We start from the raw sequence: 144,179 nt of genomic DNA on the forward strand, positions 1-144,179 counted from the left end.
CTGAGTCCCACCAAGCCCTGCCTGCAGAGACCACACCACCTGCCCCTCCACACACACACACACACACACACACACACACACACACACACACACACACGGTGAAAGGGGCACTGTCTGGGGGGTAAGACAATCGGACTAGTTCTGATTCTGCCACTGAGTTCCTGGGACCTGAGGGGCATGGCCGGTTGCTAGCAGAGTCCCCGGAGTGAGTGATGGGCCTGTGGGTCGTCCCTGCCCTTCCCTGGGCCGGTTTCCTCATCGCCTAAGGCACCACCCTGACCCCCAGATCCACATCTTCCACATTTGGGTGGAAGTGCTTGGGATGGTTATTTTAGGTCAACTTGCCTGGGTCGTGGGTGTCCTGACAGTTGGTTAAACATTATTCTGGGTGTGTCTGTGAGGGCGTTTCTGGGGGAGATGAACATCTGACTTAGCGGACTGAGTAAAGCAGAATGCCCCCACTCCCGCCCCCGGCAATGTGAGCCGCCTCATCCAGAGGGCTGACTAGACAGAAGGCTGAAGTGAGCAGGGAGATTTCGTCCTCTGCCTGCCGGTCTTGGGCTGGGATGTCGGTCTCCTGCCTTCAGATCCAGACTGGAACTAATGCCATCGGCTCTCCTGGGTCTCCAGCTGGTAGATCTTGGGTTCGCTCAGCCCCCATAATCTTATGAGCCAATTCCTTGCAATGAATCTTTCTCTCTTTCTCCCCCCGCCCCACTCCAGTATACATGTGTGCATACAGAGGGAGACACCCCCTTTGCTCTGTTTCTGGGGCGAACCCTGTTACAGTGGCCATTCCCATCTGTGCCTCATTCCTGGGCAATGTCCCCTGTTAGTAGCACTGCAGCGCTCCCCGCCTCCCCTCAACAGGCAACAAGCACTACTGATTTAGCCTTGGCCAGTTCTACTTACATTTTGTAAAATACAAGCCCCTCTCTGGGAGGGGAGATTCCTCCAGGCCGGGCGGAGTTGGCAAAGCACCATCCTGCTTCTCTGTAGCAAGCTGGGTCCACCCCCGGGTCACCTGGCCTCCCCCTCCCACCCCCCTCCCCCTGGCGCCGCCCATGATGGTCCAGACTCGGGCAGTGCCACTGGCTGGAAAGTCACTTGCAGAAGGGCTCACTGTTTCTATTCAGAGGCATGGAGTGGTGAAAGGTATTAAGATTTCTAAAATCCTGACCGCTTGCTGTGGGTCAGGCTCTGAGCTACGCGCTCGGCCCACTTACCTTGATCCCGTCTCCCCGCTGCACGGCTTCCACAGGTGAGACTCAGCGAGGTCGCGTGGCCCATGGGTGGATGTGCCAGACACTGGAACCAGAACCCCAATCCTGTTCACCCTTCCCGGCGCCATGCCCTCTGGGGGGAGGGGGCCCTCATCAGCTGGGTGCATCCTGACTGGCCAGTCATGGTCACCTCACACTCCTGGCCAAGGCACTGAGAAGTGGTGGGCAGGGAGGACAGGAGAATTTTGGAAAGTTCTCCTCCCCTTTAAGGAAGAACAGAAGACAGGCTGCTTCTCGTCCTGCCTGTGGAAGGCTCCCGTGTCAGCTGCCCTGCACGGTGACAGCCCTGCGGGGACCCCAAGGATTCAAGTGCGAGGACAGAAGCTGCCTGTGAGGCCGGGGGCAGGGAGGTGGGGAGGCGGAAGGAACCTGGACATCCTTAGCGACGCCCCCCAGCTGCTGCATTAGTCTCGGCACATGGTGTAAACATCCTTATGGTTGAAGGCCCCTCTGCTGGGTTTTCTGCTTCTGAGACCAGAAGCATCCTGATGGCCACAGGTTGAGAAACCAGGCCCGCCCTCATGGCCCCGTGCTGATACCCCTGATCCCCGCTCTGTCCTCGCTGGGGGTGTGCGGTCCTGCTGCCTTGCCGATTAAACCATGGGGTTGGCGGGAGAGCCGGGGGTGGGGGGTGGGTGCAGGCAGAAGCCTGACAGTCAAACCTGCCAAGAACTGTCGTCTTTCCTTTCCACAAATATTTCTTGGCATTAGGCAGATATTGAAGAACAGGCTGCACAAGATTTATAGACACAGTAACGGCTACATGGATACAGAAGGGGCCAAGTTTACAAACAGCAGCAGGACCTGCTGAATCCACCTGTTCCGGAGAGCGCGGAGGCCACGGCAGCAGAACGGGGGTCTCCCGATCCCACACATGACTCAGACAATGCCATTTATTTGATCATTTTAATACAGGAACCGCCAGACCAATCAACAGGGAGGACAAACCTTACAGAGATGCAGCGTTCACTACGCGGACGGGAGGGTCTCCACGGCCCTGGGCACGCATGCATGTCCTTTTGAAAAGGGCAGGTTGAGGGCATAAATACCACAAGATAACCAGGCTCGGAGAGATCACAGGCCATGAGGGAACCACGCTTCAAAGGCAATCGAGGCATTAAATATGGGACCTACACATTACATTTCACTTCACCATACGTATAACTTATATATTAAAAGGAGACCACAGTATATATACGTGCAAGCGGCTTTGGTCAGAGAAAACGAACGAGCTGGGTGGAGCCATGCACGGGGGAGGGCTTGCCCGTCTACTCTCCCTCTGTTCTTGTCCCCGTCTTTCCCACAGAGTCACCTGCGATCACAAAATCAATCAGCCGGCCTTGGCGCGATCTTAGAAAGTCCCACCGGGATCCTCAGGGTGTCCTCTGGGCTCCCTGCGGGCGGGGAGGTGCCCCAGAAGCGAGGACACCGTGAGCCCTGGGAGTAACCACATGTCGGGGAGTTCGCCCTGGAGGGACTGGGGAGGGGGCGGGAGGAGGCCAGGTGAGGAGGGAGGCGTGGCCACCAAGCCGGCAGGTGGGCAGGTGCGTGTAGCCTGGCCGCCCCGGGAGAGCAGGAATGATTGAAGAGGCATCCGCCTTTGCAAGCAAAGCTTAAACGGCAAGACAAGCCTGTGTTTCTCTGCGCTGTCCAGACGCCGACCCCTTAGAACTGACTGGCGCTGCTGGGGTCGCACTGTAACAGCCGGACGATGGATGGGTCGCTCTTGGCACCTTTAATGAATTCTTCCAGGGACAATTTGCCTGTGGGATGGAGGACGGGAGAAATGGGAATTAGCCAGTGCTCGCTGTTCATCACCCTTAGGAGAGCACGGGGACGGCTCCTGCGTCAGGGACGCCTCCTCTGGCCCAAGTCTCGAGACCTCCTGAAGCTAGATGCGTCCAGGCTCCACACACTTCCAGGGCATTTCTGGAAAAACCTTTTTTGCTTTCAGTGCTCGTTGCAAAGCACCGGGCATCGCAAGGGACGTACCCAGTATGGCAGCAGGCTGTGCCTGGTGGGGCAATTCAAACCCTTTTAGAAATAGCCCCACGCCTTATTTAAGAAAGATGCGCCTTGTCCAGAAAGAACATGTCATCTGCCTCTAAACCATAACTAACCCAGGGTCGAGAGGGCCAGGCCTGGGTGGGGACCTACTTCTTGCCTCTGCGTTCGAGGCTCTGCAGCTGTAAAATGAAATAGAGCCATTAACCCCGGAGGACAGCAGTAAAGGGAATGCAGGAGCTTGAGGCCATGCCCAGCACACAAAGGGCTCACAGCTCTGCCGCCATGGGCAAGCTACCAACTTCTCCACGTCCCAGGGTCTTCATCTGTGTGGTGGGATCGTGGGAACGCCCATCTCAAAGGGCCACCGGGAGGGTTAACTGGGGGGATGTGTTCGAGGGGTTCCGCCCACGCCTGGCCTGCAGGATGCACTCAGCTAGTGAGCTGCTGCCAGGAAGCCGGGCGGGGGCCTCCTGCTTGCCCACTGCCGAGACGGACACCTCCGCCTGCGGGTCCCCAGCAGCGGGGCAGACAGGCTGGCCCCGAGGGAGACTAAACAACCCCAGGCTAAGGGATGGATTGGGAAGGGAGGGGGCAGCCGTCCCCTCGGCAGAAGAGAAGACCTCTGGGCCCCTCTGATGACGGAGAGGGGTTACTGGGCTTTGTTACTATTCATATGGTCGGTGGGCACTTTGCTCCGACCGCTCAGGGCGAGGAGCTTTGAAAGCACCAGCCTCTCCTCCGGGCAGAAAGCGGGGCTGGCAAGGGGCTGGGGGTCCCTGAGCACAGTCTGTCCTGCAGCCGTCAGGGTGTTCCTGGTGCTTGGCCAGGCTCAGGTCACAGGAGAAGGTGCTTCAATGCTACCTGTGCTTTCCTAGGGGGGCAGGGAAGGTGTGGGGCAGTCCCCAGAGAAGGACGAGGGCCTAGCTCTGGACCACCCCTGCTTCACTCTTCTCTCCTCCAACATCGCCTCTTCCACCCCTCCCCGAGCTCCAGGGACGCATGGATCCCGGGGTTCACAGGAGAAGCTCTGTCCCGGTGGGCACAGGCCCAAGTTCACAAACACCCTGGGAAGGTGCCCAGAGCAGGCCCTGAGGGGTCAGGGCAGAGGTGGGTGGAGGGAGAGCCGGGCGCTGTGCTAAGAGCTCTACTGGCTCCATCTCACTGAATCCTCAAAACCACAAGAGACTGAATTATTATCCCCATTTCACAGAGGAGTAAACCAAGGCTCAGAAAAGCCAAGATTGGTTGGAGCAGGTCTGTTGAACCCAAAGCCTGTGCTGCTACCCTGGAAGGCAGAAGACATGTTTTAAATTGGCCCAAAGGCAACGCCAGGCACGAGGCCATCTTGTTTTACATTTGATGGATCGTGTTTGGAAAACTGTTTCCTTGCGGATGATGTGCCTGCAGCCACATTGCCCCCCTCCCCCTGCTGGCTCAGTCCTTGGCGTCATCTGCAAACCACACTTTAGGGTTTAGGAGCACTTTTCTGTGCATTAGCTTATTTTTAATCTCCAGCACAGCCCGGGGGTATTTTCTCTTTTTCTTTTCTAAATGCTGCATTTCTTTATCCTTCAAAAGCAAATCAGACCTGACTCTGGGACTGCACTTAACACTGGCAAGAGGTGCGGATCCATCCAGTTTCATAGCTACCTTCCCCGGCAGGGACCCTGCAGAAGCTCACGGCCAATGCAGAGAAGGAAACACAGGGCACGTCCTCACTGTATGGTCGCCACTTCTGCTGCGGTGTGGGCCCAGAGATCCTGGCAGAGCTGCTGCAGGCCAGCACATCCCGACAGAGTCCCTGGGGCCACTGAGGCTTGGGGGAGGGATGATGGGGGGCAAAGGGACCCCCACCACCTGGGAGGCTTGATCCCAACCCCTCCAGGGCCCGGGTGCCAAGGGCACGCCTGCCTCTTCTCCCCGGGACACGCCCATGGGCCTACAGTCTCCCCGTTCTAGAAGCAAGGAGACTATGGCTCACGGGGCAGGATGCTGGCCCAGTGCCCCGACTCCGAACTCCGGCTCTCCCCTCAGCGCAGCTGCACTGGCCGGGCAGGGCCGGGTGTGGGCCAGGTGAGGCCTGAGAAGCTGCAGAGAAGGAGGAAAGGGTCGCAGACACACCTCTGCTCCCAGCAGTGGGGCGCAGACGCACAGGGCTCCTACCATCATTGTTGGTGTCCATCTGCCTGAAGATCTTGTCCGTCCGTTTCTCCGGCGTGGACTCATCCTCGGGCATCTTCATCGCGGAGGACACCATTTTGTATATAGCCTGCAAAGGGGGACACAGACACACGTGCGCAGAGGCTCCAGGGCGTCCCTGGGCGGGTGGGGCACAGGCATGAGCTTCTGCCCAGCCCACAGCAGGACAAGAGGTCAGGATGCTCGCCAGCTTCAGGGCCCTCCCCCAGCTGGAATGTTCCCTGCTACTCCCAATAGTGCGGCTGCATGTCACAGACAGCACGTGAGCAGGAGGAAGCCAGACTCATTGACGTGAAGTTCAAGAACAGGCAAAACAACCCACTTTGACAGCTATAAGCCTGTGGGTGTCTGCGGGGCGGGGAGGTGGGACACTTCCCAGGCCTTCTGTGGGGCTGGGAATGCTCCCTAACTCACAGAGGGTGGTGGTGACACAGGCGCATACGTGCACTGCCCATCACTCAGCACACGTAGCCGCAAACGTTTGACTATGGGATTGCTGTACCTGAGTTAAAAGCAAAAAAGACAGCCCACAGGGAAAGCCACATAACTAGCCCCAGAAAGGCCAGCGCCAGGGCAGATGGGTCTCTCCAGCAGGACCGAGAACCCCAGGACACTGCCATCCAAGGGCTCAGCACCATTGCCAGCCGTTTCTGTGTCTCTGTCCAAGGGGCCCGGCCCAGTGGTGGGTGTGTGTGTGCGCGTGTGTGTGTGCGCGTGTGTGTGCGTGTGTGTGCGTGTGTGTGTGGGGGTCCAGGGGGCGTGATGAGGCCAGTGACCAGAAGCTCATCAGAGTAACTCGTGAGGGGGAGGGGCTGTGCCACTGTGGGTTTCTGTGCGGAGATGGCTTGACTGAGAGTCTCATTCCTGAAACAACACACCAAGGACAGCAGAAGTCTGAGAGTTGTAGCATCTTAAAAAGCAGGTTTACAAAACAAAACCAAAAAGGAATGATCCCAGGTGAGGCTTCTGGTATCTGTTATACTGTCTCCTCCTTGCCCCCTCTCCATTTGCCGAGGAGGGTGGAGGTGGCCAGGCCTCACAGCATGGCCAGTGTGTCTTTCAGGGCCTCGTGGGACAGGACCCCCTCCTGAGAGGGGCAGGCACTTGCTCAAGTGCAGAGGAGGCAGAGCCAAGGCCCTTCCCGGCCTCTGGTGGGCTCTGAAGTACTTAGAACCCAGTCCGTTTTGATGAAGGTATAGTGGCCAGGCATCCGCTCAGCAGGCCAAGGAGCCACCTGAGGGTGCCACGGGGAGGGTCTCAGAGTTTGGGAACTTGGTCTGGGGGCCTAGCAGCCAGATCCCGTTTGGACAGGCACGGGGCCCCTCGCTGTCCTGCTGTGTCTCTAAGTCTTGGCCAGGCCAGTCTGCTTGGCCAGGGACAGGGAAGCGTAAGGGCCAGCTTGTGGGCCGGGACAGGTGATTCCTGAGAAGGAGACTTCTTCCTTCTGCCACCGCTTGTCACTAAGAGCCAGGAGCGACAGCTGAAGCAGAGTCCCCTGAACCTGTGCTGATTTATTCTCACTGTGTGAAAACCACCTGCTCGGGAAATAGGTTGGTCACTCCTCAGACCACTTGCTGCTGGTCTAGGAGTTCATGAGTTTGATACCCTTTGTTTGTGGCTTAGCCCGGAAATTCCTTCCATGTAGAGGACATCTCCTCTGAGGAATTCTAGAACTGAAGCTCCCAGGCTCCAGGAGTGGGAGTGCAGGGAGGCACCCAGGGAATGGCAGCTCTGTGCCTCTCTACCACACACCTAGGAAGCTGGGGAAGTGGACAAAACACGGTTTCTTTCTGGAAAACAGCTTCCCCTGCCAGAGCTGTTGACTGGAGTCGAGGAGAAGAGGTCTCTGAAGTGGTGCTTTCCGTACCAGAGCTTATTCTGTGACCACTAATGTTTCAGTTTTGCTTTACAACTGCACGTTCCTGGGGACATGACAAACTGTTCTTTTATTCTCAGATACGGGGACTCGAACAGGTCTTGGCGGGTGCCTTCTGCAAGTGTCAAGGGTCCTCTCAATTACTATAATTCTCCCTGAATTACTGTAATTCAGCTCTGTTAACTCTCAGGAAATCACCATCCCCCACCCAGCCTCAGATTTTGTGAAATGCAGAGAACGACACCTCCACCCCCCCCCCCCGCTCCGCCCACCCCACCCCCGCCCCGCCAGGGTCGGGAAGGCCACAACTCATCAAAGGGCTTAGGCCAGTCCTGATGGATGGCCAGTGATCAGTAAACAATGGCCCTTCTCATCACTATTTGCAAGGACCCGCCAGTCCGGTGACAATTGGTCTCTTTCAAAAGTGCACGAGGGAGGGGCTGGCAGCCACCTAGCCGCGAAGGGCTGAAGGCGCGGGCAGGACAGGAGCGCTGTCCGGAGTGGGCGGGGCCTCGGGGGACCACGCCCCCACCCCGCCCCCACCCCCACCCCCCGCGGCTGCGCCCCGCCAGCCCCTCCCTCCGGGGCGCACCTGCACGATCTCCAGCATCTCGCCGCGGCTGATGTAGCCGTTGCCGTCCAGGTCGTACATGCTGAAGGCCCACTTGAGCTTCTGCTCCAGCTTGCCCCGCGAGGTCACGCTCAGCGCGATGATGAACTCCCGGAAGTCGATGGTGCCGTCGCCGTTGGTGTCGAAGGTGCGGAAGACGTGCTCCGCGAACTTGGAGGCGTCGCCGTAGGGGAAGAAGTTGGCGTAGATCTTCTTGAACTCGTCCACGGTCAGGTGGCCGGTGGGGCAGTCCTTGAGGAAGCCCTTGTACCACTCCTGCAGCTCGTGGTCCGTGAACTCCGTGTTCTCCCGCAGGTCCTGCAGCACCTCGGGCCGCAGCTTGCTGTTCTGCTTGCCCATGGCGGCCGGCGGCGACACCTGCAAGACAGGGGCCCGGGCTGGGGCCATCAGGGCGGGGGAGGGCTCCCCACAGCCTACAGCCACCGGGCCGGGCGGAGAAACGCCCCCCACGTGTCCCGCACCAAGGGCCGGAGAGGCCCGACTCCGGCCCTTCCCGCGATGCGATGCCTCAGCCCTCCTAGGACCCCTGCGGGGAGGCGGGCCCTCGGTCTGTGTACCACTAGGACGGCCAGGATACTCCGGTGGAGTCAGGACAGGCCACCTCGCGCTGCAAGGCATATCCTGACTTCCAGAATGTGGAAAAAACAGCAACTTGAAATCAATGGAATGAGGCGTTCATCAAGTGCCCAGCAGGGGCTGTACAAGATTGGAGGGTGAATCTCACCACCCTCATCAGCTTCAGGCAAAACTGTCACGCTGACTGCACCCCACACCCTGTGTTCTGAGCAGTTCTTTTCTTGTTCGGGCACCATGTTCTGATTCTATCCTTAGAACAGGCATCCAGAAGCTTTTTTTTTTTTTTTTAACATCTTTATTGGAGTATAATTGCTTTACAATGGTGTGTTAGTTTCTGCTTTATATAGAAGCTTTTAAGGAGTCCCTCTTGTTTGTTTTCGCCTCTGAGAAGCCCTCTGGTTGGGAGTGGGGGGCAGGGGTGGATCTACAATTAGCACCAAGAGTACATGAATGTCTCTGAGGTTTGTAGTCAAGTCTCAGGCACCTGCGGGCGTGCAGAAGCGTGCTCCCCCGCGAGGTTTTCCATAAGACCCATCCGTAAGACTGACCCTGGGGTGATACTCTTACTAGACATTAATACAGCTTTCACCTCGCCACCTCATTTTATTTTCTGATTTTTCACAGTAATACTAGTACCTGGCTTACTCATTTTTGAAGCACATAGAATAGAAAATTTAAAAAAAAGGTTTTCCACCCTCGTCCCAGAGGTAACCACCTTGAACTGCTTCTTAACATTTATGAATGCTAAACATTAAGTACTGAATCCCCATTACTAAATATAATCAATGTAGTTCACATATTTTCCCTGGCACTTCCTTTTTCTTCTTTGTCTCCTCCCAGGTTTTATTAGTTTCATACACATATGTCATTGTTTTTACTTGTTATCTTTATGACTTGAAATTATATGAAATTTAAATTGATATAAATTTAAATTACAGAAAAGTTCCTTTTCTAACCCCCCAGGTAGGGGGATTTGGGAATATCTTTCAAAATTACAAACACGTTCCCTTCGACGCAGCAACCCCACTTCTAGGAACAAATCTAAAGATGCTCCCACCCGTGCAAATAGCCTGTGTACACGGCCAATTCCTACACGTTGTCTGTAATAATAAACAACCCAGGCGTCTGTCATTACTAACTGATGTGAAATAATCATCAAGATCTATTTTTAAGTGAAAAGAAAAGGTGCAGAACAGCACATAGAGTTTGCTACCGTTTGTGGAAGGAAAAAAAAGAGAAAATATATGTGCGTGTTTGTATGTTTGGAATGACTCCTTGGGAAATGATAACACTGGCTACAGAGAGACGGCTGATAGACAGAGGTCAAACAGAGACTTCTTTTTTTTGTTTAGTTTTCATTGAGGTATAGTTGATTTTCTTTTTTTTTTTTTTAATGTTCTTTGGATCATTTATTCTTTTACAACAAACATATTTTCTTTTAATAAATATCCCTCTACCATTACTTTCTGTTTATTATTATTTTTATTTTATTTTATTTTTTTATACAAACAGACTTTTTAGTGTAAATCTTTTTGTAATTTCAAATGTTGAACTCTGTGTATTTTTTTAATTCAAAAAAATAAACACACAAGAATCCTCTATTTCTTGCTTGAGCAACTTGACCCAGATCTCTCTCTCTCTACGATGAAAGCTACTGATCCCCCTCTCCTCCCCTAACCTCTCCACCTTCCTTCCACATCAGCTCCTGTCGTGTGTGGGAACCACTATTTGTACATCATCAAGGTTTACAATCTCCACTTTCTGCTTTACCTATAGGTTGATCCTAATAGGTGGAAACCAGCAAATCTCTACGTAACTTGGTTGTCAGTTTCCAATGGCCCCCAGCAGCCCCACTCCCCCACCCCAGGGCTCCCAGACTTGACTTAAGACACCCCGCAGACTGCACACTTCCACCTCCGCATTTCCTGCACTAAAAAGGCTAATCTTCAGTCCTTTACTCAGTTCAGCTGCTCTCAAGGCTTTGTATTTTCCACACTCCCCTTAATTGTGAAAGTCTCCTAGCCAGTGTCTGGAGGGTGTGGAGAGGAGTGGTTTGTCTTAGGTGTCTCTCCTTCAACTTCCCATCTCATGCTTCAAAGGCAGCATCCACGAGCAGAAGGGGCTGCAATGTGGAGAGTTTCACTGCATCTGCCCCTCCTTGCTCCTCACTCCTTCAGCTGAGACCTGAGGCCGTTCTGCCAGCACCGTGTGCCCACGTGTCCGCAGGGGTGGGCAGAGCGGGTCAGCTGCTGTCGTGGACTGAACTGTCCCCCCCAAATTCACACGCTGAAGTCCTAACCCTGGGACCTCAGAATGTGGCTGTATTTGGCGACAGGACCCTTAAAGAGGTAATTAAGATAAATGAGGTCATACGGGTGGGGCCTAATCCAATCTGACTGGTACCCTTGAAAGAGAAGCTTGGGACACAGACACACAGAGGGAAGACCATGTGTGGACACAGGGAGAAGACGGCCGTCTTCAAGCCAAGGAGAGAGGCCTCGGAAGGAGCCAAACCAACCGACACCTTGATCTTGGACTTGCAGCCTCCAGAAGCTAGAGAGAATAAATTTCTGTTTTTGAAGCGGTCCAATCTGTGGTGCTTTGATGCAGCAGCTCTGGGGCCCCAAGACAGCTGCCCCGAGAACTGACCTGATACCGCGTGGCATCGGCGTCCGTGAGGCAGAACCCCGTGCCAGGCACCGTGAGGTTCCCAAAGCTTTAACTCCTGATCTGCCAGCATCGGGGACAATCAGAAGAAGGTCCACGGACTGTGGGACACTTTTGTTTTTATCAGACACCTTGTCTGTATTAGTCCCACTTCACCAGGGAGGAAACAGACCCGGAGGCTCTGGAGGCAAAGCCAGCCCTCGGACCAGGTCGTCTGGCCCCCTGTCCCACATCTTGCTGGGGGCAGCCAGGGGAGGCTGGTCCAGGGGAGGCTGGTCCAGAGGAGGGCACCGTGGTCATGAACATGGCCTTCCCGGCCGCCTTCAATAGTTAATGGTACATCCTTCTCCCAATTAGCATTCCTGCACTTTTCATCGTGGAAACAACCCACCTTCTGTGAAGCTCTGGGCTCTGAGATCTCAGGGTCGGTCCTTCTAAATCTTCTTCTTCTTTTTTTTTTTTTTGCTGCGCCGCATGGCTTGCAGGATTTTAGTTCTCTGAGCAGGGACCGAACCCAGGCCCAGGTAGTGAAAGTGCTGAGTCCTAACCATTGGACCACCAGGGAATTCCCACGGTCGGTCCTTTTAGAATCCATTCACCTCAGTGAAAACCAAACCACCGCTCAGAACAACGGTATCAACTGGCCTCAGAATCTGTCTGTGATTTGTATTCTTTCTGATCCCACAGAAATGCCAAACTCCTAACACCTCCTCCACCCAATGTAACGAATGTTTATGGAAAGGAAAGGACCATATCAGGGAGCACGACAAGTACGGTCAACACAACCACTAGAAGGTGACAGTCAAGGGCTCCGAGGTCTGCCCGGGGAGGCTTCAGCTTTCCCAGCCCTTCTCACGTGTCCCCACAGGCAGGCACGTGGGGCTGCAGAATCCCAGCGGCCCCCTGGGCCCGGCGCAGAACAGATGTCTGTGTTGGTTGAGTGGGCCTTCCCGCTGCAGTGCTGGTGCTGGTTGTGTACACACACATACAGACACCTGCTAACTCTGAGGCAGGGTGGTTTCTGGCAAAGCTGGCATTCCAGCAGAGCCTGGGTGTGCTCCCCTTTGGGGGATGCAATGCAGGGGGTCCTTCCTGAGAGTTCTGGGGGCTCACGGGATGGGGAGAGGGGAGAAGGTAGGACTCTGGGACAGACATATCAGGCCTGGGTCCTGCCTTTGAAGAGCTCATCAAGGCCAGAGCATGTAGGATGCAGGCAAGTCACTCACACTGGTCCATTTTAGCATCAAAACCCCCCACTGCAGCCACAATTCACCAAGCTGTGCCAGGCACTGTGCAGACCATTTCACAAATGGTGAAACTGGGGCCCGGGGGTGTCAAGTAACTTTCCCAGGGTCCCACAGCTGCTGGAGCTGGGATGTGACCAGGAGTCCATTTGAACTTGACCACGGAGCTCTACGATCGACCCTGAACCCTGGGAGATGGGCAGGGCAGGCCTGGCATTCCAAGCTGTACAGAGAGGAAAAGCAAGGCTGGGAGAAATTGAGGGATGTGTCCAGGAAACAAAAAAGATAAGTTTTACTTTGGGGGAAAACTATCAAGAAATCGTGGGTGGAAAAACATGTTTTCCTGCCACTGTCTTGAAGGTTGAGTTAGGGAAATCTGGGGCTGTCAAAATCAGGGCTGATGGGAGACCACATTTTTGAGGATGATGTTGCAGGAACCCATCACTGATTTTCCGGTGTCCTTTAGGGAGACCCCACGGCTTTCAAGTAGGGTACCCACCTCTGCTTTGATTTCTTGACCATGCCCAGTCAGCTGAATTAAAGGGCTGACTTATAGCATTACCGTTTTTAAAGTCGGTGACATTAATTTTGCTACAGAAAGTTCAAGACAACTCCAAGGATGTCGAAGCCATCCTGGGGTACCAGGTAAAAATCCAGAGCTGGGGAGAGGGCTTATGTTTGTAGAAATTCCCTAAGAGCCCAAGCTGAATTTAGAGGAAAAGAGTTCTGGAGATTATTGGTTGCACAACAGTGTGAATGTACTTAACACAACTGAACTGTACACTTAGAAATGGCTAAGATGGTCAATTTCATGTTATGTATATTTTACCACAAATTTTAAAACCGGTGCGGGGCGGGGGGCAAGTGGTATAAGGACCACAGTGTTCTTTGGGCCCCTCTGCGGTCTGATGGTCTAGGACCCCTGGGTCCAGAGGCCCCAGGTCGAAGAATCCGGTGTCCCTATTGAGATGCGGAAGCCTCTCATCACAAGGGCTGACCCCCCCACACCCCAAGACAGGCAATGGAATCAGGGAAGGTGGTACAGCATCCCCTGCAAGAATCCAGAAACCCGCCGTCTACAAATCCTGTGTGCCTCATCACATCCTGCACCTGAGTAATTGTGCAAGCGCTTGTGGTGCACATGTGTCCACTAGCCGGTGCTCTGCCCCCCAGAACCTCAGCCCAGGAGTGCAGGCCGCCCTTGCCCTGGGCGTGTCCTCTGGGTCTGGCTCCAGGCTGGCTGTGCAGGCTGTGCGCGGTATACTCCAGTCCACTGGGTCCTCTGAATGCCTGGGGACGGAGGTCCTGGTTCTCACTCCAGGCTGCTTATGGCATACGGATGGGGCATAATAAGTGACACGAAGGAGGGGGCGGGGGAAGGTCCAAGCTCCGAGGAGGAATCCTTCATTCCCACGTGGAGCGGAGGCAGTCTGCCTAGGAAGGTGGCACGCGGAATCCAAACTGAATGACAAGGACTTTAAAAGCCACTGGAGGCTCGACTCCCACAGGCCACCTCTAGGGCGCACACGGCAGGTTCCAGGCCCTGCAGGCGGGGGTCACGCTTGACCAGGCTGGGAGCAGGCAAGGGCATCTCCGACATCTCCGACTTAGAGACAAAGAACTGAGGCTTCTGCGAGGCACGAGCTTGTCTGTGACAGGCAGGGCTTCCAGCTGGCGACCACCTCCTCTGTCTCCTTGCCATTAAACTTCTCACCAGACAGTTTCACAAGACGGCCTTCCCACTGTGACTCTCATGAAGCCATGAAGTGGGGCCCATGAATGTCACATAAAGCCCCACCGGCACTCCCCATCACCTCCTGAATCAGCCTGCGTGTGCTTTCCAAAGGCTCGGGTGAAATATTTCCAAAGAACCTCATTTCAGCACTCTGTCCCAGAGGCTCTTGGCCCAAAGCAGGCAGCCTCAAGGGAACATGGTGGATGGTGGAACGCTGCACCCCAGTGACCCCTCTGTTGCTAATTAAGCCAATGAACCAACCTTATCGACGACCAGCTGGCTGGGAAGACGGCTGACAAAACGCAAGCCTTTCTGCAAAGACAAAGCCACCACTCCCACTTCCCAGCAGAAATGGCCCCCTGGCCCTGTCATCAGGCAAACACCCCAGCTTTCATTTACCAGAAAATCTTACTTTCATCTCCAGTGAAAGATGGGGTGAAGAATGGACGTGCCAGGGGAGGACAACTGATTCAAGGTCAGAGCCATCTCTTACCGGGCTTAAAAAGCTTCACGACCAAGCAGGGGTTGGATCAGACAAACAACAGCCTTCTGAGGGCATCGAAGACGACATTTTAATTCACAGTAATGGAAAAATGGGGGAGGGAGTTAATGTAGCGCTAACAGCCATCTCTCTGCTTCTCAGTTACTCTGTTATTGTTCTTAATGTGTTAAATTGTAAAGAAAAAAAAAGTAAACATGTAACTGGGGAGCCCTATGAAAATATTTAACCCAAAGTCTGTATTGCCTGCAAATTAAAGCCTTTTTAATGGCGTAGTTCCTATCAGCTGCCCGGCGAGGCTCCTGGAACCGAGGGCGCGTGTGTCCCATTAATCACAGCTCAACGCCTGCTGCCGGCGTGGGTAGACATTTCATCCCATTGCTCTAAAACGCTTTCATCACCTCAGATCTCCAAAGCTTGCTGGGCCAACCAGACTTAGAAACACTTGGGGGGAAGATGATGGGAGAGGTGGGAGGAACCAACTCCTTATAAAAGGCCAAAGGCTGGAGGGGCGGCGGCAGTGAATTTGCACTTCAAGGAACTGGAGGGCTCACTTGAGACAGCGCTTGTTCTGTCTGGCAGAACAGGACACGCTGGGTGGGGTGGGGTACGGGGGGGGCCGGAGGGGCAGGAGAAAAACTGGCGGTTTGTGTTGTTTCTCATGCAGCACCAGCCCTGGGTCTTTCTCCTGATGACTCATGGAGAAACCCTCCTCCTGCGGCTGAGCCCAGGTCCTAGGGGGAAAAGAGGCTGACTGCATTTGTGTCCTTCTTTACTCCCAGTATGCGGGTGGGAAGCAAGCCGCCTGCTGCCTGGGGTTCTAGTGCAGCTGCTCTGAGGAGGGGCCAGTCCTGCCCCAAGAGGTCTGCGACAACTGCCAGGACCCGGTGCAGGGGTGGCTCGGGCTGCAGTGCAGTTGGCTGGACGCTAGAGGGCGCAGTCGGGCAGGCTCCCCAGGACCTGAGCTGGAGACCCCGCCTCCCAGCTTTCTGACCCCGCCCCTGCCACGCCCCCTCCACCTCGCTGGTGCCTGTTTTTCCATCTATAAGCTGTATTTGTCCAATATAGTAACCACAGTGGCTATTGAGCACTTAAAATGTGGCCAATCTGAATTCATATAAGTGCCCTAGGAGTAAAATTCTCACTGGAGTTTGAAGACTTAATACAGGGAAAAAATATCTCATTAATAATTTTTCGGGACTTCCCTGGTGGCGCAGTGGTTAAGAATCCCCCTGCCAATGTAGGGGACACGGGTTCGAGCCCTGGTCCGGGAAGATCCCACATGCCGCGGAGCAACTAAGCCTGTGCGCCACAACTACTGAGCCTGCGCTCTAGAGCCCACGAGCCACAACTACTGAGCAAGCCCGTGCGCCTAGAGCCCGTGCTCCACAACAAGAGAAGCCACGGCAATGAGAAGACCACACACCACAACAAAGAGTAGCCCCCGCTCGCCGCAACTAGAGAAAGCCCATGCGCAGCAACAAAGACCCAACGCAGCCAAAAATCAATTAATTAATTAAAAAATAATTTTTCTATCCTGATTACATGTGAAATGATAAATGATACCATTTGAGATATAGTAGGATTAATCATTTTGGTAACATTAATCTCATCTGTTTCTTTTTACTTTTTTAAGGTGGTTACCAGAAAAGTTAAGATTACATATGTAGGTGACTTGCGTTGTCTATCTAGTGGTTGCTCAGCACTGGGTAGACCCTTGGGGCGCGGTTTAGGGGGCTACCAAGTTCCTTAGCGTCCTGTTTACAGACCCACTGCTAACTGCGACCCAGCTGGGAGAGGTGGCCTGTGTTTATTTCACTCCTTGGTGCCCTTGAGTGAAAGATAAGAGTGTTTGCGTTTCATAATTACATGTGAGTCCCACAAGTTTCTATTTTCAGCAGCTTCAAGAACTTTGCCGGAGGCCAGCTGCAATGAAGACCCAGGTCTGGTCCTGGCTAAGGTGTAAGGCCAGGGGGAGGGGCTGCAGAAAGGGGGTGTCCCTCCTCCTCTTCTGAGGGAGAACACAAAAGCCCCAGGTGAGATCTAGGGCAAGAGGGGGTTAGTAACACCTCTGGAGCTGGTGGCTACAGGGTGTACCTAGATCCACATTCAGCCCACGGACCTCGGGGAGCCCGTTTCCAGAGGCTTCCTGAAAAACTGTTGCATCACAGCTTCACATGCTGGATGGGCTTCAGGCAGTGACCATGGTTGAGAAATCCAACTGAAAGTCCTCCTGACTTCTGTACCCACCCCAGCAGTTTAAAATCCCACGACTCCCCAAAGCTTTAAAAATATATAAAAGAGAGGATGGAAGGAGGGAGGGAGGGAGGAGAGGAAAAGAGAGAGGAAGGAAGAAGGAAGGAAAGAGGCAGGCTGACCAAGCAAGGCAGAGAAATCGCCTCCTTATCTTGAGCCATCCTCTCCTTCCACTTTCCTGAGGTTGACATGCCCTAAATGAGGCAGGGGAAAAGGAAGAGGTGGAGAAAAGGAAAGGAAAGTCCCCAAGAGGAGAGGATGTTCTTTCCCTTGCAGAAACCGCTAACACAACAGCAGTAGGAACTGTGGGTAGCTTTCCCTGAATACTTTGTGCCTGAAATCACCAGGTCAGCCATGTGGCTGCTCCTCTCAGCCACCCAGCAAACTCCTACTCATCCACCAAAGCCCAGCTCAAATGTCACCTACTCACGGAGGCATTTCCCAACCCCTCTACAGTTGCTCTTCCTTTTGCATTCCAATACCATTTTTAAACTTATTTCTATTATGACCTCAACTTTTAGTACATCGTTTACTAATGTTTTTCCCTCATTAGACTGTGAGCTCCTTTAGGAAAGAGGATGTCTTACTCATGCTAGTAGGAGAACCTGCTAGCATGTTCTAGCCCCAAGGCCTTTGCATTTGCAATTCCCTCCACCTGGTCTGCTCTCCCCCTCAGTATCTGCAAAGGGCACTCCCTCAATGTTCACATCTTTGCTCGAGTCTTCTTGGGGGCACCTCCTCCAAAGAGCCCATCTCAAGCAGCATCCGCCCTTACGCTGCCCCCTTTTCGTGGCTGTTCCTACTACTTGGCACTATACTGATACATGGTTGACTCCCTGCTTTTGCTCACCATTACATCCCCACACTGCCCAGAACAGGGCCTGGCACGCAACTAGGCTCAGTAAAAATATCTGAATAATGGTTGCGTGTCCAAGGGCTTAGCACAGTGTCCGAATGAATGAACAGATGAACAAGTGAATGGGTTTCTTCTAGGACCCTCTTGTTCTAACAGTTTGTGACTCTTCCAGTAACAGGAAGATGGGAAGGAACATCAGGGATTAGGATGACAAAGTGCTCTCTTGCTCAGGTTTGAAGCTCCAGGAAGGGACATTCTGTAATTCAGACTTGGTGTTCTGGAAAGTTCCATTTATCGGCACAGGACCAGCTGCAGCAGAGTAGGGGTCCATTCACCAAACTGGTGCCATCTCCTCCCTCCTGCAGTGAACACACCCCCAACTATGTGGTCCTCAGCCACGGGGGCTTACTCTGCCCTCCAGCTGGGATCTCTCAATTGAGTGGTGCAGCCTCACCCTAGAGCCAAGGTCACTGCTACTTGAATCTTCAGGGGACGAGCACTTTGAGCTGCTTGCCCAGTGGAGGAAGGCAGGTTAGTGGATCAGATATAAATGAGCCTCCGGGGGAAGAACAAGACAGGGAAAGGAAGGGGAAATGCCCGAGAGGATGAGCCTCTCTCGATGGACTCTGATGATGCAACAGGAAAAGGACTCGAGGCAGGACCAAAACCAAGGCCGCGTGATTTTTCTTAATGCTGAAATTGCCATGCATGTCCAGCCATAGGTGAGTCCCATGTTTCTACAGAGGGTGCTGGATGCCAGGCCAGGAGCAGGGCCAGCAGCACCTGGCGAGAGGTGGGCCTGAGTGAGCCAGGTGGGAGTCCAGGTGTGCAGTCCTGGCCACAGAGCCTGGGGCTTCCTCTGCCCCACCTGGAGCCTTAGTGCCTTGCTTTGAAGGCAAATTTGAGGCTTATGGTGGCACAGCCCCAAATGCCAGGCTGGAGTGGGGAGGGAAATTTGTTCCCTTTTGCCCACAAATGTTCCCGAGGCCCACTCTGTGCCGGGCATGGAAACACCTGGATGAACAAGACACAGAGACCCTTCCCAGGTGCCCCCAGCACACCCACGAGATGGGTAACATGTAGAACGAGGCTGACTTAAGAGGGTCCAGGAGTGCCGGAGCCGAGCTGGCCTGTCCCCCGTGAGACGGCTGGGAGGCCTGACAGCGCAGGTCTGAGCCAGGCTTAAAGGCTCAAGAGTTCTCCAGGTGGGCGGACAAAGGGAACAGCGTGTGCCAGGGCAAGGAGGCCCAGAGAGAACCCACCCGGTGCCACAGAGGCTGGGACATGCGCACTGAGCATGACTGCAGAAGAATGCCAAAAACGCAATGCTGACTGCAGAGGAGATGGTCAAGGGGAGCAACAGGAGGGGCTGGAACAGGGGGTGGTGATACCCCCCAACCCTCCCCAGAAAGAGCCCATGCCCCAGGAAACGCTCAGAATGAATCTCGTCCAGGACTCAGGACTCTATCACTGTTCTATCGAACGGTAAAAGCTACGAGGTTGAAACAAACAAACATATAAATCACACAGCATCTCCTCAGGGACCCACAGCCGGCCGCAGGCTGACTGCTCTTTTGAAGGAAACCTAAGAGGCCACGGCAGGCTGGACACCGTCGGCTGAAGACAGGAACCGGTCTGAGATTTCAGAAGCCACTCCCTCCACTCCCAGCCCCGCCACAGATCTGCTCCCCCTTCGGTCAGCCCTGGGGGGGACAGAGCTGGCAGAGGGGCCACCACCTCAGCTGGCTTATTACACATGGAGGTTTGGGACACCGGCCCCTGCACATCTTGGAGTAAATTCCTCCTGGCTGCTTGGGCCCAGCTGGCTGCGGAGTGACTCACGCAGGCCAAGCCCGCGTGGGAAAGACCCGCAGGCAGGCGGCAGAGTGAGTCTGCAATTCCACTCTGATGCTCCCGGCCGGGATGTGAGCCGCAGTCTTTCCCCGAGGCAACGTCCTCCCAGCAGGAGAGGAACCGAGGAGAGGAACTGGCCCAGCCAGTGGGCCAGCACCCAGCACGCAGTGGCTGGACAGGCAGCTCCCGGGAGGCCTGGGGCGGGGGCTACTCCCTGGGCTTTAGTCAGGCAGTCCCCTGTCTCAAGGCTCCAGACTAAGCCTCTGATGCTCCTCTGTAAAGGGGACCGAATGCCAGCCTCGGGGGCTGCCGTCGGGATGCAGACCCGTGTACAGAAGGGACCCCCACTGGATGGTAAATGGCCAGCCTGAGTCTCCTCCCAGGACCCACTTCTCCAGCCTTTTGGTCTTGGCTGTCTCTGAGCTTCTCTGGGCCTCAGTTTCTCTGGCAGTAAATGGGAATAATGGTCCCAACCTGTTGGTTTCACAGTGTAGTTGTGAGGATAAAGGGAAATGAAGGCTGTGAAAGGGCTTTGACAAATTTAAGCATCAGACAAATATATGGAGGTTATATCACAGCTTTTATGATAAAAGAAATGCGTGATGCGCTTGATGAGCTCAATCACAGTATCAAACAGAGCCAGGCTGGGAGGCTGGGGGCTGCAGGCGGTCCTGCACTTTCCCGCCGACCCTCTCCCTTGCATGCCCGACACAGTGGTATTAAACCCTGGGCCACACACCCAGGTGGGCAGAGGACCTGGGATCCCAGCAGCTCAATACATCCAGCGGGGGCAGGGCCAGTGAGAATCCAACTCCTGTTCTTCAAAGAGAAAATGAGGGAAAAGGATGGGAGAGACCCAGTCCCGCAACAGCGGCAGAGCCTTGGGCTCACGCTGCCCAAGGCAAGTTCGGCTCCAGCCTGAGGCCCTGGGGATCAGTGCGACACGGACACCACGAACCCCCATCCCGAGGAGATGAAGGGCTCTCTCCAACAGCAAGGTGTCTCCTGAGGCTTCTAACTGGTTCAGGTCCACTTAAATGGGCACGAGGACCCTCTTTACCCACGGGACAGGCTCCCTGAAGGACAGGGCACTTCGCAGATCCTGAAGGAGAGAATGAGCCCAGAGCAACCCCTGCGCTCCCGGGAGGCCGGCCGCTCAGATCTGTGCTGGACAGGGCAGCCCTCGGTGGGCCTGTGACACACCTGTGCACACACACACCATACTGCACACACCACATACACCTCACACACACAATACCCATAGACACACCATACATAGACACCACACACATCACATACACACCACAACATGCCACGTATCACGCCCTACACACATCACACACACACCATACCCATCACACACACACACACACAGCACGCCCCTTTCCTCCACACTGGCGTGGTCCCCACCACTGACTGTCTGAAAGCCTCGATCTGTTCTCTGGCTCCTGGTACTGGGACGGAAGTCAGACTCAGGCCTGGTGGCGGAGCGGGCGGTGCGCTCGGGTGAAGGCCTTTCCTGCACAACAGTGTATGGAATGGCTAGGATTTCACTCCTGGGAATTCAATTATCTCAGAGAAAATAGTATGGGCCGTGCTTATCATTCCTGCATTCGTGCCACCTCTATTTTGTACACCTACTAAGCTCGCAGATATTTTATGCACCAGGAGGACCTGAAGACGGGACACGTGAGCTGTGCCGGAGCCGGGCTCTGCGGGGGCAGAGGGGCGAGTGGGCCTCCGAGCTGCCATCCGGGGAACGTCCACCCAGTGGAGAAGGGTCGGAGCAGCATGCCAGGGGAAGTCAGTGTTCGAGGCGGCGTGAGGGTGTGAACATGAACAAGGCCGGGGAGGTGGGCGGGGGGCCCAGGCAGCATCTCCACTTCAGACACTCACAGGCCCGAGCTTCTGGGGAGACCACCGCCAGCAAGTGCCCATCCAGGCCGCACAGCTGGGCCTGCGACCTCTCCAGGCACCTTCCTGGGCAATGACTGGCCTAGCAATACAACAGTAGCGAAAGGTGTAGAACAGCGCGGTAGAGGACACTGAGGAACAAAAGGACAAGTGCAAGGGGGAGGGGAGAGGCAGCTGGGGAAGGAAGGAAAAAACACCATCAAATGCTAGGAATTCAGACTAATTACAAATTTGAACTGCCCTTTGGGTAAAGTCTGAGTCAAAAAATACCTGAAAAAATGTCTCTGAATTCTTTTTCAGGCAAAGGGTAAGGATTGGAATGTCAGAGAGCTGTGAGGTAGATGACGGCGTTTGCAGTGAGCAGAAAGGAATCAGTTGTTATTATTAGCACAGCCACCGACGTTCCCCCCTCAGGGCAGACTCGGGAGGCCTGGGCGAGCTTGGGTAAGTCACCAGTCTCACAGCTTTACTTTCCTCATCTAAAAAATACGAGTTTGGACAATGTGGCCCCCAGGCAGGTCCCACTCTAAAAAACGTCTTGGAGTCTATCCCCAGTGGAGGTCTCCACAGCACCGGAGAAGTTCGCCCACTTGGCTGGAGTGTGTGTCCCTCTCCCCAGGATCCCTGGGAAAAGACCCGTTCCCTTTTTTCCCAGCAGGTGGTAGAAAGCTAATTTCTGCCAGGTTCCTGCCTGAGTGATGACTCAATTCTCAATCCATGGGCCCTAAATGAACCCTTTGCAAATTTTGAATTCCTGTGCCCCAAATGAATGAGGTTTGGTCACATTCTATGATGTCTTGGGTAGAAACAGAAGAAATGTCATTATAAACATTAGACTTGAGGTGTTTTCAAGAACCACGTGGCCCCCCTGGGGTTTTGTGCCGGTTGACACAGGGCTCCGACCTCAGGGCAAGGTCCACTCTGCGAGGTGCTGCCCACGGCAGAGCCCCTGGAGGGATGGCTCCCGCCGAACGCTGCCTCGCTTCACTTAAGTGCGGTTCAGCACACCAATCCCCATTTTCTGTGTGTGTTTTTTGAAACTTGGAAGAAAACTTCCAGTGAATCATCTCATCTGCTATTTGATTCATGTTTAATGTCTTTGGAGAGAAATAAAAACAGTAAGTCATTCTTCCTAAAAGTGGCATCAGCCTGGCCAAGACACACAGATGGTGAGGTGCCAGCTGCCCCTTGGTGGGCCCAGGGCTAAGGTCTTGAGCTGTCATCAGAGACTGTATTTACAATCAGAGTGAAGACAGCTCATAAACGTGGCCCTTTGCCATTTTTATTCTTTAAATCACAGCACCAGAAGCCACAGATTCTGCAGGGAGAGGTGGGGCCAAAGCACAAACTCACACAGAAAGTGTCGATCAACACAGATTAACTGAGCACCTACTGAGTGGGAATCATTGGGATACACAAAAGTACAAGGTGCCCCCAAAGCTCCTCCAGTCTAGCTGGGAAGGAAGGAAGGCGTGGAAGGCGTGAATTCCTCTTTCCTTTTCTACTGCGAGTTAGTTCCTACTCTAGCCTAACTCTGAGACAGCACGGTGCTGGAGGTGTGTGGGGAGCGAGGGGGGCAGCGGAAGGGGTGGCAGAAGGGGGAGGGAAGGAAGGTGGCATTCCAGGCCAGGGCCCAGGGGTCCTTCCTTGACCCTTTTCCCCAAAGACATAGAGCTGAGTTCCAGTTACTCAGGGCGCGGCTAGGAATAATCCACAGCCAATTAGTACAGCACCTCACACACACACACACACACACACACACACACACACAGGATGGACGCGTAATTGGTGAGAGGAAGCAAGGAAGAGGGAGAGAAGGCCGGCGACGAGGGCGCCCCTGGCAGGCAGCCCCAGCTCCTCCGCGGGCCCAGCAGTTCAGTGCATCTGTAGCCGCGGAGCGCTGTCCAGCGTGCCCGAGAGCCCGCCTTCCTGGCCCTCCAGGTATCCGAATTGTCCATCAGAGGCCTTCTGACCCAGATGTTCTGCGACATCAGTGGAAGAGCCAGTTTCCTGGAGACCCTCTGAGGTCCTAGGAACAGCCACCAGAGCTACCGTCTGGTAAGCATGCCCCAGGGGTATTTCTAAGCTAAAAATGTGCACCTGGGGTCTGACAAACCCAAGAAAATTTGAGGGGTCCACAGGAGAGAAAATGTGAAATCTGGGCTGTCTCAGAAATCATGGCCATGGGCCTGGGACCGCACCGGGTGCCTTGGGAGGTGAAGTAAGAAGTAAGAGCAGCGTGGGCTCGACGGGAGAGGTGGGCGACAGCGGGGGAAGAGCCGAGTGGGCCCAGGCCTGGCTCAGGGGCCCCGCCAGGGGCCAACAGGCAGGAAGACCTCGGGGACATTGCTCGATCCTTCGTTTGTTCATTATGAAGCCTCCCTCTCTGTCCCACCCCTTGGGCGCTGAGCAAAGACTGACCAGCAGGTGCCCTTCCTTTTACCCCTGCCTTTCTTCTCATGCAGAAACCTACCCAGAGCAGAAGCTCAGGGATGCCAAAGACAGCGATTCCCTTGCCTGGGGCTGGCCGTCCTGCAGACAGGCCAGGACAATGGCCCCCATCCCTCCATTGATTGCGCAGTGGATGAGAATGCCAAGACAAGTGGTACGTACCACAGTGTGTGCATGTGTGTGCGCACGTGTGAGCACGCGTTTGCCCACGACGCTCGTCATGCAGGACGTGCCCCTGTGGTTGAGGGTTGAAGGAGACGCCCACAGGAACTGACATTGCCAAGTCATCGCTAGTCACTCTAAAAATAACCCTCAACATACAACCTAGGAAGGATTTCCCTTTCGTGGTGCCCCGCCTCAAAACCACAGCAGCTTCCATTCTGCAGGCCACTTCGGGACGGGCAGGTGGACAGCACCCAGAGGAGAGGTTAGCCCGGGGGCATGTCTCTCCTGGCCCCTGCAGAACCCCTGGTCTCCATGTCCCTGTTCATCTACCATCTTACATAGCCATGGTTAAATCTCTATGAGCAACAATTATCTTTGAAGTGTGTGCAGAGGTCCACCCTGCAGTGCGATTTCGGCTGCACTGAGATGCTTCTCCTTGTTGGATTATGGTTGTGAGTGTCCCTCTCCTCAGGCATGATCTACACCCTCCCACCTGTCCGGCTCATCTCCTAGCCCCCCGCTTGTTCATCCCCTCCAGTGACACTGATCTCCTTGCCACTCCGGAACACCTCAGACATGCTACTGCCACAGGCCCTTTGCACTGGCTCTTCCTCTGATATCAAATTGCTCCCTCGCTTCCATCAGGTCTTGGTTCAGGGCACTTCTCAGTGAAGCCTTCTGTAAGTCCTCTGTCCAAAACTGAAGCCCCAACAAACATTCTTATCCCCTTTCCTACTTTATTTTTTCTCTTTATTTTACTGAATTGTCTCTCTCCCCCCAACTAGAATACAGAGTTCCTGGGGCCAGGTTTTATTCTAGTTGGTTCTCCATTGGAAGCCCAGAGCCTGGAAGCTCTAGTGTGTGTGATCGGTACATGTTTGTCGAGGGAATGAATGCATGATTGCTGGTGGGGGGAGGCTGGGACTCGCAGCCACAGCACGCAGGTGCCTCTTCTCCAGCGCCTGGAGCAGGTGGGCCGAGATGGAGGATGCAGGGGACACACTGGCTTGTCTATCACCAAAGGCAGAGGGACAGAGAGAAGGGGGTCCTCCCATTTCCCATCACTGACCCAGCAAATCCTGACCAAGGATGTTCCTGTGCCAGAGGTGCCATCTGCCCCCCAGAGCTTCTGATCTCTTGGTGGTAGGGGTGGAGGGGTTACTGAGTATTTGCCATGTGTGCACTGAAATACCCGGGGCCTCGGGATGGGAAGAGACACCACGGACCAGCTCCTCTGCCCCCTTTGGACCCCCGCACCTGCTCCAACTCCTGATGCCTCAGCAGGACTCAGCCTGGCCAGGCACCACCCTCACCCCGTGCACCTGGGCCCACCCGCCAGCCTCCAGCTGGGCATCTGTATGCAGGTGATGTCCAGGTAAGGAGACCCAGACCCAGCTCCAACAGGGCTGGTGAAAGGAGATTGGACTAATGAAAGCAGCACCTTCCACGTGAAGCTATGCCTGTTTTCTTTGGGGAGAAAAGCCCAGAGACGCACTCACTAATCTGTCTCCTGAGGCAGAGGGCCCCGCCTGGGTCTCTTTTTCCGCCCCAGGGAATGCTTTCACTGGGTGAACAGGGAAGATGAGAGAAGGAAGGATGGGGCAGTGGGAGAAACACCCCTCCGTCAGGAAGTCCACACCCCAGTGTCCAAACAAGAGAGGCAGGAAAGCCCCACCCACGGGATGCGGGGAGGAGAGAGAGTGCTCGGCTGGTGCCGCGGCATCTGTGCCGGCGTGAAAGCAGCCACACCCGGGGTCTGCTGGGGCCTGTGTGTCTGAGCTGCCAGCTCACATCTGGTGGGAGCCCCCAGATGGAACCGGCAACCTGGCATCTGCCCTCAGACACACCGGTCGTCATGCCGGGCACCCAGCGACCTCGGAAATTAAGGTGGTGACACTTCAGCATGCTTGAGGTCCAGATCTCAGCCTCATGGCCGAGCGCTAAAGGTGATGCCTTCTGGGTGGGAAGATGAGAATTACAAAGCGGCATCCTCTGCTTCTGAGGGCGAGAAAATTCCAGACGTCCTGGGACGGCTCTAAGGCTGGCTCTCCTGGGCTGGGCATGGCCAGGCAGGGCTGAGTCTCCAACAGCCGCTGCCCCAAGCCCTCCCCCCACTTCGGGAACAGAGCCCACATCCCTGGCCTCAGTGGTCGCTCAGAGCACTGGGGGCAGGCAGGGCAGGGCTGAGGACGAAGGGCAGTCACTGTACTAACTACTGGACAACTGGGCGGGAAGGCGGAGGAGCTAAGGGACCACCGATCCTCCTTCTACCCCCACGGCACCCAGACCCAGCACCGCACCGGACACTATTCTTAGCTCTACTCTTGTAACCACCCCAGGGAGGGAGGTGTGATTAACCACCTTATGGGTGAGACTGGGGGGAGGCTAAGTGGCCTAGAGGGATCCGAGTGCACAGATCCAAGGTCAAAGGCCTTTGTCCCACCCACCGACTGGTTCCTTCCTTCGGGACAGGACTGAACACTCAGCTCGAGAAGAGCAACGTGCAGCCCGTAGGGCAATAGGGATCACAAGGGAGCAGTACAGAGTGCCTCTGGGCACAGGTGACAGGCACCGGCTCCGCCCAGGGTCAGGAAGGCCTGGGAAGGGATGGGATGTGTGAAACGGATACAAGGGGAAAGGTGGTGCAGGCAGAGGGCAAGGCTGAGCAAAGGCCAAGGGGCTGGATGCCACCTTCAGACGGTGCAGGTGCCCTGCTTTCACAGAGCCTCCCTCACACCCAAAGCTTGAGATGAGGCCGGGAGGGTAGCGGATTCAAACAGATGAAGGGCTCGCAGGTCATGCTAATTACCTTGCACTTTGCCCCTTGGCTGACAGGAGAGCAGGTGGGGTACAGTACTCCAGGTTTGGGGTTCGGACCCGGTTAGGGCCCTGCCATGCAGGAGGACAGGAGGGTGAGGGGGCTCTGGGCGAGGAAGAGATTCCTGTGATCAGTTTGGGGACACGGGAAGGGCAGCAAAGGCGGGGGCTGGAGAGAGACGACTGGGAAGAGGGAGGTGGGTGGGAGAAGGGGGCGTCTGAACCCAAGCTGTCAGAGGTAAACGATGCGGCTGAGGTCTGGTGTGGCCATGGGAGGGGGTTGGGTTGACGGGGTGAGAAGGGAGGGGAGGGGAGGCTCAGCACCGGGACCCTTGTGCCTCTGGGAGGATGGGGTCTGGGTGGAGGATGACAGGAGATGTGGGTGGAGAGGGAATAGCTCAGCGGCAAGAGCCTCAGCGACCGGGGCCCCTTCGTAGTTAGAGGAGGGAGGACTCGATACCCATTTCCCACTTTGTCATCAGGGGTGACAGCTGGAGCCAGCTGCAGGGTGCTGCGTCCTTGCAGACCCTGGTTTGGGGATGGAGCAAAGTCTATTCACCTGGGAGAGGGGCACCAGGCATCCTGTGGGAGGAGCCCAGGGCTGTGGGACGTGGGCTGGGGGCACTGAGGGCCCCGACCACACTCACCCCTGCCCTCCCCCGGAGTGTCCTCTTCAAAGTCTGCCCCTTGCCCTCAGGGAGGAGTGGAGGGCGCCTGCCCCACCCGCTCAGGCACTGGGAGGCTGCTGAGCTCCCAGGGCGATCCCCGCACTCCAAACCCCCCTCCAGGCCACATGGGTCCTCGGGGGCATAGGAGGGAGGCCGGGGAGATGAGGAGAGGCAGGCGGGAGGGGCCCTCCCAGACCCCAGACCGGAGGAGCAGGAGAGGAGAGGAGGGAGTTTGCCCCGCCCACTCGAGCCCAGGAAGCCTGCTGGGCCCCCAGGGGAGGTCCTCTGCCCTCTGAGACCGGGGTTGGGGGAACGCCTGGGCCCCTTCTGTTCCTTGAGCCTAAGCCCCACCCCGCACAGCCCCCAGGGCCTTTTCCAGCCCTGGGGGTCCTGAGCATTGGCCCCACCCACCCCCCAAACCTCACCCTTGCTTAGGCCCCGCCCTCCACACCCAAGGCCTTTCCATCCACCCCCCCCCCTTTTGTTTCCTTTCCCTCCTCCTCTATTTTACTACTGTGGTACTGATGTACCTTCTGGTTGTTGATTCATCTATATTTTTATTTTTACATTCTTTCTAACATAACTGTTAGTTTCTTAGTCTAATTTTATTTTTTACTTTGTTATTTTTCTCTTTTTTTTTTTTGCCACCCCACGCAGCTTGAGGGATCTTGATTCGCAGGCCCGGGGTTTGGGGAAACCTCCTGCGGTGGGAGCTCCGAGTCCACACCACTGGACTAACAGAGAACCTCAGACCCCAGGGAATATTCATTGGACTGAGCTCTCACAGAGTTCCTCATCTCAGCACCAAGACCCAGCTCTACCCAATAGCCTACAAACTCCAGTGTTGGAAGCCTCAGGTCAAACAGCCAGTAAAACAGGAACACAATCCCACTCATAAAAAGAAAAAAAAATGAGACAGCAAAAAAAATATGTCACAGATGAAGGAGCAAGGTAAAAACCTACAAGACCAAATAAATGAAGAGGAAATAGGCAATCTACCTGAAAAAGAATTCAGAGTAATGATAGTAAAGATGATCCAGAATCTTGGAAATAGAATGGAAGCACAGATTGAGAAAATACAAGAAATATTTAACAAAGATCTAGAATAACTAAAGAACAAACAAACAGAGATGAACAACACAATAACTGAAATGAAAAATACACTAGAAGGAATCAATAGCAGAATAACTGAGGCAGAAGAACGAATAAGTGAGCTGGAAGACAGAATGGTGGAAATAACTGCTGAGGAGCAGAATAAAGAAAAAAGAATGAAAAGAATTGAAGACAATCTCAGAGACCTCTGGGACAACACTAAACACACCAAGATTCAAATTATAGGGGTCCCAGAGGAAGAAGAGAAAAAGAAATGGTCTGAGAAAATATTTGAAGAGATTATAGTGGAAAAATTCCGTAACATGGGAAAGGAAATAGTCACCCAAGTCCAGGAAGCACAGAGAGTTCCATACAGGATAAACCCTAGGAAAAACATACCAAGACACGTATTAATCAAACTAACAAAAATTAAATTCAAAGAAAAAATATTAAAAGCAGCAAGGGAAAAACAAAAAATAACATACAAAGGAATCCCCATAAGGTTATCAGCTGATTTTTCAGTGGAAACTCTGCAGGCCAGAAGGGAGTGGCAGGATATACTTAAAGTGATGAAAGAGAAAAACCTACAACCAAGATTACTCTACCCAGCAAGGATCTCATTCAAATTCAATGGAAAAGTCAAAAACTTCTCAGACAAACAAAAGCTAAGAGAATTCACATCACCAAACCAGCTTTACAGCAAATGCTAAAGAAACTTCTCTAAGTGGGAAACACAAGAGAAGAAAAAGACCCACAAAAACAAACCCAAAACAATTAAGAAAATGGTAATAGGAACATACATATTGATAATAACCTTGAATGTAAATGGATTAAATGTCCCAACCAAAAGACACAGACCGGCTGAATGGATACAAAAACAAGACCCATATATATGCTGTCTACAAGAGACCCACTTCAGACCTAGGGACACATACAGCCTGAAAGTGAAGGGATGGAAAAAGATATTCCATGTAAATGGAAATCAAAAGAAAGCTAGAGTAGCAATACTTGTATCAGATAAAATAGACTTTAAAATAGACTGTTACAAGAGATAAGGAGGGACACTACATAATGATCAAAGGATCAATCCAAGAAGAAGATATAACAATTATAAATGTTTATGCACCCAACATAGGAGCACCCAATACATAAGGCAAATGTTAACAACCATGAAAGGAGAAATCGACACTGCACTTACACCAATGGACAGATCATCCAAACAGAAAATAAATAAGGAAACCCAAGCTTTAAATGACACAATAGACCAGATAGATCTAATTGATATTTATAGAACATTCCACCCAAAAGTGGCAGAATACACTTTCTTCTCAAGTGCACATGGAACATTCTCCAGGATAGATCACATCTTGGGTCACAAATCAAGCCTCTGAAAATTTAAGAAAATTGAAATCATATCAAGCATCTTTTCTGACCACAACGCTATGAGATTGGAAATCAATTACAGGAAAAAAACTAAAAAACACAAATACATGGAGGCTAAACAGTGCGCTACTAAATAACCAAGAGATCACTGAAGAAACCAAAGAAGAAATAAAAAAATACATAGAAACAAATGACAACGAGATCATGATGACCCGAAACCTATGGGACGCAACAAAGGCAGTTCTAAGCGGGAAGTTTATAGCAATTCAATCTCACCTCAAGAAACAAGAAAAATCTCAAATAAACAATCTAACCCAACACTGAAAACAACTAGAGAAAGAAGAACAAAGAAAACCCAAAGTCAGTAGAAGGAAAGAAATCATAAAGATCAGAGCAGAAATAATGAAATAGAAATGAAGAAAACAATAGCAAAGATCAATAAAACTGAAAGCTGGTTCTTTGAGGAGACAAACAAAACTGATAAACCCTTAGCCAGACTCGTCAAGAAAAAAAGGGAGGAGGACGCAAATCAATAAAATTAGAAATGAAAAAGGAGAAATCACAACTGACACTGCAGGAATACAAAGGATTATAAGAGACTACTACAAACAACTATATGCCAATAAAATGGACAACCATGAAGAAAAGGACAAATTCTTGGAAAGGTACAATTTTTCAAGACTGAACCAGGAAGAATTAGAAAATATAAACAGACCTATCACAAGTAATGAAACTGAAACCGTAATTAAAAATCTTCCAACAAACCGAAGTCCAGGAACAGATGGCTTCACAGGCGAATTCTATCAAACATTTAGAGAAGAGCTAACACCGATCCTTCTCAAATGCTTCCAAAACATTGCACAGGGAGAAACACTCCCAAATTCATTCTAAAAGCCACCATCACCCTGATACCAAAACCAGAAAAAGATATCACAAAAATAGAAAATTATAGACCAATATCACTGATGAAGATAGATACAAAAATCCTCAACAAAATACTAGCAAACAGAATCCAACAGCACATTAAAAGGATCGTACACCATGATCAAGTGGGATTTGTCCCAGGGATGCAAGGATTCTTCAATATATGCAAATCAATCAATGTGATACACCACATTAACAAATTAAGGAATAAAAACCATATGATCATCTCAATAGATGCAGAAAAAGCTTTTGACAAAATTCAACACCCATTTATGATAAAAACTCTCAAGAAAATGGGCATAGAGGGAACCTACCTCAACATAATAAAGACCATATATGACAAACCCACAGCAAGCATCATACACAATGGTGAAAAACTGAAAGCATTTCCACTAGGATCAGGAACAAGACAAGGATGTCCACTCTCACCACTCTTATTCAACATAGCTTTGGAAGTCCTAGCCATGGCAATCAGAGAAGAAAAAGAAATAAAAGGAATACAAATTGGAAAAGAAGTAAAACTGTCACTATTTGCCGATGACATGATACTATACATAGAAAATCCTAAAGGTGCCACCAGAAAACTACTAGAACTAATCAATGAATTTGGTAAGGCTGCAGGATACCAAATTAATGCACAGAAATCTCTGGCATCCCTATACACCAATAACGAAAAATCAGAAAGAGAAATTAAGGAAACACTCCCATTTACCATTGCAACAAAAAGAATAAAATACCTAGGAATAAACCTGCCTGAGGAGCCAAAAGACTTGTACTCAGAAAACTATAGAACACTGATGAAAGAAATCAAAGATGACATAAACAGATGGAGAAATATACCATGTTCTTGGATTGGAAGAATCAATATTGTGAAAATGACTCTACTACCCAAAGCAATCTACAGATTCAATGCAATCCCTATCAAACTACCAATGGCATTCTTCACAGAATTAGAACAAAAAATCTTACAATTCGTATGGAAACACAAAAGACCCCGAATAGCCAAAGCAATCTTGAGAGAGAAAAATGGAGCTGGAGGAATCAGGCTCCCCGACTTCAAACTATACCACAAAGCTTCAGTAATCAAGACAGTATGGTACTGGCACAAAAACAGAAATATAGATCAGTGGTACAGGATAGAATGCCCAGAGATAAACCCACGCACATATGGTCACCTAATTTATGACAAAGGATGTAAGAACGTACAATGGAGAAAAGACAGCCTCTTCAATAAGTGGTGCTGGGAAAACTGGACAGCTACATGTAAAAGAATGAAATTAGAACACTCCCTAACACCATACACAAAAATAAACTCCAAATGGATTAAAGACTTAAATGTAAGACCAGACACTATAAAACCTTTAGAAGAAAACATAGGAAAAACACCCTTTGACGTAAACCACAGCAAGATCTTTTTTGACCCACCTCCTAGAGTAACAGAAATAAAAACAAAAATAACCAAATGGAACTTAATTAAACTTAAAAGCTTTTGCACAGCAAAGGAAACCATAAACAAGACAAAAAGACAACCCTCAGAATGGGAGAAAATATTTGCAAATGAAGCAACAGACAAAGGATTAATCTCCAAAATATACAAATAGCTCATGGAGCTCAACATCAAAAAAACAAACAATCCAGTTAAAAAATGGGCGGAAGACCTAAATAGACATTTCACCAAGGAAGACATACAGATGGCCAAGAGGCACATGAAAAGATGCTCAACATCACTAATTATTAGAGAAATGCAAATCAAAACTATAATGAGGTATCACCTCACGCCGGCCAGAATGGCCATTATCAAAAAAGCTAGAAATGATAAATGCTGGAAAGGGTGTGGTGAAAAGGGAACCCTCCTACACTGTAGGTAGGAATGTAAATTGATACAACCACTATGGAAAACAGTATGGAGGTTCCTTAAAAAACTAAAAATAGAACTACCATATGACCCAGCAATCCCACTGCTGGGCACACTGAGAAAATCATAATTCAAAAAGAGACATGCACCACAATGTTCACTGCAGCACTATTTACAATAGCCAGGACATGGAACCAACCTAGATGTCCATTGACAGATGAATGGATGAAGAAGATGTGGCACATACATACAGTGGAATATTACTCAGCCATAAAAAGAAATGAAATTGAGTTATTTGTAGTGAGGTGGATGGACCCAGAGTCTGTCATACAGAGAGAAGTAAGTCAGAAAAAGAAAAACAAATACCATATGCTAACACATATATATGGAATCTAAAAAAAGATGGTATTGATGAACCTAGTTGCAGGGCAGGAATAAAGAGGTAGACATAGAGAATGGACTTGATGACACAGGGTGGGAGGGTGAAGCTGGGGTGAAGTGAGAGTAGCATGGACATATACACGCTACCGAATGTAAAATAGTTGCCCGGTGGGAAGCAGCGGCATAGCACAGGGAGATCGGCTCGGTGCTTTGCGATGACCCAGAGGGGTGGGATGGGGAGGAGGCAGCCTCAAGAGGGAGGGGATACAGGGACATGTGTATGCATATGGCTGATTTGCTTTGCTGTGCAACAGAAACTAACACGGTATTGTGAAGCAATTATACTCCAATAAAGATCTATTAAAAATAAATAAATTAAATTAAATAAATAGTTAAAAAAAAAGTCTGCCCCTTATATTCCTTTTTTTTTTTTTTTTTTTTTGGCCTTGCTGCATGGCTTGCAGGATCTTAGTTCCCTGACCAGGGATCAAACCCGGGCCCTCAGCAGTGAAAGTGCTGAGTCCTAACCACTGGACCACCAGGGAATTCCCTGCCCCTTATATTCTGATTCGCTAATTCTCCTCAATGGACGCATCCCACCACCAAAGCACCCAGGCCAAATGACTTACCCACAAAAACCCGGCCAATTTAGGACAAGAAACCTAGATTACTGTAAGACCCGGGTGGTTCTTTTTGTCTCCAGGCTCCAGTTTCCTGACCCATCTCATGGGAGTGCTGGGCAGGCTGTCCCCCCAAAGCCCGGTCTTCCCTGTTCGTTCCGTTGAGCTGGGTCAAGTCCGTGCACACCGGCACGTGGTCAGGACCCCATAGAGTGGTAGAGGCCCCTCAGCTCCCCATCCTCACCTGCCCCCAGGCCCGTCTGGTCTCCAGGAACACTTACCCAAGGCCAAGTGGAGGCGGAGAGGGAGCAGAGATCAGAACCTCGGAGGCCGGTCCCACGTCCTGGCCTGGGCTGCTAGACCATGCCCTGGAAGAGAGGACAGACCATCATGTGGGGCGGGGACACCCCGGCTCAGAGCAACTGGCTTTCTCTCCGGTCGGTTCCGTGCAATCTACGCCCATTTCCGCATTATCTTCTCGTAATACAAGGTTCTCTCCCTCCACAGCGATGATCATGCTTTATATGCACTCACTGGAGTGGTCCTGAGGACAGGAACTGAGTAGCTCACCCACCCCGGAAAGCCCAGTCCCCCACAGTGTGAGGGCCCCCGGGGCTCCCCTTGCTCCTGCAGAGTGAGGGGCTGCAGCTCCCCCGAACTGACTGAGAGCTCCACAAGGGCAGGGAGGCGGCGTCTTCGTTTCTGTGCAGCTGCTGGCTCCTGGCCCAGAGCCTGTATGCAGCAGGCGCTCCATAAATAATCCACGTTTGACAAACGAGTGCCCCAAAATGCATCACACGGACATAACTGCAGGCAGAGTGCACTTTGTTCAGAGTTGAAATTCGACCCTGCTTCACCAATATAGAGCTTCATATGCCAGTTACATTATTTAAGCTCACTGCTAGGATTCCAGACGTGGAGCAGAAAAGCCACACATCTTCCCACCAGAAATTCTCACTGGAGGTCACTTACAGATTTTATATATATACATACACACATATATGCATCTATATGTAACATTTTTAATAGACTTTATTTTTTAGAGCAGTTTTATGTTCACGGCAAAACAGAGCAGAAAGCAGAGTTCCCACAGACCCCCTGTCCCCCAGACACAACTTTCCCCACGTTCAGCATCCCCTCCACACACCGGGGTGTATGTGTTACAATCGGTGGACATTATCACCCCAAATCCATAGTTCACATGAGAGTTCATTCTTGGTGTTTTACATTCTGCGGGTCTGGACAAATGTATAATGTCTTGTATCCACCATTATAGTATCATACAGAGCAGTTTCACTGCCCTAAAATTCCTCTATGCTCGCCTCGTCTCATATTTTTAAAAGGCGCTTTCATGTCAATGATCTCAGCGAATTCATCTCACGACTCTGTGATCCCTGCTTTGACACTCAGGGAAATCAAGACAGGGTCAAGGGCCCTCCACAAGGTCACCCTTGTGAAAACCAGTAACAAGAGTCGGTGGTAGAATGTGCTAGAAGCATTGTGTCTGGTGGTCATTTTATCATCCCGCCCTCCTAACAGCCCTGGCGGGGAAGGTCCATTCTAACCCCTGGTTTACAGAGGAGCAAACAGACTTGGGGACACTTGCCAAGGTCACACGCGGCTAAGTGGGACGCTCAAAATGCAAATCCCTAAGCCCACTTCTGCTCTTTCCAGATGCACTTGTTAGTTACAGGGGCTTATAGGAGGCATGAGAATGCAGTGGGCAGGCACCCCCTCGGGTTAGGGGGGCTTTTGCTTTCCCGGAGCTGGAGCAGGTGGGTCCCAGGGCTGCAGCCCTCCTGGGGGGACCCCGCCCTCCAGCCATACTGCACAATTAATACCTAGGGGCCTCGCCTGGCTGCAGGTCAGTCTGACATCCGGCCACAGAGGCCCGACCATTTCCAGCCTCGTGGGGGCAGCCCTGCAGGAACATCAAGCTCAGGGATCAGCTCAGGGATGGATGAAAGCGTCCCTAGTCCACATGGACACCGTCTCACCAGACACACCCCAGCTCTCACGGGGCAAGCTCTGTGCAGTGGGGAGAGCAGAGAGGTGGGCCTGTGCTGAGTAGCCCTGTGATCTCTGCCATCCTCAGTTTCCCCATCTGTGACAAAGCGGAGGGGCTGGATCCCTGGGAGGCTGGGCCAGCTCTGATACCAGGTTTCCTAGCAGGAGGGGCCATCATTCCAGAGGCTTCTGGCTCCCAGGCTGCTTGGGAACACTCCATTAACTCAAATTGCAAATTTCCTCCTGGCTCTATCGCTAAGCCACAGGGGCTCCCCCAGCCACCAGCTTTCCTGTGACAGATAAAGATTACAGTCATTGCTCGAGATGGAATCAAGGAGCAGAAGTCATTATGCAGAAATAATTATGTTGAGTTATGTCTGGTTGCTCCTGATTTCTGTCTCACAATTGTCTTACAAATGGTCCTGCCTCTTCCTCTCCGGGACAGCAAACTGCAGAGGCCTGGCTGATTCAGACAGACCTCCTGGGCCCAATTCTACTGCTCCAAACTCCTGCTGCTGGGCGGGGCATCAGCATCGTAGGGTAAGATTCTCTGTGACGCCCTTTCCTTTCTCTGAGCACTTGGGAGAGAGGAGAGGTAGAAGACAAAAGCCCTGGCGAGGGGGCACACTCACTGACTCACCCACATGCCCCACTGCATTGAACCCTCCTTCAAGGCCCTCTTCACCCATCACTTTCTCCTGGGCCCCTGCCTGACCTCTCAGCCCTTTGTTCACGTTAGGCCTAAGGCACCTCCCTCTCTTAGGTCTGGGGTCTCTGAGGAGTGACTCAGGCAGTGACCAGGATTGACTCATTCTTGTACTCCCAGCTCCTAGCACAGAGCAAGGCCTCGGGAGAACGGAGAGGGCTGTGTGGCTGGACTGCTTGGGCTCAAATCCTAGCTCTCCTATTCCCTAGCTGTGTGACCCTGACACATTATTTAACTTCTCTCTGCCTCAGTTTTCCAGGATGTAAAATGGAGATGATAATAATCCTACCTAGTTCATCAAGCTCTTATAAAGATTAAATGAGCTAATATATACACACACAAAATACTTGCTCATAGGAAGAACGCACTAAATGTCAACAATGACTAAAACAGCAGAGAGAGGTCTTGAAAACATTCTTGTAAGAATCTAAGCCAACTAGAAAGACACAAACTATCGAAACTGACTCAAGAAGAAATATGTCTGAAATACCTATAACAAGGCAAGAGATTGAATTAATAATAAAAAAATCACTCACAAAGAAAAGCCCAGATGGTTTCACTGCTGAGTTCTGTTAACACTTAAAGAATTAATAACAATTCTTCACAAACTCTTCCAAAAAATAGAAGAGGAGGGAACACTTCCCAACTGGTTCTATGAGGCTAGCACTACCCTGATACCAAAACCAGACAAAGTCTTCACAAGTGAAGAAAGCTACAGACCAATGTCCTAATGGGCATGGATGAAAAGAAAAACAAACCAACCCTCAACAAAATACTAGCAGACCAAATCCAGCAACATAAAGAATAAAAAGAATTATACATCACACCAAGTGGGATTTATCTCAGGAATGCAAGGTTGGTTTACCATCTGAAAATCAATTAATGTAGTATATCATACAATAAAATAAAAAGCAAAAATCACATGCTCGTCTCAATTGATGCAGAAAAAGCATTTGACAAATCCAACATCCCTTCATGATAAAAACACTCAAACTAGGCATAGAAGGAAACTTCTTCAGTCTGACAAAGGGTATTTGTGAAAAACTCACAGCCAACATCATACTTAATGGTGAAAAGACCAGATGCTTTTTCCCTAAGATCAGGAATGAGACAAGGATGCCCACTCTTGCCACTTCTATTCAACATTATACTAGAGGTTCTAACCAGGACAACTAGGCAAGAAAAAGAATACAAGCCATTTGAATTGGAAAGAAGAAGTAAAATTATTTCTATCTGCAGATGACATGATCTTATATACAGAAAATCCTAAGGAATCCACCAAAAAAAAAAAAAACACCTTAATAGAATTAATAACATAAGTTAAGCAAGGTTGCTGGATACAAGATCAACATACAAAAATTAATTGTATTTGTGTACACTTGCAATGAAAAATCCGAACACGAAATTAAGAAAACAATTCCATTAGCAATAGCATCGCATATAGTTGTAAATGTACTAAAAACCATTGCGCTGTATACTTTCTAAGGGTGAATTGTATGGAACGTGGATTATATCTCAATAGGGCTGTTTTTTAAAAAAACAGAATCCAGGCCAGTGCTCTTGTACTTCTCTACCTCAGAGGACAGAACGGCAAAGGGCAGGCTCACAGGAGCAGGGAGACAAACCACAAGGCTTCCCAGTGCTACAGCCCGGGAACCCAGTGGGGCTCAGAGCTCGTCACTGCGGCCGACCTTGAGAACCTGGCAGACTCAAATCCAGGCTGAGCTGCAAAACTGCCTTGAAACAGCCCCCTCTCCCCACAGCATGCACTCCAGAAACATGCTGAGTGCCTGCAATGTGTATTAGGTGCAGGGACACTGGCCCAACTTTTGAGGAGCCCACAGCCCAGTGGGGTGCCCGCAGGCCTGTGCCAGATGTCAGGGGTGGGCAGCCAAACACAAGCTCTAAGGATGGCTCTGCATTCAAGGAGGTGATCTGGTCCACTGGCAGGGCAGGGAGGGAGGAGTCCCTCAGGATACACCCTCGGTCCAGGCTGAAAGAGCTCAGTTCCTGAAACCACACAGGCTGCCCCGCAGGGCACTCACTATGAATCACCACCTAAGAAGCAACAGTTCTAGGGCCATTTCTGGGGCCAGTTCCTCCTCTAGTTGCCCAGGCCTGGAGGGCTCAGTGCCCACCGTCCTTGCTGGCCATTCCTTGGGAAAGGCAGCTACACAAGCTTCTTCCTGCCAGGGCTCGACGCCTCCTCTCACCCAGACACAGGCCTCCTGGGCTGCCTCTGATCTGCCCGTTCACACCAGGGTGGATGTGTGCTCAAGAGATGACAAATTATTTTAATGTATCCTGAAGTCCAACTTAATTCAGCAGCAGAGTCCCGGTGGGAGAAAAATATAGTGGGTCTGGAGTCAAAGACGGATGGATTTTGGATTATGACTATTTCTGAGGTGACTGCGGTTTTAGGATGACTAGTCCCCCCACGGTCCCCAGGTAACCAGGGCAGTGGCTCGCAGAATACTTTCACACAGACGTTTGGCACAAGACAGAGGCATTTTCTTCTACTGCTCAATTCAAGAACTGAGTTAGAGGGGCTGCGTGTCCTGCAGATGTCCCCGGGGGCGGGAAAGACCACAGAACATACCATGGAAGCCAAGACGTGCTGGTGAGACCACACAGGATGCAAGCTTCACAAAGGGGGCAGGACTGGAAAGGACATCAACGCGATAGTGAGCTAAACCCTGAGCCCTGCGTGGCCATGACCAGTACCCAGCACTAGCCCTCTGGTCACCTGGGGCCCTGACGGCTGGCCAGCTGCATTCCCAACTTCCAGTGGGCACTCACAACGTCTTATTGTAGCTCCTGTGTCCACTCCCACTGCTTGGGTATTTGAGCTCCCGTCACAAAACAAAAGGAACCTACGATCTCCAACCATTTTGAAAACCTGTCATATTTACTAAAGATGACTACACACACTCCATGAACCAGAAATTCAACTTGTTGATGTATTCCCGACAGAAAGTTGGACCTACGTCCACCGAGAAGGCTCACAGCTGCACGACTTGTAAAAGTCCCTGGTGGAAACTGTCCCTGTGTCTACCCGCCATCAATGAATAAGAAACCGTAATGCGTTGGTACAGCGGAGGACCACAGAGCAGTCCAAACGAACCGCAGTGACACATGACACATAGATGGAGCTCTAAGCGTGACGCTGAGTGAGACGGGAGGACACGGAAGAGTACGTGCTGCGTGAGTCCATTTACAAAGTGGACGCATGGCGATTAGCATCAAGACAGCGGCTGTCCTTGGTGGGGGGCGATGACCAAAAATGGTCGTGAGGGGGCTTCTGGGTGCTGGTGACACAGATTTGTTCATTTTATGAAAACTGACCAAGCTGTCCACTTCATGCACGCAAGTCAAGTTTCAGTAAAATGTTAAAGAAAGGAAGCGAGGCACCCGCTGTCATTCCTGCATCCATCCCAGCCCACCCGGCAGATCTGGGGGCTTCCCGGGAGCCCCACCCAGGCTGAGGACTGGTGGTAACTGTTCTCATAGCCCATGGAGATCTCCCAAGACAGGTCCACTTATGAAATGGTGGGAAGAGAGAGCTCTGAAGTCGGGCAGGCTGGGTTCAGGCCCTGACCTCCTCCAGGGGCCCCAGTTTCGCCACATCTGTCCAGGGAGGCTGCTAGAGATGTGAGTTTTCACAAAGTGAGACCCCTGTGGACCCAGCGTCCAGCCTGCACTTCCTGAAATGTCAGCCACCCATTTATTGGACAGAAATTTACTGACGAACTACTGTATGTGCCAGGCATCAGGGATACTGAGTACTGACCAGCACCCCACTTCTCAAAGGGCTGGCTTTCCAGTAACAAGACACCAAAAGAGAAAGTAAGCGCAGATCACAAACTGCTAGGAAAAAAATAAAATGAAGTGATTTGACAAAGATTACCAGGGGGCTAGGGGTCAGGGCGATACTCTAGCTTGGATGCTCAGGGAACTCCTGAGTCAGGGACACACATGAGGAGGAAGGGACAGACTTAGGAAGGCAGCTCTGAGCGAGTGAACAGCAAGTGCAAAGGCCCTGAGGTAGGAGTGTGCTTGGCATTGTCAAGGAGCAGCAAGAAGGTGAGTGTGGCCAAAGCATGGCAAACAAGGCCAGGGGAGCGGGGTAAGAGATGGGGTCAGCAGTAAGCAGGGGCTCAGAGGACGGGGCAGGGAGTTCACATTTTTATTTTAAGCACAATTGTTGTAGAAGAGCTCTGAAAAACCAGAGAGTGCTACAAAACTACCAGGCACTGGGGAATGGGATTATAAGATTCCCTGGAACTGAGGGCAGCAAGAAGTGGGACCTGGGCTTCCCTGGTGGCGCAGTGGTTGAGAATCTGCCTGCCAATGCAGGGGACACGGGTTCGAGCCCTGGTCTGGGAGGATCCCACATGCCACGGAACAACTAGGCCCGTGAGCCACAACTACTGAGCCTGCGCGACTGGAGCCTGTGCTCCGCAACAAGAGAGGCCGCGACAGTGAGAGGCCCGCGCACTGCGATGAAGAGTGGCCCCCGCTTGCCGCAACTAGAGAAAGCCCTCGCACAGAAACGAAGACCCAACACAGCCAAAAGTAAATAAATAAATAAATAAATATTAAAAAAAAAAAATCAACACTTCCTTTAAAAAAAAAAAAAAAAAAAAGAAGTGGGACCTCCTTGCAACCCTCCAGGCCTCCCCCAGTGGTGGGGGGTTGGGGGTAGGGGCAGGTACTTCTAAAGGTGCTGCATTTCCTTGAGACGTAAAATTCAAGTCTGTTCACTCTCGATCCTCCGTGGGCAGGAAAGAACATAAAATGGCTCATTGCCCACTAATGAATTCCTAGAGCCTCCGGAGGCCCAGCCACCGCGCCCACTCCCCCGACAGGCTCCTGATGCCAAAGAGCCCAGGACCAGGGGCCGTAAAACCCCGGCCTGGCGTTCTTCTCCGGCGGCGTCTGAGGCACCTCCTGTTCCCGACTGAGGAGGAAAAAGCAAACCTTTGCCAACAGAGAACAATGAGGCAGCCCCAGGGGAAACACCGGTAGGCCCGGGGAAGGGGGAGCAAGAAGTCCAAACCCCAGCCGGCAATTTCTATCTGGGGACACATTCTGCCCACAGACACGCCCACCGTCAGCTGTCAGTCTCGGCCAGAGAACGAGCCTCACGCTTTTGCAGTTGAGGGGACCCTAGACACCCCAGGCTGGTGCCGGGAAGTGGCCAGGCCTCCCCCACCCCCCGTGAGGCCACCTCACCTGCCGTGTACATGGACCTCCACCATGACTTCACTTGGGAGGAAAAGGTTCAGCTGAAAAGAATAATAACAAAGAAAAACCATCCCCGTTGTCCCACCCTTTCTCTCACTTTGCAGTTGAGCAAACAAACAGCCCCGAGAGAAGGGTCTCACCCAGGATCACAGAGCCAGGTCCGAGCCCGACACACTCCTGGAGGGATGCAGGCGCTTTCAATCTGCTGGGCAGAGATGCGAAGATTCAGGCCCCTTCCAGGTGCTCAGAATGCATGTCACCTGTCCCCGGCTGGTCACTTGTCCCATGAGCTGGGCCACAGGCCTCTCTCTTAAATGTTCTGAGAACCTTATGAGTAACGATGTTGGAGAAGAGAGGGGAAGGGTTTCGAACGAGCTGTCAACAGTGCTCTTTTCCTTGAAAGCCCATGGGCAGGAGAGGACAGGAATTATGTACCCCATGAACGGCAGCAAGGGCCACACCCGTGACCCCAGCTGACTTCATGACAGCGGGGGGACACACTGGATTCAGTCTCACCCCCACTTCATGGATGAGGACATTGAGGCCCGGAAGTTCAGGGTCTCTCCTGGAGCCGCGGGGCCACAGAAAGCAAGAGACTGTGGGCTTCTGACTCCAACTCAGGTCACTCAAGGGGAGGTGTCACCACTCCCAAAGGGGCTACTTGATGCCCAACCAGTTCTTCCCCCTCAGAACAGTCGTCCCTTCGAGGAAGGAGGCTCTCTGCCGGCCCAGGATGCGCCCGCTCTGGTCCCAGGCTTGAGGTGGGAGCTGGCTCTGGCCAGTCCACCTGCTTCTCTGCCCCGTGTTCCTCCGTCCACTGACCCGACGGCCCATGAGGCGGCCGACCGCCCAGACACAGGTGGCACACAGATCCAGAGCCCTGCCCTCTTGGGGCTTAAGTTCTGGTTACATACGGTTCACGCCACACGTTGTAAGTCCTGAGGGGGGGGGAGGGGCTTTGTAATTCTAAACAGGAGCCAAGGAAGGGGTCACCAGGTGACAGTGGCCATGCCTTGTGGACAGGCGCCCCTTGGCCTCTGTTCTCTGGTTGCAGGCCCGGGTGGGGTCCCTCACCGTGGACGTCTTGAACAAGTAACCATGGGGAGAGGGAGCACGGGGGTGCCCTTACTGCACCTGCCACCCCAAAGTCCCCTCCCTTCACAACCAGTGCGGCCACAGCTGGGCAGCAAAGGACAGGAAGGCTGCTCCTTGACAAGGTGTCCCTGGGCCCACCCTGGATGCCCCGGACAGCAGGTACCAGAGCATCAGGAATGGGGGTGGGTACCAAGCACCCCCTTCACATGGAAACGGCCCGAAGCGCATCAGATTTGGACTCTGACATGTCACCCTGTGGCTCTGGGCAAGTCACCTGTCCTTCGTGACTGCTTCCACCCCATGAGCTCCCGGAGGAGACTGCGAGGACCAGAGGAGGCGACACATTCACATGGAAGCCTTTGAAGCTCCTAGCATTTAAGGCTCTACCTCAGGACCACTGGGCACACTCACACACCGCCCCAGTCTCAGGATCATCACCCACCTGTAGATGGGGAAATGGAGGCTCAGAGACATTAAGCCACTTTCCCAAGGTCACACAGCCGGACAGTGCTATGCCAGCTGAGCCTGCCGGGCCCTGCAGGCCGCATGACCTGCGCAGTGGAGGCTGCCAGAGACTAAACCTTGCCTTCGAGGAGCGACAGATAAAGGAGCGAGGAAAGCAGCACTAATTAAGCATTTGAGTATAATTAAGCAAGATGTGCAAGGCAGTGCAGAGGGTAGTGAGGTGGGGTCTGTGCAGAGGCAGGAAGGCAGGCAGAGGGGCTCCCGGCCAGGCCGCCCGCAGAGCCATCTCCCCGGGCCAGGCTCCAGGTGCCTGCCCCATGCCCTGACTGAAGCCCTGGTGGTCCCCCAGGCCCCAGCACTTAGCGTTTGAGGACTTTGACAATCAAGCCCCAGTCCAGGTACCCCTGGGCCCTCAGGTTGAGGACATGGAAAATTCCGAGACTCCTTCCCACACAGCTTCCCCCCATCCCCGGGGCGCTGGGAGGCTGTGAGGGCTGCCTGGAACCCGCCTGCTGGGGCTCCCGGCCTTTGAGGCTGAGCGCTGGGTCTCATTCCTACATCTGCCCTGCACGGCGCCTGGAGGGCGGCGGAGCGGACCCTCAGTCAGCGTTTAGCGAATGAATCAGCGACCAGGCCGCTTCGAGGAAGAGGAGATGGGAGATGAGGCTGCAGAGAACGACACAGCCAGACCATGGAGGGCTTTGAACACTGGGGTCCAGGTCGCTTTGGGCAATAGGGAGCCACGGTGGGCTCTTGAGCAAGGGACTAGGAGGAAGATCCGCGTGGCAGCCTGGGCAGGAAGGAAGGACAGCAGTGCCGAGGCTGGTGTCAGGGAGGCCATCGGAGGAGTGGGGGTGAGCAACGCGGGCACTGACACTCGTGAATATCGGGGATTTTTAAGGGTGACTGCGATCACGTGTGGCTTTCAGCTGGTCACACACAGAAGTGGGAAACGGCCCCGCCCCCCCAAGACAGAACTCGAGTGCACTGTTGGCATTAATGTCCTAGTCGCCGGTCCACCCTGAAACCCCCAGGCCAGCTGGTGCTCCGGGCTGTGCTTCCCAAAGCAGGGAACCGGGAGGAAAAGCATAACTTCCCCACAAAGAAAGGAAGGCGCCGAGAGAGCATCTGGGCTCCCATGAAACGCGGCCTGCAAAGCAGCCCACTAACGGGCAGCCAGGGCCGTGGAGCATTAAGGCAAGTCCTCCTGCGAAGCCACTTATTCAGCACAGAGCTCGCGCAGCCGATGTGCCGTATCCGTGATGAAGGGATAAGTCATCTGAAAACACAAATAAATTATTCATTCCCCGCAAACGAGCAGCCTCTGGGTTCCTGCGGCAGCTGAAAGGCTCTGCGAATCCCATTAGCGACGGCGCTCAGCCGGGCAGACGCTGGATCCTGCCGCCGCCCGGTGTAGGCGGCTCTAGCCGGGAGCTGCCCACGCTGCGGTCCATTCCGCGTCCGCGGGTGAAAGAAGCCCGGCGCCACGTGGAGAATCACAGCCCTGCCGGCCTGGCCCAGGCGGCACGGGGCTCCTGGGCAGAGCATTTACACCGGAGGACCGGGTCCCAAGGAGCTGCCTTCCACACAGAGCCTCCCCAGGCCCCCACTCCGGGGTCTGCATCGTCCTACCACCACCCATCAGGACCCAAGCCTGGGGTCGACCCGCTTGCTCGAATGCAGAGTCCCAGGCCCTGCCCCAGACCCCCTCTGGGGCTCAGTCCGCAGCACCGCATTTCCCACACACGCTGGAGCTGAGGCCACCAGGAGGACGTGCTGGAGTCCCCGAGTCACCCCCGGATCAACTGCAGCTCGGCCGGCCTCGCAGCCCTGGGCAGCCCTAGGTCAGGTTCTGGGCCTCTCGGGGCCCCATGTGCTCTGGGGGGCTCTTGGGAGGATGACAAGAAAGAACCTTTGCAAAGCAACTGTCACACACGAGTACTCCGACTCGCAGCTGGGTCTCTGCCCTCTCCGTGTTTGTATCTTTGATTCCAGCCTCTCAGCTCACTTCACAGCTGGGAAGAAAAGCCTCAGGGTTTTTGACTGCCAAGGCGGGGCTCGGCGCCACTATTTCCTCCGCCTAGAACACGCCCTCCGTCCCCACGGCCCCTTCCTCCGGGAAGACTCCCACTTCCCCCCAACGCCCCCCTCACTTTGAACACACTTTGCCGGGGCCGCTGCTCAGCGTCTGTAGCACAGGGGAGGGAGGGGCTGTGGACGGGACGCGGCCCGACCGCGGGGCCCACAGGCGGGCACAGAGCCGCGGGTCAGCCGGGCGGTGAAGCAGTGACCGCGTGAGAGGGGCGCCCCGCGGCCCACGGCACTCGTTCAGCTGAAAGCTGTCTCTCTGCAGACTTGTCCCGTGCGATGTGAGCGGGCGGGCTCTGTCCCTCCATCCCTGTCCTTGCAACGAGGGGTCTTCTGCAAGCACGCCACTTCTCACCTCTCTCCTTGGGGGGGAGGAGGGGGCTTATCTGACCTGGCTAAAGAAACGACCTTCCAACCTCATTCCCCGAGCCCCGCTCCCGTCTCCCCTACTCTGCCCCGACAGCGGACGCCGGCAGTGGCTCTGCTGTCTGCCTACGATTGGGAAACAGTTTTAAGGGTGAGAGCAAGTAGCAGGAAGCTGATTCTGGCCACAGAGCAAGCTTGCCAATCCAGAACTACCAGCAAAAATAGGGTGTGTGCGTGTGTGTGTGTCTTTGTGTGTGTGTCTGTGTGTCTCTGTATGTGTGTCTGTGTGTGTGTGTCTGTGTGTCTCTGTATGTGTGTCTGTGTGTGTGTGTCTGTGTGTGTCTTTGTGTGTCTGTGTGTCTCTGTATGTGTGTCTGTGTGTGTGTGTGTGTGTGTGTGTGTCTTTGTGTGTGTGTCTGTGTGTCTCTGTATGTGTGTCTGTGTGTGTGTGTCTGGAGACATTGCTGGTCATTATAACTGGGCGGCGGGGGTCGGCAGCGGGGGAGTCATCTACTGGCACCTGATGGGTAAAGGCACAGATGCTCCTAAACACCGCACAGTGCACAGGTCGCCCCACCACAAAGTCATGCAGCCCAAACTCCGCAGTGCGAGGGTGAGACCCTGACATAAACGCTGTCCCCTGTTGCTCATCACTTGGGTCCACCTCTCCACTGGTTTCAGAATCTAGTGGCCAGGGGTGTGCTGATGGAACCACACCCTCATCCCCAAATGCCGGGTCAAAGGCCCTGCAGGGCGCAGAGCCACCCCGCACCCACTGCTCTGGAATCGTGGCGACCACAGCCACGTTTTACACTCACCCTGCTCGGGGGCAGCGGGCAATGTTTTAGGAAGCCCGACCCTCAGGGTAGTATGAGCCCCCATGAAGACCTGGGGGCTGCCTCTGTCCTGCACCAGCGGTGACCCAGGCCAACCAAGACGCCCAGGGGTTCCCACATTTGACCCTTCTCACAGGAGTGATGGGCTGGTCTCTGAGATGGAACAGAAGTCTCATTTATGCATCCTTTCACTCATTCAAAACACATTTAATTGAACACCTACTATGTGCCAGGCACTTTCTCAGGTGTTACAGATGCAACAGGGAACATGCGCAATTCTTGCTTTCAAGGAGCTCACTTAAGTGTCCCAGGAGATTATGGGGCAAAGTGACAAGTGCCATGAGGATAGTGAGTATAGGATTTGAGGGGGGCCGTGGTGAGACCTACAGCCCTATCTAAGGATCTGGGACAGCTTCTTGGAGGAGGTGACATCTAAATGGCAACCTGAAGGATGACTAAGAGTTAGCCATGCAGAGAATGAGGAAACGCAGAGGGGTGGGGTCTAGGGAGAAGCTTTTCCAAGGATTCCCAAGACACTCCCTCACCCAGTCAGTGGCAGTTGACACACCACAGGGTGGTGGGCGGCTGCAGTCAGGACCCCCAGCTCCCAGGTTAAAGGGACCTGAGAGGATCAGGTGGGGAGCCTTTGCCAGGAGCCCACAGGCTTGTGTCCAGCAGGGCTGTCCTGGGTGGAAGAAGCCCAGGGGCCAGTCATATTGAAGACACAAACAGCAGACACACATCCACCCCCACCCAGCCCACAGCAGTGCCCCTGCGTAAATACTCTCCGGCCCCCCCAGGAGGCAGGCTGACCTCTGCCGGCCTGCCCACCACCTTCTCACCATCCCCAGGGCGCAGGACCCTGGTGTCCCTAGACCAAGCCAGCCTCGTGGCTAGACCAAGCCTTCCTGACTGAGAGCTGGATTTTTTTTTTTTAATTATAAATTTACTTTGGCAAAGGGAAACGCAGCCCACAGTTTCACAACCAGCTCTGCCTACACCTCTTCGGTGCTGTAGACATTTGTGCAGTTAAAATTGTGCCAAGGTTTTCTGCAGTGATGACAATTCCCGTCTGGACCTCCAGGTAGACCCGGCGCAGGGAGCCCACCTTCCCTTACAAGAGGGCCCCCTGGCTCCCGGAAGCTTCGCCCAGAGGACGCAGAGCCGGGCCTGCTCCGGACTCCAGCTTGGAGGCTGCAGTGCAGCCTGCGTGGACCAACCGGGAAGAGTCAGGATCCGCGTGTGCGCAGAAGCCTCCCACGGCTTTCCATTTTTTCTCAAACCTGCACGCTCATGAATGAACGAATCTGTACTAAACCAAAGTGCACAGCTTGTCTTTAACCCTGTTAAATTCATCCTATGTTCCGCTCATCCTTTCAACCTACCAGAGCTTCTGGAATTTCATAGCTCTCCAGTTTTCTACCCTCAGCCAATCTGATACACATGCCACATCTTATAAAGCGGTGGCTGAAATGCAGATGCGGTCGGCAACCACCATCCCATCACTCAAGGCGTCTGGGGGTCGGGTCATTCGGCTGTCTGTGAGGCCACCTAACCATTGATATTCAGCGCCCGTCACCAGAGGCCCAGCTGCACAGCTGTCCTCTGATAGCCCAGGCCATCAAAAAGCAGGTGGGGTTGCGTGTCCTCACGTATGGCCACCCTCAGACCCGCCTCCCAGAGCCATCGACACCTCCCCTTCAATTAAGTCCCGCTGGGAAGCTGGGACTTCAGGTCTCATCTCTAGAATCGCTCGTTTGCTCGGGTGGACAATCGCAGGCCTGTGGGCTGGAGACCCAAACACGCTTCCAGTGGAGGGAAGCAGAGTGGTGCGGGGGGCAGGTCACAGGGTCGCATCCAGTGCCAACTCCCCACTCCATCCCGATGCCCCCGGGAGGGTGCCAGGGGCACGAGGACCACCTTCCATGGAATGAGAAGGCTGGGCTGAACCACGTCCAAGTCCAAAACTTTGTGACTCTCCATTAAAAGTTTACAAAAACTGTTGCTGTAGTTGTTGTTGTTTCATTTTGTTTTGTTTGTGGCCATGCCGCACGGCATGCGGGATCTTAGTTCCCTGACCAGAGATCGAACCCGCGCCCCCTGCGGTGGAAGCCCGGAGTCTCAACCACTGGACCGCCAGGGAAGTCCCTACAAAAACTTTTTAAGGACACAGGAAAATGGGCTGAAATGAGAGTAAATGGAAAAGGTGGGACGTGACACGAACGTTACATGACGTCAAGGACAACATAACGCTATGTCTCTTCACCTCTCTGTAAATAAATACTGACCAGAAGAGATGGCCCCAAATGTTAGCTGTGATGATCTCTGAACTGTCGGCCTGCGGATTGTATTTGCTTTCTTCTTTTGTTCATTTCTCGCCTTTTTTACAATGAGCATTTAACATATATAACCAGAGCAAAAATACTTTGAAGGACATGCTTCTCCACGACAGACGCCCAAAGGACAGCAAGCTGTCCCAGGCCCCGTACCCTGCACCGTGCAGCACCCTCCTCTGGGGACAGGAGGTAAAACTGACAGCTGCAACTGCATCTCTCTGGCCCCCGTGGGCCTCAGAAATGTTAATGCTTCATGCAAACGAGTCCCACACCTCCCTTCAAGGCAGCCTTTTAAAAAAACCAAACTTGAGACTATACCTTCCTCCATTTTGCCTTGGGCAAGGCAGCTGCAGAGTCTTGACACTGGAACATGCCAGAGAATTCAGACAGCTGAAGGCATCCTCAGGATCCTACTACGTCAGAAATCCCATCGAGAGCCCGAATCCAGACACGCTACCCCAAAAGGGCCAGTGTCACCCTGTCCTCTAACACCCATGCTGACAGGAGGACACGAGCCTGGAAATTACCACCTTGCCTCAACTAAGGCCTTCAGTCCAAAGGGAAGAGGCCTTCCCAGCCCCATACCTTCTGGCTCTGGCAGCCCTCCCTTCTCTGCACCTGCTCCAACGCCCCGTCCCGTGCTGCCTTCCCTGCCCCTCGGCAGCTCGTGCCCCCAGGACGACTCTGAATGTTCATATATGTTTACGTGTTTACTTTTCCACACTGGGCCGATAGTTCTTCAGAACAGAACTCCCTAAGAACCTCTGTGTCTCAGTGCCAAACCCAGCACTTGGGTTGAATGGAAGACAGGAGAGAAGGAGAAAGCAGGTGGTTCTGTGCTTTGGTGAATAACCTTGGCCCCGGGCACCGCCCGGGGAGTTGCTCATCTGCTGGGGAGACACTCAATGTGAGCAGAGAGGAAGGGCAGCTTCCAGGAGGGAGGACCTACGGGTGGGCTTGGAGGCAGACCGGGAGGAGTGGAGGGAACCGTGCCCAGGTGGGAGGGGGTCCTATGTGGCCAGGCACTCGGGTGCCAGCCAGGTAGTGGGTGAGGCCACTTAACCATCCCGGAGTCCACAGACTGGGAGACAAACGTATCAGCAAGCAGTATGGAAGTGACCGTCCACACACCTGTCCAGGTGACGCACCTCTACGTCTAAAGCAATGGAAAAACAGAATAAATCCAGAGCGTCTAGCAACTCTGGACACACAAGGTACCGGGCTTTAGCTGGGGCTCAGCTCAGCCACCTCCCACTTGGCCATTCAGGGTGGATTCGGCCCCCGCTGCCCAGCTTCCCTCACGCCTCTCGACGTCGCCTTCTAGAAGGACCAAGCACTGAACAGCAGGGTGTTAGTTTAACAAATCGTAGTGCACGCCGAGGAATGAAACAGTAACAAAGCCTGCAAAGTCGGGCCACACAGGGTGATTTTAATAAACAGAGTAACATTTTTCAATAAGTTATGATGTTAGGTCACAACGCAGTATGTAAAAAATAGAGTCCCATTATGGTAAACTTTAATGAAACACGCATTTTGTGACATTCACGAGAGTAGGAACTCTAAGACGTCGTGATCCGGGGCTGCCCTGCCGGGTGAGGAGGGTTTATTTCCTCACTCAGACTTTCGAGGTGGCCCCAAATTGCTCTCCTTGCCGCTCCTCCCGCCTGACGGGCCCACTCTCCCCCACTGGCTCTGGCACTGGCTCGGCCTGGACCACCCTCCTCGGCAGTGGTCCCCATACTTTGCTCCTATCACCTTCTTAATGAGGTCTGCCATCACGACTTACCTAAAACTGCAAGACCCCCGCCAGCTTATCTCCACTCCCCATCACCTTGCTCAATCAATGCCTTCCCGTGGCGTGTCGCACCTGACACGTGATACGATTTACTCACCACGTTTATTAGTGGTCCCCCCCAAGAAATGTGCACCTCTTGAGGGAGGAAGCTTGTCATTTTATTTTTCAGGTGGATCCCCAGAGCCTAAAACAGTGCCTGGCACATAGCAGGCACTCAATAAACACCTGTTGAATGAGGTACGAACATGTATAACTTTTGTAACAAGGAAAAAATAACAGAATATTTAAATCCTTTTTCTTCATCATCTAGGTCAGTCATATTTCTCCTTAATGCTAGACCTGCTTTGTTGGCATTAAGAATGGGATCTTTTTTTTTTTTTTTAAAGTCAAGCCCTTTAAGGTATAATTCACATACTGTAAAATTCACTCATTTTAGGTATATGGTTCAGTGGGTTTTGACAAATGTGTATGGCTGTAAAACCACTGACATAATATTTTCAGCACAAGAATGGGATCTTTGAATATTATATGATAATAAGTGGTCGTGGCTGATATGAATATTTATCATCTTTCCAACTACTCTTCTGATTATTTTACTAATTGATAGTTTTCCAGTTGATTCCTTCATATTTTACCAGATACAAAAGAAGGGCAGAAAGGCAGCCAGCACGTGCTCAGTGCCCCGTGTGCATAAGGGGTTGTTGTAGAGACTTTTTTTGGGTTTCATTTTCTCCTCCAACTCTCAGAGGGAGGTACTGTCCCCACCGTACATGGGGCAGCTAACTCTTCCAAGGTCACCCGGCTGCTAAGTAGACTATCTGGGGCTTAAATCCAGGTCAATTCTGATTTCAGAATTCACGTTCGTCCCAACAAATAACGGTACAGTTAATGTAATCACCACCACCAAGGACGTAGTTGTAATTTGTGTTCTTACTTCTGCGTCTTGTCTGACAGCTCTGTCTTGAGTTTCCTAAACGATATGAAATAGGAGTGGGGGTCATTCCCATTCTCTCTGCCACTGTGCTTTACCCGGATGGCTGCGACACACAACTCTGGACCTAAGAAAAGCCCCCAAGACCCCCTAAGACCAGCCCCAAGATGAGTAACAGGGTGTCCGGGCAGGAGAGGTTTCTTGTCAATACGGTGCTGCCTGGTGAATTCTACAGAGAACGAAACGTCGCTAAGTGAAAAACAGTAGATGCGGGATGATCCCACGTATGAAATCAAATCTGTAGGATTACGGATCTGGGCAAGAGCATCCCGAGGTAGGATGTACACCAAAGTGTTGCCTCTGTGCTGGGATTAAGGGTAGGAATTCTCTCCCCTCCCCACACTGCTTTGTTTGTCTATGACTTTCTCATTTTTCTTCTCAAAAGACAGCTAACTAGGGAAGAGACCCCAGACCCGCTCTGGGCTCAGATCCCCCTGCAAAGACCACCCTTCTGAAGCCAGCCCATGGATTCTTCCATTGCACAGACATCAGCCTACCACCCCTCCCCCTCCCATCCCTCTAGTCAGTACTTTAAGGCGTCTATCCTGTGTGGCGAGTAGGTCAACGAAGCCCTGTCCCTTGGGCGTTCCCCCCAACCCATCCCGCCAGACAAGGTAACAGCAGACTGGTCCTCGCCGGGGATGACGGGGTTAGGACGCCATCTCTACGCTGCTTGGTGGGGGAGAAGGTCTGCCTGCCTCCTCTCTGTCCCAGCTCAGCTCCCAGGCCTTTCCAAGAGGCCGTCACAGAACCTCCCAGTCAAAAGCACTCTCTCCTTTCCACCCAAAACCCCCCACTCCAGACCCCGCTCCTGCCTCACTTGGATCCCGTCACATGTTTCATCTTTGACCTAGATGCACCCATGTCTGTCTCCCTGCACGCTCCTAGGAGCCAGGCCTCACCCACACCCAGCACGGGCCTGGCAGTCACGGGGCCCTGGGAAGGCCAGCTCAGTTCAAACTGTGCCTCCGGTCTAGAGGGTCAGCCCCTCCGAGGGCAGGACAGGGCCCCATCTCTGCATCCTGTGCTCTATAAGAACTTGAAGAGACAGCAGTACATGAAGAGCAAGGGTACAAATGAACTTATTTGTAACAAAACAGAAGTAGAGTCACAGATGTAGAAAACAAACTTATGGTTACCAAGGGATAAGGGGGGGAGGGATAAATTGGGAGATTGGGATTGACATGTACACACTGCTATATATAAAATAGATAACTAATAAGAACCTGCTGTATAGCACAGGGAACTCCATACTCAACACTCTGTAATGGCCTATATGGGAAAAGAATCTTAAAAAAAAAAAAAGAGTGGATATATGTATATGTATAACTGATTCACTTTGCTGTACACCTGAAACTAACACAACATTGTAAAAAAAAAAAATTAAAAACAAAAACACGAAGAGAAACAGCCCCCCAGGGCAATCTGTAAAGACCACAAGAACTGTCAGATGGGGGGCAACAGGCAACCCTGGAAGGTAGGTGCCGATATTGCAATGAAAACAAAGACCAGAAGGGAATACACAGAGGAGAGAGAGCCTGCTTTGGGAAGCTACCATCCGTGATTTTTTTTTTTTTTTTTTGCCCTGTATTCTGCCAACTATCTGATAGATTGTTACATAACTCTTCTAATTAAAGTAAGTGTGTTACATGGTCCGCTGTCCCCTGGGCTCTGGCGTTCTGCCCCAGTGACCTGAAGGTCGTGGCCCGGTGGCTCAGGGGAAGATCTAGGACACCCAGAAAGAAGGAAGGGAGGCGCAGGACTGTGGGGACGGGGACGGGGTGGGGGGCTGCTAGCTAAGCCAGCCAGGTCACCCTAAGCCCCGGACAGGGAAGCACGGATGCGGCCAGGTGGATTGTCCTGGAGGCCCAGGGGGAAAACAGACTGAAATGCATCAGAAAGGCAGCCACGCAGGAGCCCCGGTGAGGCGGGGTGGGCGGTCTGCATTAGGAGTCCCCAGGGCCCTCTGGCTAGGAATGGGAACATCCGAATCTACTGGGGTAGGGGCGCCACTGGGCCACGCCAGGGCGCCCAGCTTCCCAAGGGCCTGTACCTGCCCGGCCCGGGGGGCCTTCCTGGTTCCAGAGGCTGGGGGCCGGGTGGGAGGAGAGTCTGCTTCCCAAGGCTGGTGGGAGATCTGAATGAGAAGGAGGCCTCAGATCCGGGGGGGTCAGCTCTGGTCCCCTGCAGGAAGGAGCCACCCCAGGACCGCAGAGGCTGCACCCAGAAACAAAGCTGTGATATGTGACTCAGCCTGAGCCCGGGACTCAGAGCGCTGAAGACGGGGGACACCTTCCAGCCGCCCCGGAATCAAGGGACCTTTCGTCCTTGCCTTAGGATTCTGAAACATTAAAAACCCGCCAAATCCAGGGGCTTTTGTGTCTGATATCATCTGTCCTGAGATCTGCTCTGCCACCCCATCTCCGGTTTCTAGGAACATTCCTGTCACTTGTCACTTTAGATCACATTAAATTTTAATTTTTCTATTATCAAGTCAAATGATAACGATGCCACGTCGAGGCCTCCGCCCTCCTCACGTCTTATTCACGGAGAAGCAGCAGTGTCTTCAGGGAGAACGTGCGGGAGGCCCGGTTCCGCCCCTCCCAGGACAAGCCCTGCTGCTCTGGGCCTCAGTTTCCCGCCTGCCTCCCATCCAGTCCGGGGATCTTGCCCACCTGCCTCCCCCGGCCCACAGGCCATTCTCTTTCCTGAAGCATCATCGGTGCTCAGACCTGCCAGCCTCATGGGCGTGGAACATGCCTGTGGCTCTGAGCCCCCGACGTCACACCTGTTCAAGACCGTCCCACCTGTGGGGTAAGGCCAGCGTGGGGACAGTGAGGCGGGGGGGCCCTGAGTGCTGATCCACTCACTCGGGAGGGCGCTGAAGGATGAGAGGTGGGGAGAGGGGTCCAGGAAGCTTCCAGAGGCCACAGGGGGCTGGCCGCCTTCTCCAGGATCAGCCTCAGCTTCCGGGCCAGGGAGTGTGGGCCCCACTGCCCCAGTGGCAGTGCCCGTGACACTGTGTCACATCTATGCTCCCCTGCCCGTCTCCCCGCCCAACCGGGGGCTCCCGGGCATCAAGCCTCACCCGGCGGGTACCCCCCGCATGGAACACAGTGTCTGGAACACAATAGGGGCTTAATAATTGAAGGAGGGTGGGAAGTGGGCGCTCGACACACTCAGGCAGAACCAAACTGGGCCCCAAAGAAGCACCTCTCGGGAGATTCTGCTCCCTCACCTGAGCTGCGCAACCCACGGCGCCACCCGGCTCCCGTACGCGGCTCATGCCACAGAAAGGCAACCTTTCAGATCTTTAGCCCCAGTTGAAGAATAATCAGAAACAGAGATGAAGCCAAAGTGAGAGCAGAACCGGCTGGTGAAACCAGACTGACCTCCGTTCACCCAACAGCCAACAGTTAAGCAACGAAGTTCTCGGGCTTTTATGCAAGAGAAAGAAGGCCCTCGAGGTGTATTCCGTCATCTTCAAACTCATCAGGCAGAGGAAACAAGGGACGTGAAGCTGCCTTTAGAGGACGAGAGAGCCGTCCAAAGTGCAGCAGACCCAGTCACGGCCCGAGGAGAGGGCGGCCAGGCCTGCGGACCGTAGTCTCCCCGCCACCCATGTTGGCTTCCTGAACAGGACCGGGGCCAACCCGGCCCGGAGCCCCGGGACAGCCAAGTGTGCGGGACCCCGCTCGGCTCAGACGCGATCCAACCCCACCCCCCGAGGCTAGCACTTCCTCTTCCTGCCAGCATCCACCTAACTGTTCCTCGGAGAGACAGTCCGGTTCTGCACACAAGGGCCTAGCTAGAGCTTCCCCAGCTGGGGACAAACTCACAAAACAGGCCAAAATCCTAACCCCAAAGTCCCCTGTGCGCGCGCGCACACACACACACACACACACAGACCAAATTCCGTGCATGCAGCCATGGACACAACGGGTGCACACACACACGTGCTGCTTCTCGGTCCTCCACCCCATGCCCCACCCCCTCTAGGACTGCTGGGAACTGGGCTGCAAGAAAATTAAGCCGGAGGCGTTGGGATGGGGAAGTAGTGGCTACTAAGGCGGAGGGGAGGCTCAAGAGAGAAAGAAAAGGGCTCCCAGATTTATTTAGCTACCTCCACTGGGGCCCCGCCAAGGACAAGCTTGGGCTGCCCTGGGCAGGATGCCAAACACAATACCTGAGTCCCCACCAGCCCTGGGGCCTAACCCAGTCATTTCTTGAAGGTAAGTGGACCAGGTACGGCCTGCACGTAGAGATAAGGGCTGTATACAGAAGGAGAAAGTTGGTTTTTCCTGAATGTTAAGAAGCATATTTCAAGGGGTGGAAAGGTTTCAAGGACACACTGGGAGTGGCCTAGTGAGGCCAGAGCCTTTCCTTTTTTCAAAATCCTAAGTTGAACTTCTTAAAGTATAACTAATTCCGGTCTGGTTGAATTCACGCTGCTTTTTAGCTCATGTGCAGCTTTCCCTGGTGGATCCAAACACAATGTATATTATTTGATTAAGAGGGAATCAAGGGACTTCCCTGGCAGTCCAGTGGTTAAGATTCCACGCGCTCCCACTGCAGGGGGCACAGGTTTGATTCCTGGTCGGGGAACAAAGATCCCCGTGCAAGCCACACAGCACAGCCAAAACCAAAACCAAAACAGCAACAACAAACAACAGAAGAGGGAACCAAATAGGTGACAGTTGCCAACAAAGTTGGCTGGCTTAACTGCCACCTCCTCCAGGGATCCCCTCCCAGCTCTCCCACTGCAGCCACTGTCACGGGAGTTGTATCAGGGCCACCGTGAGGACACGCCCTCTGTCCAGAGAGTCCCTGGGGGCAGGGGCGGGTCCTGCAGTGCTTGAACTTGCTCCTCATCCAAAGGAGCTGAACCAGAAAGCACCAGGAGGCCCACACGCACTGCTGGTTAAAACGACCGCAACAAGACATGTTTTATCAACCAGCTCCCTGCCTTGCGCTGGCCCCATTCTCATTTCTTAGGCAGGGCTCGGTTACATTCCCTCGGGCCTACTCCCGGCACTGGGCCCGGGGCCCTACGTGGGAGATGAAAACGGAGGCCCAGCCGTGGGCCTGGCTCCCGTGCAGCCTGACCCTACTCCCAAGATCACCCGAGCAAGAGGGTCCAGCTGACGTCCACACATCAACAGCACGGAGAGAAGGGCCGTGTCAGAGCAGAGGGGAAGGAGGGGACGGGAGATGGCAGCAGGCTGAGGGCTGTCCTTTCTGGATCGGAGACTCTCTCCTCTGAAGTTCCTTAGGAAAACTCACTTCTTCCTGGACACACCAGGGTCTAAATCTGCTTCCTGTCTCACCGCTGGGAGGGCCTCCACGGCTCCCACCTCTCTGCAGCAGCAGACACCTTGGGACTCACACCCTGGATGGGGGCCGGCCAGGGGCCCAGCTCAGCTCCACGCAGAATCCAGACAGGCGCACGGGGCAAGTGCCTACACTCGCCCGGCCCCCAGACTCCCGGCCAGAAGGCAGGAAGGCAGGTGACCCTGCAGGGCCAAGAAGGGCACCCCGAGACCTCTACAGGGTCTCCTGATACCGTGAGGCCGGAAAACCCCACAGAGAATTTCCCAAGGGGTGAAGGAAGAACAGCCAGCCACGAGGGCTGCCGGGGCCCGTGGGACGTGTGACCCCGAGGTAACAACCCCAAAGAGGCAAGGTGAGGCACAGAAATCAGGCCGCAGGTATTCTGTGACTCTCCAGGGCACAGGGGGACATCTCCCTCTCCCTGATCCCACAGAGCCGGAGCGACATCCCTCTGCTGTAGCGGCCACCCTGAAGCGGCATCTGTAGCTGGTTGGGTGCTAGGCAAGTTCGGCCACGTGGGCCAGGCGGGGCAGCCGGGCCCTGGGCGGCACTCAGGGCGGGTCTGGGTCCTACCTGGAGGCGGCCTCACGCTTTCCCCAACCCCCAGAAAAGGCCACAGGCCACCACCAGCTTGGGAGACGCGCTTTGGGGAAAATGCAGTCATTGTGGCATTCCTCTGCTGTCTCTCCCCACTCGGGATAGATGATGGCTAAGAAAACAAAGCCAGTTGTGGCAATGACTTCCAACAGATGTAATCAAATTATCTATTCCTGGATTCTGCAAGTACTGAAACGTCGTAATTCAATTCCTGAAGTGTCATTTGGAGCTGCTGGTGCAGGCGACGGGGAAGCTCGGGAATCACGCATCGTTCAGGCCCAAACACACCTGCGTGACCCGGAGCTGCGGTGCCCGGCGCCTGTGCTGGGGGCCGGCCGAGGATGCCACAGGGGTGGGGGGCAGGTGGCGGTGACTGAGAGTCTGGGAGGTGTGCTGCAGAGCAACGAGGACGTGACACACTGAGCTTGAGGACAGATGCACCCACCGCACCGGGGGAGTCGGAAGGCTCCCAAGGGAGGTCCCCGGCGGTCAGCAAAGCTCCACTGACCGCAGGATTAAATGCCAGGCCGGCACTGGAGACAGAAAGGAGAGGGACCTGCCCTGCCCTCAGGGGGCTCCAGTCCAGGGACTGCGGATGCACACCTGTGGGCACACGCACGCTGACACCCACGCACACACATGCACTCGCAAAGTCCCAGGGCAGGCAGTAAGGACCACATGACAAAATGAGGACCCCAGGCAGCGCGGGGGTCCAGGGCAGACCTACCCCCAGCACCAGGCTCACCGTGACAATTCCAAGGTTTCCATGGGGGCTGTGGACTGTGGAATGCGACGAGAGTTTTTCTGGCACTTTGACAAACTTATGCTGAGAAGCCTAAAATATATATATCTAAACCAACACGTGGGATTATAGCGATTATTATTATTATTTCACATATTTACTGGTTTCCTTCTAAAGTTTATGAATTTTCCATAAGAGGGTATTAAAATTTTAGTTTAAAAAATGCCAGCAAAGTGCCCCCAGATACAACGCCACTATCTGCCCACTTCCACAGATTAAATATCTCATATAAGTGCCAGCATGTGCAGGGACAAAGTTCTCCTCAAGGACCAGGCAGGTGACAAGAAACTGGAGAGACAACTGGAAATAGCAAGGCAGAAACATCTCCTTCCACCCAATGCGACTCGGGGGTCGTGCTCCTGATGGGCTCCTCTCCCAAGAGGCAGGGCCAGAACGACTGCGTGTGGCTCCAGGCCCCTCTCGCCTGGTAAAAGCCCCCATCCTCACACTGAGGGTCCGGCGTCTGCCCTGCAGCACTGTCCCCCCGAAAAGTCCTGACTCCGTCCCCTGCGTTAGATCAATTGGGGTTCCTGCAGCTCTAGCATCCTTGACCTAACAGCCGAACCACTGGTGCTGTCACCGAGTGCCGAGGGCTCCCTGTGCCCATGGCTAGAGGCTCAGAGATGCACAGGCAGAGTGTCTACACCAGGGGGTAGAAACCAGGACAGCACACAGTTCGGTAGACGGGCGGGGCGGGCATCAGAGGCTCCCAGAGGTAATGGTGGAGCCACTGAGGTGGGAGGCTGAGGCTACGATGGGCCGGGGAGGCGGGAGGCGTCAGACCAGGAGGGGCCAGGTGCCGTGAGCTAGGGATGCTGGTTCCCACGGTGCCAGACAGATGTGCTCTGGGAAAACCAGATCTTTAACTGAATTTGAGATTTTGCTATTTATAGGAATGCAGCAGTGAGCGCCTCTGGCGCACAAGGCATCCCTCCGTGGTTAACATTCCAGACCGACTGGAGCTCAGTGGGAGGGCCCGCAGGACACGGGTGGTGGAGACTCGCACCCAGCAGGCGAGACGGTGAGAGGAGTGGGTTCCAGAAGGCAGAAGACCCGGGTCTGGTCCAGACGGACGGCTCGGTGTGCTGCTCACCCTCATCTTCTCAGAGCCTCGTGAGGTCAGGACAAAGCGCACCTCACTCAGATGAGCGCGTGTGAGCTGCAGGCCTGGCATCTGTTAGTGGCTGTCATGACTGTCCCACCTCAGCAGCTAAGGCAGGCAGAGGCGCCTGTGGGGTTGCGACGGGCACGTCATGATGCAGGCGGGGTGAGGGGGAACCATCCCAGACCAGGCGGGAAGGCAAGCGATGGCTCCTGGTTGCGGCCTCCAGAAACAGCCATCCCTGGGGAAGACCCGCTGTCCCTCCCAGGCCGGAGTCCAGTTCCACTCCACCCCCCCTTCCAACTCCGGGCTGGCGGTCCACACGGCAGACACCTCACCCATCCGCCTCACTGCTGGAAGGGGCACTTGTTTCCAAGAACATGTCTAGAGTTGGGGCTCCGGCTCTGGAAAGTACCCTCAACACACACACACACACACACGCACACACACACACATGCACGCACGCACACACACACGAGGGCCTGGAGCAGGTGCCTGGTGAGGGTGTCCACTGAAATAACCAAGACCTTACTGTCCTAGAACATCATTCCACAGGGGCAAAAGCAGGGTCAGAGGATCTGACTTCTAGTCCCAAAGGCCACTCTCCTCCAGGAGGCCCGTCACGACCAGGTACCTTCCCTGCGGGGATGTCCCACCGCCCAGTGCCTGCACCCCCTCTGCACCCCAAATCACCCTGCCCTGCTCACCACTTAGCAGGCCCACTGAAGGCCACCACTCCCTGGGCGCTGAACGCCTTCTACACGGCAGGCGATCGTGACCTAGAATGGCGGTGTGGTATCTCCGCCTTACAGAATAAACCCCAAGGCTCAGGAATGGGGAATAGCTGACCCAAGGGCACAGCCTCATCTGAACCACATCCTGGCTCCGGGCCAGGGGCGCTCACACCTTGGCTGACCTAAGAGCCACCTAAGGAGCTGGTTTAAAATGTGGATTCCTGGCCCCGCCCTGGAGATTCTGATCAGTAGCTCTGGGAGGACCCAGGAGTCTCACCTTCCCCTGCCAGCTCCCCGGTGTTTCTAAGGGAAAGTGGGTCACGCCTTCCAGAAACACAGCGATGGCCCAGAACCTCTCATAGAACTGAAATGCCACACATAAACGTATGGGAGTGAGTACGTATTGACCACGGCCAAGTTTGGGGCAGCAGAAATGGAGGTGATGGAGGGGAAACCTCCACCCACCCACACTGGAGGGTGCACTGCTCGCTTCACATTGCCGAGCTCTCTGAGCCAAATGCTCTCCCTCCTTGCCATGGTGTCACGGTGACCTCAGAAAAATGGCTATCCTGCTGCTTGGCTCTTTACTGCATTTGTTTAAAAACAAAAAACAAACCAAAAAAACCCCCAAAACCCCCTCATCTTCAAGTCCTCTTCAAAAAAAAAAAAAAAATCAGACAGCATGGGCTAGAGAGAACGGTGCTGCAAGGCTGTGTGACTCTGGGAAAACCACTTTCCCTCTCTGGGCTGGAGATTCCCAGCCATACGGGAATCCCTAAGATCCCTAAGATCCGTCTCTGCTCAGGAATCACCTGACCTCATCCTTTCGATAATACAGGCCAGGGTTGTCCTAAAGCCACCATTCAAAGGAGCCCCTTTATGGGGCGCTTCTATCTGACAGAGGACAAGTGTAGGCAGCGACCCCCTTCAGCGTGGGCGCCGGGGAAAGGCCGGGGCAGGTGCCATGTGGGTCCCCCCCCCCCCCCCACCCCCGCATAAACAAGCGTGCATTTTGCACAGCCTCGGGGCCTGCAGCAGCAGAATGGGATCCCGTGTCTGCAGATAAGCACAGGGATTGCTATGTCCCCCCGACAGGCTGTCAACTAGCAGAAGCCTACAATAGCACACTGTGAAGGCCTGGGCCTCCTTCCGTCTCAGCGGCTCACCTTTCTTTCCAGAAGGAATGAAGGCTCATCTAAATAAGGAAGTAGAGGGACGAGCAGAACTGTTCCTTCCCTGTTCTCGCCACTCCCCGGATGTCTCTCTGCAGAAATAAACCCCTGAGAATGTCTGCCTGACCTGTCAGGGGAGCAGGACCCAGAGGCATTCGAAGTGCTGCCGGCTGTTACACTAGCCTCCCACAGGTGCTGTCCCCACCTGATGTCCAGGTGCCACCCACACACCTGCCCCGGGCTCTTCCCCACCCCCGGCCGCCTGAGACTGCCACCCTCCCCCAATGCCACCACTCAAGCTCTGACTGCTACTGCCTGCTCGCACCTGTGCTCCACTCTCCCCCATGACGCTGCATACAGCAAGTGCTCAGTATAGATTGGCTGGTTGAGAAACCCATATTCAAGGTCAGCAGAGTCAAGTCGAACCAGCACTGAGGCCCTGCTCGACCACGTATTAGCTGCGTGACCTTGGGTGCATCACTTAACCTCTCTGAGTCTCAGTTTCCTCATTATGAAAGAGAGATGATATAACTCCAGTTCCTAGTGCTACTGTGAGAATCAAATTAGCTGACGTATATGAAAGCACTCAGCAAGCTTTCAAGAGCCATGGAAATGTTTTTATCAAAAGACACAGTCACCATAACAGAGCCCAACCTTCTGATGTAAGAGAGTAACATTTACAACATAAGAAGGGCTGTAAGCATAATGTTAAGCATTACTGTTCACAGCTTAGGCAATCAGCTACAAAGTAACTGACGAATCGCCCATCTCAAGTCCCTAAATGTGACTGGTTTCACAAAACCAAATGAGGAGAGAGAAGATCGATCCAGACAGCTGGGGTTGGCCCAGATCCTTTGCTGGGAGTTCTCCCTTCCAATAATTTGAAAGCAAGTAGGGTAACTGATTCACATTTCAGAGACAGAGCAAAATGTGTTATTTTGTACACTTTCCTCACGAGATAATGGATGGAAAGTGAAACCAGCTTCTTCTCTCTCTGATTCCCCCACCCATCCACCACCGACTGAACTCCCCCATCACCTGGGAGCCTGTGACCATCAGATGCCCTGGGTGGCCACTCACACCGGGGTTTCCAGGGTACTCTCACCCATCCTGATCTAATATTTATAGAAATAGAGGCCCCGGCCAACAGGCCAGACAATGAGCTCCTTGAGAGCAGGGCCCACGTCTGGCCATCTTGTTCCCACATGGTCCCAGCACCTCGCAGCTGCACAGCACATGCAGGAGACAGGTTGTTGGCTAAGTAATGAAAAGTGTGATGGAAGGAAGAGAGAGAGAAGAGGGAAGTGGGGGGAGACGCGAGCTCCCGAAGAACCACTCTGGACCATGCACGAGGCTCAGCCCTCATACTAGGAAGACGGCTGTTTTCCTATCACAGGGGATTCATTTTCCAAAGGAAATTTTGATGAGATTTAGTTTTATTTTGTTTTTGCTTTCCATTTTTCAGTCTTTCATCAAACAGGGCAGTCAGATAAAGCCTCAGCTCACCCTTCCTGGAAGCCTAAGGATCGTCTCAATTTCCTGGACGAGGCGTCACGTGCCCGGAATCCCCTCCCCGCTCAGCGCGCTCTCCCCTGGCAGCCCCTTCCAGGGACGCCTCCCCGGCACCCTGTACCCTAGGGGAGTTGGGCCTGCCCCCTTTAGCCCGTGCCCCCTCCATCAATGTGCTTGTGGGGTCTGACTGCCCTCGCGAGACTGGGAGCCTTTGCTAGTGACCAGCAGCCCCAACGCAAGGTCAGACAGGATGTCAGCGGAAGAATGAATGACAAACAAAGAGCAAGTGAGCGAAGGTGCTGTTCAGCCCTGACGCCAAACCAGAGGGCGATGCACAAGGAGGTGGAAAGCAAATTCAGGGTCTCTCGAGCTGGGGGAAGAAAGAGGACCCCGGCCTCCTCTGAAAGGGGTTTTCCGTGTGCATTACTGCATCCCTAAATACGGAAATAAAATCACCCACCACTGCTGGGAGCGCTGGACTCTGCCGGGGGGCGGGGCAGGGGGGCACCTCACTCAGGGTGGAGAGGGGCTGGCCCGACGTCAAGCCACGGTGTCACTGAAGTCAGGGTCCCGGGAGGAAGGAACCGGGTGCTGTGGTCGGTCTGGGTTTGGAGAGTGAGGTCACCCACCACCCACCACCCACCACCCAGCAGGCCTGGAAGCCCAGCATGTTCATGGTTCAGAGACGTGGCTTTCTTGCCTCCGAGGCCCAGGTCTAGCTGGGAGGCTCCACCTGCGGAGAGAGCCAGAGAGACGAGGCCCCCCTCGCCGTGGCTCAGGGCTCCCTTCGGGGCAGAGGGTGGGAGAAGGGGTCCCGGGCCAACTCTCTGACCTCGGTGCTGCCACGCAGGCTACGAGGATGGGGCAGGAGTGGGGAAGTCTGAGAACAAAGGCGCCTCGTTTCGGCTCCTTAGCTGCTGGCTGGCAGTCCCATGCCTGCGGGGACTACAAAGGAAAACAGATGCGGGGAAACCAGGTAAAAAGCAGGCCCACGGACGCCTGCAAAAGCACCAGGCCGGGGGTGCCCACGTCACCTGTGAGGCTCGACTCCAGCCGGAGGGCTGGGGCTGGGGGCACCCTCGCTGGGCAGGCTGCCCCTCTGCCCACCGTACGGCCACTGCTGTGGTCGCCAGGAAGGTCTGAAGTAGCAGGAGGCTCTTCGGGGGGTTACACTACTGGTGCATTCTTGTTTCCCTCCTCAGACTTCCTATTAAAAAGGTAGGGCTTGACCCAGCTCTCCTGACTACCCGACATTACATCTGTCCGTTTATAGAGCGGGACCAGAGTCATCGCAAGCAGGGCCATGTCCAGCCAGAAAGGCACTTCCTTCTCCCGGCAATTCACTGTGGACCAGGACAAAGGCTCCTGGGCCACATGAAAGGAAGCAGGCTGGGAGGAAGATGATGGGCAGGTGGTCAGAGAGCTAGCAGCCCGCAGGGGCAGCAGCTATCCTGACAACCAGACATTACATCTGTCCGTTTATTAAGTGGGACCAGAGTCGTCGCAAGCAGGGCCATGTCCAGCCAGAAAGGCTCTTCCTTCTCCCAGCAATTCACAAAGGCTCCTGGGCCACGTGAAAGGAAGCAGGCTGGGAGGAAGACGATGGGCAGGTGGTCAGAGCTAGCAGCCCTGGGGGGTGGGTGCACCTGGGGAGGTGTGGCCGCTCCCCCCTCAGCCCCCACTGCTCCTTATGATTTCTCATCCCTGGTAAGAAAACGTCCTTTCTGCCCAAAGAAGTTGCTGCGATTTCATAACAGGATGACAGTTTCCTTACTGTTGCTGTCGGGGACGGGATTGTGTGTGGGAGAGAAACGTGATTTCTTGATTTCCTTCTCTAAACGGCAAATGGGGAAAACAACAGGAGTAAATAACATTGTTCTGAAAACACCTCGTGGGGAGGGAAGGTCGTGATGTTTAAAAGAACATTCTGGTTCGATGCTCAATTTAGGGTAATCTAATCATGATGCAAGTGGCATTTCTGCTCTTTCTAATACACTCCTTGGGGGAAACGCATCACCGGCGATGGTGGGAAACCAATCAGGGCAGAATTCTGCCGGTGCCAAGCCTCACAAGGGCCCGCTCCCTCCCGCATTTCATCTGGTGTCGTTTACTGTGACCTGTTGCCGCCTCTCTGCCCACATCAGTGCCACAGAAGGTATGAGACTTGGGCCCTGCATCACACAGCTCACACCATGGATGAAGGAATAAGATAAGGAAGCGCTGCGAATTGATAAGGAAAACGCTCACATGGGAAAGAAGGAAACCTGAGATGGGGTACGCAGGACTCCCGGCTAGGCCAGGGTGTGGGGACTTCGTCGTGTGGCCGTCACCTGCGCGGCTCTCCCTCCTCCCCACCCCTGGCCACCCCCCAACTGCGTGTACCTTGCATGTACCCAGCACTCCTCCTCTATCCCACTCGGCCATCCGGACCTTTTATAAAAGGATGCAGTTGCCTGGATGGACGGCGTGGGCTCGTGACAGGAACAGGAGGCCCACATCCCACAGGGGGAGAGCATGGCCATTTCAAACTGCTTTTCTGTCTGGCCGTGTCACGCACTTTGTAGGATCTTAGTTCCCCAACCAGGGACTGAACCCAGGCCACGGCAATGAGAGCACCAAGTCCAAACCGCTGGACCGCCGGGGAATTCCCTTAAACAGCTTCAACGATGAGGATTTACAGCTAGGATTTGGGGGATGGGTAGCCAGTGAAGGTGTGAGCCCCCAAACATGGTCAGGCCTGAGGAGCTCACGGGAGCCCAGGGCAGGAGCTGGACCTGGGGGAGGCCGGGGGCAGGGCCCAGGACCCCATGGGATGTGCCTGGAGAATTAAGCTGAGGGCTTCCCAGTACATCGGCCGCTCACTTAGTGCCACCAACGCTGGAATGCTAACTGGGGTGCTCTTTCCTGCCAGCCAAGCCCCGGGTGGTGGGGCGATGGGGGCACGGGCTTGCTGTGAGGCCAGACAGACTTGGGTCCCCATCCTACCCAGTTACTTAGCCTTTCTGAGTGGCTGCAGGACGAAGGGGACAGTGTGTGTGACACCCGCACTGGGGCGCCCAGCACCGAGCAGCCTGTCTCCACCCCCCTCCCCCAGTGTCTGGACCACCTGTCCCACCTCGAGCTTCCCCCTCAGCCTGTCCTTCGAGGTCTAATTCAAAGCCACCTCCCAGACCCTCAAGCTAGAAAGGGTCTCCGCCCTGGACTTGGGAGCTGTGTGTCCTTAAGCAGGTTACCTAACCTTGCTGGGTATCCATTTATGGATAAAACAGAGACAATAAAAATACATGGCTCACAGGGTTATTGCTGGAATTAGAAGACAAATGATTCGAATGAGTGAGTGAATACGCACAACAAACAAGCACGGGAGGCGGGGCGGGGGTGTATCCCCATCAGGCTCCTCCTGCGGGGGGGCTCTGTCCCCTCACAGGCACGAGGCGATGGTGGCGGGGCGGGGGGGGGGCACCAGGCAGCTCAGAAACCTTGCTTCCCAAGGAGGCAAAAGGCCAGGGCATGAGTGAACCCAATGACACCGGCCTCTCCCCCCACGCCCTTCTCTGGACCTGCATTTCCACGTGTCTCTCCCCCGACGTTGTCTCTGCATGTCTTCCTCTGTGCATATCTTTCTCTCCCTATCTCTCCATCTCTGCCCAGCGTGTCTCTGCATCTCTCTCCCAGTCTGTTCCCCCTTCTTTGTGTCTTTCTCCATCTCCCTGTCTCCCTCCCCCGTGTCTCTCTCCCACTGTGCACATCTCTTTCTTTCTTTCATTCCGCGTGTCTGTGTGTGTGTCTCTCTCCATCTCTCCCCTCCTCTTGGTCTCCTTGCCTCCTTCTCTCTGCAGACCTGTATGTGTGTGTCTGTCTGTCTGTCTCTCTGTCTCTCTGCACCCCACCCCCGTCATCTCTCTCTCTCCACCTGTCTCCCCTGACGTGTGGAGAGCAAGGCAGGACCTCATCTGTGACCATGGACTCAGGCTTTGCACGGCATGTCTTCAGGCTGGTCTCTTGCCAGATATGAACAAGTATGTTTTGCCAAAAGGCTCACAAATCAGTACCATCCCACTCTGTACAAGTCCTGGGGTAAATTACTGTTACATGACTAATGTTCCCAGGGACAAGAACACACTTTCCAAGACAGAGCCCATTGCCTCAGCCAGGGACCCCCATGTCCAAATAAGAGAAAATAGGGACTGATTTCTGAGACTCTCATAGCAAGGCCTTGTGGGCCCCCTACACAGAGCCAGAAGAAACCTTAATAAGGTCTTTCTTTATCTATCTAGAAAAAAGTGTGTATGTCTACGTGGAGTTTTTTCTTCCAATGCCTTTGTAAAACTACCTTCTCACTCTCCTTGACCCCTGGGCAGTAAGCAGATAAAGGAGGTCAAACAGTGATTGATCTTCCCAGCCATTTCTAGGGTGTCACCGCAAAAACCAACACAGTCTCCAGGAAAGGTTGTCAGGACTGAACACCATTGTTGCCCCTCACTTACTGTTTAGCAATCAGTTGATTGTGTGGCTGTCCTGGAAAACTCTTATGCACCCTTCAAAGCCCAATTCAAAAGTCCTCTCTCTTTGCTGCCACTGCTCAGCCAGGAACGTCCCACCCATTGTTCCAGGGGGCCTTCAGAAGGCTGGGTGCATGTGCCCCCTTTGCCTCCTGACCTTCTGCTAATCTGTGAGCTCCCAGGGCACAAGGTCACCATCTCCCTCATCATCTCCCTAGCAGCTAACACAGGGCCTGGCACCTGAAGGAAGCTCAGTGGACCTGTTACTCGAAGGACCTATGAGGAGGTGACCATAGTTTGCAAAACAAAGGTTGCTCCACAAGTTTTCACAGTAGACCCTCCCATGGGGCTGCATATTTAGGATCAGATGCTTTTGGAAAAGCTGGGGCACTTGTACAATAAGCCCCCATCCATTTCTTCCATCCCTGGAGCTTCTGGAAGAACCCAGAAAGAAGCAAAAAGGAGTCTTAAGTAGTTAGAACCCTGGTTCCTGCCTTGACAGTGTGGCACGACAGAAAGAATGTGAGATTCAAAGCCAAGAGACCTGGCCTTGAGTTCGCGCCTTGGCCTTGGGCTGAGCAATGAGCCTGGGAGCCTGGTTCACGCCTCCGTACAAGGACAAGGGCGCTTGTGGGACGCCCTGGTAAGTGAACGTGTAAGGTAGCTGGCCCTGACCCTGACCCTGGCCAGGCGGGCCGTGATTTCAGCCCAGAATTTCTGAGAAGAGATGGGAGGTTCTGTTTAAGTGAGCCACGGAGCAAAGTGGCCTCTTACCGTGACAGGGAAAACGAAGGCACGGGGCTGGGAGGATTGGGGGGTGGCTCCCAGAGGCCTTTTAGCTGCCTGACAGGTAGGAGGTCCTCAGAAACATTTGTGGAATGAAGAAAAGAGGGAGTGGACATAGGGAACTCACCTAGTGCACTGCGGTAACCTAAATGGGAGGGAAGTCCCACAGGGAGGGGATATCTGTATGTGTACGGCTGATTCATTTTGTTGTGCAGTGGAGGCTAACACAACATTGTAAAGCAACCATACTCCAATAACAATTAATCAGAAAATAAAAAAAAAGGAGTGGAAGTGCGGGGCTGAAGGGCTGTGCACAGGGAAGAGGGAGCTGACCTCCGCTGGGCCCGAAGGGGCTGAAAATGAAGATCTGTGAGTCAGACAAAGACAAATATTATATGATATCACTTATATGTGGAATCTAAAAAATAATACACATGAACTTATTTACAAAACAGAAACAGACTCACAGACATAGAAAACAAACTTAGGGTTACCAAAGGGAAAAAGGGGGGGGGAGGGATAAAGTAGGAATCTGGGATTAACAGATACACACTGCTATATATAAAACAACAAGGTCCTACTGTATAGCACAGGGAACCATATTCAGTTTATCTTGGAATAACCTATAATGGAAAACAATCTGAAAAAATATATATATTATGCATATGTATATATAAAACTGAATCACTTTGCTGTACACCCAAAACTAACACAGTATTGTAAATCAACAATACTTCAATAAAAATAAATAAGGAAATAAAGAATAAAATAAAATAAAATGCCCCTTCTATTATCAAAGAATAATAACTGTAGTTGAGAATGTTTTATGTTCTCATTTGACAAAATTTAAAGTTAGAAACCCTATCTTGGCCCTAACTTAAAAATAAATTTTTTTTTTAACCAGTTCATAGAACCCTAAAGTCTGGGAGCCACTGCCCCTTCCTTGGGTCCTAAAAACTGACTTTCCCTCAGGCTGCTCTTGACCCCCAGAGCCTCGCCTCTCCAAGACCCACGTGAAGCACCTGTGTGACGCCCTGACCCCCTGCCAGCGCTGAGGGCAAAGCTGAGGTGGCTGCAGCCTCAGGCAGAGAGAGGCTGGGGGTACAGGGGACCTGCCTCACCGTGGATGTCACCCTGACCTCATCGTCCCAGGTCCCACACGCTTACATAGGCCCTTGCTGCTTCTCAAATCAATCTTCGAGGCCAACAGACATACTCCCCATATGACAGATGAGGAAACTGAGGTGCAGAAAGGCCAAGTGACCTCTCCAGGGTGCCCCAGCAAATGAATGGCAAGTCCTCACTGACTGACCACCAGCCCAGGGCAGTGGGGATTATCTCTGCCCTCATCTTAACCTGGTCAAGCAAACAACCTCCAACCACCCTGTCTCTGCAGAACTAACAAAGCATAATTTTCAAGAAAAGTCTTCGTTTTCAGTGACCAATTCAAATCAAAAAGCATTACGTGTCTAACCTGCTCAGAATTTTTTAATGTCAAGAATGGAACCCGCCTACAAGAAAGAGTCTTGCAGTCTTTCTGACCAACTAGTAAGCTCTTTAAAGGCGGGTTCCATTCTTGACATTAAAAAAATCCCCACGTCTCCTTCCTCACCTCTCCCTGGAGGCCTGTGCTGGATGCTGTGAACTCTCCTGACCCCTTGGCAGGAGACCAGACCAGATCCCAGGTGACCCCAGAGGGCTACAGAGGAAGAGACAAGCCTGGGTCTTGCCCCAGCACACGTGACCTGTGCCAATGGAACCAAGTGATAGGGGATGAAATCAACTGCTTCTCGGATAATTAATTTAGGTCCAGACAGCCCATTAAGAGAATAAGAGATTCAAGACTAGAATGGAGGGATTCCCTGGTGGCGCAGCGGTTGGGAATCTGCCTGCCGGTGCAGGGGACACGGGTTCGAGCCCTGGTCTGGGAGGATCCCACATGCCGCGGAGCAGCTGGGCCCGTGAGCCACAACTACTGAGCCTGCGCGTCTGGAGCCTGTGCTCCGCAACAAGAGAGGCCGCGACGGTGAGGGGCCCGCGCGCCGCGATGAAGAGTGGCCCCCGCTTGCCGCAGCTAGAGAAAGCACTCGCACAGAGGCGAAGACCCAGCACAGCCAAAAATAAATATAATAAATAAAAATTAAAAAAAAAAAAAGACTAGAATGGAAAAGTTTTAGCTAATATGTGGGTGGGGATAAAGGTATAGTCTACCTTCTAAGAAAGGGCTTAAAGGGATTACGGAGGGGAAAGAGGAGGGTCCCAAGACCTCAAAAGGAACAGGATGCAGAAGAACCTCCCTCTGCTAGAAACCTGAGATGGGAGAAGAGGGAGGGGTCGGGCGGGGGTGGAGGGAGGGGTCGGGCGGGGGTGGGTATGGATAGCAGCAGTGCTCCCGGTGTTTTGCTTTTAAAATAACAGCTTGTTGAGATATAATCTACATACCATACAACTCACAAATTCCAAGCATATAATTTAACAGCTGCACAGAGTTGTGCAACAACACTACAATCAATTTTAGAACATTTTAAGAAATCCCTTACCTGTTAGCAGTCACGCCCCATTTCCCCCCAACCTCCCAACCCCAGCCCTAGGCAACCATGAATCTACTTTCTGTCTCCAGATATTTGCCATTCTGGATATTTCACATAGATGAAATCACACAATATGCGGTCTTTCGTGACTCACTTCATTCACTCAGCAGACTGTTTTCAAACTCCATCTGTGTTGTAGCAGGAGTAGTGCTTCACTCCTTTTTATTGCCAAATAATATTCCATTGTATGGACACAGCACTTTTGTTTATCAGTTGATGGACATTTGAGTTCTTTCCACATTTATGTACAAGTTTTTGTGTGTATATAAGTTTTCACTTCTTTGGGGTATATACCTAGGAGCAGAATTGCTGCATCCTATAGCAACTCTCTGTTTAACCTTGTAAGGAACCACCCGACTGTCTTCCAAAGCGGCTGCACCATTTTCATTCCTACCAGCAGTGTATGAGGGGACCAATTTCTCCAAATCCTTGCCAACACTTGTATTGATCTGACTTTTTGATTCTAGAAATCTTAGTGGGTGTGAAGTGGAATCTCACTGTAGTTTTTTTCTGTTGTTGTTGTTTTTAATTAATTTATTTATTTATTGTTGGCTGAGTTGGGTCTTTGTTACCGCGTGCGGGCTTTCTCTAGTTGCGGCGAGCGGGGGCTACTCTTCGTTGCGGCGCGCAGGCTTCTCATTGCGGTGGCTTTTCTTGTTGCGGAGCACGGGCTCTAGGCGCGGGGCCTTCAGTAGTTGTGGCGCGGGGCCTTCAGTAGTTGTGGCACGTGGCCTTCAGTAGTTGTGGCTCGCGGGCTCCAGATCGCAGCTGAATATTTGGGGAAGATTGCTGTTAACTCAGGCACAGACAAAACAGCTGTATAATATTAGGGAGGTATAAAAATCTGCAAGTATTGGGCACTTAGTTCCTACTTTACTTGATAGAAACAGAAACCAAGAATCACAGAAAATGTATTAAAGGATACTACAAAAAAGATAATGTGGACACCATCCAGTGGTAATCCAAGAAAGGCCTGGGCCTTAAATCAGATGATGGCACAATGAACACACGTTTTATGTTAAAATGAAATGTTTTACATTAAAATAAAATGCTCAAGGTATGCCTGTATTCTTTTTTTTTTTTTTTTCATTTTTATGATCCCTTCTTTAATAATCTTTTTAATTAAGCAACTTGTTTGTTGCCAGGGCTGATGGTAGCAGAAGGAGGGCTTTTTTGGACACAAATACACAATGGTTACCTGGGCAGGTGTGACAAGATGTCATTTTTTCCTCTCTCCTTTTTATCATCTAGTATTTTCAAGATGTTCTAATGAGTATGTATTGCTTTATAGTAGAGAAAAATGTGTGATAAATTTTCCTTTTTTAAGATTCAGATTCTATTACTTCCAGCCAGCATGGGGAGAAATTCAGGACTGCTACACTGTCCGGGCCAGCACTGTCCCCGGTGGTGCCAACAAGTGCCCCGGGGCTACACAGGTAAATAAGGAGGAGAAACAGAAGGGAACAGCACGGAACCAACCAGGACTCCCTGACCGGCCGTGTGCTGCTACTTTCACTGAGGGGTAATAAACACTGAAATAGATTCCTTACTTGGGGGGAACTAAGATAGGCCCCTCCGCTAAGCATTTTGGGTCAGCAGTTGGAGAGGCAGGCTAGCTTTTGGAAATGAGACAAGGCTGCCAGATCAAAACAGGTTGAGTAACATCACGCCATGCAAAATCTGGATTTCCTGGGAGAAGGCCAGAATTCAGAGTATTTCTAAAGAAACACAAGGCTTCTGCTTTGATACATGCAAAATAAGTCAGTTAAGAGGTCCGTCTCACTGTATCTAAACTCCTCCACTGCTGATCTAGCTTCTACGTTCCCAGCACCATGCTGGGTTTACAGTAGGCATCTAACAATGGAATGAAAGAATGAATGATGCAGGGAAGAGTGGCTTATCAGATACTGATGCTTCTGCTGCAGACCAGGGCTTCTGAAATGGCAGGGGCCATTGAAACGTGTCTTCCATCCTTCTGTTGCATAGCCACTCCTCACATTCTCATAATTACGCTTTCTTATGTTTGAAATACAGTCTGCTAAGCCAGGACCCCGACTGAATCCACGAAGACATGGAAATGAAGGGACTGGGGAACTGAAGGCAAGCCGATTCGGCCCGTGCTCTGTGCCAGGCACATAGTGGATCCCAGGGATATGAAGGAGGCCTCCGGGAATTCCCACCCTCACCCAGAGAGAGGCGATAACCCACGGGTGTTTAAATCCGTAGGGGACCAGGGGCCGGCAGAAGGACCCAGAGTCTCTGAGCTGGACTTGCAGGCAGGGACTGACACCGCCAAATCAGATCCTGGAACCCCAGGGTAGCAAGAGGCACTTCCGAATGAGGAGTGGAAAGTGTGGCCATTTGAAAACTGTTTTCCTCCCCCATCTCTGCCCCACCCCCGTCCCCACTGCCCCCCTACAGGTCACTACACCTGTGACTGGAGCTCAACCGGAACGACCATTATCAGCCACTGGGAGACACATTTTTTACCAAACATGAAACCACCGTGATCCCAAGGTCAGCCACCAGCTCGGGAGGAAGCTTCCCCCGGATGTGCCGGATCCCGGACCCCGTGAGGTTCGGCCACAGCCGAGCCTGGCACCAAGCAGGTGCTCAGAGGGGAAGGCTAGTGGGTCAAAGACCAAACCAGTGACCGTGTGAGCAAGTCCTCCTAAGATCAGGGCCCACCGCTCGGATCCCAGAGGGCCAGATGGTCAGACACACTCGCTCTCGTGAGTTGGCCCGCATGGCAGGCTGAACTCATGTGACCAGCTCCACCACCAGCCAGCACCTGGGGCAGTTGTTCCAGAGACGACTTCTGAAAGTGAATTCCAGTCGTACAACACTCGGGCTTATCTGGGAGCGCCGTGTCCCTTTGAGGATGAGACTGGTTCGCACCACCCCCTTCCCCCCTGCCCCCCTCGCCCCAAGCAAGTAAATACAAATCCCTCAGAAACTAGTCTGGGCGATAGACGGGGTGTCGGAGAGGGAGAGAGAAGGGGGAGGGAGGGGGAGGGCCAGTGTCTGCATAGGGGGATATGGGGGCTTTAATAGACATGGAAACTAAAGGCGAGGGAGAGAGAGAGTGACAGGACTGGGTCATGTTCTCGTTTTTCTACCGTCGTCCTGCAGATACAGAACTTTTAGTTCTGCTTTTGGAGACCATGCTGAATGCTCTCCCGGCACCTAATCAATGTAAGTAAACACCTGTCTTGGGTCTGGGGTCCTCAGTTCAGTTGCCCAGTCAATGGGGGGGGGGGACACTCAACTGATCGTTTACACCACCTGGCTTGCGACTTAAGACACAAACACCCTCAAGGGTATCTGGAGATGTGTTTTGTTTAACTGTCTCTAGAAGACAGAACTGCTTCCCTACCCGAAGAGGAAAAAAGCCTCTTGGTGGAGCGGGGTGGCGAACCAGGCAGACAAGGTGAGCACTGGGGGCTCCAAAGGCCGGTCCTAAATGAGGCACGAGGGCTGGGATGGGGTCGAGGACCGGCCGGGTGGGGCATCCCGGGACCAGGATTCCTCTGCCACATCCCAAAGCTTCCCGGCCCGGCCTCTGCGGGGCCAGACCAGCACCTCGGCAGCACTGCTGGAAACAAACACAGAGGAGGCCAGCAGTGCACCTTCACGCCCACCCCACCCCGCCCCGTACCACCAGCACCCCGCCTCCTCTCGGAGAAAGGCACCCATGGAACAGAGCTGGTGCCCCACCAGGGGAGCTGTGGGCCCCTGCTCGGACCAAGGCAGGCCCAAAGACCCCAAGGCATCGCGCACACGTGAGCACACACTCCCACATACACGCACCCATACACCCCCCTCGGGAGCACACTCAGACGTGCCCAGAGACTCACACTCCATTTATAAACTCAATTACTCCCCCTGGTTTGCGTACACAGACCATCTGTGTGCTCGAGCTACTGAGAAAATCTTCCCCCAAATGGCCAAATGTTCTCAGTGGTTGCCCCTTTGCAGGGAGGGGTATTACACATTGTTAATTTGTTTTCTAGTTTCTTTATATTTTCTGAATATTCTACAGTGAGCGTGCACATATCACATTTATATTCAGAAGAAGTTCACGTATACAATTTTTAAAAGTCTTTCTAAGGCAAGTAGTAAGTAGCATCAAAGTAGGACACACTCAGATATTAATCTCATTTTGATTCACATAACAGCACTGAGAGTCTCCATGTTACAAAGGAACAAACCAAGGATGGGAAAATGGACAGAGCTGCCCAAGGTCACCCAGCTAGTGGATGGTATCTTACTGCTGGGAACAGGCTTCTCTGGTGTTTCCCAAAGACAGCAGAGTGAGCGAGCGAGACAGAGAGACAGACAAAGAGAGAGAGAGAGAGAGAGAGAGACAGGGAGAGACAGCGCGTTGAGAGGGGAGGGTGGAGCGTGGAGGGGACCGTGGCGTGCAAGATACCCGTCTTACTCATTTGATTATAAAATATTTCTGAGCCACCAGATGGTATAATAGAGGCTGCAGATGCCCGATAGCTTTTCTACATTTCTTTGCACTGGGCTCCATTTCAGGGACCTGCAGAGTGATATCCAAGAAGTTATTCTGGACGCCGTAAACACAATAACTGTACAATTTAAGAAACACTGTTCAATGTATCCGAGTAACAGATGTGCCTTCATTCCTGCTTCCCAGATAAACGGGCCTTTGGCTACCCCTAAGGCACCTGGGGGCACTCGGACAGGGGTGGCCCTTTCGTGGCATGGCCGGCCGCCCGCCCAGGGATCTGTTACATAATTAATCCTTGGCTCAGAGGAGCGGCACAGCCTTCACAGACAGCTCGACTCAGTGGTGATAGCCGTGGGGAGAGCGCACATCAAAGGCCACGTCTTCCTCGTCCTCCAAGATGAAAGCAGGGTTGAAGAGGTCACCGTAGCACTCAGTCTTCCGAGTGGCTTGTTCTGCCTTTCTTGTTCAGTGTTTAATAAGGGACCCCGCATCCCTGGTCCTTCAATAGCTCAAGAACCTAGTTAAAAGCAACAGGTCAGGGCCCCATGCAGTCAGGCTACACAGCCCTCTGCTCTGCGCTGCTTGGTCTGCACTTCAAAGAGCTGGTGCGCTAAGGTTCTCAATAACCCAGGAAAAGCGTGATCCTCCTGGGGCGCGGGCCTGCCCGAGGCTCGCTCCGTAATTGCTTGCCTAGGAAGAGCTCGGCCGTGGGCCGTCTGTCCAGCCTCCAGGCTGAGCCTTCTGTCTTTCTTCTCTGGTCACTCTTTACCCCGCAGCCCCACCCCGAACAAGAGGACGGCAGAAGGACTTTATATGCCATCGGTGGCCCATCTAACACCCCTCTGCAAGGACGTGCTTTGCGTCTGCCCTTCAAACTCAGTTCTGGTCGGTTCCAGTGGGGTCTCTCTGAGCCGCATTGGCCACGCACAATCCAAGGTCTGCAGTCAAAGGCAGCTGCGGCTTGCAAACCCACGTACCAGAGGCCCCACCCTAAGCCCCTCCTCACCCTGAAAATGCTGCAGACTTCAAGGAGCCTCCAAATTCAGAAATGAAAGAAAGGATGACCCTGAGAACGGGAAGCGCTTACATGAAAGTCTGTGGGCAGATGCTAGGTTGGCTCACCTGCCCGCCCCCCCAGCATGGCCCACCATCCAAACACCCCCAAAACACACACACACACACACACACACACACACACACACACACACCCAGGAGTCCTGGGGGAGATATGGTGCCATCAGTCCTTCACACCCTAGTGTGAATTACCACCAGGTTGCATTCATCCTGCCCCAGAAGGGAGCCACTACTCAGAGCACGGACCCTCTTAGCAGAGGGGTAGGGGAAGAGGGGATAAGTAATGAGTGAGGTGTGTTTTAAGGGGATGGGACGGGCCTCTGCGGTTGCCTTAGGGGAGAACAGGGGCAGGATGGGCACAGGAGGGGAAGGGGGTGCAAAGAGGAATGGAAAGGACCGAATGTTTCCCTTGTTTTAAAACTCTGCCAACCTCAGCTTGACTTTAGTTAGAAGAAGGAAACAGTCCTCCTCCTCCCTCCAGTCCCACGCAAGGCCCTGATCAGGAGCTGGCGGCCTCCAAAGCCTGTGCTTCCACCGCATGGCTCAGCCATGCCCTGGCTGGTATGTCGGCCTCCCCGTGAGGGGGACAGGGGACACTGCGGGGAGAGATGCAAACAGCCACTTACACGCCACAGCCTTGGATTCAGGCCACAGGACAGACAGACGGAGAGAATCCTCAAAGGCCAGGCTGGAACATTCTGGCCAGCCTGGAGGGCAGCCAGCCCACCCCAGGAACAGATTGTGCCTCTCCTTGCCCTGAGACAGAACCAAACTCAACCAGAGGGAGAACTGGAGGCACAGAAAGAGCTTAAACACATCTGGCTCTTTACGGCCCAGATGCCTTAGCACATGCTGTTCCTGATGCCTGGAATGCACTCACCCCAAATTCTTCCCAAGCCGAAGTCGAGCAACCCTAAAAGCCCAGGCTAGCAAATCACATCCCCCCTCCCGCCTCTCCCAACCACTACCCCCTGCAGGGCTAATCAGTCCCTCCTGGAGCTCTCTGGGCACTCGTCCCTGTGGGCTGTATTATTTATGTTCATCCTCCCCATCAGGCTGGAGGCCAGGGACTGCAGCGCTTTATCACCGTATCCCAGGAGCCGGAGCTGCCCGGCCTTGCACTCCAGGCGCCTGCGCAGAGAAGGCGGGGTGCCCCTTGGAGCCGAGCAGTGCAGCGTCCCCACCCCCAAGCTCATTCAGTGACGAGTCACTGATTACTCACCAGCGATAAAAAATCTGCCTTAAATCCTATAAAATCCCTATCTAAATGAAACAGCGCAACTCTGCAAGGAAGGACCCTTGAAACTCCACACTCCTGGATCTTTTCAAAATATTTGAATTTTCCCCAGGGTAATCAAAAAGGCGTTGCTTTAACACAGTCACATCCTTGCAGAAGCGCTGGGCCGTACCAGCTTCTGCTCTATCTGCACTTCTCCCACGTACCCCGGGGCGGTCTTACAACACAGCCTGAGCAGCCCTGGAATCACTTCCTGATTTTGTCAGGGCCAACAGTTCCCAGTTAGGTTTCCGAAGTCTGTGGGCAGCTTTCATGACTCTAGGGGAGAGTTTTGCTTAAAGACCCAGCCCACACCCTGTGGTCACAACTGAACCTGATAGAGAAGCAGCCCTGTAGTTCAGTTTCTGCCACAATTTCCATTTTACATCTAGACCCTTGGGTTCAGCCTAGGCTTTAAGAAACTTTGCCCGGGACAGCCAATTTAAAGCACAACCCCGCTGAAAACCTCCCTCTAGATGCATTATATGGAGCATAGGTTAGTGGGCCGTCACGTAATTTATTTGGAATTTACTGCACATCCAATACAGTATCTGGAATTTATGACAGATGTTCTGGGGGGTGGGGGTGGTGGTGATTTAGCCCAGAGAAGAGAAGTCTGAGGGTTAATTGAATGAAATCATCTTGATTATAAGAGCCCTTTCTTACCCAGAGGAAAGTCAACAGGACAGGGACACAGGGACAGGGGAGCAGGGGAGCTCTGGGAACTGAAGCCAGCCAGAGACAGAAACCTGCAGGGCCTGCAGACTGCAGAGTTTCTTCTTAGAGGCTCTTCAGAGATCAGACTAAGTCCCAAAGGAAACTCCCCTGGTATCCAAAGTGACAGCACAAAAGCAAAGCTGTGGGAGTGACAAGCTTGGGGCTGGAACCCAGCTCTGCCACTTACAGACCTGGTGGCCCAGCCAGTTCAGCCCCCTGTGAGCCTGCATCCCCGTGGGACAAACGATGTCACCCCTCCAGGGACATTCCCACACCCACTTACAGATGGCCTCGCAAAGTCACCACCTCTACTGTTGTAAGTGACATTCTTAGTTATCCAACATTAAAGAAACATTAATAATAATAACTAGAACATTTCTCTGCCAACCCTTAGCAGGATTGTGGTGCAGTTTTTAGCAACAGGCCCTATAACATAATTGCTATGCCTTACGTGGTCAGAGCAGCCTGGAGACCCACATGAGGAGCTCCAGGAATCAGTAAAGGAAGCATTAACAGCCTTCTTGTTCAGGTGAAGCAACTGGGCTCAGAGAGGTTAAGCCACTTCTGCAAGGCCACACAGCTGGTTGGAGGGCTACATTTCATACTCAGGTCTGTGTCTTGTTTCTGCTCCGGGGATGGCGAGGTGGGGATGGGGCTAGAAAGCAGGGCAGACGCACATGCCCCGCCCCCCACCATTTGATTCCCAAATTTCTGAGAGGTCACAGTATGAGAAACAAAGTGATGTCCATGCCCACAGACTTTACCAGATCAACATAATCAAGTGAAACAACTTCATCCCAATGTCACGAAGCCCAGATTATCCAAGAATCCCCTGCATTTAGGGGCAGAAGGAAAACGTCTTCCTTCTTTAATCCCCAGCCTTTAATCTCCCACCTGTCAAGCCTGGATCTCTCAGGATAAGGAAAGGGGAGGGTATCAGCCAGGGTTGGGCAACGCAGGAGCCCCAGGCCCTCGACAGCTCTGGCAGTAGGAAGAACTGGTGTCAAGTAACCCCAGGAGGCCCACTGGCCCAGGGGACCTGTTCGCCAGTCTGGTTGCTAAGCCCCAGCATCCAGAAGACTGTAGCGAGCTGTCTCTGAGTCTTGCCATGTAACCTTGTACGCTCTGTACCACGATTTCCCTATCTGTAAAACACAGATAATAGCGCCTACCTCACAGTGTTATTGGTCTGTAAAAGTTTTATTGTTAAAAAAAGAATTCCAATATATACAAGACAGAGAGACTAGTGTAATGAATGGTGGGTACACATCACCCAGCTTCAGATGCCCAACTCGCGACACATCTTGTCCCCTCTGTGCCACCACCATCGCCCCCACCACCGGTGCTTCCTGGGAAACATCCCTGTCCATCGCTAGCTATCTCAGTAGGCCACAGGGGTGCTATGAGATCTAAAGAGATGGTACAAGTAAAGCACTCAGACACCGGGAGGGGGCACATAGTAAGAACTCAATAAACATTAGCTTGCATTTCTCCCCATTATTACATCAATGAGCCCACATGACCGCACTGACACGGCTGGCACACTGAGCAGGCACAGAGAAGGTGGCCAAACAATCACAGCCACCACTCTGTGAGCACCTGCCAGTGCCAAGTGAGACAAACATCACCCTGCTGAGTCTGCCCTTCAACCCTACGAAGTGGGAATTATCCCCACTTTACAGCTGGGGAGACTGAGGCTCAAAAAGATTAAGCCATCTATTTTTTAAAATCACACAACTAACATCCAGGCCTGTCTGGTTCCAAAGTTCACACTCTGTTCCCTTATGTTGCCTCACAGTAATTTGTCAAAATATTGTCCATTAATATTTGCTTGGTTTTGTTTTTAAAGTATACAATTCAGTGGTTTCTAGCATATTCATAAGGTTGTTCAGCCATCACCACCATCTAATTCAGCACATTTCCATCGTCCCTTAAAAGAAACCCCACACTCGGCTGTCACTTCCCTGAGCCTCCTCACTCCTAGCCCTAGCAACCACTAATCTATTTTCTGTCTCTTTAGATTTGCCTATTCTGGCCATTTCATATAAATAGAGTCATACAATAATTGGCTTTTTGTGTCTGGCTTCCTTCACTGAGCATCATGTTTTCAAGGTTCATCCATGTTGAAGCCTGTGTCAGTACTTCATTCCTTTTTATGACTGAATAATATTCCACTGCATGGTTATACCATGTTCTGTTTATCCATTCATCAGTTGAGGGACCTTTGAGTTGTTTCCACATTCGGGCAATTATGAATAACGCTGCTATGAACATTTGCGTACACGTTTTTGTGTGAACGTGTGTTTTCCATCCTCTGGGAATGGAACTGCTATGTCATATGGTAACTCTATGTCTAATTGTTTGAGGAATGCCAAATTGTTTTTCCAAAGGGCTACACCATTTTATACCCCTACTGGCAATGCCTCTATTTCTCCACATCTTCACCAACACTTGTTATCGTCCAGCTTTTTGATTCTAGCCATCGCGGCGGAGGCATCCATTTACATTATATGCATTTATAGTTCGTCCTAAACTTCTGTGAAATCTCATGGGCTCAAGGCAACCACACAAAGTAGGCAGAGAAGACTTTTACATCTTACAGATGAGTAAACTGTAGGCTCAGAGGAAATGAATAACCTGACTGAAAGATGATAGAAGGTCACCTCCATCTCAAAGAAATAAGAAGCATGATCCTGAGCTCAGTTTCTCCTCTGCTCTAGAGACCGGCCAGACACTGGCAGCTCCACGAGGAAGGGTTCCCGCCGTTTACTGTGACCGCACTGTGAGGTTTACATAGATTTCGGCACCTCAGCATCACTCAGACCAGTCCCCTTGGTCTAAAATGCACCGCTCCTAAGAAAAAGCCACCCTCCCCGATAAAGAATCATGTCTCTTCAGTTCTGCCCACTAAAAGGATTTATAATGCTCCTTTAACTTTTTCTAAAAATAGTAAATCCCCTCCCCAAATCCAGAGATGGTCAGTGATACAGATTAAGCCAATGCAGCAGGGGGTGGCTCGTCCTCAGAGGGCAGGCTCTGCAGCGTCACCAGGGACACCACCAGGGCCTTCCTAAGCCCGGGTCTGGCCCAGGTGCTTCCTTCCCAGGGGACTGCACACCCAGCCACTGAGCGCGATTGGAAAGGGAGGTGGGGAGGTGGGGAGGAAAAGGCAGGTTGTGGGGAGGAAGGGAGCAAGGGAGCAAGGGGGTGGGTGGCAAGATTCTAGTCACAGCTTCCAAAGGCCATAATGGCAGAGAAAGAGCCCAGGACGGGGCTGGAATCAGGGCCTCTCCTTATTACCAGCTGTGTAGCCCTGAGCACATTTCTCAACCTCTCTGAGCCTCAGGTATCTCGTCTGTAAATAGCGATGAAACACCTGTAACACCAAACCTCCCAAGGCAGCTGTGAGAAGTAAATAAAATATGAAAGCAATTTGACAACTATCAAGCTAGATGAGTCATTATAGTCATGAGGGGGGAGGGGTGCAGTGAAGTATTTCCATGTAATAGTATTGTTTTCTTCTAAAAATGGTCATCAGGGGACTTCCCTGCTGGTCCAGTGGGTAAGACTCTGCGCTCCCAATGCAGGGGGCCTGGGTTCGATCCCTGATCGGGGAACTAGATCCCACACGCCACAACTAAGAGTTTGCATGCTGCAACAAAGATCCCATCTGCCGCAACTAAGACCCAGTGCAGCCTAAATAAATAAATAAATAAGGGTATATTTTTTTAAATAAATAAATTTAAAAAATAAAAATGGTCATCAGAACTGATAACTTGTAATTTCACAGCAGACATGCAGCAACAGATGAACCTAGTAAACATAATAAACAGCAAAATCTTTACAAATGTGCATATTTCTAACCTAGCAACTCTACTTCTAAGAATCTATCCTCAGGCATAAACACACAAACTGGGGGGGGGGGGGGTACAGGAATGTTCATTATACCATGCGGTAAATTGTAATGTTCAAAATGCTCACTGTCCCTCCCCCACAGCGAGGGGAGGGGGTACGGTGAGGTGGGCCACCCCACTGACATCAGGCCTGGCCATATGCTTTGCTTTAGCCAATGAAGTGTGAGGGGAACTCACACGTGCTACAAGTCAATTCTCGATTCTGAGCAGAAGCTTAAAGAACCATCGTGTTCCACCATCTTTTCTCCTTTGCCATGAGACCAGCAATGTCCCACATGAGGCTGCCCTGTCAGCCTGGGTCCCAGAGGGACGAGGGCATCAAGCAGAGCCATAGCCAACAGGGATAGTCATGTAACTTGAGCAAGAAAGAAACCTATGATGCTGTAAACCATGGAGATTCGGGGGGGTCATTTGTTACCAGAACATAACTTAGCTGACTGACACACAGCCCTGTTCCTATTAATACAGAACTGTAAACAACCTAAATGGCCAGCTAAACAAATTCTATCTATCTATCTATCTATCTATCTATCTATCTATCTATCATCTATCTATCTATCTCCACAATGGAAGGCCAATAAAATGATGTAGACGTTGGCATGGAAAAACGTTCTCAATATGTTAACTTTAAAAAAAGCAGAATTAAAAAAAAAAGCAGAATATAAAATAACACTACTGACAAAGGATTAGTCTCTGAAATACAAAAATATCTATAAATCAATATGAAAAAGATAATTACCCAAAAAGGAATTGAGCAAAGGAAATGAACACACAGCATTCACAGCAGAGGAAACCAAAAAGGAAAATAAACATACTGAAGTGTTCAGCCTCGCTAGAACTCAAGAACATACAATTTTTAAAACAACCGTGTGATACTGTTTTACGCCCATCTGTCATGTTTACAGGTCTTTACAGAAGCATCAATCAAAGTAAGTGAAAATATGATCTTATTTTTGCTAAAGATATGCATTTCTATTACAAGTATATACAGGGCATCTATAAAGTCTGGACACAGAAGACATTCTTTTGTTCCCTCACAGGTTGAAGATGTTCCTGACCACGCTGTGTCTACCTGCCAATGTTTCCAGACCTCACGGACTCCTCTATGTAGACAGGAATAACTCTTGAGGGGTACACGACAGCATGCTAGCAAGAGTTGTGGGGGATTTTTTTCTTTCTTCTTTGCTTTTCTGTGTTTTCCAGTCTTACCCAGGAATTTTTGTGTGAAAAAAATAATTTCTTCAAAAATCAAGTCAAGCTCAAAAGCAAAATGGCCACAGGTGAACTCTGGACGTGTCAGCTTCGGGAGCACGAAGGAATTCCAGTTTACAGGGAAGGTCTGGGGCAGAGGAAGGAATACACCTGCCTCCTTGAGAACACAGACTCTAGAAGCTCGTCCTAGGCGGTGCCCCGCCCCTGGGCATGGACAGGTGAAGGCGCACCTGACGTCAGGACCCTGGGGAGCTGCCTGGGAGGCTGCAGTGGCTCCCAGCCCCGGAGGGAAGGCTTCTCGCTGCCTGTGCTGAGGCCAGGAGGCTGCTGAGACCATCGTGCTGCCTCCCTCTGACCTCCAAGGCAGAACCCTTCCCCCAGAGGGTTCACAGAGATTGGGGTCAGAAGCAGAAACGCCAAAGCCCCAAGCACAGGCACAAGTGTCTACAAGTAATTATGACCACCTGATTTACGCTCCGCTCTGCTTCCCGAGCCTCAACAGTAAAAACACATTGCTTGTATCAGAGGGGAAAAAATAATCTTTAAAAAGAGAAGTAGCTTTGTCTGCATCCGCCCAAGAGGCTGATTAAAGACCAAGCCCACCATGACCCAGCTCATACCTGGACCTCTGCACCCCGCCTCCCCACCCCCAATTCACACCCCGCCCGGCCCTCCTGGCTCCCCCTGCCTGGCCCAGTCAGCTTACGGAGAATCGCCCCCCCCCCTGATGTCTGATCCCCCCAATCCCTGATCACGTTCCTCATCCCCCACCTTTGAGGTCCAAGTCCTCAACCTGCCTGTGGCAGCAATCCCGTTAGGCCAGCTTAGCAAGATTCCCCCAACACTTGATGTGTCCTCTTAGTAATTTTCCATCCACTGACCCCTCGACCCTGCTCCTTGGCTATGAATTCCCACTTGTCATCGCTGTATTCTCCCCCGGTTTAACAGGGTCAACCCTTTTTCAATGGTCCTGAATAAAGTCTCCCTACCGTTTAGCAAATGTCAGGATAATTTGTAACAGCCCTCGGCCTGGCAGGGAGTACAGGGGCCACCCTGGGCAGAAGCTGCCCAAAGAAGGGGTGGCAGGATCAAAAAGGGACTTGCGGAGAACCACCGGATGGTGGGGATGGGACAGTGGCTGGAGGGAAGGAGGGCAGTTCCAGAGAAAACAGAAACCTGTTGGGCACAGGGACTTAAACACACATTAAAAAAAAGTCAGAGAACACGATGAACTTCATGGTCCTGTAACGGAGTCTTTACTGGAATGAGATGGCAGATGCTTCGGAGTCCAGAGGAAATGAGAAGGGAAGGGAGGTGGGCTGGGGACGCAGTGAGAGGACGCGGGCTCTGGTCCAGCGCTGCCTCCAAATGGGTGACCTTGGGCAAGTCACTTCCCCCTGGAACCACCCTCTGTCAGCTTCCACAGAAGTAAGAAGGGAGGCAGACGAGATAAGCAGACGAGTGTTTAGGAACCCTATCTCTGGGAGTCCGCGAAACAAGCAATTCTGCTCTCACGTCAGGGAGGAGGGGCCTTCATCAGCCCCGGGTCGGGGGCGACCCACTCCAGTCTGATGCCAGTGGCAGGACGAGGAAAACCCTAAAGACGGCAGCCTGTCTCCACGCGCCGCGATGCAAGGCAACACTCAGAGCTACCCGGAGATCAACAAGGCTAAAAGCCTCAAGGCCCTTCTTTAGAAAGCCCGCTACCACTCATGGGCAGGCTGCCATCTCTCAGGCCTTGTGACGGGATGACAGTGGTGTCCTTCTCTCCCACCCGGTCAGCTGGGGACCCTGCTCCCCAAAGCTGTGTTCAGCCCCCTAAAGTGCAGGCCACATCCGCCAGGCTGCAGGGAGGGGACAGCTGCGGCCCAAGGGTCGGTTATGCGGCCTGGAGCACGGCCATGAGGTGACCAGCGCGGGATGCTGTGGCCAGGACAGACGCTCACACGCAGGGGTCCCACCGGCCACATCGCAAGCTGCCCTTCCTCTCAGCCATCCTCACTCACCCGGTCTAGGCAGCCACGGCAGTGCATAGGAACAGTGGGGACAGGCGCCCTGACCTTAGTGACCTCCAGTGAACGTACCTACAGTTTTTGACGGGATATGCTTTACGAGCCAAAGAAGGTGAGAGCACTGGGAAGGCCTTGGAGATTGCCTAGGTTAGCGTTTTCAAACATTCTGGCTAAGGATTAAAAATGAAATCTCACCCAGAACCTCGATAAAATGCAGGTGCGGGGTGAGGGGGGGTGGCAGGGCAGGCGGGGCGCTCACCGGGGCTCAGGCCCTCCCGTCCACCCTCCTGCACCCCCAGCTGCAGAGCAGGTAACTGCGACGGCCCAGCCCAACCCCCTACCTGGTGCCGCGAGCGCAGGTGTGCACCAAGTTACGGCTCAGCCAGCAATCGCAGGGCATGACATGACAACAGGCAACACGGGGCTCCCCCCGAGATGACAACAGGTGACACGGCCTCCCAAGTGAAATGACCACAGGTGACACAAGCCCCCCCAAGGGAAATGACAACAGGTGACAAGAGCCTTCCAAGTGAAAGGACAACAGGTGGCACAGGGCTCCCAGGGAAACAATGGCACATGACACAGGACTCCTAGTGAAATGATGACAGGTGACATGGGGCTCCTAGTGAGATGATGACAGGCACACACAGCTCCCAGTGAGATGACAGCAGGTGACACAAGCCCTGCCAAGGGCACGTCACCAGCACAGGCAGTAGCTCAGCCAGGGGCCACCACGGCATGGCCAATGTGGCCGAGCAAGTGATGGCGGCTTATTTATTTCCAAGTCCAAGAACATCAGAAACACCAGGCCAGATGGGGAGGAAGGAGTAGCCGGAGAGGACACAGAGCCTGGAACAAGCGAGGAGAGGGACAAGGCACTAAACACGCAAGCTCACAAGGTGAACGGTCTCCTGCTCCCCGAGAACACACCTAACAAGGAAGGATGTCCAAGCCAGCCTTGAAAAAGTTCCTGGGAGTTCGCTTCCTACCCTGGAAAATCACTTCCTGCATCCATTTGGCCAACAAAGATTTCCTGAGTGTCCCTGGGTTTGGGACAGTGCTCGGTGCCCCAAAGGACATGAAGGAGGCCTAGCCCAGTGCTTGAGGACTTGGACAGGAGGAAACGCAGGAGGGTGAAGGGCAGGATCCCCGGACCGCAGGAAGGGCATGTGCAAAGCCTAGGAAGCAGGAGAGGCTGCCCGTCCCACAGACGGCAGCCGCTCCTGAAGGCTGGGGCCAGGGGCACCTGCGGAGTGGCGGAGGGGTGGGCAGGAGCCCAGGAAGGACAAACCTGGACGCCAGGCAGTCCCCAGAGCTGGAGCTGCTCTCTGCAGATGACTGGCATGTCTCCAAAGTGCAAATCAAGAGGGCGGAGCAGTCGTGTGTGGCTTCTTTTCTGTCACTCCTGCAGCTGGGAGACTAGGCAAGAGGCCTGGATGGACGTGGAGGCGACCGGGGAATTGGGACCGCCTGGTCCACGGGAGGGACGAGGGACAGGCCAAGACAGCTGACTAGAGGGCGTGGATGGGAACGTGCTAGTGAGGCAGAATCCACAGGGCTTCGAGCAGTGGTTCTCAAACTGCGGTTCCTGTATTGAAAACGCAAATTCGCAGGCCCGACAGAGCAGCTTCAGACTCCAAAAGGCTGGCGTGGGGCCCATGAATCTGCATCCTCAGGTAGAGGGTCAGGGTCCACGCTTTGAGGAACAGGCGTGGAAAGCGGCTGCGCTGCACATCAGTGAGAGAAGAGGGTCCAGCAGGAACCTAGACCCGGCATATAAGAGGCACTAAGGAAAGAGTCCTTTTCCTTTTCCATAGTTAGCACTGGCCACCACCTGCTGAGTGTGCTAAGCCCTTAAATGCATCATCCTTGAGATTAATCCCTTACCAACGGTATTAGGTGAACGCTATCATTCCCATGTGCTATAGGCTGAGTTATGTCCCCCAGATTCATACGCTGACAACCTCACCCCCAGGACCTCAGGATGTGACTGTATCCGGAGACAGGCTCTTTAAAGAGGTGATGACGTTAGAAAGAGGTCATACGGGTGGACGTGATCCAATCTGACTAGTGTCCTTAGAAGAAGAGGTGATCAGGACACAGACACGCACAGAGGGGTGACCACGTGAGGACACAGTATGGAGGTGGTCGTCCACAAGCCAAGGAGAGAGCCCTCAGATGGAACCAACCCTGCTGACACCCTGATCTCAGACTTTCAGCCTCCGGAACTGTGAGGCCATCAGTCTCTGTTATTTAAGCCTCCCACTCAGAGGGAACACTGAGAGTGGCGTGGTTAAGAAACGGACCCAGGACTTCCCTGGCGGTCCAGTGGTTAAGACCCTGCGCTTCCACCGCAGGGGGCATGGGTTCGATCCCTGGTCAGGGAACATTTATCATCTTTCCTCCTCAGCAGAAGGATCTACACTGGGACCATCAAGGCCCCACCGAGTCCCATTACAGGGCCCTCATCACACACTCAAAGATCACGGGACCACTCTGAACAGGAAAACACTTCTGGCTCGCCACAGAAACTGCACAAAGTCTTTAGTTTAAAAAGCAAAAGAACCAAGATTTAAATAACAGGAAATGTTCTGAGGGTGGGAGACCCTGCACGGCTCGGCTAACCCTGGAGCCAGACTCTTGGAACCGTCCGCCGATCCGTGCAGCCACAGCCTGTGCCCCCATGCAGACCGGGGGGGGCAGGGCCCATTGCTGCTGCTTTATCAGAAAAAGCGTGGCAAATCTGAGGCCTAGCTGATGGGACCAGCATCACCTCAAACACACTTTGTTAGAGGAATCTTCATCTCGGAGGAACTTCATGGTTCCTGCAGCTGGGAACCTCGCCAGCCCAGCACCTACCTGGAGGCCAGGAATCTGGGCCTGGGTGGGTAGGGGGGTGGAAGCAGTGGGCCAGGATGGTGGGACGGGGGCTGTGCTTTGGAGGAAAGTGTGAAGTGACGCAGGAGAGACGGGTCTCACTGAGAGGCAGGTGTCGCCGGGCCACATCCGTTCTGGAGGCTCTAAGGGAGAATCTGTTTCCTTGCCTTTTCCAGCTTCTACCAGCCACCCACATCTCTTGGCTCTTGGCCCCTTCCTCCATCTGCAAAGCCAGCAGTGGCGCTGCATTGCATCGCTGCCCATTCTTAAGTCACACTGCCATGGGACTGACTACAGCTGGGAAAGGCTCCTCCCTTTTAAGAGCTCGCCCCTGGTGGCACCGGGTCCACCCTGGTCATCCAGGACACTGTCCCCGTGTCAAGATCCTCCATCTTAATCACATCGCAAAGCCCTTTAGCATGTAAGGTAACACAGTCATGGGATCCAGGGATTAAAATGTGGACCCCTTTCGGGGCCATTATCCTGCTGACCACAGGACTGCCAAGGAGCTGGGTTCCACAAAGCTGGAGCCAACGGTTTCTAGCTTCTGGGTGCAGGAGCCCCCCAGGGCAGCTCAAGGCATTCTGAGGCTCACCCCTGGTGCCCCTGATGCAGGAGAGGTGGGACGAGGCCAGGAAGCTGCATTTAATAATCTTCCCTGACAACCCCTCACGGGCCAGAACATCTGTAGCAGACAGTATTCAGGTGGGGAAGTAACCCAGACGGTGGTCAACAAATCTTACCGAGCACCTGCTCCGTGCCAGGCACTGCTCCAGGCTGGAGTCAGACACCCCTGAGTTCCCATGCAGAGCTGTGACCCCTCGGAGAAGTTACTTAACCTCTCTGGGCCTCTCACTGTCCTCCTCTGTGAAATGGGAGCCTCCCCAGCACCTGCCTACTGCAGAGAGTGCCTGAGGAGACAAAGAAGGCCACGCGTGGAGGCAAGTGCGGGCGCCCCTGGGCTGTCCCAGCCATCACACCAGGCCAGGCTGCCTCAGAACCACACGAACAAACGGCTTGAGGACAGAAATGGCTTCAACTGAAGTCTTTTTACACTTACTAAATGCAACAGGCCATTACAAATGAAGCTTCTGCTACATCAGTCAGGAAATGAAAAGTTACGGGTCTGGTGTAACCATAAATCACCCACTTGTGAATACATATATAGTAAGTCATTAGCGTTAATGCCATCTGCAGAGAGCGCTACCTAGAGAACCAAGTCCCGCGCAGTTCGGCTCTGAATAACACCATTCTCTCCCGGAATAAGACAGAGCTCGGGGCCAAAATTAAGCCCTGGCTGAAGGTGAGAGTACTCACACCCACAGATGACTCTGGTAAGTTGGTTCCTGTCCAGTCCCAAAGCAAAAATAAATCAGAAAAAAACTTCTTGAGCCCCAACATTACCAAAATAACTAACAAGAATACAATAGCACTTTAATCACCACTAGCTCATAGAATCCTCATGACAGCCTTCCCCGGTCAGGATAATTTACACGTGAGGAAACGGAGGCTCAGAGCAGTTAAGGGACTTGCTTGGGTCTCACGGCGCCAAGAAGCAAAGAGCCAGCATCTAACCCATCACTGGCCGTTGCGTGGGCTCGAGAGAAGCAACTGACCCAGTCCCCCCGCCACCGGTGAGCTGCTTTACACATTTTGGGGTAACAGGATGGCTGTGCACGAAACGCACATTTGGAAATTGTGTCTCACATGATCTAGAAGAATACCAAAGTAGTTCCCCAACTCTTAGCCGTGGTTGCCAATCGCAGGAGTAGTGCGGAAGGTGAAGCCAGATTCCAGGTGGACGCAGGTGACAGGAGCCATTCCCCAAGCTGCACGGGGCTCTGGACCACAGGGAAGGAGGGCCCCGGCGCACATCCCAGGTGGGCTCATCTCCGTGGAGGATGCTGCAGTGGAGAGGCTCTCGCTCTCTCTGCCTCTGAGATGTGGGGTCCACACGTCAAAGCAGGGCCAGCCCCGTGTGCTCTGGCCACCCAGACAGAGAGCTGGCTCCAGCTTGGGGAAGGAGGGCTTCCCAGAGGAGCCGACACCTGCCCTTGAGCCAAAGGGACAGCAGAGACAAACAGCTGGAGGCCGGAAGGGGATGCGTTTGGGGGATGGTGACGGTCCAACGCAGCTGGACCCCAGGGTGCATCTGGGGCGAGAGGCCTCGGTAGCCAGCAGCCCAGGCTGGAAGCCGGGAGCATCTGTCAGAAAGCCCCGGCCAACCTCAAAGTGCGTGGGGAGAGGGGAAGGGGGGGCAAGGGCTCTATAAAAGACAGAAGATGTCTAGTGACACCACCCCAAGTCCTCCAAAGGGAGAAACCACATGTCTCATAAACTTATCAGCGCTGCCGCTGAGAAGGAAAGTGAGTGCCTCACGCAGGGCTCCACAGGCTTCAAGCCAGCCTCTCTCACACTCTCCCCTCTGATTCTCACCCTGACAGCGAGCTGGCCAGGCGGGTGGCCTTACCTAACCTCACAGGTGGGGACATTGAGGCTCGGGAGGCAGGGAGGCCGCACACACCAGGCCACTAACTCCCAGGCCAAGCATCCCGCCAGCACGACCTGACCCCCACCTCCACCCCCAAAGAGTGGCCGGTCAAGGTTTTGTTTGTTTGTTTAAATTTATTTATTTATTTATTTTTGGCTGCATTGGGTCTTTGTTGCTGTGTGCGGGCTTTCTCTAGTTGTGGCGAGCGGGGGCTGCTCTTCGTTGCGGTGCATGGGCTTCTCATTGCGGTGGCTTCTCTTGTTGCGGAGCACGGGCTCTAGGCGCACAAGCTTCTGTAGTTGTGGTGCTCGGGCTCAGTAGTTGTGCCTCGCGGGCTCTAGAGCTCAGGCTCAGCAGTTGTGGTGCGCAGGCTCAGTAGTTGTGGTGCACGGGCTTAGTTGCTCCGCGGCACGTGGGATCTTCCCGGACCAGGGCTCGAACCCGTGTCCCCTGCACTGGCAGGTGGATTCTTAACCACTGCGCCACCAGGGAAGTCCCCGGACAAGGTTTTGAAAGCAGGACGAACCACAGGGCTCCCACCATCTGCTTTAAGAGACCAAGGATGCCAGACGGGGATGACGTGCCAGCCTCCTCCAACCCACATTGAAACCAGCACCCTCCCTTCTCAGTGACTTGCTGGGGCCGACCGGGCAGCCTTCGCTCAGGCCCCATGGCCAGCAGCCTGGGAGGCAGGGAGACCCCCGCTGCACTTTGAGACTTCTGAAGCAACCCCAAGATTACATGGCTAAGTTAATTCACCCGTACACCCCCCAACAGGCCTGGGAGCGAGGCTGTCCAGTGCCCCTGCTGTCTCTGTGCTTATTCTGTCCAGGATGCATTTGGGGAGCTCCCAGCAGGCGATGGGTGCAGGCGCCGAGGTGGACTCCGGCCACCGCAGGCCCGTGGCAAAAGTCCAATCTCACCCCCTCTGAGTTCTCTGGGCCCTCACCTCACTTTCAGGCGGCTCTGCAGCAGGTTAAACGTTAGTGCAACAACCTGTCTCCTGCACAGAGTTTAAAAAAACCCCAGCTGCAGACGTAGAGGACAAACGTATGGATACCAAGGGGGAAGGGGGGGGGGTGAATTGGGAAATTGGGATTGACTTATATATACTATTGATACTATGTATAAATAGATAACTATGAGAACCTACTGTATAGCACAGGGAACTCTACCCAGTGCTCTGTGGTGACCTAAACGAGAGGGAAATACAAAAAAGAGGGGATATATGTATACGTATAGCTGATTCACTTTGCTGTACGGTAGAAACTAACACAACATTGTAAAGCAACTACACTCCAATAAAAAAACAAACCCAACTGCTTCATCATTTCCCAACAACCGCCCCCCAAGAGTGGGAAAAGGCCAGTCGGATCTCATTCAACAAGGACCTGGAGTGCAGCCCCAAGAAGGCACTAATGAGCCCTGATTTAGCCAGAGAGCAGGACCGCAGGGCAGGGACAGTGAGTCAGGCCAGCGGCACCTGAGCAATGGCTCCCGGGCCCGCCTCCAGCCAGGAGAGCAGATGTTTAATGCGCACTTTTCTGACTCGTGACGTCCTAAAACCGCGCAGCACGAGGAAGCTTCTCTGCAGGACACCCCAAAAGAAACATCATGGCAGCTCTGGGCCTGGAGCTGGGGACTGAGGCCTGCAGCCTGATGCTGACGAGGGAGGCTCCTTGGGCCCCACTCCGAGCCACTCTCTGCAGAAACGGGTGCAGGGCAAGGCCGAGTAGCCTGGGCCTCTGGGGCTCCATGGGGACAGCCCACCCCAGCACCTGGGAGCCTGCACCAATCCTGGCCCAGCCACCTGGAGCCTGAGAGCTCGGACAAGCCACGCACCGAGTCCCGACGTCCTCATCTAGAAAACAACGGTGGTCCCAGAGAAAAACCCCTGAGAAAATGTGATTATCGCAGGCGATGGGTTAAAAGCACTGAGTTCAACCCAACAACTGCCCTCACCCTCCACACACACACACACACACACACACACACACACACACACACACACACACACACACAGAACAAACAACAACAGGGCAGCTATTCACTGGCCACGATGATAAAGGACTCCATTTTCACCAAAGGTCAGTTAGACAGGTGAGGCGGGAGCAGCAACGGTTTTTTCACCTTCCCTCGCCTCTGTTATTCACATTTCCCCAAAAGGGAGGCTGAAAACCAGCAGGGCCAACGAGAAATCCCAAAACTTAATGCGGTGGTTTCTGAGAAGCGCTGAATGGCGGTGTTACACTCAAAGCTGTGGAGGGGCCGTCCCTACAGCGAGGAAACTGAAGCAGAGGGATGGTGACTTTCTTCCCAAGGTCACGAAACAGGTAGCCTGGCTGAACCCACACCTGACTGCAGGAAGCTCCAACCCTGCCCGGAGACACGCAGTCACCGCCAGAGCCGGAACCTGAATACCAGACCACCGGAGACGGAGTGCTGTCGTCATGGCAACCAAAGTCTTAACAACTTTGGCATTTCCACAACCTTTGATTGATCCAGCTCTCAAAATTAACATTACAATGAAACAGTATTTGCATTTATTTTAATTGGCTTTTACATAACTAAACGTCTCGGTTTCACCCTTAATGACAACAGGGTGAACGACTTCTTAATAGTGGGACCCTTAAAACAGCAAGATGAAAGCTCATAATTTAAAATTTTCGTGTCTGGAAAAATTCTTCACTGACTTGCTGGAAGCACATTTTTGCTTAATTCTCCTCTTTTTTTCTGAGAAGACAGCAGGACCTTTTGCATGTTGAAATTCATCAACTGAAATTCATAGACTTCCTGCATCGCACTTAAAAATTAATGATTAGAATGCTTTTGGTGCTTTAGTGCAAGGCGTGTGAAGTAGCAACAATGGAAGTGTATGTGAGTTCCATGAGGACACAGGGGAGGGTTTTTTTGCGGGGGGTTCTTTTTTTTTTGTTCCCATTGATGTGTCCCTTGTGCCTAGAAGAATCCCTGGTAGGCCCTCGATAACCATTTGTTGAATAAGTAAAGGTGGGCCACTTCTCATTACCTGCGATAAAGCATGCACAACACTTAGCATGGTGCCAGTTACTTGAGCTTTTACTATTTTCATTATCATTATAAGTGAGGTGAGGATCCTGCCTGGAGAAGGCACTTCTGGGCCTGTAAGGATATGGGTGCAGGTGGGAGGGAAGGGACCTCACCTGGGGGCCAACACCTGTAACTGCCTCAGTCACCCACCACCCCCAGCAATTCCAACTGAACATCCATCTACCGCAAGTGCTGCTTACAGGCCTGATGCAAAGCCCAACACAGGCTAGAGTCTCTAGACCACACGTGTTTGATCTCTGTTCTCCGGGGAATTCTGTCTACTGGGAAGAAAGACGTATTTTTTTAAATGCCATTTCCCCCCCTCCAAGAGGTGCTCTAACACGGACAATAGAGTCGGGTGCACAGGAAAAGGGATCAACTGGTCTGGAAAGCCCTGCTCGATTCTTGAAGGATGTGTGGGTGCTTGTTGGGGGAGGGGGTGCGGTCAGGGATTCCCAGAAGGAACAGCACATGCAAAGGCCCAGAGGAGTGAATGGGCGATAAGGAACTGCCAGTCAATGGAATTCAAGACGTCACGTAGGGGATGAAGGGTTGGTCGAGAGGTCAGGCAGGGTCGAGGGTCACGAGGGCTTTTCAGGCCACGCTTAGCATTTGGACTTTGCTCTGCAAGCAAGGATTTGAGAGCGTGGGGCAACGCGACCGACATACATTAGAGAAGGCTCATGCAGGGCTGGGGCTGGGGCTGTGTGTTGGCGATGGGTCTGGTGGGTGTGGGGAGAGGCGGGGTCAGGAAACCGGCTAGAAACTGACAATCACGCAAGCAGGTGGTGTGACTGCAGCACAGGAGCGGTGAAGTTGGAGAGACTGGGCTGCATCTGGGGGATCTAGATCTTGATGACTAACTTAAGAGACCAGCTTGATAGGATGGAAGGATAGAAAAGCTGAGAAGGGGCTAGAATGTCTCCTGGGCCTGCCTCCATATCTGAGCAGGCAGTGGTCTATCTGGGGGACTTGGGAATAGCAGGTTCTCTTTCGGACATTCCATCAAACAACCGAAAACCCAGCAAACCACGGCTTTGACAAGAAAGGGTTTTCTTTGTGTCCAGGGCTTGGGCAGCGGTTCAAGAATGCCATCAAGGACCTAGAGTCTTTTTCTGTTCTACCATCCTTAGCACATGGATCTCAGCCTCGTGATCATAGGATGGCTACCCTATTTCCACAAATTGCATCTGCTTTCCAGGCAGGAGAAGATGGATGGGTCAAAATCTTTCTGTCTTGGGACTCTGGCTTTTTATTCAGGAAGGGAGCAGGGATAGGAGAGCATGCCAGCAGCCTTGAACTGACATCTCACTGGCCAAACCTCACTGGGTTCTCCAGGCTGGAAGGTTGCACCTTTAGTTGTCCAGCCTCTGAGCAGACGGGCCCTCGCACTTGCTGTTCCCTGTGCCTGCCGTCCTGCCCAGCTCCACGTGACCAGCTCCCTCATTTTTTCCAGTCCTTGCTCAAATATCACCTTCTAATGAGGTCTTCTCTGACCACTCTATTTAAAATTTCATTTCTCACCCACCCCCACCCCCCATCTAATACCTCTGGACCTTCACTAACATTTTTTCCACAGCTTCTTTTTTTTTTTTTTGGCTGCACCTTGCAGCTTGGAATCTTAGTTCCCTGACCAGGGATCGAACCCAGGTCCTCAGAAGTGAAAGCCTGGAGTCCTAGCCACTGAACCACCAGGGAATTCCCTTTTTATTTCCCCCACATCTTCTAAGTATTACTGTATTATACTACAAATTGACTAGTTTAGTTTACTGCTTGTTGCTCCCAGCTAGAAACATAAGCTCTGAGAGGGCAGGATTTCTGCTGGATATTCTCCTAGAGCAGAGCCTGGCACACAGTGGGAGCTATGTGAATGAATGAATGAATGAATGAATGGAGGGCCGGTTCATGAGAGAGCACCTTTCCCTACCTAGGGATTCTTCCCAAGCCCGGTCTCTACTTAAAGGGAGACTATTCAGTACGTGGTCCCTGCCCTTAGGAGCCCCTGGCCTGGAGGAAAGATGAGACCCACATTTGGAGGTGACTGGCCAGGACCAGAGCCTTGCAGATGGCGGGGCCGTGGGAGCCGGAGCACCACTGCCCCAGGAAGAGCAGGGAAGCTGAGCAGGGCACCTGAGCAGGCCCAGAAGGCTTCTTGGAAGAGGCAACCCCTGAGCAAGGCTGGGAGTTGTGAGGGTGATTTGGGAGGGTGCAAGGGACAAGCAGAAGGGTGTAGCAAATGTTCCTCTCCTCAAATGATGGTGCTGAGAATCATAACCCAAATACAAGGCCGTGATGGGGAGTCCCCAGGACCAGCTCCCTGAGCAAGGAGAAGGTCAGATGTGAAAGAAGTCCCTTAAAAAAATAAAAATAAAAAATAAAAAGTCCCTGAGAGTTTCATAGCAAGTCCCCACCCAACCCTGGCCCTCTGTCCCCGACAAAGGTGACCACACAGCTGGCTGTAATCCAGGAGCAGGTTTAAGGGGAGCTGCTTGCTCAACATATGATCTGATTTGAGCCAAGCTGACTGCCCTTATTCCAACAGATGTCTTTAACCTGAGCAGTAAATTCCCGGGCTGCCCAGCACACAAACAGCCAGTCGCTCCCTGCCTGGAGACAGAAAGACGGAGCAGATCCGACATTCCGGGAAGATGGAGGAGCAGATACAAATTTCCACATCCTTTGTGAGGCTCAGACAGTACACTCCCCGGACCTCTTCTGCGGGCTAACATCTTGCAGGAGGAAAATGAAAACCACAGGTTGACTCCAGACCAGAGAAAGGAAAAGGGCAGAAGACTGGGAACTCAAATTCCACAAAGGAAACCAGAAAGACCCTGCTGTTTTAGGCGATCAAGTGTCAGGGGCAGCAGGATGTGAATAAAAAGACTGGTGATGATGATGATAATAATGCTGATGACGGTGATGGGCCTTACGTTCATATAGCACTTTACGGTTTACAGGAGGTCTAACGGTTATTTTTACAACAATCCTGGGAGCTTCTATAATTCCCATTTCACAGATGAGTAAACCGATGCTCCAGGGCAGTGCCTGGCAGACCCAAGGGACTTGCGTGGAGAAGGTGAAGGTGGGAGGTGTTTGAGCCTCAGGGAGGAAAGCAGGATCGGGACAAAGTGATAGAGGTGACTTTTTTCCTTTAAAAAGAATGGTCTTGGGGTGGGGGAATGAATTGGGAGACTGGGACTGACATACATATACTACCATGTACAAAACAGATAACTAATGAGAACCTACTCAATGCTCTGTGGTGACCTAAATGGGAAGGAAATCCAAAAAGGAGGGGATATATGTATACATATAGCTGATTCACTTTGCTTTACAACAGAAACTAACACAACACTGTAAAGCAACTATACTCCAACAAAAATTATTTCAAAAAAAAAAAAAAAAGAATGGTCTGTTCCCTATCCATTAGACGGTAAAGAAGTCAGGGCAGCATCAGGAAGAGACATCTCCAGTGTGCAGTCACCTCCAAACTGGAATCCAACCAGGCAGGATGTCCCTAAGCCCAGGGCACTTGGGGTCTGAAGGTTGTTTTCTTGTTCAGATCGCAGCATCCTCTACAGCTACGAGACCAAGCTCTCCCGTCAAATCACAGTGCACACAGAGGCCGGCGTCTGCCACTTTCTCAACGTCGCTAAAAGCCAACACAGCCACCAACTCTGTGCCACGCCCATGTACAGCCTCTTCAGGCTGTGACGAGCCCACTCGAGGTCCCCACCAGTTAACGAGTGTGTGCAAAACGGGCCGTCCAGCACAGCGGAGGGGCCGAAGGAGGCCTTTGCTCATGACCACCAACCCGCAGAAGGGAAGGAAAAGAGTGGATGTGCCTTTGCTGATGAAGTGTCTGCAAAGAAGCACAGGGCGGGAGAGCGAGGCAGGGATGCCCACCGTGGGCCTCCAGCTGCTAATGTTGGGGGCGGGGGAGGCAGTCTGTCTCCATGGGGTTGGAGGATGCTGAAGCCGAACTGGATGAAGGGAGAAAGGAAACTGCCAGGTGTTCAACAAGACGCAGGAAGCGCAAAGAGCTTTCTACACAGTTAACCATCAGGGGATTGCCTTTAGAAACTATTAGATGGAGAGGAACCCAAGCATAGGCATGAGTAGGATTTTTTTCTGTGTATAAAATCGTGATAAGCAGACTGATAAAGCACTGTTCTACACTCTGGAAAATGCCTGTGAATAAGAACAGCTCAAACGAATCCGTTGCTATGTCAGCCCTCCAACAAGGCCCGGGGGCTCTCACCCCACGGGACAGTGAGGGGCGTTCAAGGCCCCCCGTGTGGCAGTGGCCAGTAGCGTGGGCCAGGGGAGGTCGGCCCAGGGTCCCTCCTCGGCCTCCCGCTGTCTTGGGTCGCAATCATAACATAAGCTCCACAAGGGCAGGTCCCCCAGCATCTTGTTCATCACTGTATCCCCGGGCCCAGAGCCGGACTTGGCATACAATATAGAACTATTGAACCAACTTGTTGGACTGTACAGGCTAATCATCGTTCACACTAAAGAGAGCATTCCTGGCCTTATTCAAAGATTTTGTTCCAGCTGTTGTTTTGGGGTAGGTGTTCCTTCGGTTCATTTTAAGCATTTTGGCAGGAAAGGTAGGGTTATGCGTGTTAAAAATTAAGCAAACAGAACGGAGGGCAAAATTATGTCAGAAATCCCCGTGTAAGTCAATAACACAGAGGACCTTTGTTTAGAGAAATTTAATTCACATACACAGTTTCAGAAATATCACAGAAAGTGAGGTTTATTCCTTCTCCAGGACAACTGGGATACCCAAGAAACCAGTGGGACACACCCGGTCTCCATGGTAACCTACCTGTTTCCAGTGACAGGAGAGCTTCCTTCCCGCCTCCATGTGGAATCCCGCAATAAGCTAAGGACCCAGCTTTCAAAAATAACAATTTCTGAACACAGGGGCCATACTAATTTTTTTAAAGTATGGTTTCCTCATAGTGAAGATCCTGAAATAATTAACCAGATGTGTATGTAATTTTGCTGACAATTATATTTTCTTTCACAAGGTCATAAATACAGACACTAGACTATAAAGATACGATTTTTTTTAAATTTCTAATTCAAGAAACTATGAGCAGGCACTGAGCTGGTAGCAAAGGCAACCTCTGATTTATCACATTTTATAGCAATATTATTTGCCTGGAGAGAGAGCCCAGCCCCCAAGCATCCCTCTCCTTCATTCACTCTGAAATTAATCTTTCCTATTAGCCAATTTCTCTTATGGCTGGCTCTGCCTTCATAACTTTCCACTGCTGACTCAATATCCTGGACTCAGACAGATTAAACCTCTGCAGAACGACAGGAATAACAGCCTAAGAAGCCTTTGGAGGGATGCCACCAAAAGTCAGGCACGGCCCTAACAAGGGCTGAGATGGCCCTGCTCACCAGCCGGTAAATAAATACAGTCAACCCAACATAAGCCCAAGATCAACCCAAGGTCAACCCAAGTCAACCCAATATCAACCCAAGTTCAAGGCAGGAGCAGACAGGCAGCGGGGAAGGATCACCCTCAGAAGTCCTTCAATTTGCAGGAGCTGAAGACCAGCAGTTCCACTCTGGGGGAGTCAGGAAGGAAGGGCTGGGATGGGATGGGAAACCAAAAAAGTTATTTTCAAATAGGGAGCTAAAAAACATCAGCCTGAGAGACAAACAGTAAGGAGATTATTCCTGGAAGAGGGCCACTGCGCGATCACTCAGTGATGAGAATACAGAAGGAAAAGCAGGGGTAGGTGGTCCGAGGACATCAAACCACCTCATTAAAAGACCCAATGTCAACACAGCAGGAGCCGCGAAGCCTCCTTCCAGGTCAAGAAACAAAGTGAACGCCCAAAGTGAAGCAAACAAAACGGAAGAAGCACATCCTAGATCATAAACAAACTCTACCCCTGCCATGTTGAAATGGCGAATTTCTTGTAAGACTTGGAACATTTTTTTTTTATATCCAAGTTAATAGAGTTACTCAGTATTGAATTTAGATGAGATTAACAAATTCTAACAATGTAGCATGATAAATTTCCATTAATTCAAATCATCACAAGTATGGAATTTATGGGTTCCAGCCAGTCTGCCTATAAAAAGAAAGTTTGCTAAGCAAATTAAGAGGGTAAACAAGGTTATCAGAGGAATGTGTTCTTGGGGTTCCTTTTTAAAACCTTCTTTTTTTCCTAATTGCAAAACTAATACATTCCCGTGGGTGAAAATTTAGAATGTAGAGCAATATGAAAAAGCAGAAAAGAGAAACCACTCATGATCCCATCAGACTCAACTGCTAACAGTTCGGTATATTTCCTTCCCATCTATTTTCTCTGACCCTTTTTTCCCTCCCTATCTAGTTCTACATCTTGCTTTTCAGCCCCATATTTAAGAGACACGTTTAAATTGCTTATTTTCAACCCCTTTAGCAAATACTTAACTAGCTTACTGCCAGAAATATGTTCATTTCAAAGAATTCTTAGTAACTCATTAAAAAGACCAATTTGAGGTGAAAGCTGGTCAGGAGTTTGCATCAATACATATACTTTTGTCTGAAAATAATACAATTACTTATCTTCTACAAAACTCCCTAATTCTGACTTTTCTCTGGCTCACAATTAGTCAAAACAAGAAGTTCAGTCCACCAGTTTCTTAGATCGTGAGCGGCATGACCTCCCAGAAAAAACAGAAGTGCCCCATTACACCGAGGAAGGCAACATCTACATCCTCTACGCTGGCTTTTCTTGCCAGATTGCCCTCTTAAAGGAATTGTAAACATGGGACTTCCCTGGTGGCACAGTGGCTAAGGCTCCGCGCTTCCAATGGAGGGGGCCTGGGTTCGATCCCTGGTCAGGGAACTAGATCCCATATGCATGCCGCAACTAAGCATTCACATGCCGCAACTAAGGAGCTGGCGAGCCGCAACTAAGGAGCCCACGTGCTGTAACTAATGAGCCGGCGAGCCGCAACTAAGGATCCCGCCTGCTGCAACTAAGACCCAGTGCAACCAAATAAATAATTTTTTTTAAAAAAAGGAATCGTAAACAGCTTCTAAGTAAGGCTCTCGGATCTAGAGCCTAAGATCTCAGCTCAGCTGCCAACCTGCTTCCGTGCTCCCACAGCGAATACCCCATGAAATCACACTCCTCCTTGGTACCAGGAGTCCCTGTCTTCTTAATCTCAGCTTCCTTAAGACATAGTACCACCCCTGGCACAGGAAGTTATAAGAAGGCACTGAATGGACGGATGGGTGGATGAAACACACAAAGGTCATCCCCCTAAGTTCAGTACCCTCTGCCCTACCCCTTCCTTCTAGTCTGTGCTCCACAAATTTGTTCCTCAATATTATCACTCTCTTCTGAATTGTGATGCCAGCTCTTCAGATGGCAGTTGCATCTGTGTTTCGTAAGAGGTTCATTTTTTTGTTGCAGTCAGTTTAGCTATAAAAATTCTCTCTATGCTTTATGTTGGATGTGCCTTACAACTCAAATTTACTTTTTTTTTTTTTGGCCACTCCGCGCGGCATGTGGGATCTTAGTTCCCCAACCAGGGATCAAACCTGCACCCCCTGCAGTGGAGGCGAGGAGTCTTAACCACTGGACCGCCAGGGAAGCCCCTCAAGTTTACAATTTTAAGCATTTTTCCTGGCTTGTAGAGCTGACAGAGAATTTACAGGTTATCTAGCCCCGAGCTGCATTTGACAAATGAGGAAACTGAGATCTGGGGAGGAAAAGCTGCCCATGCCAAGTGAAACTAGACATTCATAACAGGAGGGCAGTCACTCCACCAGCCCATAACGTCGTGATGCTTTCCAGGCCACTGTCCTGCAATTTTCATGAACACGTAAAACACTCACCACCAGTGACAGCACAGGAAACAGCATTAGTGCACTGAACCGCACAGTCGCACATTCAGGACTGCAAAGCAAGCCCCTTAGCTGAGGTGCTAAGTTTTAAATAATTCAATTCACTCACCATCCTACAGTTGAGAGAAGAGGATGGTGGTTTGGCCACACATCTGGACATCCACTGAGTCCCAGGCTCAGTGCCAGGAATGCGGGGCCACGGAGGAGAAATCCACAGGGGCCCCATATGCAAAGAGGCCCACTGCCCCGGGAGAGGCAGAGGAGCTCAGTCCCCAACCTGCTAGGTCAGGCCCTAGAGAGGCGCATCAGCAAAGGGCCTGGAGAATACGGCCAGGAGCCCAATCTGTCCTCCCTGGGGGGACAAAGGTGACAATGGCTCCCCCCTGGGCCTGAAAGAATGGGTGGTGAATTAGCCAGCGTTCTCCAGATAAAGAGACATATGCAAATACAGGATATGCATATATCTTATATCTTGTGTGTGTGTGTGTATACACACACACACATATATATACATACACACACACACATACAGTAGTCCCCCCTTATCCGAGGGGGATACGTTCCAAGACCACCAGTGGATGCCTAAAACCACAGACAGTACTGAACCCTATATTGCTATATTTTTTTCCTGTACATACATACCTATGATAAAGTTTAAACTATAAATTAGGCACAGTAAGAGATTAACAACAATAATAATAAAATAGAACAATTATAACAATTTACTGTAATAAAAGTTATATGAATATGGTCTCTCTCTCAAAATAGCATATTGTACCATTCTCATCCTTCTTATGATGACATGAGATGATAAAAGGCCTACATGATGAGATAAAGTGAGGTGAATGACGTACGCATTACGATGTTATGTTAGGCTTCTACTGACCTTCTGATGATACGTCAGGAGGATCATCTGCTTTGGGGATCCTGGATCACTTGAGCCATGAAGATGTTGATGGTTGGATGTCAGGAGCAGATGATATTGATGGTTGGGGATCCCAGGGGAATGAAGTGGGACAGTGTGATATTTCGTTATGCTACTCAGAACATCACAAAATTTTATTTTATTTTCTTTTTTTCTTTTTTTAACATCTTTATTGGAGTATCATTGCTTTACAGTGGTGTGTTAGTTGCTGCTGTATAACAAAGCGAATCAGCTATACATATACATATGTCCCCATCCATATCCCCACCATCTTGCGTCTCCCTCCCACCCTCCCTATCCCACCCTTCTAGGTGGTCACAAAGCACCGAGCTGATCTCCCTGTACCATGCGGCTGCTTCCCACTCGCTATCTATTTTACATTTGGTAGTGTATATATGTCCATGCCACTCTCTCACTTCGTCCCAGCTTACCCTTCCCCCTCCCCGTGTCCTCAAGTCCATTCTCTATGTCTGCGTCTTTATTCCTGTCCTGCCCCTAGGTTCTTCAGAACCTTTTTTTTTTTTTAAGATTCCATATATATGTGTTAGCATACGGTATTTGTTTTTCTCTTGCTGACTTACTTCACTCTGTATGACAGTCCCTAGGTCCATCCACGTCACTACAAATAACTCAATTTCATTTCTTTTTATGGCTGAGTAATACTCCATTGTATATATGTGCCACGTCCTCTTTATCCATTCACCTGTTGATGGACACTTAGGTTGCTTCCATGTCCTGGTTATTGTAAATAGAGCTGCAATGAACATTGTGGTACATGCCTCTTTTTGAATTATGGTTTTCTCAGGGTATATGCCCAGTAGTGGGATTGCTGGGTCGTATGGTAGTTCTATTTTCAGTTTTTTGAGGAACCTCCATACTGTTCTCCCATCGCAAAATTTTAAACTTAGGAATTATTTCTAGAATTTTCCATTTAACATTTTTGGACCACAGTTGAGCACAGGTAATTGAAACCGTGGAAAGTGAAACCACCGATAAGGGGGACTACTGTATATACATATATAGATAGATTTATTACAGAAATTGGCTCACACAATTTGAGGCCAAGACATCCTACATGCTGGAGAACCAAGAAAGCCAGCGGTGTAAGTCCCAGTTCACGTCCAAAGGCCCAAGAACCAGGAACACTGAAGTCCAAGGACAGGAGAAGATACATGTCCTAGCTCAAGAGAAAGAGCCAATTTCTCCTTCCTCTGCCTTTCTGTTCTACTCAGGCCCTCAATGGATTAGATGACACCCATCCACAATGGTGAGGGCAATCTTCTTTACTCTGTCTACTGAACCAAATGCTAATTTCTTTCAGAGACACCCTCACAGACATACCCATACATCCCATACATAATGGTTTACCAGCTACCTGGGCATCCCTTAGCCCTGTCGCATAAAATTAAAAAATAAAATTTTATCTGACACATAAAATTAATCATTGCAGGTGAGATTTGTCCAAGAATCTTACAGATTAGTTATTCTCATGAGGCCACTTGCAGAGTAACATTCCATCATCCACCCGTTTGGGTCCTCTGTGCCTACCACCACCCTGTCGTAACTCCCCTCGTGACCCCCCTAACACTAGGGGGCATCCCCCCAAAGAACAGCTAATTCAGCAGAAATGGGCTACGTGATGCAGTAGCCGAAGTTTGGGAAGCAATGCTGAGACTGAATGATGATGACGGTGATCATGGTGGTGGCTATAGTGGTGATGGTGATGATAGTGGTGATGGTGATGATAGTGGTGCTAGTGGTGGTGATGGTGATGATAGTGGTGATGGTGATGATAGTGGTGATGGTGATGATAGTGGTGCTAGTGGTGGTGATGGTGATGATAGTGGTGATGGTGATGATAGTGGTGATGGTGATGATAGTGGTGCTAGTGGTGGTGATGGTGATGATAGTGGTGATGGTGATGATGAGGGTGACAGTGATGGTAACTAACAGTGACGGGCGATGATGAGGATGATGTGGTTGCACTGGAAAGCCAGCAACTGGCCCGGGACAACACACAGGGGGAAGGAGTTACAGTGGAAGGAACACAGGGAGACCTTTACACTGCTTGAGAGTCCCTGGCCCCGAGGACCTGGAGTCCCTTACCTGTGCTACACCTCCCCTGCCCCACCCCCACAACAATGTTGAAAATAATTCCCAAATGCACAAGCTTTCACTTTACAGCTAGCTCTGAGAACAGTCAGCCAGGCCATATTGTCTTTAGGTCAGGTAAAAGCACATCACCGGGAATGTAGGCTAATAAAAGCAATAATCCTTCATCCTGTCTTTAGAGAGAAAGAAGAGAAAAAAAGCCATCCCCAGAGAATAAGCATGCCAAAGTTCTGGCATGAAGGAAAGCCAGGACTTAGCCCCTGTCCAAGGCCTGTTTCTACCTTTACTCACCAGGAAGGAGAAACACACCCAAACGAGCCGGAGCAGGCAGCACGGCGGGGCTCCCACCCCTGGAGGCTGAGCCAGGCAGCCCAGGCTGCGTCACAAAGCGTGGCACTGGCACCGCACGACTGAGGGATTTTTAATAAAGCCTCATTCCTGCCGCCGCCGCCGCCCCACGCTCTGGCGAGGGCTGAGAGTGAGAGGGGGGCGAGCCCGCCACCAGTCCTGCCCGTCAGGGGACCCCCCACCGGCTCACTCAGCCACGCCCGTAAATACAGAAAATGGCACGACCTTGGAAACGACTGTCTTTAAACCCAGGTGATTGATTTGGAGAGGTCCTCACTTCCCTCCAAAAGTGGATTACAGCGCAGCAGAGAGAAAGGATGGGAGTGACAGGGAAGGGTGGGGAGCTGTCGTCAATTCTGTCTTCTGGAAACGTCTGTTAAATGCACAGGAAGGAAGCAGAGACCCGAGCATTTTGCTGCTGGAGGGAAAACAGCACTGCGATCCACACATACGGCTGCTCAGAATCATAACTCTGCCAGTGTTGCCAGGAGCCCCCCTTCAGCCCATTGGCACCCACGCATCCAAACTAATAAACGCTTTCCAAGTGCCCACGGGGGGGAGGGGATTAGGGGGTCTGGGCCTCCTAATGTCTGAGGAATAGCCCACCGGTCTCTCTCTATGTGCCGCCCCCGCCCAAGTTCAGGGTCAGTGTGGCGGCATGAGGGACCCTGAGCGACGCTTCGCAGGAGACGAGAGCTGGGACAATCCAACACGGCAGCTCCCCAAACTCCAAATCATGGCCCCCCCGGCTCCCTTCCAGGACCCTTGGCACACACATATTCACAGGCTCTCATGTCACGTGCCTTGCTGCTACAGTCTGGGTCAAAATATGCCTAATAAACCTGAATTTGAAAAGAAACACTTATCGCTGAGGAAGCCATGCAGCAGCCTCCGTTTCCGCAGACATGTGACCAGCCGGACTCAACTGGGTCCTCTACATCCAGGTTTCATGACGTTGTCTGATGGGGGCCCAGAGCCCCTTTTCCCACATGAGCAAACTCAGAAAGGGTCACTCAGCCAATAAACAACAGAGCAGAGACTGACTGGAACCCCGGTCTGCCTGACCCCATCCCTGGTCCTTCCCCTGGGATATTCTGAAAAATAGGGTCCAACAACCCCAATCCTTCAGGAAGAAACAAGACACTCTCAGTGCCCGCGGTGAAAGTTCTCTGCATCAGTGAGTGGTAGAGACCATTTGTGACCTGGTGGTCTACACACCAGACCCAGATCGACCTATATACAGTGGGTATACAATTTCTGTGTCTCAGGCTGCACATTTGTAAAATGGGATCTCCTCCCCTGCTACTTTCCTCAAAGAACAAAACTGACACAAGAGGGGACTTCCCTGGCAGCGCAGGGGTTAGGAATCCGTCTGCCAGTGCAGGGGACACGGGTTCGAGCCCTGGTCTGGGAAGATCCCACATGCCGCGGAGCAACTAAGCCCGAGCGCCACAACTACTGAGCCTGCGTGGCCTAGTGCCCGTGCTCCGAAACAAGAGAAGCCACCGCAATGACAAGCTCGCACACCACAACGAAGAGTAGCCCCCACTCGCCACAACTAGAGAACACCTGCGCTCAGCAACGAAGACCCAACGCAGCCAAAAATAAATAAAATTAATTAATTAAAAAGATGACACAGGAAGAGACTTCTGAAACGCACAATGTGTGGCGGCACATGCACCCCCTCCCTCCCCCAGGGCCTTCCTCCACATCTATTGACCAAGAAACCTCTCTGCGTGTCCACACACTTAAACTGAGTCACTCCTACCAGGCCAAGTACTGGGGCAAAGGAAGCTGCGCCCTGTACCACTCATGCCCTCGAAGGAATTTACATTGCCTGGGAGGTGATGGCAGGAAAAGCCACAGAAGTGCATCTCCTTACTACCTAATAGGTGTGGAAGAGAAGGTTTAATTCTTGCTTCTTCTACTATCTACCAATGGCTTTGGGCTACTTATTTTGCCCTGGGCATCCTCCATGTTTTCATTTTAAAAAATGGGTTTGATACCATTTGCCTCGCATGTTCCTGCTGAAACAAGATAATGTAGCAGGGCCTCACAACACAATTACACACCCTGTACTTTAAATTCCAACACTTTGCTGGATACTCCGGAGTTCACAAAAGAAACGTGAGGGAGGCAACTTCAGTTAGTCCAGCCAACATGCTCTGGGCATCCCAGGTGCCCGGCGCTGTGCTAGGTGACAGATGAGGGGCCAGTAAGACCTGAGGCTCCTTCAAAGAGCTCCCCAACCCACAGGGAGACAGCACTGGCTACTTTAGCAGCCTGAGGGAGAAGCCAATTCTAACTGGAAGACTCCAGGAAGGCCTCCCAGAGGGGACCCTTGAACCAAATCTATAAAAGGAACCAGAGGAAGAAAAGGCAAATCTAGACACAGAAAGCCGGTGGGTAGTTGCCCGGGGCCAGGGGTGGGAACAGGGAGTGACAGCTAATGGGCACGAGGGAGGGAGCCTTCCGGGGCCAAGGGAAACGCTCTAAAACTGGATTGTGGTGACAGTTGCACAACTCTGTAAGTTTACTGAAAAGTATCGAATAATAGTTGTGTTTTTTTTTTTTTGGCCACGCCGTGCAGCATACGGGATCTTAGTTCCCCATCAGAGATAGAACCTTCACCCACGGCAGTGAAACCTCAGAGTCCTAACCACTGGACCACCAGGGAAGTCCCATCTAAAAATACACTTTTTTTTTGGCTGCGTTGGGTCTTTGTTGCTGCGCGTGGGCTTCCTCTAGTTGCAGCGAGCTGGGGCTACTCTTTGTTGCGGTGCACAGGCTTCTCTTGTTGCAGAGCACGGGCTCTAGGCACACGGGCTTCAGTAATTGTGGCACACTGGCTCAGCAGTCGTGGCTTGCAGGCTCTAGAGCGCAGGCTCAGTAGTTGTGGCGCACGGGCTTAGTTGCTCTGCAGCATGTGGGATCTTCCCGGACCAGGGCTCGAACACGTGTCCCCTGCATTGGCAGGCGGATTCTCAACCACTGCGCCATCAGGGAAGTCCTACTAATACACTTTAAATGGGTACACTCTGTGGTATAGGAATTACACCTCAATAAAGCTGTTAATTGAAAAAAAATTTTTTAAAGATCGAGTAGGAGTTTAGTGGATCAAGTCTGGCTGGGAGAGAAGAAAGACGCTGTGCCCACCTGCCTGGCCTCACCCTCACTGTCCCACCTCCAGCCGCTCCACTCCCCCACCTCCCTCCAGACACCTCCTCCCGAGGCTCTTCCCCAGGCCCGGGCCGGGGTGGGAGCTGCCGTCCCAGCACCTGTCAATTCCACCAGCTCACTAGATGTTCTCCCCACCCCCAGCCAAGACCAAGCTCTCAGGGGCAGGGATGAAGCCCGTGCCCAGCTTTCGGAGCCCAGCTTGAAGCAAGGCCACAGTAGGTGTTCAGAAGAAGTTAGTGAGGAAGAGAATGAACCGGGGGGTTGAGGGGGGTGGAAAGGGACAGGATGAAATGGAAGCCGAGCTCCAGGCTAAGGCATCAGGCTTTGCTGGGCGTTGGGAAGAAGAGGCGTGGGGATGGGGAGGAGGGCTGGGCAGCAGAGGTCTGACCCATTAGATGGGTGGGGAAATGGGGGAAGGGCAGGGGGCGGTGGACTCTGGGCTCTGCTTTGACGTGTAGTAGCACGGAGCACACACACAGCACTGCGTCAGGGTGGTGGGAGAGCCCACTGTCAGTGCACAGACGTGACAGCAGGTGCCTGACCAAGGGGACACACAGCAAGGGAAGACTTCGGCTAGGGCAACAGGGTATTCAGGCAATCAGGGAAGACTTTCAAGAGGGGAACTGCATACCTCCAAAAGCTTTTTTCCTGTGTCCAAGACCATGGCTGCTTTATCCAAAGAGTCAGAATTTAACAATCCTGAGTATTTCTTAATCAAGGGTCAGAAACCCATCACTAGCTCCTCAAAGAAGACGTCTCGTCTAACGAGGCAGGTGAGGCTGATGCCAGCACCCCTACTCCAGTCTTCTGGCTTCCTGCCAGCCTGGGTTGTACTAAGACTCTAAAAAGAGACAAATATCCAGAAAACACAGCTACTGGATTAGCAAGCAGGGGTCTAGGGGTAGGGTGCACTGGGCTTATAAATGAAAATGTAAAGGTAAAAGAAGGCATCTTTGCTGCCCTGATGCAGGCGGGGGAGGGAGCCTGAGGCCTCTCAGAAAGTGTCTTTAGTTAGTCACGTGTCATGAACGCAAAGATATGAAGCATTGCCTCTGAAATTCAATTCGACTTGAAATGACATGGCCGAGGCAAGGCTCTCTTCAAGGATTCACTGAGCTTTTCAGATGATTTTTTTCCTTTTAATTCTTTAGACTTGCACCTTGCTCAGTGCCTAAGAAATGTTCCACCTGTCAAACTGTATTGATTACCTGAAGTTACATTAAACCCACACCAGTAGATTCCAACGGATTTTTTTTCTTTTTGGTGGAAAGTGATTTGAAAGAAAGAGTTTTTTCCATGGGGCAAGTGGCACTGAGAGGCCCTAAGCCCGCTCTGCTATCTCCATATACAATTACCCTCTGTCATCCCCTGATTAGAAACTCAACCCAAAGGGAAGAAGACAAGAGCCACATGAGATGCACAGATGTGCAGACTTGCGTGTGGGCATGAAAACGTGAAAGGAACCCAGCGAGACTGTGGGATAATGGTGAGTCCTAAAGTAGAGCATGATTAAGCCTCCAAGTGCCCTCCCCCCCAAGCACAACGACATCAGGGGCTGACAAACTAGCAAAACACACGTAATCCCCCATCAAGTCCAGGCTGGCAACTCATAAATTGGAAGCATTATCCTGCAAAAAACAAGCACTGTTTAGGGCTTGCTGGAATGCTAAATTCTAATACAAACCCAATCCCCAACCTAGATAAAATTTTGGCTGCCAAGAAGCTTGCTATCTGGTGCCAAATAAACTCTGGGGCTCCTTATTAGTACCCTGGATTATCAGACCTTGGCACTCTACTACTTCCAAGTGGCAATGCAAGGTCTTAGAGTAAGTCTGGGGGAGGCCTGTGGGAATAAGCGGAATACAGCCTACCCTGAGGGACGAACACTCACCATGGTGTTTTTTGTTTTGTTTTGTTTTTAAAGATTTTTTTTTTTTGATGTGGACCATTTTTAAAGGCTTCATTGAATTTGTTGCAATACTGCTTCCGTTTTATGTTTTGGTTTTCTGGCCACGAGAAAACCATGGGATCACCGCGGGATCTTAGCTCCCCGACCAGGGATCAAACCCACACCCCCTGCATTGGAAGGCGAGGTCTTAACCACTGGACCACCGGGGAAGTCCCTCACCATGGTGTTTTATGTGAATGGTGACCTTGGAATTGTGCACACAGAGCCCTGAAAAGAGGGGGGTGCCAGCCCCAGATGATAGCACTACCTCTTTACCAGATGAAACGCCACAGCAGCTCCAATAGAAATGGGGCTTGGTGAGTGCAAGGCCCAGGCTGGGGAGTGTGGGCCAACGGGGGCCCACTCCTTGCCCTTCTGTCGCTTGTATTTCTAATTTTGCACAGCCCTGTGGCCAGAAAGGGACATTAGGACAAATTCTGAAGGAATTCATCCAAGCTTTTTATTTCTCTAGAGTCTCTCTCTAGAAGGGCTTATTGGAAATGAATGGGTCATTGGCTAGAGTTGGGGCAAATCTTTGTTCTTCTGGGGTTTTGACTTATTCTTGTTTCTCCACAAGAAGATGACCTTCCGGGCATCTGATTCCCAAAGCCAGGTCTCCCAAATTATTATCGCACGTTGACATCTATTTTCCAACTTACAAAAATCGGAATGCAAATGGAGCAGGCAAGGCGAGAACATGGCACCACGGCCCACGGCAAACAGGAGGCAGAGCCCCTGGCCCTTCCCTCTGGCACATTATCCAACAAAACCTCAAGAGCTCGGTAATTACAGGCGCTTTCAAAAGTGAAACAGAAATAGATCTAGGGCCAAAACACTGGTTTCCTTAAGGCAAAGGGCTGGTTTTAACTAGGGGGGAAAAAATCCCAGCTTTTGGTCTGTCTTCTGAGCAGAGAAAGTCAGACTGAATTTTTTTAAATATTATTATTGAATTGAATTATGGGGAAGAGAATAGGATTCAGATCAAGAGCCTTCTCTCCTCAAGGATATAAAACCATTTTACGAAACACGAAAAGCAGGTTCCATTCTAAGTATGCTCCTGACACCAAATCAGGATAACAAATTAGCTTATTCGTTCCCCTGACCTGCAATCACTGTTGAGATCTCAGGGCTTCGGTCCTGGTGGAAGACAAACCAGAGGTTTCTGCTACTGTGTCATAAAAGCCTGAACAAGCTTCCTTGAGAACACCAACCGGGAGCATCTGATACTTAGAAAGGCACCTAGACCCAAACGCGGGCCCTGCCCACTCCATGCCAGTGCTTCATTTTAACAACCTCACGTACCATGAGGTCAGCTGCTCCCTTGGCGAAGGGTTTTTTTTTTTTTCCTACCGGGAAGGGTCCTGAGAGGAAGAAACCAGAGATGGAGGAAAGGAATCACTGGCTGGGGCAGAAGGCGGCAGAGCAGCCCTGGCCAGCTCACCCTGCTGGGTCTGAGCAAGCGCTGTGGTGCTGCTGGCAGGACTCCGCCAGAGAGAGAATCGTGGTTAGAGCTGTGTGCACATTCACTGCAGTTCAATGAGTAGTAGGTTTGAAACTAAACAATTTAAAAATTAAGGCGTGGGACTAGGATGCAGACCCTCAGCCTCCTGCGTAAGGCTGATCAAAGGGAGAGGGGATTGCCGTTGACGGGGGTGGGGGGCGGTGGTATCCAGAGAGTGTTCAATGCCAGGGGGCCTAAGGCAGGACTCGCCGTCCCGGCAATCATGCTCCTCTAGGGGGAATCGATGTTGGCGGGGAGGAAAAGGGGGCAGCCTTCGGCGTGACCAGGCCTGGCCAGGGTGCCCTGGGAGCCCGAGATCCGTCTCTGCGGGGAGCGCCACTTCACACCGGGGCTCTCAGATTGCAGATGTGCACGCCCCGGGGACTAGGCACTTGTTGAACAAAAGGGCTCCTGACTTCCGCAGCCTCTGCCTTCGGCCAGGAGAGGGACCCCCGCTCGGGCGCCGGAGCCTTCGCAGCTAGAGAAGGGCCGGCGCCCCGCGCTGCGCGCTACTGCACCTTCGAGGCGGCGCCGCCCGGGAGCTGCGGCGGGGAGGCGGCGCAGCAGGCAGCCTAAACTTTCTCGAATCTCGGAGCTTCATGGTTAAGTTAGGACGGCGAGTGAGGCACAAAACACGCGCGGGGTGGCGGGGGGGTGTAAGAGTCCCACCCACGATAAAGAAAACAAAAGGATTTTTTAAAAGAGAGACGCTAATCCAATTAACATTAACACCTACTATGTGCCAGGCACTGGGCCGAGAGCTATCTTTAGTGGTTCTCATTTTAACCGTCACGACAGACCCCGAGGGAGGAACTGTCCCCATTTTATAAGAAAACCGCGACCCGGGAAGGTGGCGTGTCGGGCCCAGGTCGCAGTGCGAGTCACGGCGATGCCAGGGCTCCTAACTCCGCAGCAGGGCTCTGTACGTCGCCCCTCCGCCTGGGGAAGAGGGAGCAGATGGCCGCCGCGAGGGCCCCCTCCCCAGGCGACTCACGTGGGCCGCGCGGACCTGTCCCCGGGCAGGGCTAGCCCGGGCTGCCCCCTAAGCCCGGGCTAGCCCCCTCGGATCCCAGCTATCCTCCGGGGCTCTGTACTCCGTCTGCACTGGGCCGGCCGGCCGGGACCCCGGGCTCCGCGCTCGAGGTGGACCGCCCACGCCCACCCTGCCACACGCGCCTCACGCACAGCCGCTCACACACGACACGCTCCCCGCCCCGGTCCCCACCAGCAACTGCGCCCCGACACACAATTCCACAAACGCAGCCCCAAATGTGCACATCGAACTGCACACACGGATCCCCACGAGGACACGCCATTCCAGGGACACACCACCGTACTCAGTCACCTACAACTCCACCGCGCAGAGAAACACAATCACCCCTCAACACACACACGCACACACACACGCAGAGAGCCCGATCGCAGCGCACGCCGGTGCACACGCCCGTACTCCCCGCAACCCTGCAGCCCGTCCCTTTCCTACCTGCTCCGTCGCAGGACGCTATCCGCCGGCTCCCCGAGCCCAAGTTCCGAGCCACCGGCGCTGGGGCGGGCGCGGGGCGCTGTGAGGGGCGAGCGCGCCGAGGCCGGAAAGGGTGCCTAGGAGCGCGGGCCTCCGTGAGCCCGCAGCCGCCGCGCCGGCCCTGCGCTCATCTCCTCCCAGAAAGACAAAAGGAAGCCGGCAGTGAGGGAGAGAGCGAAGTGGAGGTGCCCGCCAGTCCGCCGATCCGCCAGTCCGCCGTCTGCAGTCGCCGCGGCCCGCCTGCCAGACCCGGGAAGGAAGGGACGCGAAGGCGGGGCCCGGAGGCGGGGCACGCGGCCGGGGCGGGAGCTCAAGTTTCCTGCGGACCCGCCCCCGCCTCGACCACGCCCCAATTTAGCCCCACCCATCAACCCACTCAGGTCACGCCCCCGGCCCTAACCACGCCCCCAGATGGTCTTGCAGCGCCCGGCCGCCGCTCTTCCAACGCCGGCCCCTTGCCCCTCTCTAGCGCACTCTGCCCGGCTGAGGCCTTGTCCCGGTCTCAGCCCCGCCTGGATCTCGGAGCAGGGGCGGGGCCAAGCACCGGCTCCGCCTCCCTAACCTTTGGCCTCTGGCCTGAGGGTGTGGGAGAGGCCTGGAGGCGGCACCCGGGAGGGGCCGGCCTCGAGTCCTCTTCCGGAAGTGCGGCCCCGGTGACCCAGAAGGGAAAAGGCTTCAGTTGCCCCAGGCCAACTGCCAGGCCCCTCTGGTACCCTTCACCGTCCGTCCCGTGAGGAGATGCCCCAAGCATTCCCGCGCCTGGTTCAGGGAAGGAGCCCGGGGCCGGGAGAAGGTAGGCATAGGTTCCAGTTCTGGTTCCCTTTGCTGACTCTAGGCCATTTTGACAAATGCCTTAGACTCCCTCGGCCTCGGTTTCCCCTCCCATAAAATGGACGGGACAATGAGCGGGCTTCTTCGGGCCCTTCCCTCCTTGACATGCTGTGGGTTTTCAGTCTCTGCTGAGGAAGGGGCTTGGTTGCAATCTTAGTCCCAGGGACTCAGAGTCCCTGGGTCTCAGGGAGGTGGACAGGTATCTCCTGCAGACTTTCCCATCTGCCTGCCATGTCACTGGCGTGAGTAGCTACCAGAGAGACATCAGGGTCTGTGCTTCCCAAGACACCTTGCCACCAGCCCCAGAAAATCTGGGTCACAGAAGAGCAAATATGTCCACACCCCCAAACACTAATATCACCACCACCCCCACCTCTACCATCACCCCCACCCCACCTCTACCATCACCACCAAGCCCTCCGCTACCATCACCACCCCCCCGACCACTACCATCACCACAACCCCCACCACTACCATCACCACCACTCCCTCCACTACCACCAACACCACCCCCTCCACTACCATCACCACCACCCGCTCCAGTACCATCACCACCACCCCCTCCAGTACCATCACCACCCCCCCGATCACTACCATCACGAACATCCCCTCCACTACCATCACCACCACCCCCTCCAATACCATCACCACCACCCCCTCCACTACCATCACCACCCCACCGACCACTACCATCATGAACACCCCCTCCACTACCATCACCACCACCCCGACCACTACCATCACCACCCCCACCACTACCATGACCACAACACCCACAACTACCATCACCACCATCCACTCCACTACCATCATAACCACCACCACCACTACCATCACCACCACCCCCTACACTGCCATCACCACCACCCTCTCCAATACCATCACCAGCAGCCCGTCCACTACCATCACCACCACCACTACCATCACCGGCACACCCTCCAGTACCATCAACACCACCCCCGCCACTACAATCACCACCATCCCCTCCACAACCATCACCAGCACACCCTCCACTACAATCACCACCACCACCACCACTACCATCACCAGCACACCCTCCACTACCATCAACACCACCCCTTCCACTACCAGCAACACCACCCCCTCCACTACCATCACCACCACCCCCTCCAGTACCATAACCACCACCCCCGCCACTACCATCACCACCACACCCTCCACTACCATCACCAACACCACCACCACTACCATCACCAGAACACCCTCCACTACCATCACCACCACCCCCACCACTATCATCACCACGACCCTCTCCAGTACCATCACAACCAGCCCTGGCACTACCATCACCACCACCACCACCATCACCCCCTCCACTACCATACACACCACTCCCTCCACTATCACCAACAACACACCCTCCACTACCACCAACACCACCCCCTCCACTACCATCACCACCACCACCACCACTACCATCACCAGAACCCCCTCCAGTACCATCACCACAACCACTTCCACTACCATCACCACAATCCCCTCCACTACCATCACCACCACCACCGCCACTAGCACCACCAGCACCCCCTCAAATACCGTCAACACCACCACCGCCCTTACCATCACCACAACCCCCTCATCTACCATCAACACCACCACTGCCACTACCACCACCAGCACCCCCCAAGTACCATCAACACCACCACCGCCACTACCACCACCAGCACCCCCTCAAGTACCATCAACACCACCACCGCCACTACCATCACCACAACCCCCCCATCTACCATCAACACCACCACCGCCAATACCATCACCACAACCCCCTCCACTACCATCACCACCACCACCGCCACTATCATCACGAGCACCCTCTCAAGTACCATCACCAACACCACCGCCACTACCACCACCAGCACCCCCTTAAGTACCATCAACACCACCCCCACCAGTACCATCACCACAACACCCTCCACTACCTTCACCACCACCTCCACCACTACAATCACCAGCACTCCCTCCACTACCATCAGCACCACTCCCTCCACTATCATCACTACCACCACCACCACCACTACCATCACCACGACCCCCTCCACTGCCATCACCACCAGCACCACCATTACCATCACAAGCTAGCCCTCCATTAAAATCACCAGCACACCCTCCACTACCATCACCACGACCCCTGCCACTACCATCACCACCACCACCAGCACTACCATAACCAGCACCCCCTCAAGTACTATCACCACCACCCCCTCCAATACAATCACAAGCACCCCCTCAAGTACTATCACCACCACCCCCTCCAATACAATCACAAGCACCCCCTCCACTACCATCACCACCACCAACACCACTACCATCACCACAAACCCCTCCAATTCCATCACCACCACCACCACCACTACCATCACCAGCACCCCCTCCTGCACCATCAACACCAACCCCGACACTACCACCACCACAACCCCTGCCACTACCATCACCACCACCACCAGCACTACCATAACCAGCACCCCCTCAAGTACTATCACCACCACCCCCTCCAATACAATCACAAGCACCCCCTCCACTACCATCACCACCACCAACACCACTACCATCACCACAAACCCCTCCAATTCCATCACCACCACCACCACCACTACCATCATCAGCACACCCTCCACTACCATCACCAGCACCCCCTCCACTACCATCACCACCACCACCACCACTACCATCAGCAGCACCCCCTCCACTACCATCACCACCACCCCCTCCACTGCCATCACCACCACCACCAAAGCTACCATCACAAGCACCCCCTTCACTTCCATCACTAGTGCCCCCTCAACTACCATCAGCACTACCCCCCTCCACTACCATCAGCACCACCCTTTCCATTACCATCACCACCACCCCCTGCAGTACCATCACCATGACCCCCGCCACTATGACCCCCATGACACCTTCCACTACCATCACTACAACCACCACCACTACCATCACCAGCACCCCCTCCAGTACCATCAACATCACTGCCTCCACTACCATCACCACAACCCCCTCCACTACCATCAGAACCATCACCACCAGTACCATCACCACTATGCCCTCCACAACGATCACCTGAACACCCTCCACTATCATCACCTCCAGCACCACCACTACCATCACCAGCACCCCCTTCTCTACCATCACCAGCACCCCCTCCACTACCATCGGCACTACCCACTCCAGCGCCATCACCACGACACCCACCACTACCATCAACACAACCACCACCACTACAATCACCATCACCCTCTCCAGTACCATCACAACCACCCCATCCAATACCATCACCAGCACCCCCTCCACTACCATCACCACCACTACCACCAGTACCATCACCACTACCCCCTCCACAACTATCACCTGCACACCCTCCACTACCATCACCACCACCACCACCACTACCATCTCCAGCACCCCCTCCACTACCATCAGCACTACCTCCTCAAGTACCATCACCACGACCCCCCGCCACTACCACCACCACGACACTCTCAATTACCATCACCACCACTACCACCACTACCATCATCAGCATCCCCTCCACTACCATCACCCGCACCCCCTCCACTACCATCAGCACCACATCCTCCACTACCATCAGCACCACCCCTCCACTACCATCACCACCACCACCACCAATACCATCACCAGCAACCCCTCCAGTACCATCACCACTACCCCCTCCACTGCCATCACCACCACCACCAAAACTACCATCACAATCACCCCCTACACTACCATCACCAGCACCCCCTCAACTACCATAAGCACTACCCCTTCCACTACCATCAGCACCACCCCTTCCATTACCATCACCACCACCCTCTCCAATACCATCAGCGTGACCCCCGCCACTATCACCACCATGACCCCTTCCACTACCATCACTACCACCACCACCACTACCATCACCAGCACCCCCTCAAGTACCATCAACAGCACCCCCGCCACTACCATCACCACAACCCCCTCCACTACCATCTCCACCACAACCACCAGTACCATCACCACTACCCCCTCCACAACTATCACCCGCACACCCGCCACTACCATCACCACCACCACCACCACTACCATCCCTAGCACCCTGTGCACTGCCATCACCAACACCCGCTCCACTACCATCAGCACACCACCACAACTACCATCACCAGCACCCCCTCAACTACCATAAGCACTACCCCTTCCACTACCATCAGCACCACCCCTTCCATTACCATCACCACCAACCCCTCCAGTACCATCACCATGACCCGCGCCACTACCGTCACCACCACCAAGACCACTATCATCACCAGTACCCCCTCCAGTACCATCACCACGACCCCCGCCACTACCACCACCACGACCCCCTCCACTACCATCACCACCACCACCACCACTACCATCACCAGCATTCCCTCCAGTACCATCACCACGACCCCCGCCACTACCACCACCACAAACCCCTCCACTACCATCACCATGACCCCCTCCACTACCATCACCAACACTCCCTCAACTACCATCACCACCACCCCTCCAGTACAGTCACCACCACCACCACAACTACAATTACCACAACCCCCTCCACTACCATCACCACCACCACCACCACTACCATCACCAGCAACCCCTCCAATACCATCACCACTACCCCCTCCACTACCATCAGCACCACCACCACAACTACCATCCCAAGCACCCCCTCCACTACCATCACCAGCACCCCCTCAACTGCCATCAGCACTTCCCCTTCCATACCATCACCACCACCCCCTCAAGTACCATTACCATGACCCCCTCCACTACCATCACCACCACCACCACCACTACCATCACCAGCACCACCTCCAGTACCATCAACACCACCCCCACCACTACCATCACCGCAACGCCCTCCACTACCATCACCACCACCACCACCACTACCATCACCAGCACCCCCTCCACTACCATCACCAACACCCCTGCAGTACCATCACGACAACCCCCTCCACTACCATCACAACCACCACCACCTGTACCATCACCACTACCCCCTCCACAACTATCACCAGCACGCCCTCCACTACCATCACCAACACACCCTCAACTACCATCAGCACCCCCCCCTCCACTACCATCAGCACCACTCCCTCAGGTACCATCACCACCACCACCACCACTACCATCACCAGCACCCCGTCCACTACCATCACCACCACCACAACCATGACCATCACCACCACCCCCTCCACTACCATCAACACCTCCCCCTCCACTACCATCACCACCACCACCACCCCTACCATCGCCACCACCCTCTCCACTGCCATCACCACCACCACCACCACTACCATTACCAGCACTCCGTCCACTACCATCACCACCACCCCATCACTACCATTGCCACCACCCCCTCCACTACCATCGTCCCCGCCACCACCACAACCTCACCACCACCACCACCACCACCACCATCACCACCACCCCCTCCACTACCATCACCACCACCCCCTCCACTACCATCACCACCACCCCCACCTCTACTGTCACCACCCCCACCACTACCATCACCACCACTCCCTCCACTACCATCACCACCTCCCCCACCTCTACTATCACCACCGCCCCCTCGACTACCATCACCACCACCCCCTCCACCACCATCTCCACCCACCCCAAACATCCCCAAAGAAATTTAACCACCGAAATTGCCATAAATGTGGAGCTGGGAGTTAGTGTTAGGCTGAGACAAACTGTCTTTCTAGAGTCTCCAGGGGTGAACTCAAATCCTCCCTCAAATCCTCCTCCACAAAAGCACAGTAAGTGAATTTCCACTACACAGGAGGCTGCACAGAGAAATCGTTATTGACGGCTTTGGGGGAAATTGGCTCGGGGCTGGCAGGCAAGGGGGTCTGATCCCAGACCCCTCTCTCTGCAGGCAAATGCTAGAACTAAACCTGGAGGGAGTTCGTCTCCTAGGGCCCTGCTTCAAGCATTAACTGCTGTAATGACCGTCAGCAGGAGCAGTGCCGGGCTGTGGTGATGTCATCGGGACCCAGCTCTGGCACCCAAGGGCTCCATCTTTCTTTCTCTGCAGAGACCAGTGGCCAAGGTCATTGCCTCGGCTTCTGGTAACATATCCACGCAGAGGGTAGGGTTACAGCTGAGGCGCCCTGACTCAGAAGCCCAGTCCAAGCCTGTCAGCCTCCGGTAGTGGAGGCAGGTTATGTTCTGCTGTGGTCACACTTATGACCCTACTCCTCACTCAGGGTGCGGCTCAGTGCAGGTTGGGGGGCACGGAGAAGAGTCCATACAAGCAGTCCGGAACCCTAGCCCTTCCATCTAGAGAGTCCCCCACCCTCCTTCAGGGCTTCTGAGGCCTCCACCGGCCCCTCGGCTGCCAGCCAGCAATGAGAGAAGAGAGAGCGCCAGCTGGGCATCTCGGGGGTCCTTAGGAGCCAGCCCTGGAGGAGGCACACATCACATCCACCTCATTCACTGATCGGAATTAACCACCTGGTCCCACCTGAATGCACGGGGTCTGGGAATTACAGTCTCCTGTGTGCCCAGAAGAAAACAGTCACTTTGGTGAGCTCATTGCAAAGTCTCTGCTACAAAATCAGAACACAATTTGAAGCTCAGTTTCAGGGCCACAGATGTCCACCAGAGCACAGGAATCACTGTCATCAAGGTCTGAGCTGTGACCACCTATGACGACACACAAAACAAGCTCAGAAGAGGCTCACAGAGCAGGTGACATTCTTGCTGGGCCTGGAAAGATGAGGAGGGGAGACATAGATACAGGGGAGAAGCAGGGTGGCGGATGAGAAAGCCCTGTGAAAGCGCAGAAGCAGATGGGGCACATTCCTCGACCTCCCTGCCTTTGCGCAGGCTCTTCTCTCCCCCAGCATGGTTTCCCCTTTTCTCCCACCAATCTGGCACCTACCTGTCCCTTGAGGCTCAGCTCAGCTCCCACCTGGCCCTCCATCCCTCAGCTCAGATGTACTTCTCCCTTCTCTGAACTTCTAAGGATGGCATGTTCTCCCTCAGGTGAGATACAACCGAGAATCTTCCTTTCTGTGTCTGCAGCTCCTTCAATACCCCTTATGAAGCTTCGTGGAGAGCATGCAGTGGTCACTCAATAAGTACATGTGGATTTAATCAATAGAGCAAGAAAGCAAGCAAATTCAGAGTAGCGTGTTACATTAGTTTCCTGGGGCTTCGGTAACAAAATACCACAAACTGGGTGGCTTAAACTACAGCTATTTATTGTCTCATAGTCTGGAGGCTGAGTGTCCAAGATCAAGGTGTCGACAGGGTCGGTTCCTTCTGAGGGCTGTGAGGGAGAGTCTTCTCAGGCCACTCCCCTAGCTTCTGTAGCCTCGGGTATTTCTTGGCTCACAGGTGGCTGTCTTCTTGTATCTTCATATCAGCTTTCCTCTGTGTGTGTCTGTCTCTGTGTCCAAATTCCCCCTTTTCATAACAACACCAGTCATTGAATTAGAGCCCACCTTCATGACCCCACTTTAACTTAATCAACTGCAAAGACCCTATTTCCAAATAAGGTCACATTCACAGGTACCAGGGTTTAGGACATCAACATCTTTACAGGGGAACAATTCAACGCATAACAGGTGTCATATGACTTGTTTTCCATATGATAGCTGTGAAAACTTAAAGGTAGGAATGACTCTGATTATTCTTAATAATATCTGACTTTTATGATTTTTTTTTAATTGAAGTGTAGTTGATTTACAATGTTGTGTTTCAGGTGCACAGGATAGTGATTCAGATATATATACATATTCTTTTTCAGATTCTTTTCCCTTATAGGTTATTACAAAATACTTGCCTTTTTGTTATCATTTCTAAGATCTCCTTGGAGATGAAGATTACCATTCACCTTCTGCATGAGACAGATATTAAATATTTTCATCTATTCAATTTTTTATGTACAAATTTTGTTTTTAGAGTCTGTCTTCTTTTTTATTTATTTAATTTATTGGAGTATAGTTGATTTACAATGTTTCAGGTGTACAGCAAAGTGATTCAGTTACATATATATATATATATATATATATATATATATTCTTTTTCAGATTCTTTTCCCTTATAGGTTATTACAAAATATTGAGTATAGTTCCCTGTGCTATACAGTAGGTCTTTGTTGGTTATCTATTTTATGTATAGTAGTGTGTATATGTTAATCCCAAACTCCTAATTTATCCCTCCCCACCCCCTTTCCCCTTTGGTAACCATCAGTTTTTTTTCTATGTCTGGGGTATGATGTTGTTTTTGAAGCACTTTTACATATACCACATCCAACAGTCTTGAGATTATGTCCCCCCCATTTTACAGTTGAGGACACTTCTGCTTGGAGAAATGAGGTGTGTAAGTTTGCATATTAGAATCAGTGACAGCCAGGTTTAAAGCCAGACTCAGTGTCACCGCGCTGGGCCCACACAGGCATCAGAAAAAATACTATTTAAGAAAGCTATCTGTACTACTTTGCTGAACTTGAGTGTGTATCTTACTAGGGAGGTCCTTTCAAATAAATGAAGTTCTAGCTCACAAACCCCTGCTCCAGAATGTTTGAGAAGGTGGAAGCCCGCTTGTTTCCAGGTCCTCTTTTTATTCGGTCACTGTTCCGTTTGTAATTACAGTGCGGCGGCCAGGAAGAGAGTGGGGGATGGGGGCTCCTCTGGCTGCCCGCCCTTCTCCTGACCCCAGAAGCTCAAGGCAAAGGAAACAGGCAGAGAACTCTCTGGCAGCACCAGCAGTAAGAATCACTGGATCTGCCTCTGGTCAGTGGATGATCAGAGGTGGGGAAATTGAACCATTAGACCATCTTGCTTATCCCTGAGGTCCACCAGGTTTTGTGGCGGTCCCCAAAGAAGAGGCTGTGGTCCGTGGGTCACCCAGGGAATGTGACTCAGGGGCACGTTCTGATGGATCCCCCTTTCCCCTTCATCCCTGCAAGCTCCGGGGGGTCGAGATAAACCAGGTTGCTGATGTCCTAATTTGTAAAATGTGGATATTAATGTCTCCCCTGGACTAAGAGAGGCAGATGTGTGTACAGGGCCTCTGGTATGAGAGAAACTCAGTAAGTGATCGGTACGTTACCTTCATCAGCATCATCATCAACATCACATCAAAGGCTAGCTGACTCAGAACAAAGGTATAAAGAAAATCATCACAGTGAATCTGTCAGGAGACCTGGGTTCTGGTCCCAGCTCCAACAGGTTTTAGCTGTGTCGCTTGGACAAGAACAGCTACCCTCTCTGAGCTGTTTCCTCACGAGTGCTCTGCCTTCAGGTGGCTACAGGAAGCGGCGCATTCAGATGCGCCTCGGAATGGGAAATGCCTTTGTCCCCTGTTGCAGTGCAGGCCAAGGACCGAGTGTATGGATCTTAAAGCAGTGGCTCCACAAGGATAGGTGGGTGGGTTGCTCTAGAGCCCCCAGGGCAGGTGCACGTTGTTGATTTGCAGAGCAAGATGGGCCAGGACGTGTGTCCACGCACAACACGGCTGTGGGTAACGTGGTCACCCAGTGCCGGAGGGGGCGTCGGGGCAGCAGCCTGCCAGCCCCCGCAAGCCGAAGCCCCAGCCCAGGGCTCTGCCCGCCAGGCCTGACGTCTTCTCCACGTCAGTGAATGAGGTGGGCAGCAGCCCAGAGTCTGTGTGGCTGCATAAGACTCCCTCGAAAGCACAAAACCCAAAGCCAAACACAAACAGTGGCTTTGACCACTGTTTCAAACCAGTTCATACTGGAAAAGGCTGCTTGCCTTTCCAGCTCTGCTCCTGATGGCTTCTTTTCTGGGAAATAGAGCTCCTGGTGCCTGAGAAATTGGTACATGCCCTGAGCAGGACAATAGGTGTGTGCCTGCGACAGTTCCGCAACAACTGTGGGGTGCAAGGAACAGCCTGCGGTCCTGTGTCTTCTTCCAGCCAACAATGTCCAAGTTCCAACAGAAAGAGAGCACAACCCACATATGCAGGCACAATTTTAAAAGTAAAACGAGACAGATGAAACTAATTTTAATGATACATTTTATTTAATGCAATCTATAAAAACTATTACTTCAACATGTAATCAATCTAAAAATTATGAATGAGATATTTTGCATTCTTTTTATTTCATACTAAGTCTTTGAAATTCAGCGTGTGTTCTGTACTTACAGCACATCTCAGTTCGGATTAGATGCGATTCAAGTGCTTAATGGTCTTTTCGACAAATGGTACTGGAACAACTAGATAGTCACTTGAAAAAGAATGAAGTTGGTCCCCTACCTCACACCATTTACAAAAATTTAACTCAGAATGGATCAAAGACCTAAATGTAAGAGCTAAAACTATAAAACTCTTAGAAGGAAACGTAAGCATAACTCTTTTTGACTGTGGATCAGGCAATGGTTTCTTAGCTATGACCCCAAAACACAGGCAACCAAAGAAAAAACTGACAAGTTAGACATCAAAATTAAAAACTTTTGTGCTTCACTGGCGAGCCGCAACTAAGGAGCCCACCTGCCACAACTAAGACCCGGCACAACCAAACAAACAAATAAATAAAACTTTTGTGCTTCAAAGCACACTCTCAATAAAGTGAAAAGACAACCCGCAAAATGGAACAAGATATTTGCAAATTAAATATCTAAGGAACTTTTATTTAGGATATATAAAGAACACTTACAACTCAACAGTAAAAAGACAACCCAATTTAAAAATGGAAAAGGACTTGAATGGACATTTCTCCAAGGAAGATATATGCAGGGCCAATAAGCACACACCAGGAAAAGATGATCAAGGGACTTCCCTGGTGGTCCAGTGGCTAAGACTCCACGATCCCAATGCAGGGGGACTGGGTTCGATCCCTGGTCAGGGAACTAGATCCCACATGCTGCAACTAAGACCCAGCGCAGCCAAATAAATAAATATTTAAAGAAAAAAAAAAAAGAAAAGATGATCAACATCATTAGTCATCAGGGAAATACAAATCAAAACCTCAGTGAGATTACTCCACACCCAGCAGGGTCGCTATTGTCAAAAAAATGGACACTAACAAGTGTTGGCGGCATGGGGAGAAACTGGAACGTCCGTCCACTGCTGGGTGGTGGCGAGCAGATATAAAATGGTGTGACGGCTGCGGAGGACAGTTTGACACTTCTTCAGAAAGTTAAACATAGAGTTACCATATGACCCAGCAATTCTACCCCTGGGTATATACGCAAGAGAATTGAAAATATATGTCTACCCCAAAACTTGTGCATGAGTGTTCATAGCAACACTATTCATAACATCTACAAAGTAGAAATAACCCAAAGTCCACCTACTGAGGAATGGGTAAACAAAATGTGGTCTTGGGAATTCCCTCGTGGTCCAGTGGTTAGGATTCTTCGGTCTCACTGCTGAGGTCCCAGGTTCAATCCCTGGTCAGGGAACTAAGATCCCACAAGCCATGCAGTGCAGCACGGCCAAAAAAAAGAAAAAAGAAAAATGTGGTCTGTCCATAATAGTGGAGTATTATTCAGCCCTAAAAAGAGATGAAGTACTGATACATGCTACAGCATATTGAACCTTGAAAACATCATGCTGAGTGAAAGGAGCTATACAAAATGTCCAGAATAAGCAAATCTATAGAGATTAGTGGTTGCCAGAGTCTGAGAATTGAGGAAAATGGAGGAAGAGTGACTGCTAGTGGGCACGGGGTTTCTTTCTGGAATTAGACAGGGAAGATGGCTGTGCAGCCTTGTGAATATACTTACAACCACTGAATTGTACACTTGAAAAATAAACTTTTAAAAATCAGAGAGGAAGATGTTTGCCCCGAATCATATAGAGAATAACATCAAGGTGGGAGCTAGACCCTGCCCTAGACTCCTACGTAAGATTTTTTCCCTGCAGCTTCACATGACCTGTGGGGCTACATTTTTTTTTTCTTTTTTTAGTATTGCAAGAACATGACATTAAAAGAAACTTGAAGGGCAAAATCCTTTTATAAAGTGGAAAAGGAATTGCACAGAAGAAATAATCCAAGTGGCCAATAAGCATGAAAGATGTCCAGCCTCCTCAGCAGCTGAGACAAAATAAAGCAACCACGAGACAGATAGGGTTACCTCCTTACCAGTACGAAGTAGTGAAGAGGATGTGGGTAAGTAAGGGGACTCGAGTACATGGAGGGGAAATTGTGACAATCGCTTTGGAGGGCAATTTGGCAACATCTAGTAAAGCAGAAAGGCAAATACCCTTCCATCCAGCAATTGCCACCCCCTCTGGTTATACACCCCAAGAAAACCTCTGTGCAGAAGCCAGAAGGCCATGTGTAAGAACATCACTGCAACAAAGGAGTGAAAATTGAAAGCAGCCTCAATGTCCAGCATTCAGCGAATGAGTAAATAAATCACGTTATATTCACACGATGGACTCCTATAAACCACAGTTAAAATCAGCTAACCAGATATATCTGAATTAACGTAGACAGATCTAAAAAACAGCACTGAATTTTTTAAAAAGGCAAGGAATGGAAACTGTATGGTATGTTACTGTTTAGGTTTATTTAAAACATACAATGTATATCTATGTAAATATAAACAAATATAGCAAAAGTATCAAAATGGACTGAAAAAGAATGCCACTAATTCATGTTAAGCATTGGTTCTGGAACAGGGCAGGGTGGGAAAAAGACTGGAGTGATGGAAGGGGGCTTCACTGATACCTGACATACATTATTTCTAAAAATATGAAAGGAATCCTCTGGCGGTCCAGTGGTTAGGGCTCAGCACTTCCACTGCAGGAGTCATGGGTTTGATCTTAGTCGGGGAACTAAGATCCCTCAGGCTTTGCAGCATGGCCAAAAAAAAAAAAAAGAAGCCACTATGTCCTGACAGCCACTCTGTGTGGTTGCATATGTGTCTGATATTCTCTGTACTTACCTGTATTTTATTTTATTTTATTTATTTGTTTTTTTTTTTTGCCACGCCACGTGGCATGCGGGATCTTAGTTCCCCAACCAGGGACTGAACCTGTGCCCCCTGCAGTGGAAGCGTGGAGTCTTAACCACTGGACCACCAGGGAAGTCCCAGTACTTACCTGTATTTTAAATAGTTCTCGTTAAAAAGTAACATGGGGCTTCCCTGGTGGCGCAGTGGTTGAGAATCTGCCTAACAATGCAGGGGACACGGGTTCGAGCCCTGGTCTGGGAAGATCCCACATGCTGCGGAGCAACTAGGCCCGTGAGCCACAATTACTGAGCCTGCGCGTCTGGAGCCTGTGCTCTGCAACAAGAGAGGCCGTGATAGTGAGAGGCCCGCGCACCGCGATGAAGAGTGGCCCCCGCTCGCCACAACTAGAGAAAGCCCTCACACAGAAACGAAGACCCAACACAGCCAAAAATAAATAAATAAATAAATAAATAAAATGTTAAAAAAAATAAATAAAGCAGGATATTAGAAACAATTCTCACAACAGAAGAATGTGAGTAGCTCAGAAGGATGTTAAAATTTCATGTCTTTCGAGCAGGGTCAAAGTCACCGTAAAGCTCAAAATTAAGGAAGGGCCGGGACAGGAGGAGGCACTGCCAAAGTCAGGGTGTGCAAAGACAGCCCCTATGAGGGGAAGCTTAAGAGACAGTGAGAGAAGGCATCTGATGCCACAGCCTCCCCGGTGAGGGGGTGTAGGAGGGGCCGTCCAGAGGGAATCCAGGAGGAGAAGTGCACGGAAGGTCCAGCAGAAGCAGAGCAGACAGCTTCTTTGACAACTCATGGCCCTGCCCCCAAGATCAGGCCTCTGCTGTTCTGAGAGCTTCAGGGCCCACAGAGCCGGGCATCTGCCCCAAGAGGGACGTAAGATCTTGCCAGGCAAGTGCAAGCCGCTCCCACGCCCCTGAGTTGCCCTGAGGATACCACCCAGAACTCGCGGTATCATGGCTGCTGTGGTGCACCTCCCAGACTCCCCATCAGACCCAAGACATGCACACCTCAGCTGCTGGGAGTGTTGGCTATTAATGGCTCTCGGCTCATCCTTCCCTGGGAACTGCCCTTGAGTGAAAAGAGCTGCCTGGCCTAAGGCTCACCGCTCCCCAGGGACAGCCCACATCCAGTAACTGTTAGCTTGGGGACCCAGCTCAGGATGTCTCTGAAGGTCTACCCAGCCTCAGAGCTCCCTGTGAGGATGGCTGAGGCTCTGTTGTAGCTGTCTCATTCTGTGTCTCTTACTTACGGCAGAGGTGTGTCCCCAAGGGCACTCCCTAATAAACCTCCTGCCTGAAAATCTCACCTCCAAATCTGTTTCCCAGGGAACAATCAAAGACACAGGATATCTAACACTGGTCTGAAGTTATCAAAAACATGTTACATACAATGTGTTTAGGAGCCTCTATGTGAGACTGTGTCATATATCTATATTCAATTCTGCATGAGAATCAGCTGCAAATAATAAAGGCCCAAGAAATACTGGCTTCAGCAAAATAAACATTTAGTTCTTTCTCATATAAAAGTAGCCCAGGGCAAAACTAATCTACAGGACAGAAAGGAGATAGAGTAGGTATTTGAGGAAAGGGGTGGGGATTGACTACAAAAAGGTACAAGGAAACTTTTGGGGGTAACGGGGATATTCTATATCTTGATTGGGATGGGGGTTGCATAGGTATATACATATATCAAACCTCATTGAACTGTACACTTAAAATGGGTGCAAGTTATTTTATGTAAATTATAACTCAATAAAGTTGAGAAACCCAGAGACAGGAAGTAGCCCAAAGATAGGAAGTCTGGGATTAAAATTGTCCAGGTGACTGGGACTTGGTCTTCTATTTTTGTGTTTTTCCTCCTTGCATCATCTTTAGCCTCAAAGTCCCCTCATGGCCCAGAATGGCTGCAAAAGCTCCAACACTTACATACTTTTTCTAGGCAGAAGGATGAAAAAAGGGAAAAGAGCCATCTCCCTCCTTTCTAAAGAGAAAGTAAGTGCCACACAACACTTCTGCTCACATCTCATTGGCCAGAAATTTGTTATATAGCTACACCTTCCAATAAGGAAGCTGGAAAATGTGTAGTCCTTAAATGAGATCTTTGCAGCTCCAAATAAATTTGGGATCCTGTTGTTAAGGAACAGGAAGAGAATGACTGTTGGGGCAATTCTCACAATATCTTAGAAAGATTTCCATGAAAAAGTAGTTGAAATAAAAAATACTTTGTATACTTTAAAGGGAGAGCGTCAAGATGGAATATTGACTGGGGGCAGAGGGTGGGGGTCTTAGGGCTTTTCCAGTGAAAGGAAATGTCAAAAAAAAAAAAAAAAGAAAGAAAGAAAGAAAGGAAATGTCAATGTCAGCACAGGCAACTCCCTGGTGGTCCAGTGGTTAGGACTCTGCACTCTCACTGCCGAGGGCCCGGGTTCAACCCCTGGTCAGGGAACTAAGGTTCCACCATCCATGTGGCATGGCAGAAAAAAAGGAAAAAGAGAAAGAGAAAGTCAGCATACATTCATATCTACAGTGTTAAGGCAGGTTTAGGATCTGCAAAGATCTAACCTCCAATGTAAAAGCATTTTATTTTCTTGGTAGATTCGTGGTTTCCTAGGGCTGGAGGCTGTGTTGGAGCGAAATGGGCAGGTGTCTGCTAAAGGGTTTCTTTTCAGGGTGATAAAAATGTTCTAAAACTGGTCCTGGTGATGGGCTAACCCAGGCTCCCTGGGCAGCATCCTGTCCTGACTTGGGGAGAATATGGTTCCTTCTCTGCCCGCTGTCTCTGGAGTTCAGACCAGCTGCCAACAGAACCCCCAGCATTATCCCCAGCGTCTCAGGCGCATGGTCTAGAGCCTCACGGAGGCTCCAGGGGTTCAGGGTCTGAAATAATCCCCCCACCAATGCCCCCGTGTGTCAGTTACAGGTGTAGGGAGGCGAAGGCAGGCCTGGGCCATGCCCTGAGCCTCTGGCAGCTCCAGAACCTGGGTCTCCGGACCCACCCAGCCCTCCGTTGGTCCGACACGCACTGCGCCTCCCCCTCCCAGAGCAGAAGCTCTCAGCATCACTGTCTTCAGGTGGAGGGTGGCCAGGACACCAGCGAGAAAAGGAAGCTGAAAGCGCTTTGCAGACAGTAAAGCACCTGGCTTTGTTGTTTCTCTTTTGAGGGTTGAGGCTGCAGTGGTGCTGGGCATTGCTTTGGGAGGAGGGGATTCGCTGGATTGCTTCAGGGGCTCTTCTCACCTCCTCCACCTTCCTGGGAGGCTGTCCAGATTTGCCAGAAAAGACCGTCAACTCAGAGGGAGCAGGGCACTGAGCTCACCGGCCCTCTGCAGCCCCGGCCGAGGGCAGAGGCAAGAAAGGGCCAGGCCTGCCTGTGCGGAAGTCAGGTGAGGCCCTGACAGGCCTGCTCTCCGGAAGGGACTCCCCGTCCGAGATGTGCATTTGGGTAAGAATATGCAGGGTAGGGGCCTTCCCCACAGGGTTTGTGCCCAAGACCTCCGTCTTCCGATCTCAGTGAAGACATGAGACACTGAGCCCTTCAAGCCATCCTCACCACCGGCTGCTCCTGAGGCAGGACCACTCGGCCGGCCTGGCCAGCCTTCCCTTCCCAAGAGCCCACCCAGCACCTGATCAAAGTGGAGACTGCTGAGAAATCAGGGCCCACCACAAGTCGGCAGGCCCCTAACAGCAAAAGTCAGCCTCCCCTCTCCCTGGCCTGCCCCGACAGTCGGCCAGTCTGCATGGGCCACCCTGGGGTTCCTCCTGCACCCCCACAGGCAACCTTGCCCATGCCACCCCTGCTGGGAAGGCCCTTCTCACCTTCTCCACTTATTACGCACTTTTCACCCTTCAGGCTCATCTCAAAGCTCAAACGTGGCCTCCCTGAGCGCCCTCTGGCCCCCAGCGCCAGCTCCCCCAGGCCCTCCGGCCCTGTACTGCTCCCTCACAGCACTATGGCGGGGCCTCACGATGATGGGTTCCCTGCCGGCACGGCCCAATCTGCAAGCACGCTGAGGGGCATGGGGCAGCCCCAGCCCAGTAAACACACAGTGACAAGCGAGGGTTGGGGCCTCGCCAGGCCCTGTAGGGGTCGGTGGGTTGGCTTGTCCGCAGCTGGACAGGCCATGTGAACCCAGGCTGCTGGGAACCCTGGGGAGCAAAGGGCCAAGCGGTCACCACAGCCCGGGCAGCCACCTTCCTCCTGCCCACACCAGCCGGGGGCCGGCATGACTCAGCACTGGAGACAGGCTTCCTACTGAGAGCGCCACCGCTTCTGCCGGCTGGGCAGCCAGCAGGGAGCTTGGTGCCTGCCAGCGCCTGGGGCTGGTGTTTCTGAGGTGCCATCCCCGGACCAGAGGTCAGACCTTGGGACTTGGGCTTCTGATAATCCATTTGCAGCTGTGTAGCCTTGGGCATATCGCACAACCTCTCTGAGCCTGGGTTTCTTCATCTCTGAGAAGCAGGGATTGGAACTCAGCGTTCCTCCCTCCGAAGCTGATGCAAGAATTAAATAAGTGACCCTGTGCTTTGTGTCCACCTAGAGGGGTGGGATAGGGAGGGTGGGAGGGAGACGCAAGAGGGAGGAGATACGGGGATATATGTATATGTATAGCTGATTCACTTTGTTATAAAGCAGAAACTAACACACCATTATAAAGCAATTATAGTCCAATAAAGATGTAAAAATAAAAATGTAGTATTCACAATGATAAGCAAACACCTAGGATACAAGTTAATGATAAAAAGGAAAAAAAAAAGATAAAGCAATACCACTTGTCAAAATAAATAAATAAATAAAATTTAAAAAATATAAAGTGACCCTGAGAGTCCCGCCCCTTGTCTGCAGGCCCCGCCCTTTCTTACCTCTGAGACTTTCCTGCTCTTAGCTGTTCAGACAACTCCTCCCAGCTCAATGGCCCCGCAGGAGGTCTGGCCCTGCAGCTCCCCTCTCCGTGTTGGCAGTCGAGGCATACATGGTGACTCTCTGTGTGCTCCCCACTTTCTGCCCTGTGAGGTCCCTGCAGGGTTCCCCGGGGACAGCCCAGGGAGGTGCTCGGCAAGTTTTCCTTCTTGCAAGAGAAGCACAGTGGTGACGACGGAAAAGCCATGGACCACAGGTCCCCGCTTGAAGCTCAGACACAAGCACACATTTCTGCCCATGCTGTGTGCCCCGAGGCAGCTCTCTCATTCCTCGGGACACCAGTCTCCAGCCTCAGAAGGCAGGTTGTCTGTCTGGGCTTCGCTGCAGGCTGTCAAAGGGAGTGAATGTGTCCGCCTGTGGGAATTGCTCCGTATGATGGAAGCTTCCAGATGTTAGCGCAGCTAGGATGGGACAGGTCTTGAAGGTCACACGTGGTGATCTGCTTCCCTGCAGACGTCTTGGGGTACAAGCTGCTGTGGATGGTGGTCATATTTTCCAAAAATCAGGACACCCAGACTGACAGTGGGGAAGGATGCTCATCCAGGAGGACCTGGGTCCCGGGGCTGCCGCGGGCGTGTCTGCCAGGAGTGCAGGTTGGGAGGGAGGCTGCACAGCCCCCCATGGAACCTGGGGAGGCATCATCCACAGGGTGCCAGGTCCCCTCAGAGCTGCGCCTGTTCTCAGCTGGCTGCTTAGGGTCAGTTAACATATGCCAGAGGACACGGTGTGTCGTTGTGCTCAACCTGGCATCTGCATCAGCCTCTGACAGAGAAAGGTCACAGGCCTCAGGTCCCCACACCCTAATGGCAGAGGGCCTGGAGCATTGGGTGGGGAGTCTCCACTCAGCCCCCTGTGTCTCAGAGCTCCAGAGGTATGGGAGCCCTGGGGCTTCCTGAAGGAGCTGCCTCGGGGCATCGTCTACCTCCCAGCTCTCCCTTTTGCCTGTAGTGCTGAACCACGCCCCCTCCTGCCACCCCGCTTCTGTGCCTCAACACCTGGGTGATGGAGAGGTACCTGGGGACCCTTCCCCCCTTCTCTGCGGGGCCAGCTGCCACCCTAGCCCTGCAGTCACTGGGGCCCTGAGCACCCTTCTAGCCAGCACTGCCTCTGCTCTGTGACTTGGGTCTTTTGCTCAGACTCCCCCCCAAGGAGTGCTGACGGCAGGAACCATCTTAGTCCCCGCTGCATCCCAGGCTTATTTTGGGGGCCCAGACAACAAATGTCTGCATGACGTGAGACAGGAAATAAACGTACAGCTTGGTTTGAAATGGAAACTACAATTTTTTTCCTCTTCGTTTTCTTTGTTGCTTAAGAAGGATCCAGCATTAAACGCACCTCCCAGGAGAAAAATGCAAATATTTTCCTTTACATCCAGGAAGTATATGGAAGTTAAGCTAGCCTGGCCTTTGCAGAAAGGATCTAACATGAAAGAAAAAGAGAGAGCACTTTGGGGGTGGCAGAATAAAGAGGATGAGGGTGAAAGAGGAGAGAAGGGGTGCCATGCCCCCAGCTTCTCAGGCTGGGAGCTGGTCCTACCAGGGAGGGTCCATTTTGGAGGGGTGAGTAAGGATGAGCAGCTGCTTGGGAGGGGCTGTGAGTGGGCCTTGAGGAAGACCACTTGGGGGGCAAAACTGGGGGCGGGGGGCCCAGCAGCTGGCCATGGAGTGAACCCTCATTGAACAAACCCCTCCCCACAGGCTGGTACTTACAGAAGCCTCCCCGTGATGCCCAGAATACCGGCAGCCAAAGAGGGGGCCTGGGGGCCAGCAGGGCTGGGCCGACGATGGGAAGCCTTTGAGCTGGGTGGTGCTTGGTGACACCCTTTAATAACTGAATCAACGGGGAAAGGGTGGATTCCCTGGCAGTCCAGAGGTTAGGACTCTGAGCTTTCACTGCCGTGGCCCATGTTCAACCCCTGGTTGGGCAACTAAGATGCTGTAAGCAAGCAGCATGGCCAAAAAAAAAAAAAAAAAAAAAAAAGGGGAAAGGGTGGTGCAGAGAGCTGGACATGCAAGCCCTTGGGAAGCAGCCCAAGGCTCTGTTTGCTTCAAGGTCATGGCCATGACACCCCGTCTTCCCCTACCTTTCCCAGCTCCTCTGCCAGAGCCATCTGGGCCCGAGGACCTCCCCCACAGGGTGTGAGGATGAGAACCCACAGAGAGAGGGGGCCATGAGCCCTCACTGCCCTCACTGTACATGGATAGCTCCCTCCTCCCCTGTTGCTCCATCGCTGCCGGAGGCTGCAGCCCAGGGCTCACTCGTCCCCTCCTGGGGATGCTTACGCTGTGGGCTTTGGGGCCAAGCACGCAGTCAGCGGCTGTGCAGGAAGCAGAGGTGAATTCGACTTGTTGCTCATAGTTTTGGGCACAAATCTGGCCTGTTAGTCTGCTCTAGCTGCATCAAGGAAAAACTCCAGTGTTCTTTCTACTCACAGAATATTCTGAACTCCACATATAGTGGTTTTCCCATCAAGTAACTCTACAACCCCAACTGGGTGCCCTACAATTCAATTCTGACACTATCCTCCTGAAGAGAGGGACAGATCCCACAGGGTAAGGGCTCAGTCTAATGAGACTACTCCCCACCCTCTTCAGATGCCAATCTCAAGTCCAGGTTGTCATCTGTGCTTCTGGCCAACTGGCTGTAGATTGGAGGTTCCCATGACCCCTCCTCAGCTTTGATTAATTTGCTAGAGTGGCTCACAGAACTCAGGAAAACAGTTCCCTTACTAGATTACCAGTTCATTAGCAAAGGATATAACTCCGGAGCAGCCAGGGCAAGCTGGGCATCGGGGAGGAGCTTCCCTGCCCCCTCCAGAGGTGCCACCCTCTGGAAGCTCCACTAGGAAGCTCTCCAAACCCTGCACTTTGGGGATTTTTATGGAGCTCCATGATTGATTAAATCATTGGCCATTGGTGATTGAACTCACTCTCCAGCCCCGCCCCCCTCAGGTCTCCCTTGGGGGCTTTCCAAAGTCACCTCATTAACATAAACTCAGCAGTGGTTGAAAGGGGCTTGTTATGAATAACAAAAGATACCTTTATCTCTCACACATTTAGGAAATTCCAAGGGTTTTAGGAGCTCTGTGGCAGGAAGTGGGAGGCGGGGACGAAGATCAAATATATATTTCTTATTAAGAATCACAAAATCACAAGTTGCCATAACAAAATACCACAGACTGGGTGACTTAAACAACAGACATTAATTTCTCACAGCTCTGGGGGCTGGAAGTCTGAGATCAGGGTGCTGGGGGATTTGGTTTCAGTGAGGAAGTTCTCCCTAAAGCTTCCCAAGGGACCAGAGCATGCACCCTGAGTCAGGGGAGCTCCCTGTTGAGTGATCTGCACCAACGGGAGGTGAGGGGGTTTGCAGATGCATCACCTTCCTTTGTCTCTGGGCTCTGCCCGGCACCTGGGGAGCCACTGCTGTCTCCTTACTGCCCCTTGGGGAAGAACGGTCATCTCATTTCTGGTGTTTCCTCACCCTCACAGCCCTGGGCTTTCACTTCCCCAATAAAGAGGCAGCTCTTGAATCTTTGCCCCGTGCCCTGATTTCTAGAGCCTACGGCTAAGGCACGTGCTGCCCTTGTTCCTGCATCCAACGGCAGGAGGGAATCAGGAGGTGGTGGTGATTCTGAGCTGTGTGTATGAGGCACAGAAAGTGCCCAGGAGACTTTCCCGGCAGGAGGGCAGACGTGAGGGTGTCACTGTCACTCCCACCCTGGATGGCCGACCTCTAAATTTTCCTGACAGAACAACCACACCCTGTGGTTGATGTCAGAAGTAGTCAGCTCAGGCTGCTATCACAAAATACCACGGCATGGGTGGCTTACACCACAGACATCTGTTTCTCACACTTCTGGAGGCTGGGAAGTCCAAGGTCATTATGTCAGCAGGTTTGGCTCTTGGTGAGAGCCCTCTTCCTGGCTTGCAGATGGCCACCTTCTCCCTGTGTCCTCACATGGTGGAGGGAGAGAGGGTGGGAGAGGAGAAGGGAGAGGGAGAGGAAGGGGGAGAGAGGGAGAGGACTTCGGTCTCTCCTCCTCTTCTTATAAGGGCACTAATTCCCTTCTTGAGGGCTCCACCCTCATGACCTAATCAACTCCCAACCCCTTCCCCCCCACCCCCCAGATACCATCACAGTGGAGACTGAGGCTTCAACATATGAAGTTCAGGGGACCGGGCATTCAGTCCATAACAAGCTCACAGCAAACCCAGTTGTAATGGATAAGCACCCTCTACTATCCCCAATCTGAAAATAAAACGATAACAACAAATGCTTTCTAGAATTCCATGCTCCTCTCCATTTACTGCCCTCCTTCTCTTTCATTTCTGTTTCAAATGTGTTGTAATTTGAAAGGACTCATGGTCTCCACCCATATGCACTCATGCATCTCCATTTCCTTTTGCTCCTGGTTCAAGGTGGCATTGACCTCCACCTGCAGCCTCATGCCCAAACATGGCCGTCATCTGCGATCCATCCCTCTCTCTTACCTCCTCTATCCAGTCCACCACCAAGTCCCCATGGTCCAGCTTCCAGAATATTCCTCGCATCTGTCTGCCTCTCTCCATCCCCATGACCACTGCCAGCATCTCACACTTGGCCTTCAGGAAGAGCTTCTCTCAGGACTTCCCTGGAGGTCCAGCAGTTAAGACTCCGCACTTCCAATGCAGGAAGAGCCTCTCTCTGGTTCTGGTGTCCGCTCCACCCTGCGGAACAAATCAGCTCCCGGATCATGAATAGGTCACATTGCTCCCCTGGGTAAAACCCCTCAAAGCCTCTCGTTTTAGGAATACGGCCCACAGGGTGTTGCCCAAATGCCCACTGTGACCTCACCAACCTCATCTCCCCACTCCGACAAAGCAGAGCCCTCGCCACCCTCTTCCCGTTCCTCCAATGCCCCACGCTCAGCCTCAGGCTGTCCACGTGCACCATGGTCTCTGCTGAAATGCTCTGGCCCCCGAGGCCCCTCCTTGCCTGGCCCCTGCTCCTTCTTCAGGTCCCAACTTAGATGTCACTTGTCAAGCAACCTGCCAGAACCTCCCGCCAGTAGGTAAATGTCCCCCCCTTTTACATGTCAATAGCACCCCATGCAAGTGTGATCAATTAACCAGGTGTGTGATTATCTGATTAACATCCACCTCCGCCACCTGGTGTGAACTTCCTCAGGTGGGGACGTTTCCTAGAACAATGCCGCCACACCGGTGTTTGCTGAAGGCATGAAGACATGAAAGCATTCTTAAATACGGGGACATTGAGGGTCCTGGAGAGGGGAAGCAGTCAGCCTGAGGTCCCACAGCGGGTGCCCAGCAGAGCAGGGACTGGGACCCAGGTCTCCCGGCTCCAAGGCAGCCACTCTTGGTGGGTCCTCGAGCCATGACAGCAGAGAGACAGAGGAGAGGGCAGATGGGGGATCAATCAGAGGACTCTGTGCCAGATGGGAGGTAAGGGGAGCCGGGGAGAGAAGAGGCGAGAAGCCCAGGCTCCTGGCTCAGGTGTGGGCAGGTGACACCATTTGCAAGGGGAGGGCACTGGAGTGGGAGGGCTGGGGAAGGGAGAGAAGGTCGTGGTGAGCTGTGGTGGCAGCCACAAGATGCCCGCAGGTGGCTGAATGTACAAGAATGGGGCCCAGGCGAGGGGCGATTCGCGGTGACAGTCAGGAGGAGGTGGCTGAGCCGGAGGAGGAGACGTACCAGGGAATACGCACGAGGAAAGCAGAGATGGAGCCTTGAGCCTGTGAAGCCAGCAACAGCTGCCCTCCCGGGCCGGGGGAGCTGCTCGGCCTTTTCTCAAGCTCTTTTCAGTTCGTGAAAACTTAAGGGAAGAAACGCAATTCTCTTCAAGCCAACAGCTGAGCCGAAGGGCGGCCAGGCCGCAGCACCAACGGACGACAGCTCTCTGTGGGAACGCTCTTATTTCTGGTCTGGTCCACCTGTGCTATGAGTTTACCCATTTTAGCCGTTTTAGGACCTGAACCCAGATTATGTCAAAGAACTTATTATGAGCCCCCCCTTTTTTTATTTATTAAAGCTATCTAATCAGATATTTAAAATATAACAAATGTTTTAATGTTTGATTGACAGTCAACCTTCGAGGTCATTGCACAAAGGGCCATCCACTTGTATATATCGAATCCCACAGAAACACTCTCTCTCCAAGCTTTCTGGAGCAGTGTTGGTTTAGTTAATCAAAAAGTGGGTTCAAGGGGACTTCCCTGGTCGTGCAGTGGTTAAGAATCCGCCTGCCAATGCAGGGGACACGGGTTCGATCCCTGGTCCAGGAGGATCCCACATGCCGCGGAGCAACTAAGCCCGTGCGCCACAACTACTGAGCCAGCGCTCTAGAGCCCGCGAGCCACAACTACAGAGCCCGTGCGCCACAACTACTGAAGCCTGCGCGCCTAGAGCCCGTGCTCCACAACAAAGAGAAGCCACCGCAACGGGAAGCCTGCGCACAGCAACGAAGAGCAGCCCCCGCTTGCCACAAGTAGAGAAAGCTCAGCAACAAAGACCCAATGCGGAAAAAAAAAAAAAATAAGTAAATTTTTAAAAAGTAGGTTCAAGTGGAAAATTATATTTATTTATTTTGACCGCGTGGCTTATGGGATCTTAGTTCCCCGACCAGGGATTGAAACTGGGCCCTTGGCAGTGAAAGTGTGGAGTCCTAACCACACTTAGGAATTCCCTGGAAAATTATTTTTAAAAATTCAAACATATCTTGATATGGATTTTAGGCCTCAAATCTCTGCTCTTGGTCCTTTGTGTACTTTTTATTTTCATTATTATTGTGACAAACCAAAGTTGAGCATTTGTTCTTGTGTTCAGTATTGTCTGTGGGCATTTGAGACTACCTTCAAAAACACATTGGTGTAGACTTAATCACTCAATGTCCCTTTTTTTTTTTTAATAATTAATTAATTTATTTATTTATTTTTGGCTGTGTTGGGTCTTCGTTTCTGTGCAAGGGCTTTCTCTAGTTGTGGCAAGCGGGGGCCACTTCTCATCGCGGTGCGTGGGCCTCTCACTGTCGCGGCCTCTCTTGTTGAGGAGCACAGGCTCCAGACGCGCAGGCTCAGTAGTTGTGGCTCACGGGCCTGGTTGCTCCACGGCATGTGGGATCTTCCCGGACCAGGGCTCGAACCCGTGTCCCCTGCATTAGCAGGCAGATTCTCAACCACTGCGCCACCAGGGAAGCCCCAATGTCCCTTTTTTAATGTAACAGTTTAACCACCACACACATAGCTATTTCAGTAAACTCCTTTATCTGAGAAATATGGTTAAGTGCTTATGGTCTTAAGATAATAGTAATGAATATCTGCTTTTTTTTTTTTCCCAGAATCTACCCTATTCAACTGGCAACAGTATCTGGAATTTTCTTGTGGGAAATGAATCCTTTGTAAATCAGCAGTGTGGTTACTGTGGGACGTGACCCTGCCCAGGTTCGGTGCATCACACTTTCCCCACCCAGAGAGACTGGTTCCGAGGTTGGTGCCTGAACCGGATCAGGCCAATTAGTCAACGTACTGGAACCCTTCAGAAAGAGAAGCTATTTGTCTCAGAGTTACTGCTGGTATGATTTAAACTTAGAGTTGCTGAATGCCACTTTTATTACCACGTGTGGAGAGTCTGTATGAAAGTGAACCCTAGAGGGAAGGGAGCTAGACCGAGAGATGGAAGGAGGCGGAATCCTGACAGCATCATCTGAGTCTTGGAATCTAGCCATGCTTGGGCTTTTCAGTTATGTGTATCAGTCACTACTAATCCTTTTTCTTGATACATTATTAGTTCTTGATTATTTTCATTATTATATATTGTCTTATTAAGTCTTAATAAATAAAAGTTATTCTTCAGCCTAAAAAAAAAATTCAAACATATCTTAACATTTTTTTAAAATTAATTAATTAATTTATTTATTTATGGCTGTGTTGGGTCTTCTTTTCCGTGCGAGGGCTTTCTCTAGTTGCGATGAGTGGGGGCCACTCTTCATCGCGGTGCGCGGGCCTCTCTCTATCGCGGCCTCTCTTGTTGCGGAGCACAGGCTCCAGACACGCAGGCTCAGTAATTGTGGCTCAACGGGCCCAGTTGCTCCATGGCATGTGGGATCTTCCCAGACCAGGGGTCGAACCTGTGTCCCCTGCATTGGCAGGCAGATTCTCAACCACTGTGCCACCAGGGAATCCCCATATCTTAACATTTTTAACTTAAATCATATAGAAGTACATTCATTAGTCAACTGTGATGATGGGGCAAAGCCTCCTCTGAGCCTGGGTCACGTGGTGGAGCACAAGTGGCTCTTCTCACACCAGCAGCCCCCACACCACACTACTCATGACTCCTACTTCCTACTTCTTTAAAATCTGAAAAACACTGAAAAGCATTTGTGAAACAACCTGGGTGCAGGCTCCATTTAGATTGCTCTTCTTTTTTCTGCGGTTCTTTTACAGAGACCTTTCCTGGGTGTGCTGGTTATCTACTGCTATGTAAAAAATCCCTTCAGTACTTGGTGCCTGGAAGCAATGAGAATCGTTCATTCTGTCTCAGTGTCTGTGACCAGCAATTCAGGAGCAACTGGATTATTCACGTGTTGACTGGAAAAACAAAAAAAACAAAAAAACTAAAAGTTTCGAGTTATGTTTTATTTGGGGAACTTACTAAGGACCATAGCCCACAAGACAGCCTCTCAGATAATTCTGAAGGACGGTGCCAAAGAGGTAAGGAAGGAGCCAGGACATATAAGAGATTTTTACTGTAAAAAAAAGAAAAGAAAAGAAAAAAGTAATCAAAAGATTACTGCTAATTGCAAAAAAAACAGACATCTCGAGCTAATGATTGTAGTGCTTTTCTACGTATGGGCAGATGCAAGAGTCAGGGCTCATTGAAATTATTCCTTTCATATGCATCTTAACTATCTAGGGCCAGTATCCTATTTTTCTCCATCCCCAATTCTCACCAGGATGCACTGTCGGCTGATGGCTTGATGGAAGGTAACGTTCTTTGTTAACTGAAATGGCAGGCAACGTGTTTTTCATCCACACAGGTCTGCTCAAGGTTTCTCATGAGGCTGCTGCCAGACGGTGGCCAGGGCTGCCCTCACGAGAAGGTTCTGGGTGCTGCAGGGTCCACGTCCGTATCTGCTCCCTCACGGGGCTGGTGCCGGCCGGCGGTGGGAGGCCTCAGCTCCTCTCCGCGTGGGCCTCTCCAAGAGGCTTGCGTGTCCTTATGGTGTGACAGCTTCCTCCAGAGCAACTGACCCAAGGGAACCAGGCAGAAGCTGCAATACCTTCTGTGACCTCACCTCAGAAGGCACTGAATGTCACACCGTAGTCTCTCGGCCTCACGCAGCAGTCTTGATCCAGTGTGGGAGAGGCTTACACAAGGTGTGAACACCAAGGGGGCCCTCCTGGAGACTGGCTATGGCACCAAGCTTAATTCAGCAGCAATCTATTTAAAGCAACTCGCCTAGAATTAATCTTTTTCAAAGCATTTAATTTAGCATTCAGAGAAACAACTCTTTAAATCCACATTTTACCATTTTATGTATGTTTAATACACAAGGTCGTTTTAATAACAAGCATGACTGACATAAGTGGATTTGGGGATGTAACAGACTGACAGGGGACAGGTACAGCGACCGCAGCAGCCCGACGACGCGGGCACTCCAGGGAGGCGCTGCGCTCAAGAACTGGCAGCACCAGTGGGCATCACCCGGAGCTGCAGAGCATCAGTTAAATGGAGCCTAATGTACTGTCAGGTGCCCCTGGAACCTTCGAGAGGGTTGAAGAGTCTATGTGCCCAGGCCCACTATTCATTTCTTCCACGAACCTAGGAGCTGTAGAAAGTGTGTGTTTGGTTTAAGAAAAGTTTAGTTCCCTCCAATAAGCATTCCCTGAATACCTAGACATCCAGGCACTGATGGTGAGATGAATTCCTCTCCAGGGAAGTCACCGTCCAGAGCAGGAGATGTCAAGGTAAAGAAAGCCTTTCAACATGGTGCTCGCTGGCACGGAGGGAATCGGGGAGGCGGGAGAGCATAGTGGGTATATTAGTCTCCTGGGGCTGCCATGGCAAATGGGGGGGGGAGCCTAATCAACAGAAATGGAGGCCAGAAGCCTGAGATGAAGGTGTCGGCGGGGGTGCGTTCTCCTGAGTCTCCCCCTTTGGCTTGTAGTTGGCCGTCTTCTCCCCGTGTCCTCATGGGGTCGTCCCTCTGTCTGAGTTCTCTGTGACCTCATCTCCTCTTCTTATAAGGACACCAATCATGTTGGATTGGGGCCCATTCACACAACCTCATTTCACCCTGATTACCTCTTTCAGGCCCTTTCTCCAAATACAGTCACATTCTGAGTTACTGGGGGCTAGGGCTTGACGGTATGAATTTGGAAGGGACACAATTCAACCCTACCAGGGAGGGAAGGGCAGCCACTGCAAACTGGGAGCCTCAAATGGGCTTTGAGAGCAGGCATTGCCTCAGCTGTGTCCTGACAGATGAGTAGGGGTTTTCCTGGCAAAGAGGGGGCGGGCTGGGGAGATGAGCTCTGCGTGGCCAGTAGGAGGGGAGGGGGGCCACAGCCGTTCAGTGGGGAGTGTGGAGTTGAGCAGGAGAAGCCCTCATTTTATTTTATTTTTTTAATATTATTATTTTTTATTTTTTATATTATTATTTTCCACCCCATGGCACGCGGAACTTCCCCGACCAGGGATCGAACTCACGGCCCCTGCAGTGGAAGCACGGAGTCTTAACCACTGGACCACCAGGGAAGTCCGTTTTTTTGTTTTTTTTTTTAAGCCCTCCTTATTTTAGACCGGGTCCCTGGGCCCCCTCCCCCCAGCCCTACCTTCTCCTTCTCGGGGCTCAGCTCCCGCCTCTGGGAAAAGAGGGTTGAGGGTCCCCCACTCAGAGCCCAGCCTGAACCAGTGTTGCCACCGTTGGCTGGAGGGAGCCTCTGGTGTGTAATGTGGCCTTGAGCTCTTGGAGAGTTAAATCAGCTGGAAAGAGTAAAAGGAAGTTGGAAAAAAATTTTTTAACTCAACCACAGGCATGATAAAGAGATGGTGAGGTCACTAAGGCTTTTGGAAAATATGAATCGGCCAGACAGTCTGAAGGAAAAAGAGAAAAGCAGGGCCAGGTGAGTCCCTCCCCTGCCTGTGTGTGCAGCCCAGCGGGGGTGTGCGGTCTGGCCCTGCGGGACGCTGTCCTCCTTGGAAAGAACCTTCCCCAGCCGGCTGTGGTCTCCTCGGGCCAGCTTTGCTGCAGTTGAGCGTTTGACTCCAATTCCTGGGAAGGAGAAGGCGGGTCATACATGATCCTTCTGATCTAAGCCTCACAACGGAAGGAAGTGCTCACAGGAAGCAGAGGGAGTGTAGGTACACACACACACACACACACACACACACATGCTTCCCACTCAGCCTGGGATACCAGGTTTGCAGTATCTGGTTTGGGGTGTCTTGGGCAGGGCGGGCCCGAAAAGGCTCCTGGCTGGCCTGAGGAAGGGGGGTGGTACCGGGTGGAGCCAGGCAGCCTTGTGGGCTTGGTCCTTGGGCACCTTCCTCATGCAGAAGCCCTTAGAAACCTGGGTGAGGTCCCCCCGTGGGAGGCTTCAGACCCCACAGCAGACTCCAGCCCTCTCATTTCACAGCTGGTGGACTGAGGCCCTGGAAGAAGAAAGGACGTGCCCAAGGTCACCCAGCTGGTCAGCCACAGCGCCTTCCATCCTCGGCCCTCCGTGTCCGTGTGTCCAGCCCCGCGTGCCCAAGGACCCTGGGGGTACAGAGTGGCTGGCACGGGCTGGGCTCAACCACGCCAGGAGCTGACGGGGTGGGGTCCTTCTCGCTGCCAGGCCTGACCCAGCTCCACCTGTTTGGGAACAGGACTGAGGACCAGCAGAGAGGAACACCCCTGGCCTGCCCTCCGCCCTCACTCCCTCTCCACCTTTCAGAGTCAGAAAACCTGGC

The 144,179-nt window shown here is 52.3% G+C and overlaps 1 protein-coding gene and 2 non-coding genes across 6 annotated transcripts; 1 reads left to right on the forward strand and 2 right to left on the reverse strand.

Moving 5' to 3' along the window:
- Positions 1 to 2,175: 2,175 nt before the first annotated feature.
- Positions 2,176 to 113,813, reverse strand: HPCAL1 (hippocalcin like 1). Of its 4 annotated transcripts, XM_036873204.1 has the most exons (6): positions 113,501 to 113,812; positions 102,890 to 102,938; positions 34,235 to 34,321; positions 7,958 to 8,353; positions 5,454 to 5,559; positions 2,909 to 3,046 (listed from the first exon to the last, which is right to left on the reverse strand). In XM_036873204.1, the coding sequence occupies exons 4-6, from the start codon at positions 8,333 to 8,335 to the stop codon at positions 2,949 to 2,951; spliced, it is 582 nt and encodes a 193-aa protein (XP_036729099.1). In that variant the 5' UTR covers positions 8,336 to 8,353; positions 34,235 to 34,321; positions 102,890 to 102,938; positions 113,501 to 113,812; the 3' UTR covers positions 2,909 to 2,948. The 4 variants fall into 4 exon arrangements, with proteins under 4 accessions (XP_036729101.1, XP_036729099.1, XP_036729098.1 ...); XM_036873206.1 differs by lacking the exon at positions 102,890 to 102,938 and having other exon boundaries at positions 2,176 to 3,046; positions 113,501 to 113,811; XM_036873203.1 differs by lacking the exon at positions 102,890 to 102,938 and having other exon boundaries at positions 7,958 to 8,373; positions 113,501 to 113,813.
- TRNAE-UUC lies at positions 33,806 to 33,878 on the reverse strand. The gene has a single exon. It is a non-coding gene; the product is annotated as a tRNA-Glu (tRNA).
- Positions 113,814 to 129,680: 15,867 nt separating the features above from the next.
- TRNAE-CUC lies at positions 129,681 to 129,753 on the forward strand. Its single transcript has one exon. It is a non-coding gene; the product is annotated as a tRNA-Glu (tRNA).
- The last annotated feature ends 14,426 nt before the right edge of the window (positions 129,754 to 144,179 follow it).

This window comes from Balaenoptera musculus, chromosome 13, assembly GCF_009873245.2.
Source record: "Balaenoptera musculus isolate JJ_BM4_2016_0621 chromosome 13, mBalMus1.pri.v3, whole genome shotgun sequence".
NCBI lineage: Eukaryota > Metazoa > Chordata > Mammalia > Artiodactyla > Balaenopteridae > Balaenoptera > Balaenoptera musculus.

What these genes read in the sequence shown, in the direction of transcription:
- HPCAL1 (XM_036873206.1), bottom strand. Translation starts at nt 8,335, where the DNA reads ATGGGCAAGCAGAACAGCAAGCTGCGGCCCGAGGTGCTGCAGGACCTG. An exon ending in AGATGCTGGAGATCGTGCAG is followed by an intron (nt 5,560 to 7,957) that starts GTGCGCCCCGGA and finishes CCCCCTTTGCAG; the next exon opens with GCTATATACAAAATGGTGTC. An exon ending in GATGGACACCAACAATGATG is followed by an intron (nt 3,047 to 5,453) that starts GTAGGAGCCCTG and finishes TCCATCCCACAG; the next exon opens with GCAAATTGTCCCTGGAAGAA.